Here is a 144,179-nt window from a genome sequence, read left to right as displayed (position 1 = left end):
TGTAAAAGTTAATTACTAAGAGCCAGGAATGTAGCTCAGTGGTATAGCACTTGCCTTATATGTGCGAGGCCTTGGATTTCATCCCAGGCATACATGCATACACACAAAATTAGGTATCAGAAATACTAAAATAGTAAGTAAGCTGTGGATACAATAGGTCAAGTAATCATAAAATAAGTTAGTAGGTTCAACTGGACATTTAGTTAGTCTGTCAAACTATTAGAAGTTCTGAATATTAAGTCCAGTAGACCAGAAATAACAATTGGAGAAATATGGGTTGAGAATTGCCAATCCAGACTCTACTTCAGAGTCTAGCCTCTGGGGCCAGGGGATAGTTCAAAGGGCAGAAAGTGCTTAGTGGCCCTGAGCTTGATCCCTGGCAACACTTGGCCTTTCAAGCACGCTTGGGTGTGGGCACCTACCAGCACCACTGGGAAGGCCCTGCTAAGAAAATTCATGACAGATTCCCTTCTCTCACCTGTCCTTCCAAAGCCCTTAGGTGGACAGGACTGGCCTCTATGCAATCCTAGCTCTGTCCATGACTTCCTTCTGGGAAAGGCCTCCAAAGGCCTCTTGAGGAATCTGTGCAAATACTACTTTAAAAAAAAAGTCCAATGGACTATGGAGAGGAAGTGTTATCTTTTCAAAGTCTTTCATTTTCTGTTGGAGACAGAAAGGTCACTGTTTTTTAGTTTTGTTTTGTTGTTTGGCATACTATATATCTCCATTTGTTAGCTGTTATTAAAACACATGTTTCTTAAAATGAGACATGCTTAACATAGTTCATATGCGTGATATTTGGAAACAAAGATAGATATAAAATCTATCCATAGATATGAATGTAGTGGGCAATACATTTCTCTTCTTTCACAGAAATTAATAGCTGGATGCAATAATCGGACAAATTGTCCCTATCAAAAAGGATATCACCATTTCAAATCAGCCAAATATGTTTTGGAGGAAGAAACTGAAATCTAATTTGGGAAATATAAATTGCAGCAAACTCATATTCCTCTAGTCATTAAAAAAATAAAAAATATGATGGAGTTTAGAATTAAGTATGCTGCAGTTTCTACACTAACAATACCCTGATTGAGCTTTCATAAAGTTACCAGGCATTTGTTTTCAGTTTATGTACAGGATTTCTCCATGGAGATACGTCCATAATATGAAGGCATCCAATATAGAAAATGACATGCAATGCCTTTATTCTTCCTGTTTAATTAACGCTGTGACAACCCCTTGGCAGAGACTGCAGTGGAGAGGAGGCCTCTGTAGGGAACTGCAGGTTATAAGCAGTAAGGAAACTGTCAAATTCTTCCTGGGATCCAACATATCAAAACCCAAAGCTTTCTTTGCAGCATTGCTGGAGATAAATTCTAAGGAGAATATGCAACTTGAAAAACTGGTTTGCTTAGTCTAACAAAGAAATTGATCATGATAGAAGTTGTCATTTTTTTATGAATTTAAAAATTCCCAAAAATGTTTCCACCTTTCAAAAAAGTCCTATTACCAGACCTGGAGGAACAGTGCTGTGGCGCTGAATGCCTGCCTTACAAGAGTATGGTCATGAATTCAACCCCTGGTGTCCCACATGCACCAAGCCCAAACCTGGCAGCTCTACTACCTACAACCCTCAGCACTGTCAGTGGATTCCAGACACACTGCAGAAAGACATGTGCGAGCACCACAAAACAGATGTAAACCCTTGCAAGCACCGAAACTAAAATGTTATGCAAAGGGCTAGAGAGAGAGTGCAGGAGCAAAGACACTTGCCTCATATCTCATCGGCCTGGTTTCAATCCCTGAAAACATCTTTAGTCCCCAAAGCACTGCCAGAGGGTCACTCTCGAGCACAGAGCCAGAAATAGCCCCTGAGCACTGCAGGCTATGGTACCAAAACTGTAAAAATGAAACTAAAAATATTCCATTAAAAGATGTATAAGTGGGGCCTGGAGTGATAGTACAGTGGGTAGGGCGTTTGCTTTGCACGCGGCCAACCCAGGTTCAATTCCCAGCATCCCATATGGTCCCCTGAGCACCACCAGGAGTAATTCTTGAGTGCAAAGCCAGGAGTAACCCCTATGCATTGCCGGGTGTGACCCAAAAAGCAAAAAAAAAATGTATAAGTGTAGGGGCCAAAGAGATAATGCAGTGAGTAATGTTCTTGCCCTGCATGTGGTTGGCCTTAGTTTGGTCCCCAGCAGCCCATATGGTCTCTTGAGCATTTCCAGGAGTGATGCCTGAGCAGTATGCCAGAAGAAATCCCTGAGCATCTCTGGATGTGACACTAAAATTAAAAAAAAAAAAGATGTGCAACTGTCAAGACCAAGAAAGTGTGATCCCTGGCAAATGTGTGTGTGTGTGAGAGAGCACCACAGCAACCACAATGTGTGAACACCACAGCCAGTACCACAACCACAATGTGCAGTCCCTAGTGTAAGCACCAGAACTAAAGAAGTACACATCTCAGCAAGTACAACAGCCCACGGTGCAAGCACAACTCCATGTACAGCGCCTTGTCAGCATTCCAACTAAAAGAAGCATGTTAACACCAGAGCCAGATGTTTGGTACACTTAGTGGCCCCCATCATCGCAACAATAATAATAATGTTGAAAAAAGGGAGCAAAGGAAAAGAAATTTTTTAAATTCTACTACCTCTCCACACTAAGCTCTCAAGTCAATAATCTGAGTGTTTTGCTAGAGGAATTAGCTTCTTCCATTTCTTCATGGGTGAACAGGAGTTCACCAAGAATGGAACAGGAGAACAAATAGCAAACTATCAGTTGCAGGATAAGTGCATGATGAGAAAAGCTAGGGCACAATAAAGCACCCAACAAGGAAGCATGCAGGGCATCACTGCAGACTTGGGATACCGGGAAAGGTCTCTCAGATTTGAGCTGAAACCTAAGTGATGGGAGGCCAGGAAGCCACCTGGGAAAGAGTATTGCAGGCCAAGCAGAGTATGGGCAAAGGACTGAGGCAGAAACCTGTTCTCTGGACTCCAGAAGGGGCTGGAGACCAGCAAGGTGGGAGCAGAGAAGAAAGTGGATGGTGAATGAAGAAGGTGAATGCCTTAGCCACGTACCAGGTCATAGAGGCCTCCTGGGGTTCTCAATTCTGCCAAACAAAAGCCCTTTTAAATCTCCAATGTCCTCAAATTGTCCATCTTCTCTCTTGTAATGAACTCTGTAAGATCTAGGTTTAAACTTTTTCCATTCCCAACCTCTTTCCACCCAAGAAATGCAATACAGGAAAGCTCTGCCAGATACACTGGGGATTCATTCTGCAGTTAATTTTGAATTTAAATTTCAGTCATTGTGCACTCACAGATGTTTGACTGTTGCCAAATTTTTCACAACCCCCACATTGAATGGCACGACCTGCTGGGGGTCAGAACATACAACTTGGGAAAATAAGCTGAAGATAATATAAGTTTCACCGATAATTTAAAAATCTGTATATAATGTCCTAGCTATAATGTAAAATATAGTTACAGCGCCCTAAATGCAGGAAGAAGTAGAAGACCTACCATAAAATATTTCCCGGTTATACCTGAAATGATAATAAATTGGCAGGAGACTTCCACCTCCACATAAAATGGCTGTAAATGTGACAGTAACCAGCATACTGGTAACTCAACATTATTGACCAAGATAAGGTGGAAGTTAAGATCTTCTGAAGTGGTGACAACTCTTGAAGATTTCTCAGCAAAATGAAGTACAAATATCTCTTGAAGTACCCATTTGTTTCACTCTTAGGTAATAAGTATGTATGAAGAAAGTCCCTGTACAAATCACTTCGTATAAAAATTGCACTTAGGATCTTGGTTCTGGTCATTTAGCAGATTTCAGGGGGAACTCTGAAAACTCTTGCTGGATGCAGGACGGTTTTCCATATTTTTGAAGCATTGCATGATCCCTGGGGTCATCCTGGCCCCTCTCCACATATTCTAGTAGCCAGTAGCACCTCCACATATTCTCCATCAGCTTCCCAGTGGCCAGCCATTTGGGATTTGAAACATTGTTGGGAATTTGGGGTATTGCTGTCCCATACACAATGATGAAATATTTTATGTCCACCGTGTGCAATAGCCAACAGGGTAGAGATTGGGTGCTTGAAATTTCATTGGAACAGCTGAAGATAAGAATTTTGTTTATTTTAAATGTATTTAAATTTAGATAGGCCCATGTGGTTATTGGGTAAAAGAGATATACACTTTAAATATAGATTTCTAATGACCAGGTTGAGCTGGAGTGATAGCACAGTGGGTAGGGTGTTTGACTTGCACACAGCCAACATGGCCAACCCGAGTTCGATTTCTCCACCCCTCTCAGAGAGCCCGGCAAGCTACCAAGAGTATCTCACCTGCACGGCAAAGCCTTGGCAAGCTCTCCGTAGTGTATTCGGTATGCCAAACACAGTAACAATTGTCACAATGGAGACGTTACTGGGCCCGCTCGAGCAAATCGATGAACAACGGGAGGACAGTAACAGTGACAATGACCAGATTTTAATTTTCTTCTAGTTTTTATGATTTTTCCTATTTCTCTGATTCATCCATATTTGCAAATCTTAATCTTGGAAGTTAGACTTGGAGTATAGCACCATACCTCACTAGTCATCAGTCAAAAAATCTTCCCTGAATTCCCCAGTCCTGGCTACCGTGTTGTGAACCCTTTTCACCAGGTATAGTAAATGCCTATTACCAAATATCAGTAGTTCTATAGTACTGGTCTCCTGTTGTTTGTCAATTTGCTTGAGGGGGCTCCAGTAACGACTCCATTGTGAGACTTGCTGTTACTGTTTTTGGCATATTGAATATGCCACGGTAGCTTGCCAGGCTCTGCCAGGCGGGTGGGATACTCTCAGTAGCTTGCCAGGCTCTCCAAGAGGGACGGAGGAATTGAACCCGGGTTGGCCGTGTGCAAGGCAAATGCCCTACCTGCTGTGCTATCACTCCAACCCATCAGACTAGTAGTGTACCAAATATCGATTACCAAGGATACACATTGCCTGACTATAGAGGTACATCTCATCTTCAGCAGAATTACCTGATGGGAAGGTCATGTTCCAGGAGTAGGAGATTTAAATGACTGTAGCACCATGAGGGATGAAAATGGGAGAATAAACAGGGGAAGTGAAATCAGAGTGAAAGGAGCCAAGTTAGGAACCAGAATGACACAAGAGAAGTGCTCACTTAGGCAGAGAGAGGGAAGCCATTTGCCAACAGCAGAGCACAGGGAAACCCAGGTGAGGTCAGCTCAGCACAGGGGCTTCACAGTAGGCCGTGTTCAGGCAGGTGAGGTGCACCTGCCATCCAGGACCTCCTTCCTGAAGAACTTAATCCTTGCCTTTTGGATTTGCTCACCTGGTTCCTCCCCTGACAAGTTTATCATTCTTTAAAGCCCAAGACATACACTGTCATGTCTTCTGCCCCCACACAATGAACTGCTCTAATGAATCACCTTCGCACTCTTCCAACCTATGGGCCTCTATCCCAGTCCTCATGCTAACAAGTTGAAGAGTATCCCATTAAGACCTCGGATATGACCTTTCTCCCCCTGAGCCCTTTTCTGGGTCTTAACAGAGTGGGTACATGCAGCTCCCAGTCTCACTAAATGAAGCCTTGTGTAAGTCATGTTGGGGGTACCCACCCTGTATAGTGAGTTACTGGGTGAACAACTGTGTGTGGGAATCTGACTTCTTTTATCCATTACAAAGAGTCCTTGAGTGGTCACATAACAGCTTTCTAATATAAACACAATGGACTACAACTGTCGACTGTATGGTCAAATGAAACCCTGCATCATGGGGCTGGAGAGATGGTACATTGGGTAGGGCATTTGTCTTGCATGCGGCTCACCCAGGTCAATCCCTGGCATCCCAATATAGTCCCCCAAGCACTGCCAGGAGAAATTCATGAGTGCAGAGCCAGGAGTAATCCCTGAGCACGACAGGTGTGGCCTAAAAACCAAAAGGGTCGAGGGTTGGGGGAGAGGGAGAGGAAGAGGGAGAGAAGAAATCCTGGAGTTTAAGACAATCTGGACAGAACCAGAGGGGAACACATTGAGTAAAATAAGTCCAATGTTTCCACTTATCTGTAGAGTATGAAGTAACATGGTAGGGACTGGAGTGGTAGTATAGTGAGTAGGGCTTACATCAGCTGCCCTGGGTTTAATCCCCAGCATCCCATATGTTTCCCGAGCACCACCAGTAGTGATCCCTGCACTAAGAACACAGATGAGTTCCCCCGTCCCCTTCACCCCCACCCCCATTTCTGGCAAAACAAAACAAAACAAAACAGAAAAACCACTAAGGGGGTGAGCAGTAACCAAAGTTAAAATACCCTGAGGGTCTGCCTTCGGAACTGAGTTTGCTAAGCATGTGTGTCTTGGGTATGGCATAGGGTGTGTGTGTGTGTGTGGGGAATCTAGAGATGGCAGGGAGAGATGCAGATGCTCTGGTGGCAGGTATGGCAGGTATGGTATAGCAACACTGTATGCAAAAATATTACCATCAACAGGATTGTAAATCCCAGTGACTAATTAATACAAGAAAATAATTCTTCCCAAATTAAAATAAATAAGCAACAGCCCTCTGAAGAGGTCTAGGTCACCAGTCATCATACATAGCAAAAGAGATTTTACAGACAGGATTGAGTTAAGGATTTTGTGATCGGGAGATCATCCAGACTACCTGGGTAATCACAGGAATCTTATAATGAACGGGACTGGGGGAATGGGAAGGACACAGCACAAGGGCTAGAGCATAAGTCTCACTCACAGGAGCCCCAGGAATCCCATAGTTCACCCTGGAATCCCGTAGTTTCCAAGCATTGCTGGGAGGGACCCCAAGCACTCTGAGTAGCCCCTGAGCATCACTGAGTCTGGCACCCCCACACCAAAAAAAGGGGAGAAAGAGGTAGACAAGGAAATGTGAAGACAAATGAGAAGGCCAGAGGCAGAGCCATATTAGAAGCTGCTGAGCTTTGAAGATGAAGAAAGGACAAAAGCAAGCAATGAGGCACCTTCTAGAATCTGGAAAAGGAAGGAGAACATGACCCTCCCAGAACCTCAAGAAGGAATTAGAAACACCAACAAATGTATTTTAGCTCAGTAATTCTCAATTTTAGACTTCTTTAAAACTTTTTTGAGACAGTTATAAGCTGTAGTATGGAGAGATGGAACAGGGCATTTGCCTTACAACCCGCCAACCCTGGTGTAATTCTCCAGCACTGCATATGGTCACTGGAACACCCAAAACAACAAGCAGATTTATGTTCTTTTTTTTGTTTTTTAAATTTTTATTAGTGAAACACCATGAGGTACAGTTGTAGACTTACAAATGTTGGTGCTTGGGTTTCAGTTATACAATGATCGAGAACCCATCCCTCCACCAGTGCCCATTCTCCACCACCAATGATCCCAGTATCCCTCCCACCCCCCCCTTCTCCCCCATCCCACACTGCCTCTGCAGCAGGGCATTCCCTTTTGTTCTCTCTCTCCTTTTGGATGCTGTGGTTTGCACAAGAGGCACTGAGTGGCAATCATGTTCGGTCTATAGTCTACTTTCAGCATGCATCTGGGAGGATCCTCCCAACACCCTTTATTTGATGCTCCCTTCTCTATCTGAGCTGCCTTTTCCCCTAACGTGTGTGTCTGGCCTCTAAGCCATGGAGTAAACCTCCTGGTACTTATCTCGGCTATTCTTGGGTGTTACTCTCCTGTATTGTTATGTTTCCCAGATGAATGCAATCTTTCTATGTCTGTCCCTTTCTTTCTGATTCATTTTGCTGGGATGATACTTTCCATGTAGTACCATTTGTATGTAAATTTCATGACTTCATCTTTCTAACAGCTACATAGTACTCCACTGTGTAGATGTACCAAAGTTTCTTTAACCAGTCATCTGTTCTCGGGCACTTATGTTTTTTCCAGATTCTGGCTATTGTAAATAGTGCTGCAATGAACAAACAAGTGCAGATGTAACTTTGACTATACATTTTTGCCTCTCTGGGATATATTCCCAGGAGTGGTACTGCTGGGTCAAATGGGAGCTCAATTTCTAATTTTTTGAGGATCATCCATACTGTCTTCCAAAAGGGCTAAACCAGTTGGCATTCCCACCAACAAGTGAAGGAGGTTCCCTTTCTCGCCACATCTGTGCCAATACCGGTTGCTTTTGTTCTTTTGGATGTGGGCCAGTCTCTGTGGTGTGAGATGATATCTCATTGTTGTTTTGATCTGCATCTACTTGATTATTAATGATGTATAGCATTTTTTCATGTGCCAGATTTATGTTCTTTTAAGGCACTAAAATCGTGGTTAGTTTTCACAGGAGTGGTGGAAATGAATACAGGTTCCAGTCCCCCTCCCCTAGAGCCACTATCTGACAGGAGAGTGTTCCTAAAAACCTATATCACAATCCAAAACTGACAGCCCCAAATCAAAACAATTAGCATTTGGAGTCCAGGAGATGGCCCTAAGAGCTAGGGCACCTTTGCATTCAGGAGTCCTGGCTTTGATCCCCATCCCTGTTGGGTCCCCTGACACCACTGAAAGAACAAACCCTTTAGCATAGCTAGGTACTCTGCTTCCCCCATAAAAACAATTATTACTTACAAAGAAACATTCTCGAATGTTCTTAAACAGCCCCTCAAATAACCTACTAAATCAGAGGAAATAATACAAGAAATTTAAAACCGTTTCTAACCGAATAAAAGCAAGACAGCTAAGCCAAACAGCCGTATGAAGCAGAAATAAGGCGTGTGCACTGTCGTTTCACTTACCGAAAATGACAGCTGAACACGAGCACACTGTAAGGCTGATTGACAGTGAAGATAGTGAGTCAGTCAGGCTAAGGGATGGGGTTGGGGTGCTGGGACATCCAGGAGACGGCTGCAGGAGAGAAAGGCAGTCATCTGTGAAGGTCTCAGGGTCGAATCACTCCATCGGGACAGGCAGACACTAATATTTAGACCTTCCTAATTCTGTCCGCTTTAACGTGGAAGATCCAGGCTTTTAGAATCTGGGTGCAGTGAAGCAGGTGTGTGAGGTATGACTGTTAACCTCACTCATTTTTTTTTGGTCACAATTCTTTGCATATTCTCAAAACATCCTGCAAATTACCCTCCATGCCCTGTCAAGGGAAGGAGTCCAGGCTAGTGAGAGAGTACTGGGGTCCAGGAGTTTAACGCATTTGCTTTGCACGCTGCTGACTCTAGTTTGATCCCCCGGACCACATAGGGTTCCCTTGAGCACCACCAGGACTGATCCCTAAGTTCAGAACCAGTTCTAAGCCTCTGAGCACTGCCAAGTGTGGCCCCCAAACAGAAAAGGAGCCATCCCTTTCTCCAGTCACTACAGCGGTCAATCTTCACAAAAAAATTCTCACTTAAGTGCTTCTTCAGCACCCGGACTCCACTGTGCTTCTGTTTGTCATTGCCTTTTGCTTCCATGTATTTCCTACGTCCCCTGCCAATTCCAGGGTCCCGAGGCCCACACCTGGGCACCAGCATCTTGCGGGGATCTTTTTCTAGAGGAGGTGTTGGGATCGGGAGTTCCCTGGCCCTGGGAGGCGCGGAGAGACCAGATAGACACAATTCCTGCAGGAGTAAAAACGGGGTTTATTTAGACCAGCATGCTGGGGCTCCGCAGCATACCCCAGAAATGGGCAGTGGCTGAGAGCCCCGAACTTCTTCAAAGGGGATCTTATATAGGCCTTCACTGGCCGTTACAGCAAAGCCCGCGCATTTCATAGCCAATAGATTTGTAACATATACTTTCTTAACCAATCCATTTAAAAGTACCTCACTCCTTAGCCTATAGATTCAAAGATCAGCATTTACGTACATCGATTGTCAGCACAAGCAAGGTTATAGCTGGAATCATTAAGCCTTAGGTAATCTCCCTTGACCATCCTCGTTTTGTGTTACCCAAGTCTGCAGGGTGCTTTAGTGAGACAATACATTCCAGGAAAGGGCAATTTCCCCCAACCACCAGCATCCTGAGTTAGCCTTTACCCAAATCTGCAGGGTGCTTTACTGAGACAATACATTTCAGGGACAGTAAATACACCTGAATCTTGTAGAAAGAAGTTATGCCCTGTTCACTTTGCAAGTCCCCTCTCCCCCAGGTGCAAAGCAGCCAAGCAGTTTTACAGAAAGCAATGTTGCAAGTTAGCTAACGTACACAAAAATTTGATGCCCTAATATGGATTCTTTCATTCCCCACTTCTTTTCATGAGCATCTCTAATCCTAGAGATCGTGGGGGGGTTGGGGCCTAATTCAAGGACCCGTGGTTAAGAGTAGCTTCCCTCAGTGGGTAGAGTCCGGTATTGTTGCCCCGAATTAGGAGGATCTTCAAGACTCAAACCAATTCTCCCAGGCTTCTCCGACGTCGTTCAGTCGTTCAAGGCCTTCCCGTAGCTTGGCTATAGAGTCTCTGACAACCTCAGTGTGGTCTGCGTAGAAACAGCATCCCTCCACCAGATCAGAGCAAAGCCCTCTGTTCTTGAGGAACAACAGGTCGAAGGTCGAGTCCTCTCAGGTTTTGGGAGACTATCTCGAACAGGGATGTGAGAGATTTCTCGATGAGGTCTTAAAAAGAGTTAAAGCAACAGAAACCAAAGCAACATAATGCCATACCCATCTCTATCATTAAAACAATGAAAAGGATTAACTCTACAAACAGGTTTGGTTGATAATATAACTTCCTGTGTTCAGATTTTTCTAATGGTCACAGAAACACCAAGCCATTCTCTGGCTTTCTCAGTACAGACTGGAAAAGCTTCTGCCCATATACTGAAGCTATCAATGAGAACCAACATATATTTATACCTTGAACATATGAACATTTGATCATTTGTATAAGGTCAAGCTGCCGATTCACCTCTAAGTTCCTTGATGCTGAACAGGTGTTAGGAGAGGAGGCTCAGGATTTCCACTAGGTTCATTAATGGCACAGAAAGCACAGTTCTGAATTACTTCTATCTTACTTGCTGTTCAGTTCCTCCCCATGGAAGATGGTTCTCACTAGTGTTAAAACATAACCCTTTAATAATATTCCATTGCATTGGTTCAGGAGTTGTTAATCCCATGATGCAACAGAAATTAAGAGCTGATAATATTCTTGTTCTCTCCAAATGACTGTTCACAGAAAATGAGATGCAATAAAGTATAGAAAGAAAATTCACAGTATTTTAGAACTAGATATTAATCTACTCTAATTTGACCAGTTTAGATGCCTTTCTCGACACTTTGGCCAATTCAGACGGGGGGAAAGCAATTCTGCACTTTGAGATGAGCTTCACCCTAGTAAAGCTCTGGCTTTCAATGCTCGTATCAGACTAGTGACAGCATGTATAATATTGAGTTCCCTTTACAGATTAGGCTGTTTTACCTACAGACAGTAAACTAAGTTTTATCTAAATTTCCCCAAAGGGGGTACCTTTTAGATCAAGATTAGAATACATTTATTCAATCACCTCTGTAGAATTAGAATCTGATTCTTACAAAAAGCAAGTTACAGAAACACGGTTTTCTCTCCACCTTCATTTTAAAACGTTGCAAGATAGTTTAACAAACCTGGCTTGTTCTTTTGCATAAACACAGTAAGATTAGAGAACTCTCCATTTGGGATACCCAATTATTTACTGAGAAGTCCTGGGGATCAGCTAAAGACAGGAGACACAACAATAGTGGCATTAATCTTCATTAATCTTATCTGGCACGTCAGAGCTACCCAGGCCTGGCCAGAAGATGTCCCGCGATGTCTCGAGCCCTTGGGTTGTGGCTTTGGTCCTCGTTTTCCACAGAGATGTCCTGGCAGAAAGGAATCCATCCCATCCCTTCTTCAGGGCTGGGAGAAATCCTGGTTTCCAGGTTTTTCCTTGACGCTGAGAGTAGGCCCAGACTGAGTTAGTCATTGCAGAGTCCTAGATTCCTCATTCTCCATAGCAGTGATGGTTTCCAGTCTTTTCTCGAGCCAGCCTGCCTCTAGGGTCGCTCTGAGGTTTGTAGGGTTCTTGAAACAGTACCTGTTAAATCCCTGCTCCTGTCATTTAGACAGATCCCCTGACTGTTTCCCTGGAAGAGGGCTTTGGGGTCCCATGGCTGGTTTTTCCTGTCTGCATGAGGGGTAGACCCTATTACAGAGAGGAAAGACTTATCTGGATTTATGCAAACCAACATAGTGCCATGAAACATCAAAAAACATACTGAAGGTACAAAAGAAGAGAAAAGCAAGTATTTCACTTTACTCACAGAGATGTAATACACCTGTTTGCTGTGGGTCCTAGTCAGAGAAGCTAAAATCTGTAGAGATAAAGCATACCGTTTAACATGTTTTTAATCCCATGTCAAAACCCTTGATTTCTGCAACTTTTGAAAAATTCAATGATCTTAAGAGCACTGTAACAGGAGTCCAGATAATCCATCAATCATCTTTACCATAGATCTTACCACAAAGGTGCTAGAAGAATTCTGCATGTGATTTAAAGCGTTTCTTATAACAGTTTGACCAGTTCCTTTTCTTTAGAACAACCTCAAACCTTCTACACATTCCTTTACATACATTCTGTAACTTTCATTCATTTAAAAATCAATTTCACTTTAACAGAATTCCTTTCCTTTCTTCCCACTGACCATATCTCCATCCATTATCTTTCTGACTTATGGCATACATCTATAGTAGTACAATGTACAATGTGATCTCCCAAATTTAGACACAAGTTACCAACCATCTCACTTAACATGACAAAACTGTACTCTGCAGTACTATTTCAAAAGCATTAGATCAGTTCCATAGATATTCAAAATGCTTAAAAATGCTCACAATTAAAGCTTTTACAAGGTATATCCACTGGGCAAAAGATCACTTTACATTAGAAACTAACCAGGAGACATCTTAAAATTCTGATTTAGAGGAAAACACAAATACAAAAAGATTAAAACACTCATATATTACCATGAAACAGAAAGCATCTCAGGTCAGGGCTAGGTTGATACCTGGAGACAAACCTTGGCATAAAATAAAATTATCAAAATAATAGCATGCACTTTCAAGCACTAGACAAGCAATGCTATGGCTTCAAATTGTCAGGCTGACATCTGAGACTAATTCAATACAACTTATTACTAAGTAGCCCTAGAAATTTTAGTTACCAAGAGTCTCAGAGATCAGATAGAGCACTGGTAGGACAAACTTTGTAACCAATTTTATAACTCTAGAAACTCATGATTAAACTAAACCATTACTTTTAAACCAGTTTTAATGTGTCATAGTTATTTTAACTCTTTCTAGGTCAAATATTCTAATCCAATGCAGATACAAATATGTACATTAACATAACAGCATAAGACCTATAAACAATCAATTTTTATAAAACATGATAAAACCTTCTTTGGCTTAATTTCAATAGTTCTTGTACCTTAATTATTTAAAATCATGAGCTTTCTACACCAGATACTTTTTAACAATTCCACAGAAATACAAACATGCTTTCAGACACAGAAAAAGCCCTTTGGATTTTTTTTTAACCTAACTTTGATATCAGCATAAGAAAATATTTGAATTGTTGTGTGAGTACAAAAAGGATGGCAACAATCTCTTTCCCACCGCCAGCGTTCTGTAGTTTCCCCCACTCCAGGGAGGTAGATGGAGATGGGCAGGAAAAGGAAGGAAACCTTATGGTCAGGCTGCTTGATCTTAGTTGCAGTTTATTCCAATCCTCTCTCCACTCTCGTACCAAAGACTAGCCTGCCTAGAGCTGGGAATCTGCAACCCAAAGATCAGGCCTGGCTAGCACCTGAGATCTCCGTATCTAAGACCTGCTAGGTTCTGTGAGAAAAAGGGAAACTGCCTCTTACAAATTTTTCATAAAAGTTAGCTGAGGCTTGTAAGACAAGTTCTTGCTTTCTCTGAACTCTTATTTCACTTTAGTTTCAGGCTCTAGTTCCATAGCTCTTCTAGACAGTACAAGATTCTTAAGTTCAAAAAGGATTTCAACTGTTAATAATATAATCAATGTTCTTCTAACAAGAAATTTAGATTGAGAATTCTGCTTTCTCTGTAGGCTCAACCTTCTGATAAGGATTAACCCTTGTCTAACAGGTTCCTAAAACAACTGCATTTCTTAAATCACTGGGTTGCATGTCACTAACTTCTCTAAAATTTCTACTTCTGATTTCAGCCTGGTTCCAACACTCAAGTGTTCCACACAGACACACAGACAGACAGACAGTCAGACACAGACAGACGGACACAGACAGACAGACAGTGAACTGACGAAAACACCACACGTACATGTGCACATATCTGTAGTTGATCGATCAATCTGACCCTTCAAAAAAATGGCAGGGAGAAACTGATGGACTGAGAAAGGAAGGGACAGCTCCCAGGGCGGCTGATTGGGAACTCTGCTCCTCATTTCCCAGCCTAACTAGTCAGTCTCCCACTTGTTAAAAATGGGTCAAGAAAGCGCTTTTGTTGATATAAGCCGGCAAAATAAACTATGACAAAGATGTTACCATATTTTTGCCAAGGCTAATTCTGAGGCAGGGAACTAGTACCTTCCTATCAGACATGGGGATAGGCTTCTTTGTTTCTGATGTCAAACAGTTAATCATAAGATCTTGCATTTTCCTGCCTCCTCTGCTTTGATACTCTCCTATTTCTTTTGTTACCTGCAAAGATCTGACTGCAAAATGATCTGGTAATGCAAACTGCCATTCACTGGCTATCTTTCCCCACTATACTCAGGCCACATGGTGTTACAGAGGTCAATAAGATCTCCTTATCTAAAACTACCTAGTTGGAAGCTCCTCAGATGATTTCCTAATTGCAAGCAATAATCTATGAAAAGGGATGGTTCCTTGGCAAAACTTTTCTCCAGGTCTATCACTTTTGCCTCTCCTAAGGGGACTCTAACCTCCCTTAAATTGGCCTTTATTCAGAGGCTCATCTCTACCTGGGTGGGCCTGGCTTTGGGCAGACCCACAGCTGTGTGCCTGAGCCGAACTTAGTGCTGTGGTCTTAAAAACTCTGCTCCTTAAAAAAACAGTTCTGCCTTCTCTCAGCTTGCTACATCTTCCCTGCTTTTGCTGGCTTGCTGCTTTTCTTAGGCTTCTTACCTGCCTTTTACCCCTTTTTTTTTTTCTTTCTGCCTTACATCTGGACTGCCTTCATTAGCATTTGAATTGACCTCTAGCTGAGACTGGGTGGGGAAAAGGATTTTCTGCCTGTAAATTGATCTGCCTTAGTTTCCCAGAATCTTCTCACTAGTGGGCTTTCCTCCCATCCCCCCAATAGTGGATGGTAACGAAAGACAGACAAAGGAGGGGTGCCTCTTTGCAGAGACTATTCAGATGCTTGCCTGGCGGAGAACTTCACAGCAGATCTTCCACAGATTACCTCCTTTATCTGAGCCACAAGGTTTGGAGAGAAGGAACCTCGTGGGGGCCAATCCACACCGAAGGAAGGTCATTCTGATGAACAATAAGTGTCATCAAGCCCAGATCCTGAGCTTTCCTGTGGATCTCAGAGAAGTGATCAATTCTGACCCGTATTAAACAATCTTAATAAACAGAATTAGGAGAAAGATAATAAATACACACACTATGGATACACGCACAGATCACACTTAGGCACTCGCTCAGACCGGTCCACTCTTTCACACGGGTGTGCACCACACTCACCAGTCACCCTGGGACTCCCAAATATGCCCAAAGGGCATGCACATGATTTTTCACCTCCAGAGGGTTTAGTTCTTCCAAGTGAAGAGATCGGAAGTAGGGAAAGGCCAGTGCTGGCCCGGGAGTGGCAATAGAGAGTTCGGGGTTCAGGGGCAGAGGAGGAGCAGAGTAAGTGGGGGCCCCTTCTCCCCCCGGCCTGGCACTCCTGCCTAAGGCTCCTGGTCCGGGTACCCCCGGGGAGCAGGCTGGTAGATGACTCCCTTGACCTGGAAGATAAGCGGCAAGTGGAACGATCCCTCGGGGGGCCAACCAATCTGGAACGTCGGCCATCCTGCTGAGCAAAAGGTCTGCCATTTAGGCTTTTTAACAATCAGAAAAAGATTCTGAGCACGAGAGCAGACCTCTGACCAGTGGGAGAGAGTGAGTGAGAGGAGTGGACGGAGATTGTCCCATGGTTCCAAAGATGGTGTCTCGGTAGAGAAAAAGGACGAGCGTGATCCAACCTACAAAAAAGAATGACGCAAGCGCAAGGCCTTTTGGAGAGGAAAGAAGAATAGAGAAGTAATAGAGCGGCCGATGATTCCTGACACACCAGATGTAGCCTCTCCGAGGCTACCACAAAAGAGGCCTCCAGGCGTCCCTGGCCCTCATCCACCTCCGGGGCGTCCCCCAGGGCTGCGGCCCGTGTCTATTCCCGACACGTCTGTCAGACACAAGGCTCGCACACACAACAGTGTGCTGCACACCTCTGTCACTGTGCTGCACACCACTGTGCTTGTGTCACCGATCGGTAACTAGAGTAAAACGGTACCGGAGAAACAAAGAGAGAGAAAGAGGCGCCTTAACTTACCCCGCGGCTCAATCCTGCGTCCCTGGGGCAGGGTCCTCGGTGATCTCGGTGGGACCTCCAAATGTTGGGATCGGGAGTTCCCTGGCCCTGGGAGGCGTGGAGAGACCAGATAGACACAATTCCTGCAGGAGTAAAAACGGGGTTTATTTAGACCAGCATGCTGGGGCTCCGCAGCATACCCCAGAAATGGGCAGTGGCTGAGAGCCCCGAACTTCTTCAAAGGGGATCTTATATAGGCCTTCACTGGCCGTTACAGCAAAGCCCGCGCATTTCATAGCCAATAGATTTGTAACATATACTTTCTTAACCAATCCATTTAAAAGTACCTCACTCCTTAGCCTATAGATTCAAAGATCAGCATTTACGTACATCGATTGTCAGCACAAGCAAGGTTATAGCTGGAATCATTAAGCCTTAGGTAATCTCCCTTGACCATCCTCGTTTTGTGTTACCCAAGTCTGCAGGGTGCTTTAGTGAGACAATACATTCCAGGAAAGGGCAATTTCCCCCAACCACCAGCATCCTGAGTTAGCCTTTACCCAAATCTGCAGGGTGCTTTACTGAGACAATACATTTCAGGGACAGTAAATACACCTGAATCTTGTAGAAAGAAGTTATGCCCTGTTCACTTTGCAAGTCCCCTCTCCCCCAGGTGCAAAGCAGCCAAGCAGTTTTACAGAAAGCAATGTTGCAAGTTAGCTAACGTACACAAAAATTTGATGCCCTAATATGGATTCTTTCAGAGGCAGAGGTGGGCACTGCTCTGCTGCCCAGGGTGTGTGCTGCCTCTCTAACAACTGCTGCAAAACAGCATTGCTTTTCGACAGATGGTCGTGAAAAGGAAAAAAAGTTTCAGAATTTTTTTGGTTAGTGAAAACAGACTAAGGTAAGTCTACCTTGAATTTCAGAGTGAGGAGTGGGAAGAAGACCTGTAAATTGTCAGCGGTCAGAGGTCTCTCCTGCGGAGATTTGTGAACCCCAAGGGAAAAAAAATACTTGAATCTTCTTCTGCAAGGAGGCATTTCTGCCACTGGGCCACTTTCCTGGTCCTGTCAGTGGTCTGTGTGGGAGCAGGGGCCACGCCACAGCTATCATCTCCACCGGGATCAGGGCTTTGATCAGGGAAAGGCAAGATTTAAGGACAAGCTGTGCTTTAGGACAGGTAGCTTTGGTTGTTTGTGGCCACAACCTGTCTTCCTCAGGTGTTGCTCTTGGCTCATTGCTCAGGGGCTCCTCATGGTGGTGTGCGGGAGACCAGGAGGTGTTGGGAATTGAACCCCGGGGGGCCCTCACATAAACCGGCAAGTTAGTGTTCTCCCACTGTGCCACATCTCTGGCAAAGAAAGAAGTTTTTATTTAATACATGGAAAATCTAGAAATGTTTGCACATCGTATATCTGGAGTCCAGACAAAGGTGGGTTGTCCCTAGCACAGCCTGTGATGGTGAAGGGATCAGACAGCTTCCTGCATGGACTGTGGGATTCAAAAACTTCTGTCTGTGGGCCAGTAGGCACTCAAGGACTTGGAGTACTCCCTGCATTTCTTGATCTGCATCACAATGTATTCCTATCACCTGTCTGTCCTCTGTCCTGCTGGCACTGTGACCTTTGTCCTGTTTGTTGTAGTATCTCGCACCCAGCATGGTGGCTATTTTGTAGTGGATCTTGGATCCTAGTGTGGAATGAATGAAGTCACCCTGGAGTGATTTCCAGGAAGGAGGAGCTCTTGAGAGCTAGCATTCCTGGGCAGCTCAGGAAGGCAGACCAGCGGATTCTCCCTCCCTCCCTCCCTCCATCCTTTCTTTTCTGTTTTTACTGAAACTCATTTAGAAAGATGTGAAAGGGGAGAATGCTCAAGAGAGTATACAGGCTTCTCCAGAGGAGAAATAAGCAAGCTAAGAAACATGAGACAAGCAAGCAAGTTATGTATGTATTCATGGGAAAACACAAACTTGAAGGGCAGATTCAGTGGGTTTCTTATCCAGATATGCACTTGAAGTTACTACAATCAGTCACATAGACACTTTTTCAAATTTCATGGTTTGGCAATTTATAATCTTTCCAGGTGACAGTCTCTTCATTTTCCTCCATGACTCCCTGATGTCTATTGACATTCCTTTCTTATCATTGTCTCCTGGATGAGTTTAAGATCAGAACCTGAAGTACTACCCATAAACCAACACTACAAAATCTACCTTAAATTCAGAATTTCTCAGAGATGATCAGCATCTTAAAGGTGCTTTAGTTAGTGATAGGCCTATCCAGATGTGATAGAATATTGAACATTACAAAGTAATGGGTGATGAGGTTTTGAATCATTTAATGAGGCAAAATGGATTTAAGCCTTGTCACCTAACAAGGATAGAAAAATCACCTTCATTTTCAAATGCACTTTTATTGCTCATTTAGGATTCTGTGGATATAAACAATAATTGTAAGCAAGCATCCTCATACAAAAATCCCTTATAAAACAATGAGCCACAAATATATCCATCTTATCACCTGATGTGAGAGCAAGTCACGGAAAATTCTGAAGAGAATCAGCAGGAATTATTAAATGTCCTTCATTCAAAGCACAAGGCCCTCCCTTCAAGGATGACCTTTTTTTTTTTTTTACCTAGTTCCTGTGCCAGTGAGTGATGAAAAAGTCAGTTACTTATACAAACATGTACTTTAACATTATAGTTTCTTGGGGCTTCTTATATTCAACAAATACTCAGTAGAACTTGGTTATAAAGATACTGTCTATATGTGACAGGCCTGAATTAATCAAGGACATGATTGGATAACCTGTAGTGACTTTTCCAGATGGAGAAACACTCAGTATTCCTATTTTTTTTAAAGGTCATGTTGGCTGTTTATACTGTGTATGTGTGTGTGTATATATATATATACATATATATGTAGCACTGTCACTGTAGCACTATTCTCCCATTGTTCATCGATTTGCTCAAGTTGGCACCAGTAACGTCTCCATTGTGAGACTTGTTACTGTTTTTGGCATATCGAACACGCCATGGGGAGCTTGCCAGGCTCTGCCGTGCAGGTGGGATACTCTCAGTAGCTTGCTTTTAAAATATATGATCAAAGTTTCTTCTTTCTTTTGCTTACGAATGTAATTATTTCAGTAGCAATAATTGAAAAGACCATCCTTTACTGAGCATCAGCTGATTCTATCAGTCTATGAGCCTATTTACCTAAGATTGGTTGACATCTGACAAAGGTCTCAAGGTAACTCAGGGGTTATGTATTTGTCAAGAATATGAGGCTGGAGAGATAGGATAGTGGGAAGGATATTTGCCTTGCATGCTGCTGATCCTCAGTACACAAACACACACACATACCTACACACACATACACACACATCCCCACAAAACTTAACTTCCTATGAAGAGCGGTAACATCTTTAGCTTATATCTGCTATAGGAGGGAAGCATTAGATCTTTCAATAGTGTAATGTTAGTTTTAAGTTTTTTAAAGGATGCCTTTCATCAAGTAGAGAAAGTTCTTTTGATTTCTTATTTGCGTGGAAGTCTTTTAACAATCATGAATAGATGTCATTTTTTATTAAATGATTTTTTTGTATCAAAGTTGTCGTGTGGTTTTCTTCTTTAGTCATGGTAAATTATATTGATTTTTTTAAAAATGTTAAAACAGTCTTGCATTCCTGGGAAAAATTCCACTTTGTCATGTTGTATTATTATTTTAATATATTTTCTGGCTTGAATTCATTAATATTTTGCTGAGAATTTCTATCTCTCTCTTAATGACAGCTAGCAGTTTAGATGTTTTCTTGTTATATCCTTGTACAGTTTTGCTATCTGGGTAAGGCTGGCCTTGTAAAATTGTTTCTATCTCTTCTATTCTCTGAAGGAGATTAGAATATATAGAATACATATTATTTTTCTCTTAAAATAATTATTAGAATTCTCCAGTGAAGAATAGATATTCATGCATATTATCTCTTGTTGAGTAAGTTGTAGTCTGTGTTTTACAAAGAATTAGACTATTACACTTAAATAATAAAATTTATGGGTCTAAAACTGTTCTAAAGTCGAAGAGCTCAAAGGCTTTGTACATACTTTGCATAGGAAGAGAACCCTGGCACTCATGGTTCACTGAACATTCTTGGGAGTGACAAAGCACAGAGCCAGGAGTAGCTCCTAAATACTACCCAAGTGTGGTTCCAAATCCCTCCTCCACCCATGCCCCAAATCAGGTAGGCCTAATGTCCCCACCTCTTTAAATAACAAAGGCCTTAATCACAATCTACAAAATACTACAAAATGCTCTATGATTTCTGAAGCTAAATTAGAAAAGGCTATTTGTGTCTGCTGGTTACTTCAGAGATGTTTGCTTTGGGGGTCTAGTAACCATGCCATGACAGAATGCAGAAGCACATGGAGAAATAACATGTCAAACAGCACTGATACAGGTGAGCCAGTCTTTCAGGATTCCAGCTCATCTGAAGATACCCGAGAGGATACAGCATAAAGCCAAGGCCCACCCAATGGGGGATCATAAGTAACAGAAATGGTTATTGCTTTTTGTTTGTTTGCTTTTTGGGTCACACCCAGCGATGCACTGGGTTTACTCTGGGCTCTGCACTCAGGAATTACTCCTGGAAGTGCTCAGGGGACCATATGGGATGTTGGGAATCGAACCCAGGTAGGCCGCATGCAAGGCAAGTGCCTTACCTGCTATGCTATTGCTTCAGCCCTGGTTATTGCTTTGACCACTGAGTTTGACTTAGTATCTAGCAATAACTGGAATATCAGGCTTGATCATTTTTCTACAAGTAGAGTTATTTCATTAACCACTTCCTCTTCCTATGCTATTTTTTTTTGAGGGGAATGGGTCTCTCTTCTTTTTTTTTCTTTTTGGTTCTTTGGTCATACCTGGTGGTGCTCAGGAGTTTCTCTTGGCTCTGCACACAGGAATTACTCCTGGCATTACTTGGGGGAACATAGAGGATGCTGGGGATCGAATCTGGGTCAGCCACATCCAAGGCAAATGTCCTACCTGCTGTGCTATCGCTCCAGCCCCTTTTCCATCACATTAGTGTTTTCCTAATTGTTGCTTCTTCTCATTTTATTATCATGATAAAGCTTTTAAAGAAATAAATTTATTAATAGTGACAAACTGTCCACACATATTTGAGAATTTGTTTCTGATGTCATGTCTCTGGGACATTAATTTTCATTGTGTTAAAAGAGCTTCGCATTTTAATTACTGCAGGTATTTACTTAGGGGGAAGGAGTGGGCCATACTTGGTAGTGGTCCCAAGTCACTCCTGGAAATGCTCAGAGGATCATTTTTTGGTGCTGAAAATCAAATTAGGGTTGGCTGCATGCAACTGAAGAGCTTATCCCCTGTACAATCTCTCTGGTTTGCTGAAATTATTTTATTTAAAATGCTGTCATTCTAAACATCATGCTGAAACTTTGATTTTTACTTTTGCCACTGTTTGGTGGGATTAGCTGTGGTGGTGCTCAGGGGCCTCCAGTGTCACTCCTGGTGGTATGAAGAAGTGGGGAAATGGTGGACAAGTGCTGAGGATAGAACTTAAGACATAGTACGTGCAAGGTCTATGCTGTACTATTGGAGCCCATGCCTGGCTCTGAAACTCCACTCTGAAGTCTCCTGTTGATAATTTCACAGGCTTGTTGTGTTCATCATTAATATCCAGTTATTTTTATCTCAATATAAGACACAATTATACTTAACAAGAACAATATAGTAACTAGAGATAGGATTGCCCTTTTTCCTCTTATCCGAACACTTACAGACTATATCTAGATGTTGAAGACTGGTGATTTTTACTTTTTTCATTATGCCCCAATTTCTACATGTTCCTTTTATAATAGCTTTTAAAGACATTCTTTAATAGTCTATAATAGCATTAAGAAATACATGTTCTAAAATTACTTCTCTTTGAGAGCAGGGGTCTTTTCACTTGTTTCCCTTTCCTTTCCAGTTTAATTCAAAAAAATTTTTTAAACCATAGAAGAAACTCTGGCAACTAGCAACAAGGAGAACAGTTTCAAAGTTTTATTCTTACCTAAGCAAGGGAATTTTCTTGCATTCTAGTACTATAGGAACATTTCTGTTTTATTGGCATGTTTTATTTCTGTCATGTAACTTTTGTTTATATTATTGTAGACAATTCAACTATTTTGATCTACCAATTTCCCTTCTTGGAAGCCATTTCATTTCAATTATATATTTACATTGAGAAGCATTTTTAGCACCTGTTTTTATCCCTCCTTGAGCTCTGTGGCTTTTTTGTTTCTTTAGCCTGCTGATGACTAGGCTATTGTAGGTTAACATTTTTAAATAAAAAATGAAAAACTAATGTAGGAAATAATATGTTGACTAAATAGTTCAGCATCCTTATTCATGGATGGAATAAGGGACATTCCTCCTTTCCAGAACTGACACTAGAGGGTTCAAAAATGTTGGGATGTACTAGAGTCAGAGTGACACATTTATTATTATGAAAGCTGACCCAAAGTAATAAAGTTTTATGTTTGGATCTACCATTCTCAAGATCAGATACTCAATGGGACTTAGTCCATTTCTCTTACTTATGCTTTATATAATGAAGGAAATGGGATTTCTGTAAAAAGCAATTATTCTTGGAAAAAATAAAATCAATTTTCAGTTTTGTAGTAAATGGAGAGCAATAATCATGTTCAGGGCTGGGTGTTTTTATTTGTTTTTTTGTGTATGTGTCTTGTGATGACTTCTCATCATTACAGGTGCCAGTTTATGAACCAAGATCTCTAATTCACTAAAAAGCAACCTCAATTCTAATGACTCCTACATTCATGTATGGCAGCAACTCTGATCCGTAGCCTAGATCCAATTACCTATTTTTCATTTTGACTTGGATATCTCACAAGAAGGCAACATGTCTAAAACTGAACTCATATTTTATCTCACCTAAAAACAAACTTAGGCCATTCACCAAGAATCCCTATCTCAAAGAATGGATTTACTAATGCCATTAGCACCTGTAGTTTCAGGGTAAAAAAAAAAATCTGTCTTTGTTCATTCTTGTTATATCCTATACCCAACACAATGCCTAACATACAGCTGGTACTTGGCATTTATTGAGTAAATGTCAAATACATTTATGGAAACTGTTGGTAAGTCAAATACTCATCTCCTCCAAAACCAAGGAAATAGATAATGGGTTATACGAATTCCAAACGAATCTTTGCTGCCTCTAAAATCCAGGCTCTTTCCATCATGCCAATGCTCCCACTATTTACTCAAACAGTTGAATGCCTTCTAAAATTCCCATCATTACTGTGCATCAACATGCAGTTAAATGAATGAATTGATTATAATTTTCTCTGCTCTACCAAATTTCTTCTTCTCATACTGTGCTTCGTGAATGTGTCACTGCTGGAAAATGAACACTAACTGTGTATTCAGAGCATTTAATGGCAAATCTGAGTGAAATGTTGATATCTTGATAGGAAAGATTTCTTTGAGCTCTACTAAGCATTTTTGAAAGCAAATTGTTTCAGCAGACTGAAATTACATGCAAAATTATCCGAACTATTCACGTATGACAGGCAGTCACACTTTGTAGCAGATGAAGCTTTCAAAATGTAGGGGATGAAGCTGAATAATATCTCTTGTCTAATTACCTCTAATCCAAGTCTCTGCCCATGGCTAAGAGCATAAGCTGATAATAAATGCAAATAATTATGGTGTACAACATCGTGAGACTCCAGGTAGCAATGGAAGATGCTCATATAGCCCTGCCTATACAAGTGGAGCAGTTATTGTTTTTTGTCAACTATTTTCAAGACTACCACATTCTTAACGGAACAAGAAATACAATATTCCCGGGCTTGATCTATTACATTGCTCTGGGGCCACAAATGAGAGTACTCAGAGGACCATATGTGATGCTTAGGAGTAAACTACGATTAGCCAGGTATAAGGTAATTTATTTAACCCCTGTCCTAGCTCTCTGGCCCCTCTTGTTTTACTTTTCATGTAAGAATCAGAGGGGTGCATAGTTTGGAGTGACTAACAAGGCTTTACTCTCTGAGCTTGCCATGCATCAGACTACCTTAATTATATCAAACATTGATTAACTAAATCAGTTGGAGATATACCATTCATTGCTCAGCCATCATACCCTGAGGACAATGTAATTCCTTAGTCACTGCTTTCTCTGCTTTGTTCATTCTCACTTCATGCCTTCAATTATTCAACAAATTCCTGAAAGATAATTTGATAAAATCTACATGAGGCTAGAAACCAGTAGATAATGACTTAATTCCTAAAGTAAAAATCCATAGTATAATGTTCACTTGTATAATTTTCTAGTTTTAAACAATGATTTTCCTAGTTACAGTTACATGCTTGCTCAACGCTCAAAAAATGAGCATTGAAGAAGTTGTTAAGAGGACGAAGAACCTCCAGCTCTGGACACATCTTTTCAACTCCACCATTCTCCCTGCATTAATATACACCTCAGAGACCTGGGGCCTAAGAAAACAGGATGAGAACGCTATTTGGGTCTCCCAAAGAGGAATCGAAAGAGCTATGCTTGGAGTATCACACTTCACTCAAGTGAGAGAAGGAATCCAGAGTTCCAACCTCCAATGACAACGGAAGATCAGGAATGCTGCCTCGTTTGTCAAGGTCTCAAAAATCAGATGGGCCGGACACATAATGTGATTTGGAGATGACCGCTGGACTAGGACCGTTATGACTGGGTTCCACAGGACGTCAAAAGAACACCTGGCCACCCACCTACAAGATGGTCGAACTTCTTCGTCAAGACCCTGAACAAACGGTTTGATGCTCTTCATGTTCCTGCAGTGAGCAGACACCATTGGGCTATATTAGAATGGAGATGTTACTGTTGCCCACTCAAGCAAATCAGCGAACAATGGGATGACAAGTGATTACAAGTGATAGTCACATGAGTACTTACTCTTTTTAGGTGAAATGTTGCCACCTATTTCTCTCTAGGCCACAAATATATATTTCATAATAATAAGAGCTAACGTCTTGAGTACTGGAAGCCAGTTATTTAAATCTGGGTTTCCCACCTTGGCACTCAACTGTGCACATTTCAAACCACTGATTTTGTTATGGGACATACATTAGCAGCATTCTGGCCTTCCTACCCCATACCTGGTAGTAAATAACCAAAATACTGCTAATTCTTTCCTGATGGCTAATGTTGCCCCTGGTTGAAAAGTATTGCTTGAAATATACAAATATATCAACTTTTTTTGACCACACCCAGTAGTACTCAGGGCTTAGTCCTCATTATGTGCTCAGGGATCATTTCTGGCAGACTTGGGAACCATATGGGATGCTGGGGATTGAATCCAGATACACCATTTAAAAAGCAAGCGTCCTACCCACTGTGCTATCATCATTCCAGCCCCCTATATCAATTTCCTTAATCCTCTCTAAACAACTTCTTGTGTTAAGTCAAACCAACCATTGTGTTATGTTCCACCAAATAGGTAAGAATACTTATTCAATAATCTGCCTGACATCACACTGCTTGTAGTCATACAGTCTACAGTGGACCCAAAGTGTCTAATTCCAGGGCCCTCACTTAATTGCCTTGGAGGCTTACACCTTCTTCCATGCTTAAGAAAAGATACTTGTGTTAGAAGAATCTCTTCCAGAGTTGCTGAAAAATAATTGCTTCAGCAGTAAGATTGATTCCAGGATGAAAGCTGACTCCAAAGGAAGAGGGAAGAGGAAGAAAAACTGTTTGTGCCATGGCCATGGGACCTGAGTCACAGAACTCAAAGAAGGCACTTTCTTAAATGGAGGATCACCTATGTACCAAAAATACACAAAAACTTACAGCTGGCAATTGCTATTTTTTTCCTCACAAGTAATTTTTAGGCTAGGTAAAATGTCACTGAAAATATCAGGCCCACCAGCCAGAATAGGACTCATCATCCCATTCCCTCCTATAATTGGAGATTAATATTTTCCAATTAGAGAGTTCATTTGCAGATGGCCCTTGTTAAAATGCCAATATCCATATTAAACTCTGCTACTCTCCATTTAATCAACTAGTGAGTCATTTAGCAAGCCATTAGGAAGTAAATTACAAAACAGCAAAGTTCTGAGGCGGGCAGGGGAAAATCTGGTTACAAGGTCTTTCTGGGGAAGCCACAAGTGGGGCTGCTAGTCAGGGAAGGACAGGTAAGATAGACAATGTGGGTAGGTGGAGACCAATGAGGAGGCCGCATGGAGAGTGACAGGAAGCACTGGCCTCCTCTGTTCTTCTGAGTACTTTCCCTTAAAATGCAGATTAGTCCCAGTATATCCCAAGAAGGCTACACAGAGACCTGTAAATGTATAGCAAAACTAACACTAAAAACTTCCCCAAGCGGCAATGCTCTTCAAACCAGCTCCCGAACTGCTTTGCTTTCTAATTTACTAATAAGTGGCTTCTTTTTTTTGGGGGGGGGGGGCAGAAGAGTGTTTGGCAACACCTGATGGTGCTCAGAGATCAATCCTGGCAGTGCTCAGGGGACAATATTGGGTGCTGGGGATTGAACCCAGGTCAGCAGCATGCAAAGGCATGTGCCCTATCCACTGTACTATCGCTCCTTAGGCCTTACAATGTACCTGGTTTTTTCTGATCCTAGTTCTTCCTGAACATCTCATGGAACACAAATTTTATCATTTTCTGTGGCAAAACTGTTCTAAACACTCACTGTGAATGCCATCCTGTGGTCAAGAAAGTCTTTCTTGGGGCTGGAGCAATAGCACAGCGGGTAGGGCATTTGCCTTGCCTGTGGCCTACCCGGGTTCGATTCCCAACATCCCATATGGTCCCCCGAGCAACTCAAAGAGTAATTCCTGAGTACATGAGCCAGGAGTAACCCTTGCGCATGGCGGGTGTGACCCAAAAAGGAAATAAAAAAAGGAAGTCTTTCTTGCTGCCTTATGAAGGAGAACAAAAAGTATGTTTGTTTTTCCCTAACTCATTACTGCTAAATAGATACAAGTAGATAACTTCTTATTCTCTGAAAGAGATAGACAATGTGAGAAGCTTTTTTCAAAAAAATAGAATGAAGGTGGGGCTGAAGAGAGAGAGTTCAGCAGGTATGGCACTTACCTTACATGCATTGATGTGGGCCTGATCCCCCCACATCCCATATGGTTCCCTGAGCTGGCCAGGAGTGATTCCTGAGTGCAGAGCCAGGAGTATTCCCTGAGCACTGCCAGTTGTGGTCCCAAAATAAAACAAAAAATACCATAACCAACAACAACAACAAAAAAAAATGAAGGAATAAAATGCTAGTGCAATTGAAATCAGGCTTTATAATAAAGCACTTTAAATCTGCTCAAGAAAGTTTTGTAAACATTTAAAAACTTTTAAACCTGCTAATAGAAAAACTTCTTTAAATATATAAACCCTGGGTCGAGGGAGATGGTTCAAAAGGCTGGAGTACATACTTTACAAGCTGGAGTTCAGGGTTTAATCCCCAAGATTTCATTGTCCTCCAGACATAAAAAAAAAAAAATTAACACACACACACACACACACACACACACATACACGGATACGCAAATTTGGCCCAAGGTTCAAAATTGATATAGCAGGAAAAAAAAATTATTGTGGAACTCTTAAAGGTCAATTTTAAACAAAGAAAAAGCCCATAATTTGGATTAAAAAACTAAGTTGGGTGGTTAATTCCAAAAGTACCCAGATAAAACCTCATACAAGCACACAATAGTTCCCAGTAAGTGGAGTGATGGGAAGTTGTCCTGCAGCTGATCAAACAACTTTCATTGCCTCTTGAGAAAATCATGGTGAAAAGATAAGCATAAACAAGCGAGACTTTCAAAAAGCGTCTATTTATTATATTTTGTAACTATCATCTTTTAAAACTGTGGCCTTAGGAAAATCTGCTTTGGCAGGCAACTGCAGTGGTTCCTGTGGAGAGGAAGTGAAAAGATTGGGCTTATATACAAGGGCTGCTGGCATGTTCAAAGTGCAGGGGATAGTTCATGGTGCAAAATGTAGTCCTAAGTAAATGGGTTTCAGGCAATTTCAGTGTTAAGATAACATCATTAAGAGCAGAACAGATTGTGCTCAAACCCTGCTGTTTATAATTAACACGTTGCTTCCAAATACTCCAGGGTCCCTGGTAAATAGTCTTCTGCTCACATCCACTCAGACCAATCAGAGTATTTTCGTCAGATTCCATGCTGGGCCAGCACCTGTCTGGACAAATCCAATAGAGCCAAAGAACTCCTCTCCCTGGCCAGCTAAGTAGTTGGATGAACACAGCTTGGCTTAGTCATTGTCACAGTGTCCATATGGCTTTGAAGCTTGTTTTCACAAGAAATCATACAAGTATTTTATTATGTCAAAGTTCACCGTCCTATAAACAAAAACAAATAATATGTTAGTGCCCTCACCCCTCTAGACTGTTCAGCTTTGTATGTGTCCTGGGAAGCACATGCTAAACATTTCACATATTTAGCTAAGTATTACTGTAATGCTATTAAACAGTGGGATTGACACTTGATTAAAAAATATTACAACACAATTATCAGAAAGAAGAGGTTTACTTTTTTCCCTTTCCATAAAGTTTACTTTTTATTTTTGCAAAAAATAAAAGAAAACAAGTTAATATTGTTCAACACTTGGCATTTCAATTATATTACAGAAAGTTTAGATTTCATTTGAAGACTATTTGTTTTCTGTGTAATAACTAGAATAAAATAATAAGAGATACCAAACTATTTAAATCATCTTTGTTTCAAAATATTGTTTATCTTCAAAACACCTGTCATATCACTACATAATGCAAATCTCATCTGTCCTCCCTTGTAGTTTTAATTCTTTTCAGTCTTTTGAATATTGGTTGACTTGTGTGTGTATTGTAACTAAATCTGTATGATCCAAGAATACGATACAACAAACAGACGATGTGAATGTATATTTTTGTACTCTGATGGCAGGCAGAATAAAATAGCAGGGAGAGAAAGAGACATATAATTATTTTTCTTTCTCCAAACTCATTCTTCACTATAAATATTCAGGCTTGGAGATTTATTATTTGAATAAATGGTCAAAATAATTAGATATAATGATCCAGCAGTAAGTATAAAATTAAAGCCTTAAGTATTCAATTCTGCAAAAATAATCATCCATGTGAGAACAGCTTTTCTATATACACTAATTGCATGCTCATATTTATTAAACCATCATCAATTAATGTTTTTGTCTATCACTTTATAATACTTTCTAAAAAGTTTCTAAGCAATGACTGACATATTAATTAAAAAAAATCTGGAATGGAGAACTACAGATACTGCTGATGAAAACATATTTAAAAATAGCACAAATGAGATGCTATGGCTATTGTGATACCTAGTGTTAGACTGAAGAATATCTTGTTTTAGTATAATAGGGCCTCTCTGAAGAATACTAAATCTTCCCAAATGTTAAGAAAAAAACACTGCCAAACAACCCTACTTATCATTAGCAGTAATAAAAAACTAAAAATAGTGAAAAACAAAATCTTACCTAAAATACAAAGAAACAAAAGGCTGGGTTATTACATCATAAATCTACTTCACTTCTTTCTTTCTACTCTACAACACCCTAACAGAGTTAGAGACACCAAGACCTCTCTAACATTTTCTACTTTTTCAAATGAAGATATTGCAGTACTAGAGAGAAAGTACAGAGGGTAGAGTGCCTGTCTCTTGCATGCAGCTGACACAGATTCAATTCCTAGCACGGTGGTTCCCTGAATCCTTCCAGGTATGATCCCTGAGCAAAGAGCCAGGAGTAAGCCCTGAGCACTGTCAGTTGTGGTTCAAAACAAAAAAAATAAACAAAAATAAAAAAATCACGATTCTGATAAAAAAAAAAAATCTCCCAAATTAGGCTGTTTTTTTAACCATAGGAAAAAAGAGTGGGACTTGTCTACCTTTCCAGGCACATTTTCCTACAATGACTTTAGATCTTACAATCATAAATGAAACGGTCAAGTGAACTTTATGTAATTTTTATTGGCTATTTTGAGAACAATGATAAGTTTAGCAGAAGCTAAGATTAAACAACTTAAAATTCTAACTATAGGATTAGGAATCACTGTTTAGTAGAATATCATACAACTATACAAAATGATCATTTTTAAGACATACTAAGAATAGTAAGAGGGAAAAGGGGAAAAAATTGCAACTAGGCTTCTGATAACAAAAGAGAAACATCTGTATGACAAGAGAATATAAAGAAATGAAAATACTATATGTTTATTATCTATTTGTGTAGCTATAGCATAGCTTATCTAAATTTTTTTTAACAGAACGGACAGATTTAAAAACAATGAAAATACAAACCTTTTTTAAAAGTTTCATTATATTCCATTTCTCTACTTCGTCACTAGGAAGCACTCAAGTAAACTAAATCACACAGTTAACATTTTCTGATTTTGAAAGAGAATAATTCAGGAATTGATACATATGATGACTTCCTTTTTTGTTATCATTATTAATTATGCTTTTCATGCATACATCATTCCAACATCACATCCATCACCAGAGAGCCCAATTCCCTCTACAGTGTCTCAAGGGCTCCTCCCAGTCAGATCACTCTTTAAAAATCATTTATTGCCCAAGGTGAATGGTCAACTTTTCTCTGTCACTTCTCTACTCTCCCAAATTAAGAAGGTAACATGCCAATTGATCTGTGCATACGTTTTTATGACAGAATTTGATGGAATAACCATAAGCACAATATCACAAATATATCACATATATCCCGAAGATATATCTCAAAGGTAACTCTGAGGTTTAAGAATGGGTCTATGTAACTGAACAAATTAACCTGTGAATTGTGTGACTCCTTAAAAAGTACCAACAGTAAAACTAGGGTAGTAAAAACTATACTATCCCCAAATATGTTGTTGGTACAAGACAAATTTCATAGAAGGGTTACTAAAGGCAGAATGGAGGTTGGCCTGTGAAAAAGACCTTTATTTATTATTTTTTTAAAAAGTTATTTTCAAATAACTTCTCTCTGCAAGAGTGTCTCCCTCATAGTACCCAGGAGGATCTAATCTTATCTTTGCAAAGAAGAGAGCAAACTTAAATTCGCGTACATTTGTCTCCTGGTCTTTTCCCTGACAACCACTCTAACTGACCCCTCCATCGCTCCAATGCCCTCTGCTCTAGCTAAGCTAATTAAAAAATGACTTCTGTAGACACATAGGTGAATTTCTCAGTTACTCTGGGTTCCCCCCATGTACAGGAAATATACATGTTATCAATAAAATTAAAGTTTTTTCTCGTGAAAATAAAAAGTTGTTTTTTTTTTTTAAGTTTTTAACTATGTACCTGGAATGAGTACATGCATCATTTCATGCTTTCTGCTCTTTGTGGCTTCGGATTATTTTAATTCAATTTTAAGGTTCGGGGACAGCTTTTATGTACTTTGGGAGACTTTTGCATATAACCCAAATGAACTGTTTTCTTTTTATTTATTTTTGGGCCACACCCACAGTGCTCAGGGACCATAAATGGTGCCAGACATAGAACCCAGGTTGGCTGTGTGCAAGACAAGTCCCCTACCTGCTATATTCTCTCCCTGGCCCATAAATGAATTATTCTCTAAAGTCAACATCTAGAAAGCAATAATATAAAAAGAAGCTATGGGAATTGACCTGTGAGTAATTTTTAAATTAGAATTAAGAATGCTTTTATACAAATGAATTAATGACATATCTCTGAGCATACTACATTGAGGTGAGGTCCAAAGAAATTAGGAGTTGAATTCAGATCTAGAAAACAGAAAGCCTGTTTGGCCAGTGCTACCTAAGACTCATCTCTTCCCAAGAGATAGGAGGACAGAAACCCCATTCAGAAGTGTGCCTCAGGGGACCAGCCCCGGGTGAATTCATTCCTTGCTCCAACGCCTACCAGTCCACATGGGACTTGCCCTTCCTAATAAAGTGCATCCCTGCTCTTTCTCTATAAAAACTTATTGTAACCAGGCAGACAAGGACTTCTTTGAAAACATGAGTTTGCCATCTTCCAACCTGCTAGCTTCTTGCTAAGAAAACTCTCCTGATCCCCTCACCACATCTTTTGTTTGACTGGCCCTCAAACACCAGTAGAACAAAAGCTTTGCATCATAATTTGGTGAAGCCAGCCTGGAGTGTAGTCTGCGTGTAAGTCCAGGGCAAATAGGACCTCTGCCTACAGGCTGTCCCTTATCCCCATACTGATCCTCTCAAGTCACTTCCCAGGGTCAGAGGAAATAGTTGGGAGTGAGTCAGTGGATCATGTGTGTGGCCACTAAAAGAGGGAAAGTCAGTTACCTTGGGGGGCACGCCCAAGAAACTCCCCCTCAATCTAAACCACATTTCCCTGTGGACGTTGCTGACTGGGAATAGCTATGGGCTATTAGCAGGATGTACGTCCTGATTCATCTGTGAGTGGCCTCTAATTTCCTGTGGGGGGTAGGTGGAAGAGTGCTCTGTTGATGGAGAGAGAAAGACAGTTTAATTTGGTGAGGGTACAAAACCCAAAGTCCTATTCTCAGCATCTGGGAAGATTTTGTGACTTCTACCTCCTCCTTGGGTTGATTTGCACTCGGAAGAGTTCTGGGATTTGGTTTTGAAATTTGATTTTGTTCTATGTGAGTTTGTGTTTGAAGTTTGGTTTTATTCTTTGTTTTGTTTCACAATGGGTAACTAAGTTAAGTCTTTAATGCCTTCTGAAAGTTCTCTGGGCAAGAGGGAGTCCATGGGTAAAGAAAAGATGGTTTTCCACTGTAACACTGCTTGGAGTAGAATGTGTTAGTATTTGAGACATGGCCTAAAACAGAGCTGTGAATTACTATGCTCTAATAAGATTTTAGAATTATTTTGCCAAATATGAGGCAAATGGACAAAATATTAATGATTGGGCTTCTATGTTATTACTTAATACAAGCTCCATAGAAGGGGTCTCAATGGTGTAGAGGGGAGGAAAAGATCACAATTCAATTGGAAGATTTCTAGCTATTCGTCCTATGAAAAAAAAATTTTCTGGAGTTTATAATTTAAATTACTTATTAGGAAAAAGATTAAATGGATAAAAAGAAAAGATAAAATAACTCTCATAAATTTAAAAAAAACTGCTAAATTATAAAACTGAAGACCTAACACTCCCCTCACTCACAAATAAACAACAACAACAAAAAAAACACTCCAAACAAACAAAAATCCATTTGTAGCAGAACTATTGAGTTAAAAAAAAAAGTCAAAAAAGAGTTGATTTGGGGGCTGGAGCTACAGTACAAACAGGCAGGGCATTTGCCTTGCACTCAACCGACCCAGGTTTGATTCCCAGCATCCTATATGGTCCCCCCAAGTACCACCAGGAGTAATTCCTGAGTGTAAAGCCAGAAGTAACCCCTGTGCATCGTCAGGTGTGACCCAAATAGCAAAGGGGAGGCTCAGGGGACTGTATGGGATTCTAGGGAATGAACCCAGGTAGCCACATGCTAGTACCAAGTACTATTGCTCTGGTCCCCTGGCTGTGGTTTTTAAGGATAGTTTGTTAGAACAAACCACCAGGTCAGTTTATTCTATACTTAGCCCTCCCCCCACCCCCGCCCCAGAAAATCGGAGTAATTTCTAATATGAGCAACTGAGAGTGGGAACCATAAGAATTAGCATAAAAGGGAAATACCTTATAAGAAAATAGCTTCTCCTTACATTAGCAGCCTGAGGAAAGGGAATAAAGAGCTATATCAGTAAGAAGCAGATTTGATTCAATACCTCAATTTTCAGAAATGAAATGAAGAACTGACAGTGATGACTGAAGCCTACCTGAAGAAGTAAGGAGCTGGGTTCTACATTAAAAACCGGACAGGGGGAGAAGAAATGAACAGAAACATCCTCAAAGAAGAAATACAGATGGCCAAAAGACACATGAAAAAATGCTCTGCATCGCTAATCATCAGGGAAATGCAAATCAAAACAACAATGAGATATCATCTCACACCACAGAGGCTGGCATACATCAAAAAAAGAATAAGAGCAACCAATGCTGGCACTAATGCAGGGAGAAAAGGACTCTCATTCATTGCTGGTGGGAATGCTGACTGGATCAGCCTTTTTGGAAAACAATATGGCATTCCTCCTAAAGCTAGAAATTGAGCCTCAATGTGACACAGCAAGTCCACTTCTGGGACTATACACTGGGGCCCCCAAACAAATAGCAGAAATGATATATACACTTTCATTGCAGCACTATTAAACAATCGCCAGAATTTGGAAACAACGTGAGTGCCCGAGAACAGACGACTGGATAAAGAAACTATGGTATGTCTATACAATGCAGCTGTTAGGAAAAATGAAGTTATGAAATTCGTTTATAAATGAATGGACACGGAGAGTATCATGCTGAGTGAACTGAGTCAAAAGGAGAGGGATGGATATAGAATGACTGTATTCATTGTGAAATATGAAAAAACATAATATGAGACAAATACCCAAGGACAGTAGAAACAAGGACCAGGATGACTGGTCCATGATCGGAAGCCTGTGTCACGTGCTGAAGAAGAGGGCAGCTGGGATACAGAAGAGGCCACTATGATAAAGATCGTTGGAAATGACCACTCTGGATAAGAAATACATGCTGAAAATTGGTAAAGGAACAAATATGATAAACTCTCAGCATCTGTATTGCTGGAGCTGGGCTGGAGCAATGTAGGGCGTTTGCCTTGCATGTAGCCGGCCTGACTGAGCCAGGTTCGATTCCTCTGCCCCTCTCGGAGAGCCCGGCAAGCTACTGAGAGTATCTCGCTCGCACAGCAAAGACTGGCAAGCTGCCCCTGACGTATTCGATATGCCAAATACAGTAACAAGTCTCACAGTGGAGATGTTACTGGGCCCGCTGGAGTAAGTCGATGAGCAATGGGAGGACAGTGCTACAGTCATCTGTATTGCAAACTATAATGCCCAAAAGGAGGGAGGGGGGGGGGGGGAAAGAGAATGGGAAGAGAGAGAAAGACAGAGAGAGAGAGAGAGAGACAGAGACAGAGAGAAGTGCCTGTCATAGAGGCAGGCTGGGGAGGGTGGGGGGAGGGAAACTGAGGACACTGGTGGAAGAATGAGTGTTGGAACACTATATGACTGAAACCCGACCATGAACAGTTTTGTAACTTTGCATCGCTCATGGTGGTTCAATAAAAAATAAAAAAATTTAAAAAAAATTCAGAAAGGGGCCAGAGAGATAGAACAGTGGGTGTGGTACCTGCTTTGCATGTGTCAAGTCCCATAAGGTCTCTGCAGCCTGGCAGCAGTGATCCCTGAGCACAGAGCCAGAAGTGAAACCAAGTGCTGCTAGGTGTGGCCAAAAAAACAAAAACAAAACAAAACTAGAAAACAGAAAAATTGGTTTGGTCAGTATTGAGGTTTTTTTTTCCCCCTGGTCTTTTTGGGTCATACCTGATGATGCTCAGGGTTTACTCCTGGCTCTGAACTCAGGAATTACTCCGGCAGTGCTAGGGGGACCATATGGGATGCTGGGAATCAAATGCAGGTTGGCAACATGCAAGACAAATACCCTATACAATGTACTATTGCTCTAGCCCCTAGCTGAGAATGTTTGAGTCTGGCCCCTCATCTTTTCCTAAAGGACATAGTCATGTCAGATGTGTGCCTCAGGGGTTCCGCCTGAGGGAAATTTATTCAGCTGGTGGTGCCCAAGAGCTTACAACACACCTTTACAAAAAAAACAATGAGTCTTCCTTTATTTTCTCTGCAAAAATCCCTTCTTGTAACCATGTGGACAAAATGTCCGTTTTTAAAATACAAGTCAACTATCTTCCAAACTGCTAGCTTCTTGCAAAGAAAGCTCTTTCTCTTGATCCCTCACATCTCATGTTTGATTGCACCTTAAGTACTAGTGGAACAGAACCTTCAGACACAGATCTAAGGATATAGTTTTGCCTTTATCATTTTATTTCTCTTTGCTGATTCTTTTACTATACTGAAGGACTATTACATCTCATTTCTTTTTCTCTTGCAGGCAGTTTGAATTTTAATACTTTTTTAGTTTGGTTCTTTTGACACCTGAAAACCACACAAACTTCAAGCTACAATTTCATTTCACAGATGAAAGGAAAAGCAACTGGAAACTTATAACTATCATTTACATAAGAACGAGCCACGGCCAATTGTGAATAAACTACTCAATCATATGTAATTTTTGCACTCTATCATATTCTGTGAATAAGTCTCCCGCTGATTTTCTGCCAAAACTTTCCCTTTGTTCCCTGAGCATTCCACCTGTAGACTGGCATCTGTCCTGCATGCTGGTCCACGGATTTGGCAGTTATAACCCAGGTGGCATGCCAGTGGTTTTCAACTCTTCTACACCTGCGGACCACTGGTTGAAGAATGCTGCTCTGTACTCTATTTGTTTGTTTTGGGGTCATACCTGGCAGTGCTCAGGGATGATTTGTGGCTCTGAACTCATGGATCACTTCTGGCAGAGCACAGGGGTTCTAGAGATCAAACCCAGGTTGGCTGTGTGTAAAGCAAGCACACTACCTGCTATACTTTTGCTCTGGCTCTGCTCTCTACTTATTCAACAAATGCTGTTTTTCACTTCTTTTTGTTTTGGGGACACCACACCTAGAGATGCTCAGGGCCTACTCTTGCCTATGCTCAAGGATCACTTTGGGTGGTGCTTGGGATCAAACCCAGGTTTGCAAGCACCCAACCCACTGTACTATCTCTCTGACATGTTTTTTCTTTATTTCTCCCCACTTCTGGGGTTGCGGTTCAGCTGCTCCTCCTAAAGGATCTTATCCTCCTTTTCAGATTTTTCCAGTGAGTTTAGGTTCTCTATTGCATCTCAGTTAGTCTTGTCCGGTGAGGTTGGTGCTCTTATGCGAAAAAGGCTCTGCCAAGACTCAAAGCATCTACTAACCAACCTAATTCCTCTTGTCACTATCTTAGTCACTAAACAATGAACACTCAGTTGAGTGTCCCTTTCTCTCCTAAAGATGTGCATCGGCCACAGTGACTTCACTGCATACTTCTTTCTTACCTCTCATGATTCCAGTGGTCTTTTATGGGGAGGCGGGGGCACTATAGCAGTGCCCACTGGGCTCTAGGACACTGCCAACAATTCCTGGTCAGTCAGAGGGTTCAGTGCCAGTAGCCAGGGATATGGCGCTGCTCAGGGGCGTCCAGGGCCAGCCCGGCAGTACTCAGGGCCAACATGGACTAACGGCCTCATCTGGCAAAGGTGTGGCCCTGAGCCCTGGGCTATGGCCCCAGGTCTCTGATGGCCTCCTCCACTCTCAGGACCACAGTTGAATGTTTCTATCTCTAAAACTATAAATTCAGATACCTCAACTTCTCACCATTAGGTGTGACCCAAAAATTAAGCAAATGTCCTAAAAAATTAATAACCCTCTCACAATCCCCAGGCCTTTAGAAGATATTGTCTTCTCTCTTCTCTTTTACAGAAAAAAATCATTCCAGAGTATAAACTTATGAGGATAGGCTGCAGATCTGTCCAACTTGTAGCTATCTCCTCAGAGTAGTGGGCTATATGCCCGCACAGGGATGGTAAAGGCAATACAACAAATGAAAAATAAATGAAAAAAAATTATCTGCTGTTTTCTCATAAATAGTGCATTACTGCACTATATTCTAATTCTACCCCACTGTATATTTGAATAAAGATATAAACTACTGCTTTATTACTGAAATTATAAATTATAATGTTCTGCTTGAACTCTTCTCAGCAGTCTTTTTTTTTTTTTAAATGGTGGCCACCTAATAGAGCTCAGGGGGCCTGAGGATTCACCTAGCAAGGCTCAGGGCAATGGTGTGGGACCGATCAATCGATTCTTGGACTGGAGGCCCACAGGGCCCAGCAGTGCTTAGAGGATCATGCATTGTCAGAGACTGATCCCAGGGCCTCACACATAAGAGGCATATGCTCTACCCTTTGATCTATCTATGTCCCTGATCCCAAAAATTGAAAAAAAATTTTTAATTTTTATTTTTGGGCTTCACCCAGCTGTGCTCAGAAATTACTCCTGGAGGGCTGTGGGGGTTCTATATAGTGCCAGGGATCTAATCGTGATAGGCCATGTGCAAGGCAAAGGCTTCACTTGCTATACTGAGATAGATAGTGGGAGAAGACAATCAACCAAGGGACTGAAGTGATAGCACAGTGGGTAGGGCATTTGCCTTGCACGCAGCCGACCCGGGTTCGATTCCCAGTATCCCATATGGTCCCCTGAGCACCAGAAGGAGTAATTCCTGAGTACAGAGCCAGACGTGTGACCCAAAAAGCAAAAAAAAAAAAAAAAAAAAAAAAAAAAAAAAAACAATAAACCAAAAGGAGAGTAAGAGAATAAACAAAACAGTCTGTACAAGAAGTTCATTTTTTGAATAGGGACCAATCTGAGTGGGGCTAATGAGGCCCAAAGCCACTCCTAGCAATGCTAGGCTTAGCGGTGAGGGCATAACAGATTGGTGCCTGGGCTGGGCAATGTCTGGGGATTATTAGGGACACATGGGCTGTGCTGGGGAAGGGGGAGGACATAAGATACTGCAGATCAAGCTCATGGACTCACACATGCAGGGTATGAGTTCAGCCATTTCCCAGGCCTGAGACATACACATTTTTAAAAGTGACTGAGGGTAGTGACAATATGGAAATGGCAAGGAGGAAAGAGGAGCCTATAGTTGATTAGAGTTTGAGGGGAAAACATCAGCTGCCATTAGAGATGACTCCAGTATCCTCAGGGAAGAACTCTAACTTTAAGGCAGAACATTAGGAGAAGATGGAAGGGAAAGAAAGAAATGGGAGGTTAAATAGCAGGAAAGATATATAAACATCATGGGAATGATAGCAGAGAGGGCAGAAAACTATTATTCTTTGAACACTGTACCACAGAAAGCCGGGAAGAGAAAACAAAAATAACAGAGCAGAGACCAATTTCCCCGGGTGCTAGTCTTGCTCATGGCCGACCCGTGTGGCCCAGGTTCGATTCCTCCGCCCCCTTGGAGAGCCCAGCAAGCTACCGAGAGTATCGCACCCTCATGGCAAAGCCTGGAAAGCTACCTGTGACGTATTTGATATGCCAAACACAGTAACAACAAGTCTCACAACAGAGACGTTGCTGGGCCCGCTTGAGCAAATCAATGAACAATGGGAGGATAGTGCTACAGTGCCTCAGACATGTAGGTCACGTTCTTTTCTGGTGAGAGACTGAAGTGCACATCTCTATTTTCACTGATGCTCTGAATTGTTTGATTTGCTAACTACTCATTAGATACGACATCCACAAACCTAAGTTCTATACCTGACTGTGTTGGGCACAGTCCAACAGACTATGGCTAACTTCCTAAAACAGATATGCTTCATTGAAAGGTTATGTCTGACAGATTACCAGATATAGGAACTTTTAGGCTATTGTTTATAATAAGTAATTGTTTCATTAGACATATGAAATACATCCCCCCCAAAAAAATTTATTCGTTTTCTTCTTAATAAGGTTTCCTGGCTTAATCATAAATAACAATACATTTCAAAATATTCATTTCATGTTTCAGGGTCTATGTGTCACCAAAATGTATCAACTACCTGTATCATATCCTAAAACTGGAAGAAAGAAACCAGGGCAGAAGAAGAAACCAGGGCGAAGGCTGCCAACCCATGAACCTCAAAACCTCAAAAAGCTACAACACTCAATAGAGAAGATGTATAGATCATACCCATTTTGTCAAGCACGTGTTTTTAGGCTTTATAGATAATGCATAATTTTATATGTAACTTATTCTGAAGTATACGCAAATACTTAAGTCCTATACTTAATTTTAAGTGGATTTTTATTTTATTGATCGATTTTAAATGATTTTAATAAGAAATCTTCATTTTCAAAAAGAGTGAGAAATCACTGTCTTGTTCAACCTATCAGTCTGTAACTGCATGGGCTCTTCTCCTACCATTCTCACAGAACTAGCGGCAAGCTAGAGATGAAGTCATTTATCCACTCACATAATGATGAACATTTTCTGTAACCATAAGTACGACTTTTTGTGAGAAAGCTCATTTTATCTTTAGATAGATCTCATTTGGACAAAAATACTTCATCCCTAGATCTCCTAATGTTCATCCCTAATCTCCTAGTATTACTCAGAATTAGTTTCATCCACTGTGCCCATGACTTTCTCTGAAATACCTAAGACAGTTATCCTATCCTTTGGAAGCAGTCTCTCTCACAGTGCGGACCTTCATCAGGAATGGGACATGCATGGTTCCTTGTTCTACCGCTCTCCTGCCCCTTCGTGGACCCATGTATTAATGCCCCTCTTACAATTCCAAAGCACAAACAAACACTGTCCTCCAGTTGTTCATCAATTTGCTTGAGCGGGCCCATTTTGAGATTTGTTGTTACTATGTCTGGCATATTAAATACGTCACGGGTAGCTTGCCAGGCTTTGCTGTACGGACAAGATACACTCGCAGCTTGCCTCCGAGAGGGGTGGAGGAATTGAACCTGGCTCGGCCGGGCTGGCTGCTCGCAAGGCAAACACCCTACCGCTGTGCTATCGCTCCCAGCACAGTACATCAAATTTGATCCTTATATGGTAACTCATGGTAAATCTACTTAACAATGCTTGAATCAAATAATATATTTCTGTCAGTGTTACAGCCAAAGTAGGCCTTGCTGTTGTTTATTTGGGGGGCACGTGTGGTTGTGCTCAGGCCTTACTCTTGGCCTTGTGCTCAGGGACCATAGGTGGTGTCAGGGGTGGAACCATGGTCCTCCATGAGCAAATCACATATCTTAAACCATGTAAATCTGGAGTCCCAAAGTTAGTTTTTTTTTTTTTTTAAATATATAGAGACCAGACAGAGTGGTGCTGGGTAGGGGTATCAGAGGCAATTACCAGTAATGCTAGCTCTTGACTTATTTCCCTGGCCCTACTAAGGAGTGTGTGTGTGTGTGTGTGTGTGTGTGTGTGTGTGTGTGTGTGTGTGTGTATTTGGGGGGTGGACAAGAGAGGGAGACGACCCAGCAGCAGTGTTCAAGGGTTACTACTGGCTTTGCACTCAGGAACCACTTCTGGAGGGCTCAGAGGACTGTATTGAGATCAAACCTGCACCGGCCATGTGCAAAGCAAGTGCCCTACCTGCTGTACTAGTAGGACTTTTAAAGCCTTGCACTCAGCTAAAATGCTCAAAATAAAAGCCAGGTTTCTATGAACTTTTATTAGTACATATGAGAGTTCCATTAAATTTTCCTGGTCAGTATGTAACTATTATTTCAGTGTGTGAAGAATCTTGATTCCTATGATCTAATATATTTAGTCAATTCTCCCAATTTTACATAATGTATAAATTGTTAAGAGGTTAATTCTACAGTGAAGTTTATTCATTCTTGGCACTATGATCTTTTGTCTCTTAAATGACCAACAACATTATATTATGAAAAACATTAACTTGCATAGAGCATCATTTATATAATTCAAAACACTTTTACATTAACGGTTACTGTATACATACCTAGCAATAGCTCTGATGAAGTCTAGAGATACTGTGCATTTGTATTTTGGTCCATCAAGTTGATCATCATGGCCAACCAGAGTTAATAGCTGAAGGGTCACTAGAGAAGTAATCTGAAAATTAAACATTTTTATGAGAATAAGATTTAGTAAGATTATAGAATGTCTATTTTCTACAACATTTCATATTTCTAAAAAGATATTTAACCAAATTTAGAAACATTTTACTATTTAAGTTTGTAATCATAAATGTGGACTGTTTAAAGTTCACGCTAATCAAGCTAACAAGTTTTAAAAACACAACTGAAGTAAGCTTCTCATAAGCATTTATAGACTTTCTTTTCTATTTTTGTTTTTGAGCCACAGCTGGCGCTGCTCAGGGCGTACCCCTGGCTCTGTGCTCAGGAATCACTCCTGGTGAGCTGTGTGGCACATGGGGCGCCAAGGACCAAACCAGGCCAGCCAAGTGCAAGGTATACGACCTACTTACTGTACTATCACTCTAGCCTCCGAGCATTTTATGGACGTCTTAATCTAAATACTTCAGTATCTTCAAAGCTATACTTCTTCAAGAAGTTAAAGTGCAGATGTTTTTTTTTTTTTTCAGAGTTGGGTAAACGCTGAGAAGACAGAGGAAATACAATCTTCAGATCTGGACTTAGTCTTGTTTTAAAATTGATCACCAATCAACAAAATGACATCTGTGAGCATATTTAAAGTGATAATAGATAACTAGTTGGAAAAAAAGTAAAACCCACTGTATGCATACTGTTTTTAAAAAATATATAAAACAGGAGACTAATGGGACGATAAAACGCAAAGAACAGAATGAGAAGATATATCAAATGGTAGCTAAAAAAAATGATGGTGTTAAAAGTTCACTTAAATAATGACCAAGTGCAGGTAAGCCTTGTGAGAGATCTATGTGACAGATTGGGGAGCCAAGTAATAATGAGGCGGCTCGAGGAGAGGAAATATATGCTGGAAGTCAAGATAAATTCATCCTTATTTCAGAAACAAGTAGGAATCAGGATAAAGAAGTAATCTGAAATTTTAATGAACAGGAGAGGAAGATATATAGAAATGTGTTAACAAAGTCTCCATGGAAAAACACATTCATTAACAAATTCTTTTTCTGTTTCTAAAGGTATTAATTTGCTAAAGTAGCTGAATACTCATCATTCAAAACTCACATGAAATTTCCCCTTATTACTGAAGACAGGTTTCTTTAGTAGCTTTTTTTTACAATATAAAATAAGATATTATTTTTTATGTGCTACAGGCATTACCTTATAATATTTCTTGTAATTTCTCTGTCTTTAATTCAAATACTCACATATTTAACTCAATTCTTCCATTCAAATTGTATGCTAACTTACTTTTGTGCACATTTTTCAAAGAGAAACATAAATCTGTTGTTAACCTACTTAAATTGGAATATCTTTAGATATCTTATATTCTTATTAATTTTATTAACTTAGTATACAACTCTAAAAGCAAAGTGTGACAAGAATCTGATAAAATCATTTTCAGCTCTATTAGAATTCCATGAGAAAAATATGAATAGCAAATATTGCAATGACTGAAGCCATCACTTCAAAATATAGCAGTCAAAGGGTATTTCCAAAATATCAGTAATTTTAGTGGGGCTATCTGATTTAGTAACAATTAATACATTTAAAATATCTAAGCAAAAATAAAGCAATTATAGTATATCTATCACATTAAGAATTACTAATCCCAGAAATCTTGTAATATTTAACATTGTCATATGAGTAACAAATAATATTATTTTAAAAATCACATAAAAGCAACGGACAAATGTACCAAGAATTTAAAAGTACTTTGGTAATTTACTAAAATATTCTAAGAGCAAAGTTCACAAAATCAAGTACAAAGATAAACCTACAGGGATGTTTTTAACCTTAAGTATAGTAATGAAAACATCTGAAAAAATTTAGGAACTTTTGGAAAATTATTTCTATACCTGCCTAAGAAGACCCACCTTCCTTTCATTACCCAATATTTAAAGTTATCTAATTTCTATTTCCCACTGCATATTCATGAAACTCTTGAGGACTTGCTTCAAGAACTGTATAAATGAGATCTCTTAAAATATTGATATACTTCTTGCCCCACTTTAAATGTTCATGACAATGTGATGAAGTCGTATCTCCAGGCTGTCATTAATCCACTATAAGTATGCTGTATCAGTGGGAATATTACAGCATTCTCTAGACAGTGAAGGTACCCAGAACCAGATTCATAATGGTGTCTCAGTTTACATGCATGTGCATAAGGTAAAGATGAGACTAGAAGTTTTGTTGTTGTTGTTGTTTTGCTTTTTGGGTCACACCTGGCAATGCACAGGGGTTACTCCTGGCTCATGCACTCAGAAATTACTCCTGGTGGTGCTAGAGAAACATATGGGATGCTGGGAACCGAATCCAGGTCGGCTGTGTGGAAGGCAAATGCCCTACCCGCTGTGCTATTGCTCCAATCCCTGTTGTTGTTTTTTAACTTGCTGCAGCAGTTGAAAATTCAGAAACTAACTCAACAGTCAAAGAAATAGACAAAAGAGTCATACTTGCTAAGGTTGCTGTTTAAGATTTAATCTTCTGGAAAAAAAAAAGGGCTCTTTAATAATAGGAAAATGCATTCTTGTATATTCTGAAGTAATTTTTAGCACTGTCTAATTTATAGGAAGCATCACGTGCAATTGAACTTTGAAATATCCTGAAAAATCTTTCATGAATAACTATTAAAAGATAAGATACAAAGATACAGATAAGGTAAAGGTAAAGGCCCTCCCGCTGATCGTCGATTTGCTCGAGCGGGCCCAGTAACGTCTCCATTGGAGACTTTGTTGTTACTGTGTTTAGCATATCGAATACTCTCGGTAGCTTGCCGGGCTCTCCGAGAGGGGCGGAGGAATCGAACTCAGGTCGGCCATGTTGGCCGCTTGTAAGGCGAACGCCCTACCCGCTGTGCTATACAGAGAGGTTAGAAAAAAGATATCATGAGGAGGTGGTGGAGGAAAGCCACGAGGATTTCTCTGCTTCAGACAAGATGGCACAGACTCATATTTAGAGTTTTTCCTGCGAAGTGCAAACATAAACCTATAACTTACAAACATATAACTTACAAGGCTAACCAAAGGAGGACTCTAAGAGGGCAAAAGAGGAAAAATGTATTGGGGCTAAAGCCATAGTACAGCATGCAGGGCCTTGCACACAGCCGACCCCGGTTCAATCCCTGGCACCCCATTTGGTCCCCGAGCTCGCCAGGAGTGATACCTGAGCACAGAACACTGCTGGTAGTGGCCCAAATCCACCCCGCAAAAAAGAAAGAGGAAGGCGCACACACTGCCAGGAAAGCATGACAGACAACAGAGAGGAGGCCCATGTTTTTTTAACTCCTCATTCAACAACACAAGCAGATGCAGGCCCACCATCCCCCACACCCCAACTCAGAACATAAAGCTGCCAGGTGGGCTTCTTCCTTCCCTAACTAAACTGAAATCCTGCCAAAAACATTTGGCAATTATGAATTCTTTACAATCTAGTAAACTCTCCTTTCTGAAAGAGGTAGAAAGACATTTTCACTCAAGGGAAAAACAACTAGCCTAAACTTATGCTTATGCTTTCATTGTTTGTTTTGGGGCCACACCCAGCTGGCCGGGTTGTGGAACCAAATACAGTGAGGGAGTCAGGGATCAAACCAAACTCACTGCACGCAAAGCCAGTGCCTTACCTGCTGTACTATTTCTCTGACTCAGAAAACACTTCTTGTATCTTTATGGTTTAAAGCTCATTTGCAAAAAATATTAATGGCCATAAATGATACAAAATATAGAACCATGGAGTAAATTAAAAGTCATGATAAATGCTTAAAAATTTTAAGGAGAGCTTTCCTAGAACAGTGGAATACTTTTTCAGAAACGTCATTTAAATTACCTAAGTACATATTGAGTTTCACGGGGAAATTATTATTCACCCTCTTAGTTTAAACTATCTATGAGGTTTCTGTTGCCACTGACTTTCAGATTTGGGGGGTGGTGGCCTCTCAAGCAGCGCTAGTTAATCTTTGCTCTGAGCACGACCATGTTCTTTGTTCTCATTCACGTTGACTCTGAGCCCTGATGATGTCTTAACAATAGGAGTTCATGTACCACCGTGAGGATTTTTTTCCCCTTAATCTGAGAGGCAGTCACTAACAAGCTTCAGCTGGAAGTGCTTGATGTTAAAACAGTGTGAACCTGTTCCTGGGCTAATAAACTATGTTCTTCCTGCCAACAAAAGAAAATCAATTTACAACTGTAATTAATTTTTAACATGATCATTATTTTTATAATTCCATAGATTGGTGTGAATGTCAACTGATTTGTGAAATGCCTCTTAACTGCCTGTCCTGGAGAAACACCAGAATATAAAATATATTAAATTGCTTAAATAAAGGAACTTATTATGTGATATGTCAGTGTATGAGGTCCACACAACCCAATAAACCCTCCATCTGATCTGAAGCCAGGCCATGTAATAGCTAACAGCATATAGTATTACCAAGAGAGTTCAACTGACAGTTTACACATACAAGGTGGAACTGATGAAAATATCAATGGAATATATAAGCTAATAATCTCTGCCAACTTTAAGTCATCACTACAAGGGCCAGGGAGATAGTACAGTGGGTAGGGTGTTTGCCTTACAAGTGGCTGCCACAGGTTTGATTCTTGTCACCCCATATGGTTGCCCGAACTCCGCCAAGGATGATCCTTGAACACAGAAGTAGAAGTAAGTCCTGAGCACAGCTGGCTGTGACCCCAAAACCAAAACCAAAAATAAAAACAAAGTTAAATCATCACAACAACAAAAAAAGTGTTTTTTTAAAATAGTTTTTTAAGATTTTGGATCATACCCAGCAATGCTCAGGGGTAATTCCTGGCTGTGTACTCAGGAATTACTCTTGATGTGCTCTGGGGACCATGTGGGATGCTGGGGATAAAACCCGGTTGGCCACTGCAAGGCAAGTGGCCTACCCGCTGCACCATCTCTCTGGCCCACTACAAATTTTAAAGGCAGGGAATCAATTGCTAGTCCTCAAATATGGTCAGATAAAAAAGTGGTATTCATGTTTATAAAGAGAGCAACTAAAGGCAGCAGCTGTAATCTCTAGAACTTTTTAGCATATGAAAGAGACCAAAAGAGCACACTTAGAAAGATGGGAGTAATCACTCAGGAGTGTGTCCTGTGCTCAGGGCACCCTGTGAGACACAGAATGAAGAAAGAAGGACAAAGAATGAAGACAGAGGGTGGGGGATACGACTTGAGAGGCACAGCACATGCCTAGCTTCTGTGAGGCCCTCAAATTTCCAGAATCACTTGGCCCCCAAGCAGAGCACTGCTAGGTGTGGCCCTGATGGTCCCCATTGCTGAGTTGGAGCAACACTTGGCAGGGCTGGAGCGCCAAATGATTAGGCCCACACTGCGGGGCCAAGCACCACTGAGAATCTCCCCCTAGAACCGCTAGGTGTGACCACAACAAAGAGGCGACATGAGGGCGACAAATACAAACAACACTAATGGCATAATATGAATGCTGTGCTTGACGGTATGGTATGCATAAGCACCATTTGATCACTTGACATCCTGTTACTCATCGATTTGCTCGAGCGGGTGCCAGTAACGTCTGCATTCGTCCCTGTCACATGCTAGTGTAGCGAATGGCGTCTGCTCGCTCCAGGAACAAGAAGAGTCTCAAATCTATCATTCAAGATCTTGAAGAAGAAGTCTGACCATCTTGTATGTGGGCGGTCACACAATCTTTTGACGTGTGGAATCTAGTCGGTAATGGCTCTAGTCCAGGGGTCGTCTCCAAATCGCATTACGCGTCCAACCCATCTGATTTTCAACGCCTTGGCAAATGAGACAACACAGCATCCCTGATTCTTGATCGTCGACAGAGGTCAGAACTCTGGATTCTTTCTCTCACTTGAGTGAAGCGTGAGACTCCAAGCATACCTCTTTTGATTCCTCTTTGGGAGACCCAAATAGCATTCTCATCCTGTTTTCGTAGGGCCCAGGTTTCTGAAGCATATGTTAATGCAGGAAGAACAGTGGAATCGAAGAGATATGCCAGGAGCCGAAGGTTCTTCATCCCCTTAGCTATTTCTTTGATGCTCTTGAAGGCGTTCCAAGCCTCTCTCCTCCTCCTGCCCAACTCAGGTGCCAGGTCATTCGTCATGTTGACTTCTCGACCTAGGTACACATAACTGTTGCATTAGGAGATGGTGGTTCCGTTGAGAGCGAATGGAGCATCAGGAACGAAGCTGTTTCTCATAAACATTGTCTTCGTAAGATTCAGCTGTAGTTCGGCCTTTCCACACTCATGGTCAAAGTCGGCCAGCATTTGTGCCGCTTGGCTGATGTTTGGTGTTCTCAGAACACATTTCCACACTATAGTTTTTACAATCACTTACTTTGTTCTTAATAAAACTCTTTCTTGTTAAAACTCATAAAGTTATATAAGGCATGTGTTTGCCTACATACTCATGTATTAAGAATATAGATTTTCTTAGACGTGTAGAAGCACATATCCATGTACACTAATGGAGTGTGTTTTAAGAAAAAAATTGCCAAGTGAAAGTTTATTAGTGTATGCTCGAGCGGGCCCAGTAACGTCTCCATTGGAGACTTTGTTGTTACTGTGTCTGGCATATCGAATACTCTTATAATTCTCAAGAAATGCTAATGAAAGATATATATTTGGATAGAGCGATAGCACAGCACAAGTCTCACAATGGTGACGTTACTAGTGTCTGCTCGAGCAAATCAATGAACAACTGGAGGACAGTGCTGCTACATTTGGCATATTTACTGGAAGCAATACTCCCTTTCAGAAAGGTAATTATATTGCCACAAAAATTAAGTATCAATGTATCACTTTATTGAACAGCTAACGGCAGAATTAATGCAAATGTTTTATTCTTCCAGCAGTCAACCTTACATTTACATGTCACCCTTAAGCAATGACTTCCCTTTACTGTACAGTTCAGTAAAAATTCCTACTGATGGGCTGATAAATTCACAAGACAAAGTGAATGCACTGGGAAAAAAATTTAACAGCAGATTTATAAAACGAGATTTATAAAAACAAGAAACAAACAACCTTTTACCCCTGGGCAATATAGTAAAATATACTGTGCTTAGATTATCTCTGGTGATTATTAATATTGGTATTCTTTACAACAAGCATGCAGCTAGTTAAAAAAAAAATCACAGATCAAATTTACTTTTGGACCAAAAAACATCCCCAAAGAGTTTTTAAAACAGCTGAAATAGGCACCTACTGCAGAGTGGACTGGTGGTAGAATAGTAATACACCCACACTGGGGGTAAGAGGAGATTTGAGAATCTAATTTACTGCACCAGTGGAGACTGGGCATCATGGGGGCGAGGCTCTCAGCTGCTAAAGAAGGGTCCAGGAGGCCGCGTCAAACAGCACCCTGCTGACCTATTCAACAGGGATGGCTGCTCTAAGAAAGACTCCTTTACCATCTCTGAGACCTAAAGCCTCACAATCTCAGTTGTGCTTACATAATAAGCAGTAGAATTATCAGAAAACGTTAGCATGCAAAGAATTTTCTGGAATTCACATAATTTACCTTAATAGCATCAGGTATTTTAGTTGGCTACTGGAATCACTGAAATATTGGAATAAGCCAAATGTACCATAGAGAAGGTACAAAAGAATACTTTTTTATATACTCGGACATTCTAATATCCAAAGAATTTGTTTGTAGGAAAAATGTCCCTTTTGTTCCCCAACTTTAATATTTATAAAGATAAATCTCATATTCAAATCACTTTCCATTAATATCTCGTAGTTATGTTTTAGGATGTTCATATTAACTTCATATTATTATATTCATATTATTCATAATTATACTTCATATTAACATAGTTCAAATTCTTTCCTAACCCATACATGCACTGGATAGTCTTTCATCAACTATGATTTCTGATAATATATGACTAGCATGTGATAAATGTAATTACCTTCTGTAGGAAAACAAACAACAATAACATTATGAAATATAGGAACTATATTTTTAGGTACAGAGATTGCATGAGTCTATTAATTTGGTTAAAGTGCTTTTCATTAAATATAAAAGTTGTTGAAATATATATGGACAAAAACAATTATTTTAATCATAAAATGTGATAAATAAAGCATTCGACTTTTTAATTTGTAGATCAAGTTAACGATTTACTACTTATCTGTATCTGCCCAAGACTTGTTTCAAGTCTTAAAGAAGAATGTCTGAAATTTATCAATAAATGTAACTAACTCTAATTAAATTATTTGTAATTAAACTTAATTGGATATTAACATAACTGGGTGTCAAAATAATTTAGGTACAGCAGTTATTGAATCAATATGTTGTACAATATTAAGTCCAAGACATGTCAGAAAAAATCATTTAATAGAAAAAATATTTTACTTGTAAGAAATAATTTACATACCTTGGTTATAAAATATCAAACACTGAAATAAAATCAGTAAATGAAACATGCTTTCATTTCACTGTAAGTACTTAAAAATTAGTTTTCACTGTTAGTATAGTATTAAAACATATTTCCTTCAGATATGTCTCCTAGTAAGTGCACATATACATTCAACATTAATTCTTTGCACCAAGAGTCAATGAAAGCAAGTAAAAGCAAAAAAAGACTGACTGCATAAAGATCGTGAGGACAGATATTTTTATCAAGTATACTTTGCCTCAAAATACTTTTAATGTGTACCAAAGACTTTATTCAATTCAGCAATTAGTGAGAATACTAGTAATGAGCAAATTGGTTCCAAGAATTTATACAGTTCATCAGGAACATCAAAAGATGCTATAAATGAGTTTGCTTAGTTTAGATATAAAATCAGTCATTACTTTCAGGGCAATAAAACCAAAACATTATGACTTTCTTTTGGCAGGGTTGAGGAGCACAGCTGGCAGTGCTCAGAGCTTACTTCTGGTTCTGCACTTGGGGATCACCCCTAGCTGGTTCAAGGGACCAAATCGGGTGCTGGGGATTGAATCCTGGTCAGTTGCGTGCAAGGCAAACACCCTATTCATTGTTAACCCTGGCCCTTCTCAGGTAACTTTTAATTTAATATAACTTCAGACATGAGTTCTCATCAAATGCTAAGTGCTAAAATCAGGTACATTTTTCGTAGAGAATTTGAATCTGTTAGACAATGTCTCAGAGTAACATGGAAAGGACAATGTATATTCTCTTCTGGCTATGTTTGGGAAAATAAGTTCTTAGCATTCAAGTTGCAGAAGCATGAGAAACAAGATGAGGGTGGAAACGTAGAATCAGAACATTACTAATGAAAATCTTACAGTGCATCATTTGTCTTGCAGTAATAGAAAAAGTGCCTGAAAATTAGTTAAAAATTCAGTACTGTTTTTTCACTGGCTTTTTGTTTTGCCTTGGGGGCCTACAGGGTGGAACTTGGGGACCATGCAATACCTGGAAGCAAACCTGGGGCCCCAAGTGCAAGGCTTATTCTCCAGCCCTTGGGGTGACCTTCAGGGTCCCCTTGTCTGAGTTTTTTTTTTCCCCAAAAAATTTTTGGGCGAAACTTCACAACAATCAGGGATTACTCCTTAATGTCTTACCTGCTGTACTATCTCTCCGAACCCTTGTTTGAGTTCTTAATCTCACTGTTTCAAATAATCATTTCATTTCCAGCTCAATCACCTAAGCTAGCCCTGCACTCCACTTCTTAGCCTGATTTGTAATCACATCTTCTTGTGATTTAGAGTAAAGATGTGACTCAGAAGAGAGCACAGAATGATATGCCATAGCCTGCCTTGCCAGGCTGTTTTATTGGGGCAACTCCGAGGGAGTCAGGTGAGGCCCCTCTCTGCCCCAAGGGAGCCAGCACAGGCAGCCAAAAACCTCTGGAACTCAACTGCCACCATACCTCGAGTCTACATGAGTGAATCTACTGGACCATGCGGCAGTGATATCTCACACTTCATACCTCTAATATTCCAAGAGTAGCATACCATATTTGATGTGGGATGGAGCAGAAGGCAACCAATCTTAGGGGGAAATATATTGTCACATATATATATACACATATTTGTACATATACATATATACATATATATACATACACATATATATAAGCATACAAGATTCAACCTTTAACAACATGTTGCTAATATCTTATAGAAGGGGTTAATGGCTCATTTTTAGTGGATTATACATAACAAACAATATAAAATAAATTATTTCAGATCTGCTTTGGGGTTAGGGGTTGGGGTTCAGGATGGAAACATCTGAATTTATTGTGGTTGGAAGGTATAATTGTAGTGGGATTGGTATTTGAATATTAAGGTAAAAGGTAAAGGTAAAGGCCCTCCCGTTGATCGTCGATTTGCTCGAGCGGGCCCAGTAACGTCTCCATTGGAGACTTTGTTGTTACTGTGTCTGGCATATCGAATACTCTCGGTAGCTTGCCGGGCTCTCCGAGAGGGGCGGAGGAATCGAACTCGGGTCGGCCATGTTGGCCGCTTGTAAGGCGAACGCCCTACCCGCTGTGCTATCGCTCCAGTGTAATCAAATATTGTGAACTATTTTATAAAAATAAAATCAAATTAAAAACATTTTTTAAAAAGTGCAACATTTTCTGAACTTATGTCTTTACAGGGAAAAAAACATGTTACATTTTTATATTTGTCCAGAGCCCCATGAGCGACCAGAAGTGAAAGTCTGAACCTGCCCTTTGTTCCCTTTCCCTGGCTATTTGTGAAAGGCATAGTTAAGGGTTTTTAAAGCTATTATAAAAGAGGCCAGAGAGTGCAGTGGGTAAAGTACTTGCTCTGCACATGGCTGACCCTGGCTTGACCCCTGGTAGTACACTGCTCCCTGAGCACTGTCAGGAGTGATCCCTGAGCACAGAGCCAGGAGTAATCTGTGAGCACCATTGGGTGTGGCCACAAAACAAAATACATGAATCTGAAAATCCTTTCACGCAAGCCCCTCCTCAAATACAGCTCCCTTCACAACATTGCACCCCTGAAAAAAGCTGGAGGGGAAAAGCATTTTTCGAAGGATTATCAGATTGAAGAAAAATGTAGAGCTGACCTGAACAAAAAAACAAAACAAAACACAAGACAAGATTACAATAGAAGGTTTCAAAGTTTTAAATCATCAGACTTCTTTCAAGAAGAAGTAGTCTTGAAAAGTCTTACAACTTTCCTTGTAAGTAAAAAAATGCAGAATATTTTATTTTTTTATTTTGGTTTTTGAGGCCAAACTCATTGTGCTCATGGCTTATTCCTAGTTTCATGTTCAGGGATCATTCTTGGCAGGGCTTGGGTGATCAAACGGGTTGCCAGAGATCGAATCCAGGACAGCCATAAGCAAGGCAAAGTGCCCTACCCTTTGTATTATCTCTCTGGCCCCAAAGGTAGAATATTTTTTAATGATTTTTAAAAATTCACATCCCCTATAAAAATTCCTTCTCTTCAAAAACATTTATTTACATGCAAAAGATTAGGAGGGTATTCTCTATATTTTCTTAACTCATACATAACTAAAATATGAAACCAGTCAGAAATTAGGTATCACTGGGGGGAAAAATTGCAGTTGCAAAATATGGCACACTTGTTAAAGGACTCTGCTCCTGGGGTTGAGGAGATAGCTTAGGGGCACATTCCCTGCATGTGTAAAAACCCAAGGTTGTCCTCAGCACCAGAGCCCAAGCATCAAAAGGTGTGGCTCTAGTAGCTCCCAGTACCACTGGCCTAAGGCACTGCCTTGCCACATCTGGCCTTGGACTGTCCGGCACAGTTGGCTAAGGACGGCTAGGAGTGGCCACACAGTTCACTGACTACTGCTGGGGGGAAAAAACCAAACAAAACCCAACCAGCTCTCCTGTCTTATCTCTCAGTTGTTCTATTAATGTCAATTCAGAGAGTACTGTTTTTTGTATGAAGGAACTGATTCTCAGAACTTAAGAACTAAAAGTCCTTGTGCTTGTATTTTTATAACTTTACTACAGAAATACTACTTTAAGCGAATTTTTGAATATTGAACACTATGCTTGAACAATCTGACATACGTGAGAAGTTATTTTTTAAACGTAACTGGTAAATAAGTATATAGGATTCATACATTACTACAAAATAAATCCTTTGGGGTGGGGTGGGGTGGGGTGAACCGGAGAGGGGTGGTTTGTGAGCCAAGCCCAGAGGTGCTGGGAGGCTATTCCTGGCTCTGTGCTCAGGAGTGACACCTGGTGGTGCTGGAGGAATAATGCTATGTGGCAGGGAATCTAACCTTTAAACAAGTGCATGTTGATCAAGTAGAAAAACAATACATTATCTATCATCTTACAAGGATATTCTATAGCCAATAAAAAAAATTTACTTCAGGTAGAAAGTGCTCATAAAACACAATTCTCATTGCAAGCCTTGCATATCAGAGGCCCTGAGTTCTCCAGCATACAAAAAAAATGTCTGATATTTTAACGCACATATTCATGAAAGTATATGAATATGTTCATGCACTCACATTCATCACTAAATTTCAACTTAATATTTATTCAAATGAATATTTATTCAAAACAGATATGTTTTACTATCTTGAAATAACAACAACAAAAAGAAAAACAAGTAGACCAGGTTTTCCTAGCTCACTGAAAGTGAAAATGCAGTGATACTGCCATCTAGTGTTCATATCAAATAAGTAGCACTGTAGCACTGCACTGTCCTCGGGTTCATCAATTTGCTCGAGCGGCCCCAGTAACCTCTCCATTGTGAAACTCGTTACTGTGCTTGACATATCAAATACGTCATGGGGAGCTTGCCAGGCTTTGCCATGCGGGCAAGATACTCTCGGTTGCTTGCCGGGGTCTCTGAGAGAGGCGAAAGAATCAAACCCAACACTGCCGGTGCAGCCACGCTCAAGGCAAAGGCCCTACCACTGTGCTATCGCTCCAGCCCATCATACAAATGTGCAGTTTTATGATTTGCACTTAAAAAATTAGGTGTGGAGGACAGAAAAACACCCATTCAAAAGAATGTTTGCAAACCATTATTCATAGCAGCACTCAGTGTAGTATCTAAGATTTGCAATCAACCTAGATGTAAAACAACATACAAGTGTATCATAAAGATGTGGTATATATACACAATCATACACAAAAAATACTACACAGCTGTAAGGAATGCTGAAATCATGCAATTCGCAGAAACATGGATGGAACTGGAAGATGTCACATTAAATGAAGTAAGCCAGAAGAAGAAGGATTAAGCACAGGATGATGTCATTTATAGGTGGTATTTAGAATAAATACCTGGATGAAGGAATGCAGTATTTTAAAGTGGGGATGCCCAGATCAACCTTGGTCCCAGTGTATAGGGAGAAGGAAAGAAAGAGTGGAGTGGGGGAAGAGACATATGAGAAGCAATGGAGGCCAGGATTAAAGCACAAAGGTGGCACTAAGGAATAAAAAAGCCAAATATCAAAACCACAGACCCAAGAAATCAAGAGACCCAAACTTGTAATAACTGAAGTTAGAAAAGTGTCTGCAAAGAACAGTCGGGAACGTGTGTGTGTGTGTGTGTGTGTGTGTGTGTGTGTGTGTGTGTTGGAGGGAGAGAAGTTGCAGGAGAGGGAAGGAATATAGGAGGGAACCTAGGAACAATGGCCAAGGGAAGTTGACACTAGCGGTGCGATGGGTGCTTCAATACTGTATGTATAAAAATCAACTGTGAAAAACTTTGTAAATCATGGTGCTTTAATTAAAAAAAAAAAACCTAAGTGTGCAGGAACAGAGAAATAATACAATAGTCCCTGTATGTAGCCGACCTGAGTTTAATCCTTGGCACCCCATTTGGTCCCACCATCCTCACCGGGAATGATCCTTGAGCACAGAGCAAGGAGTAAGTCCTGAGCTTCACAAGGTGTGGCCTAACACTGCCCAGCCCCCATTCCACCTTCCAAAAAAACTAAGCTTGAAGGGCTGGAAAGATAGCTCAAGGGACTGAAGCACAAACTTTGCATCTGCAGGAAGCCCAGGTTTGATTACCAGCACCACAGGTTTCTTTGAGCACAACTGGGAGTAGCCCCAAGCAATGCAACCCAATCCTCCCACCCCTAAAATTACCAATGCATAGTTGTAAGACATAAGTGTACGTGTACGTGTAGTTCACATGTGTAGTTCACACACATAACTAAAAGAAAAACAAAAAATGGGGGGAAAAAAGACAAGGGAGAAATGACCTAGGGGGAGAGGGGGTACAACTCAGGGTGCTCCAGGCTTACTCTGGCTCTGCACTTAAGGATCACTCTTGGTGGGGCTTGAGGAATCTTCTGGGGTGACAGGTTGGCCTTATGCAAGAGAAGAGCCTTTCTCACTATACTATCTCTTTGGCTCAGAAATAACCTTTTTGATACAATTTCTGCCATATTTTATAATTTACATATCATATTATATTCTTATACTATAACAACTAAAGAAACATAAAGGTCAACTCATAGGGATGAATTAGTATCTATTCATGAGCACATCACACCCAAATTCTTTGTACCCCAAATGAGAAATGATGTGACACCAAATGAAAAAAAAATTCTGTTTGGGCAATGTTAAATATACACAAATTATCATTTTGATTATGTATCATGAGAAGAAATGAAGAATATAAAGATTGTTTTCCAGGTTGTTCAGGCTGGAAAGAATTTTAGACCCATGAAGTTGAAAATACATTAAAAACTAAAGATTTGGGGGGGTCAATTTGTTTAATTACAACATTACTGGCACTGCTGAAGGCATAGTTTGTCTATAATAAAGTTCTCAAAGTAACCAGTTAACTCTACATCAGCAACTTCCTGTTTTAGATTATTTATACCTAGAACATTTAGTCATTCTCTCATTTTCGAATAACAAATATTTCAACTGTATAAACGGAAGTAATTTTAAAATTCCTATCCATTCTCAGACTGGTTGCCTTTTTCTCTTTTCTACCCAATACCCATGTGATCTTTCTACTACACATTCATTCAGTCTTATGTTCACTGAATCACTGTCATCCTGTTGTTCCTCGATTTACTCGAGCAGGCGGCAGTAACATCTCTATTCATCCCAGCCCCGAGATTTTTAGCAGCTTCTCTTTACTCATCTTTCCCAACAATCAGAGGCTCTTTCAGGGTCAGAGGAATGAGACCTGTTATATTTACTGATCTTGGCATATCAAATAGGACACAGGGAGCTTGGCAGGCTCTACCCGTGCGGGCGGGATACTCTCAATAGCTTGCCAGATTCTCTGAGAGGCATATATATATATGTATTATATATATATGTATATATATTATATATCTGATGTTAGAATATATTATTTACAAATAGTAATATTTGTAATATTATTTGTATATTTACCAAATTAATTTTAATTTTTATTAAAGAAAGCAACTGATACACAGAATGCCTAAAAGATCTTCCCTACACCACAGTTTACTTATATCCTTAGGCTTTAATTAAGTAAGTCACTGGTAACATCCAGATTTTTTCTCCTTTTTTTGTGGTAGAAGGGTACAGATGGGGGAAGGAAAGGGGGAGATCATGGCATGAGGTCTCCTAAGCGTGCAGCTGGAGAAGGCTTTTCCAAGCAATGTTCAGCTGTCAGGGCCGGAATGACTAGATATCTGCATGGCAGGCTATGTGGTGTCAGAGGCCTTCCTCAGGGACTCACAGATGAAGGGCATATGCATCATACTCTCTGAACTATCTGCCTGGTCTCAGAATCCTGACTTCAATGCATAAATTATAAACTTCCCCAAAAGGAGAAAAAAATTGAACTGAAAAAAAAATTTTTACAAAGGTGATCCGGAACAGCCTAGAAACACAGTTACATGTGCAGGAAACAACCTTTCTATTTTGCTTTCAAAACATAGCATGCTCACCTTTCTTAGGCTTCATTCTCAAAGATTTACTTGTGTTATGTAAGAATTATTAGACCTCTCTGAGGCTCAATTCCTTAGTCTAAAAGTCATCAATACCAATCTTTCATTCATAATACTGCAATAGCAAACCCCCCTCCAATGCTATTTGTAGAAATGAATGGCAAAGTGCAATTAAAGATTGATTTTAAACAGCACTTTAAAAATACATGTAAACAAAACCTGAGGAGTACAGAAATGGACTGAATTAACTTGCCAATACATGTTGCCGATCTATTTACATGGTCCAATAATGGACTAGAAATCTTCCTTCAAAGATAGTAGCATAATCATGATTTTGCATAAATTCTAATTTGTATAAAAATTATTTAACGTTAGGGCTGCAGAGCTAGCACAGAGGTAGCACTCTGGTTTGATCCCCAGCAACACATAATGTACCTTGACCATGGCCAAAAATGATCACTGAGTATACAGAGCCAGGAGTAAGCCCTAACCACAGCTGGGTGTGGTTGCAACGTCCTCCTTTGCAAAAACCATCTACCTTTAAAGTTGATAATATTACAAAGAAATTTAAAAGTACCAATCAACCTTAAACTATAAAGTCTAAACATTCATTCAGGAATCAACTTATATATAGACAACATATAAATAACATTATTTACATATTTACCTACCTAAATATGCATTAAAATTAAACAACAAATAAAATATTTATTGCAATACAACTTTTTGAATACTACTTTTGTTTGGAATTAATATTAGGTCACATTACTTTCATTTTTGTGCATTTCTTCAAACCATGTGCTAAGCACTATTTTTCCATACAATTTACAAAATCTATAATAATTATACTTTTATTAAGTCGGTTTTTCTTAAGATGTCAACTAAAATATCCCACTTTAGGCATATTTTAGAGATATTTTATTTTAAAAAAACTACTTTCTTTAAAAATTTTTGTTTCATATTTTTATGCTACTGCTGCCATCTAGTGCAAATTCTTAGAATATAAACATTCTAGAAAATCTATCACATTCTTTAAAAAGGGCAAAGTAAACAGATATCCTTGAGGGAAAGGATTATGGATTATTAGAATTTTAAAATTTTCACTAAATTTGCCTACATAATTAAGCCATTTAATCATGAAGTTACTTATCATAAAACTAGTATCATTTAATGACAATTTTTTTTTAAAAGCCCAAAATAGCATGTTGTTTTTTTCAATCAAGCTATGCCTATATAGGTATTTAGGAATACCCTCAAAGATTTTGTACTTGGAGCTTTAAATTATTTACCAAGGATGCTGGTCACTCTACAGTTAAAATAGTGCTATATTCCTATATTCCTAAATTCCTAAATATGGGTATTTAGGAAACTCTTAGAAACTGGAAATTTGGAGTTTTAAGGTATTTATCAAAGATACCGTCCATTGTACAATTAAAATAGTGTATATGCTCACCAAAAATCTAAATGACAGGAACTTTTCAATAATATACTTGAAAAATTCTATAAAGACAGTGATAATAAGTCACATCATTAAGTTTACCTGGGAAAAGATATTTGCTGTTGGAAGAACTCTACTGTCCACAATACTATATAATATTGCTAATAATCTGTCTAGAGGAAATTGTTTTGGTCCAAGGAGATGATTGCTTGTCTGTGGAAAAAAAGAACACAGGTTTTACTCTATATAATACATTCTGTACTATAAAAGCCCAGTAGTGATAAATTTATATTGCATACAGTTCCTAAGAATACTAAAAAGAAATATTTTGCAATTTCTAGGTTGAAAACTTCCTAATTTGATCATGATCTCTTTTAACATCTTCTTCAAGAGGTTTTTGATTTAGTACTCTCGGAGAGCCCGGCAAGCTACCAAGAGTATCTCACCCGCATGGCAAAGTCTGGCAAGCTACCCATGATGTATTCGATATTCCAAAAATAGTAACAAGTGTCAAAACTGGGCCCGCTCGAGCAAATTGATGAATAACGGGAAAACAGTGACACTGACAGTGACTATCAAAATTAAAGGAAAAAACTCACATGTCAACCAGATTTGTCCTGAACATCACTCCTATTGGGCTGTTTTTATTTTGTTTGGGGCCACCCCCAGGGTCTACTCCCAGCTCATATAGCTCAGGGAGCAATTGCAGCAGGATATGTTTGGGGACCATACAGTGCTTAGAAGGAAGCACTACTCAGAATTTGGTGTTTCTATTACTTTCATAACCCAAACTTACTTCCATATTGCTCTCTTCTCAGTGGTCCCGAGGACCTCAGAGTGATCAAACAGAAAAGCATCACCCAACTACACAGGAGGCTAGTACCACCCTACTAGACTATCCCAGCATCCCATTGGGAAACACTGGACCAGACCAATCTGGGTCAATTCAGATAAATCTCAAAATCATAACTTGACAAGAAGCAAATAATCTGTGACATATGTTCTTTATGAATAAACAGTACTATTATAAAAATCATTCTTATACTACTCTACGTAATTCCATTCCATAACACTTTGAGGGATAATCCCATACATTTTCCCTTGTGAATATGTATAAGTTTCTCAAGGTAGGGTTACTGGGCAAAAGTACGTGGCAATGATGACAAGTGTTTGCCAACATTATTCTTTTGGAGGCACAGAGGAAGACAACATTTTTCAGTTTCTCCTGCAGTTACAGGAGGCTCATACAATTGTGTCCTGGAAATCAGAATACTAGTGAAAGTGATGTGAGCTGCAGTCAAGCCTGGCCTTTTGAACCTTCATACTTCTTTCTTTTCCTTAGGTATTAACTTTGGGGCCTTTCATGTTCTACCTGAGAGGGCCAGATAACTCATATTCAATTGTGTCATAAGCAATGTATAAAACTGCTTTATTGTAGTCATTAATGGTTAGGAAGTTTGTTGACTAAATCTAAGTACATTCATAATTACTAACTTTACTAGATACTGCCAACCTACAGAATGCCCAGGCTTTTATTCTCATACTTTATCACCAGTATTTAGAAACATCAGACTTTTTAAGTTTACAAAATAAGTGATCTGAATAGTCATAACTATTCCTGCAACTAGTTTCAATCTTGCCCACACACCTACCTTCAGATACACCTAGTGCTTCGAATTCCCAAACTTTCAGGTTCCTCAAATCAGATTAAATAAATTTGTTTGGGGCTTTAAGTCTCAGTCATCACTGATCTTTATAGTAATCTGTATATCTTGTTATCAGTATACAATTTCAAAATTTGAAGGACTCTGATTTGCTTAGTACTTTTTAGCATTTTTAAAACCCAGTAATGCTTTTTAGTTCACATTTTTACTTTATCAATGTCATTTTCATTAAGTGTTTTTAAAAAACAACAGGTAAATAGAATCTAATTAAAGTTCTAAAGGGAATGCTTAGCTATTTACTAAAATTTGTCAATTAACTTCTTTTACTAGTATAAGTTCAACTGAATACACCTGTAGCCAATGTAACCAGTATAACAAAGTATCACATTATGACAGTCAAATAAAACTATACCCAAATGGCTAATACTATGAGTTTATTTCCTTTAGTATTTTAAGTTAATGTTTGCCCATCTGAGAAATTAAATAAAAATACCTTTTCATGTTTCTTTAGAAAGTTGGTTTTTTTGATTTTTCCATGATGCTGCAATTAAGAAAAATAATTTTTACCATAAAAAAATACTTCACAAAAAACACATTTTTTTCAAAACATGATACAATACTACTAATATATGCATCTCAGATTTAAATATTATTCCACTTTTCACATAAAATGTCACCTTAAATATCAATGCTTTAGGCTAATCTGATGTTGATTTTATACTCAATGACTACTCTTGCAGGTTAAAAAGAGGTTTTAAAATAAAGTTGTGAGGGGCCAGAGCACAGTGGATTAGGGTGTTTGCCTTGCAAGTGGCTGACCCAGATTTGATCCCCGGCATAATATAATAGTCTTCAAGCTCACGAGGAGTAATTCCTGAGTGTACAAGCCATGAGTAGTAAGTAACTCCTGAGCACAGCCAGCTAATGGCACAAAACCAAATACAATAAAATTGTGACATTTCCAGAAGAATATGTCATATTGATTCATTTATATTCATTATAAATATATATGAATATATATTGGAGAGCCTGGCAAGCTACCAAGAGTATCTCGCCCGGCAGAGCCTGGCAAGCCACCCGTGATGTATTCGATATGCCAAACACAGTAACAACAAAATCTCCAATGGAGACGTTACTGGGCCCGCTCGAGCAAAGCGATGAATGGGAGGGCCTTTTATATATATATATATATATATATACATATATATATATATAGCACAGTGGGTGGGGTGTTTGCCCTGCATGCAGCCGAACCGGGTTCGATTCCTCCATCCCTCTCAGAGAGCCTGGCAAGCTACCGAGAGTACCCCACCCACATGGCAGAGCCTGACAAGCTCCCCGTGGCTATTCAATATGCCAAAAACAGTAACAAGTCTCACAATGGAGACGTTACTGGTGCTCACTCGAGCAAATCAATGAACAAAGGGAGGGCAGTGCTACATTCATTATATTGATTATATTATATATTCATTATATTGATTCACTGCATATTCATTATACAATAATATTGTCACTGTCACTGTCCTCCTGTTTTTCATCAATTTGTTCAAGCGGGCCCAATACCATCTCCATTGTGACACTTGTTACTCTGACATATCAAATACGCTTTTGCTGTGCGGGCAACACGGTCTCAGTAGCTTGCCGGGCTCTCCAAGAGGGGCGTAGGAATCGAACCTGGGTCGGCCAGGTTGGCCACATGCAAGGCAAATGCCCTACCCGCTGTGCTATCGCTCCAGCCCAAAACTTCAAAAAACAAATAGGCTTATTTATCCCTTTGTGCAGGTTGTCAATTCACTTAAGAAATAATGGTTGAAAACATCCAGTTAAGTGCTTGGGAGTCAAAATAGGAGAAAAACCAGAAATGACCTTTAATTTCACAACACTAAAGACTATTGGGGGAAAAAAAGCAATTATATAACTTTGCACAACATCTATTTATGAATACAAATGTCGTATTATTTTTAAAAGAAACCAATTTTCAGATCAGATTTCTCCAACTAATCATGTACAGAAGAGGTTCCTGAAAGTTCTAGATATACATACAGCAATAGTAATAGCATTGTATTAAATACTATAGTAAATAGTAATAACATACAGCATGCAGAGCACTACCATGGGAATTTCAGAACAAGGGAAGAGCTATCACTCTTAAAATAATCCTCTTTTACATGACTGTTGTGTTGGAGGCATGTATGCATACAAGTATAATTATTATTTTTTTTGACTATTTATTGGTTGTCATGTTTTTTTCTTTTTTTCTTTCTTAACCCCAGCGATGCACAGGGGTTACTCCTAGCTCTGCACTCAGGAATTATCCTTGGCAGTTCTCAAGGGAACATATGGGATGCTGGGAATAGAATTGGGGTCAGCGGCGTACAAGGCAAACACCCTACCCGCTGTGCTATTGCTCTAGCCCCAAAAGTATAATTATTGCCCTTAGAAATATACAAGCGTTGAGAAACTTAAAAGTATTCCTGGTACCTTCAAAAGAAAGGTGTAAAAAAGGCAGATATACTTACTTTAAGGAAGAATCTCTTATCAGTTCTTGCTGGATTGTATGAAGCAAGGTATGCAGCAATTAAAATAAACTTGGAGTAATAGGGAAGTTCCACATGAGTATACGCAGAGAGACCTACAGGTCAAAATACTTTCATGAAAAAATTTCACAGGCTACCATTACATTTGATTCTTCTTTTCCTCACACTTGGCGATGCTCAGAGGTTACTCCTGGTTCTGCACTCAGGAATTACTCCTAGCGGGGCTCAGGGGACCATATGGGATGCCGGGGATTGAACCCGCATTGGTAGCTTGCAAGGCAAATGCCCTACCCGCTATACCCGCTCTGACCCCTAAATTTCTTAATTCTCCCATATCAGAGCAGTATAAAAAATTCAGCCTCTAACAACAAATTCTTATTTTATTTCAATTATGGTCGACATAATTTTATACCCTTAATAATTATATACAAATTAGAATTCTTACTATACTGTTGACTGAAGGAGCCATAGTGTTGACTGAAGGAGCCTATCTTTTTTTTTTAATTCCTACAGTGCCTTGCACAAAACAAAAAATCAGTAGATAAAACAAAGGGATCAATCCAGCATTACCAAAAGAAAGGAACCAAATACTTAGGACTTAGCATGTGTCAGACACTGTGCAATACTCTATCATCTCTGTATCTTTTCAATAATATACAACTATGCATTTTTTTTTTCTCATTCTACAGGATGGAGTTGCGTTTCTCAATCTTTTTCTGACCTCTCTCTTCCAATCTTGTTTTCATCCTGTGGCTCCTTTGTCCTACCAATTGGTTCCCTAGTCTCGTACTGTGGACCCCTTTTGCACAATTCTTCAACTGTGATCCCCTTGAAATATCATGCGGGTCCAGAGAAGCCATACAGTCCCCAACTGTATGGCTGAGTTGGGAAATGCTGATGTACCAGTTACTGCAGACTTTTCTAATTTCAGCAGCTATTTCTTTCTTTTATAATAGAAAGTGGAAATTATTTGTAACATACCAGTTTAGAAACCAAACTAGACAGAACCTTAGTACTATTCTTCATTTCCTATCACTTCCTCATCCCTAGCCTATTGGATAATCTATTTGGAGAAAAAAACATTTTATATAAGTCATTTTAAGTAAAAGGGATATCCAGAGTGATAAGTTTCTTTAAAGAAAAACAAAACCACAAAGCTTAAAAAATATGACAAACTGGGCTGGAGCGATAGCACAGGAGATAGGGAGTTTGCCTTGCACTCGGTCGACCTGGGTTCGATTCCCAGCATCCCATATGGTCCCCCAAGCACTGCCAGGAGTAAGTCCTGAGTGTATGAGCCAGGAGTAATCCCTGTGCAATACTGGGTATGACTCAAAAAAAAAAAAAAAAAAAAGACAAACTGATAGTCAGCCTCCAAATCTGATTAAAATAAAATTGGATCTTTTTTCATAAAAATCATAACAATCATTAAATATAATAAAATTGGCTAGAGTTGATTTCAGATTTTAAGAAATATTAAACTACTTAGTCTCACATGATATAATCTAATATTTAGAAAATAGAAACCTAGCATTCAAATCTTATTTCTTATTACATCAGACCAGCTTCACTTATAAAAATCAACTAAAATATCAAAACTTATAAATTCTCTTTTAAACATTATTTACTAATATAACCTTATTTACTTGTGTGGTGCCAGGGATTGAACTCAAGGCACAGTCTACCACCAAGCCACATCTCTAGCCTACTAATATATCTTTAGAATTGACTTTAGTATCTCAATTACTAATAATCAATAAATGTGGAGTCACTAGTAAGTTCTTCAGTATTTTCTTTTATACCTTTTACTTGTCCTGGATCTGTGTCATCTTTCTGTAACTCTTCCCACTGTGAACTAGAAAAAAAACAGAATAGCAATAAAAAATTGAATATATTACAAACTATTTATTAGTATTATTATTATTAGTATTAGTATTATTATCCAGTAATAAATGGATCTCATTTCCCTAACCCTGATTATGCAGAGTCGAGAAGGATATGGAAGGAGAAGATGATAAAACACCAAGGCAGACATGGGCTGCCAAAACGCAGAAAAACAAAAATGATTGTCTGTACTTTTAATGCTCGTACGCTGGCATCTGCTGCATCCATTGAAGACCTTATGATACAAGCACGAAAGATCAAGTACGACATCATTGGTCTGACCGAAACGAGAAGACATCAATCCCATCATGCTGTTTTCGACACTGGAGAAGAACTGTTCCTTGGAACATGTGATAAAAGAGGCGTCGGTGGTGTCGGTATCCTTGTCAACACAAACTTAGTCACAAGCATTGATTCATTTGAATGCCTAACAACCCGAATCGGACGATTACACTTGAATAAATGTGGCTCACTACCGGCAGTTTCTATCTTTGTTGTCTACGCACCAACATCCAGTTATGGTGAAAAAGAAACTGAGAAATTCTACATGGAGCTGGAGAAATTCTATAAAGAAGATCACACCTTCTACAAGATCACTGTCGGTGATTTTAATGCCAAGATAGGACCAAGAAGATCAGTCGATGAACTCCACATCGGAACCCATGGCCTGGAATGGAACGAACAAGGTGACAGACTGTCTGAGTTCATCATGTCAACCAAAACCTTCCATGGTAACTCACAATTCCAAAAGGCTGAATCTAAACGTTGGACATGGGAGTCTCCCGATGGACGGTTCCACAATGAAATAGACCACATCATATTCAATCGGCGGTTTTGCCTAACCGATGTTGCTGTTGTCCCAAAATTCCAAACGGGATCAGACCACCGTCTTCTTCGTGCAAAATTCTACCTCACAGAACGAGGAGAAAAGAATGCAAGGTTTAAGAAGAAGACTCCCAGAACAACCACCAACTGGGAACTCTTTGGCTCTGTTGCAGCAACATGGGAAGATGCCGTCATTGACAACATTGATGAGGAATACGATCGAATGATTCAGCACCTCCATGATTGTGCAAGGAATGCCAAGAGAGAGATAACCACAAAAAACCGTCTTTCTTCGAACACTCTTGAACTTATTCGCCAACGTGGCGTGGCACGTGCCTCAGGCAACCACAAGCAAACGTCCGAACTGGCAAAACAGTGCAGAAAAGCCATCAAGGATGACCTCAAAAACAGGAGAGCAGCAGTACTGGTAGATGCAGCAGAAGCTGGGAAAAACATTCGTAATGCCCGCCTGTCCTTCACCAACTACAAAACCAAGATGACTGCCCTCCGACATCATGATGGATCTATCACATCTTCCAGAAGGGCAATGGAGAAGATTATTCATGACTTCTACTCAGATCTCTTTAATAGCCACATCCACTTGCCCACATACCACATACCACAGGATGGATATGTCGTTCCCAATGTTCTCCCTTCCGAAATCCAACATGCCATCTCGTCGGTAAAGAAACAAAAAGCACCTGGCCCAGACAAGATCAGACCTGAACACCTGAAGAACTTACCATCAGTACTCATCAATACATTAGCTCGACTCTTCACATGCTACCTGTCTGAATGCAAGGTTCCATCCCAAAGGAAAACCAGCAAGACTGTACTACTATACAAGAAAGGAGACATCCACGACATTGGCAACTATCGCCCAATCTGCCTATTGTCTGTCATCTACAAACTATTCACTCGAGTATCCTGAATAGGATTAGCAGAACACTAGATGAAGGACAACCATGTGAACAAGCTGGATTCCGAAAAGGATTCAGTACCATTGACCATATCCACACAATAACCAAGCTCATTGAGGTATCTCGGGAGTTCAAGATGCCGCTCTGTCTAACGTTCATTGATTTAAAGAAGGCCTTTGATTCTGTTGAGACGGAAGCGGTCATGGAAGCCCTAGCCAATCAGGGCGTACAAACTCAATACATCAGGATCCTTCGTGAGCTCTATTGCGGATTCACTACCAAGATCTCACCATTCTACAAAGAAGTAATCATCCATATCAAGAGAGGGGTTCGGCAGGGTGATACCATTTCACCAAAACTCTTCAGTGCCACCCTCGAGAACATCATGCGACGACTAGAATGGGAAAACATGGGAGTGAAGATAGATGGTCGGCAACTACACCACCTCCGCTTTGCTGATGACATCGTTCTAATAACACCAAACATCAGCCAAGCGGCACAAATGCTTGCGGACTTTGACCGTGAGTGTGGAAAGGTCGGACTACAGCTGAATCTTACGAAGACAATGTTTATGAGAAACAGCCTTGTTCCTGACGCTCCATTCGCTCTCAACGGAACCACCATCTCCGAATGCAACAGTTATATATACTTAGGTCGAGAAATCAACATGATGAATGACCTGGCACCTGAGTTACGCAGGAGGAAGAGAGCGGCTTGGAATGCCTTCAAGAGCATTGAAGAAATAACTAAAAGGACAAAGAACCTCCAGCTACGAGCACATCTCTTTGATTCCACTATTCTTCCTGCATTAACATATGCCTCAGAGACCTGGACCCTACGAAAACAGGATGAGAACACTATTCGGGTCTCTCAAAGAGGAATCGAAAGAACTATGCTTGGAATATCACGATTCACTCAAATGAGAGATAGAATCCGGAGTTCTGATCTTCGTCAACGCTCAAGAATCAGAGACGCTGTCTCATTTGCCAAGACATCAAAAATCAGATGGGCTGGACATGTAATGAGGTTTACAGACAACCGCTGGACTAGAGCCATTACTGATTGGATTCCACGAGACATCAAAAGATCACGTGGACGCCCACCTATAAGATGGTCAGACTTCTTCGTCAAGACCCTAAATGATCGGTTTGAGGCTCTACATGTTCCTAAAACGAACAGATACCATTGGGCTACGCTAGCACGCAACCGGGATGAATGGAGACGTTACTGGCACCCGCTCGAATAAATCGATGAATAACGGGGATTAAGTGATTAAGTGATAAGTGATTACAAACTAATATTAAAATAACAATATATATTAATACCCAGATGTCAATAATTTTTTAAACTCATATTCTAATACCTGCAAAATCACCAGAAAAATCAACAAATAAATGCCATACATTATTCCTTAAAACTCCCAATGTCCTTGTTATCATACTAGATACAATTATTATATACAATTGTTTCTAAACCGAGACCCACAGAGAAAGCTAACCAAGGATACTCAGCTAGTCAGTAGTGGAACTCAGAGCTAACTTCTTCAGAATGTCTGGGGAGTCTATTTCTATTTCTATGTGCTATTTCTATACTCTGTTCTGGTGATCTTGCAAGTAAAACTACTAAGCAGCCCCCAAATATTATTAAGAATATGAGGCAATTATGATATGAAAAATCAATATAAAAATTATATATAATACAGTGAAAAGATTACTTAAAAGACCTACAAGACAGATCCTTAACTGTATGACCATTAATTAATAAGTAACTTCATCAAAAAAAGGGAATTTATATGCACAGATTTGTAAGGATTCTGTCCAATTTTAAAACTCATACAATTCTTAAAATACTAATTTAAGAATAAAGGCAAAATCAGAACAAATGAATACCCAAAACCAAACCTTAAAGGTTCTGCATAAATATCTCCAAGAATGGCTAAAAATTCTGTGACCATATAATATGGGAACTTTTGAGAGACTACTTGTAACCTTGTGAAGAACAGACTTAAGACAAGAAGTTGACTTTCAAGTGAGAACACTTCCTTTACTTTATAGGTGAGTAGCGCTTCAGACTGTAAGGCACTTTACATACATAGTTTTTACAAATGAAAATAACAATAGATTTTTGTCACTTAAAACATCAGAACCCAGACTCTAAGAGTTTCAAATGATGGGCCAGACAAGAGTACAGTGAAGATGCTTTGCACATAGCTAACCTGGGCTCAACCTCAAGCACTACATAATGTTCCCAATCCCACCAGGGGTGATCCCTGAACACAGAGCCAGGAGTTAGTCCTGAACAAAGCTGGGTGTGGCCCCAAAATAATAACAAAAAAGATAGCTTAAATCAAGAAGACTTTTTTAATATTGTAATTACCCATTTAATGTTGCTTGCTTAAACTCCCCAAACACAACCAGGTAAAATTTGTCCCATCTTTAATGGTAAGGGCAGAGAGCAATATTTATGTAACATAATGTGTATTATGAACTTCTCCCTTAATACATTCCTGTTAAGTCTCATGAACTTGTGGAATAGATAATATCATTTTTTCTTTTACTACACTACACTTGATCTTAGCCAAAAGGCCGAGAAGCGGGCTGGAGCGATAGCACAGCGGTAGGGCATTTGCCTTGCACGCAGCCAACATGGCCAACCTGAGTTCAACTCCTCCACCCCTCTCGGAGAGCCCAGCAAGCTACCGAGAGTATCTCGCCCGCACGGCAGAGCCTGGCAAGCCACCCGGGATGTATTCGATATGCCAAACACAGTAACAACAAAATCTCCAATGGAGACGTTACTGGGCCCGCTCGAGCAAATCGATGATCAACGGGAGGGCCTTTACTTTTACTTTTTACTTTTCTTTTACTACAAATGATAAAACTAAGAGTCAGGAAAATTACCCCATTTGACCAACATTGCATAGCTTTTATCTGTGGAAACAGCATTTGAATTGAGATCAGTCTAAGAACATTAATGCTCTAAATAAAAATATACACATAGCAATTTTCAAGTATTGCAGAGTCAGAGCAACTGTTTAATGAAGTTGAACAGGCATAAAACTTTCAAGATGAACCAACATACAATGTTAGATCTTCATAATTTTGTTCAAGCTGTTTATAAAAGCTATAGAACCAACAATCGCTAGCTGAGTCAGGAATCAGCCTTCTACATTTTATTATTTTGGCTTCTCTATTCTGTTAACCCCAAGTATATAATCTCATTTAGGAAATACATAATTATTATGATTTTTATAATAGCAAAGGTGAATGCTGAATGGGGGGTAATAGTAGCAGAGAAAAATAGATGAATCAGTTACCTTGAAGTAATTTGCACTTTCCAACAGGGCAGAATAGTATATACCTTTATTACTAAGTTTAGAATGCCATTTCTCTACCACACTACTGGAACTTCTCACTGGTTCTTTAGGCCACAATACGAAACAAAAGGGGATTAAGATCCATGTGTGTGTGAGTGTGTGTGTGTGTGTGCATGCATGTGTGTGTGTATATATACATATAGATATACAAACATATATATATATAATACATGATATTAAGGTAATAAATATTATTGTAAAATAGCACTGCACTGAAGCACTGTCCTCCCGTTGTTCATCAGTTTGCTCGAGCAGGCCCAGTAATGTCTCCATTGTGAGACTTGTTGTTACTGTGTTTGGCATATCGAATACGTCATGGAAGCTTGCCAGGCTTTGCTGTGCGAGTGAGATACTCTTCAGTACCTTGCCGGGCTCTCCGAGAGGGTGGAGGAAATGAACCTGGGTTGCTGGCCAGACATTTGCAAGGCAAACACTCTACTGCCATGCTATCTCAAGTTTATATTTGAGATATTATATTAAGATTGAGATAATATTAATATCTAATATTAATATCTCAATATCTTAATATTAAGTTTATTGTACAATAAACACATTTATTGTACAATAAACAAATCAAAACTGAAACGTAAACTGTCCTAAATTTCAAAACTTGTTTCAAAAAAGACAAAACAGCCATATTAGATTTTAAGATTTACCTAAAAGGGATTTGTAGCTTTATCTAAGACTCAGAACCACAAAAAAAAAAAAAAAAAATCAAGAGGATATGGAGATAGCTCAGAGATGAAACCCAAGTTCAACCTGAGAGCCATTTGATGTGTTCCTGGTAGTACCAAAACTACTGCACCCTTGGAGTTACATATCACTGGAACTGTCTGGTTCAGAGGGCAAAGTACTTTTTTAGGAGTGGCACTCAGATATTAAGCACTGCTTGGAAGAGACCTCCAAAATAAATTCAGTAAGTTAACATAATCATGTATATAAAATATATACTTTTTATCTGCATTCTGCACCTGCAGACTGGTACCAGTCAGTGGACAAGTGGTTGAAGACCACTGTTTTATATCAATAAATACGAGTGTGAATGAACCTACCAGAGAACAAAGTTTTCAGGTCAGATTAACAATGCTTATTTTTCCGTGCAATAACTTTTTGTAAGAGGAACATTAGGGATTATCTATTAACTGCAAAGGAGGAAAAGGTGGCTTTGTATATTTATAAAAATTTAGTTACAAGTTACACTTGGGTTAGGAAAAGAGTAAAAGGAAATAAGGGTGGATTGGGCATTTTTAATATTATATTATTTAGATTAAGTATAGTTTTAACTTCTGAATTATTCTTTGACACTCTTCACCTACACTTACTCATTAAAAAACAAGTGAGTTTGTTCTATTTCCCTTTTCTCTTTTCTTCCCTTTTCTTCTTCACCATTTTAAAGTGTATCAGTCCTACCTTGTCAGAAGATGTTGTATTTACGTAGTAGTTAATCTCTTTCCCAACCATATTTTAGTTGTGAGTAAATTAAATTCAGTAATTGTCATTCATTCTTTTGCAAAGTTTGTCCAGTAATCTCTGTTTTGTCAAAACGATCAGTCTTAGAAAGGGCTAACTAGTGTTCCCTAGTTCTTACACATATAAAACTGTTCTTCTATGACCCTGATATCTATGACTTACAGTTGGTTGAATATAAAATTCCTCCACTGATGTTCAACTTTCTTAAAAATATTGCTATACTTGCTGTCTTGATTTTTTTCCAGATTCACTTCCCTTTATAAGTGACTTATATTTTTGCTCAAAGCAGATTTTTCTTGTCTTTAATTTCTCACTTTCTTTTCCCTGTTGTTTTTTCAATGACCAGGAGTCACACAATTGGCTGTGATTGTAAGGGGGACTGCACATTCTAGCTGTGGTGCTCTCACACACATAGAGTCATTGTGCTGAAAACTATACTTTCAGCACTGGGGTTCATGCTTGGCATATGGGTTGATACCAGGATCAAACTTGCAGCATCACGTATGCAAGTCAGGTGCTCCTCCGCTGAACTATTTCTGGTCCCTTAGTTTAAACTAAAAGTTATTAAAAGAAAATCTCTGAAAAGAGATCCTCTGACACTGTCCAATGGATTTCTAAGATTTAGATATCACCTTTTAAAGGGACCTGTAGCTTTAACTAAAGATCCTGAGATGACATGACTATTCTGTATTATCCCTATGCCTGATATTATTACTAAGATAGGCAGACAAAACAAGAGAAAATGAAATATAACTTCTTTGTGCTCTGTGCCCATGATGCTCTGTGCTCAGAGCTCACTCCTGGGTGGCTGAAAGGACTTATGGGGTGTGAAGAATTAAACTTGAGTTGGAAGCGTGCAAGGTAAGCAGCCTATCCGCAAAACTATCTCTCCAGCCCGGGTGCTGTTTCTTTTTTTTTTTAATCTCCTATTTTGCTTAGCAATTTCTATATAATCTAAAATTGTGTATAATCTAATAATGGGGGGCTGGAGCGATAGCACAGCGGTAGGGCGTTTGCCTTGCACGCAGCCAACATGGCCGACCTGAGTTCGATTCCTCCGCCCCTCTTGGAGAACCCGGCAAGCTACCGAGAGTATCTTGCCCGCATGGCAGAGCCTGGCAAGCCACCCGTGACATATTCGATATGCCAAACACAGTAACAACAAAGTCTCCAATGGAGACGTTACTGGGCCCGCTTGAGCAAAATCGATGAACGGGAGGACAGTGACAGTGAAATCTAATAACAAAAGATACCATAATATTCACAACTTAATTTCATATATATCACTTAAATCTTCAAAGAAATATCAAAAATGAAGTTTATAGGTTTGGAATATCTTGCTAAGACCACAAAAGGCAGAAAATGGAAATGAGATGCCTATGATGGGTATAAGAACCATGTTCTTTTCAAATCACTATGTACCACAATATCTCCTCCTAAGCAGTTTCAATGTAATAAAATTTTAATTCTAAACAAATAAAGATATGTGTCTTGATTTATAGAGTTCTTTAAAATACAGAGTTCTTTTTTTTTCTTTTTTTTTTCTTTTTGGGTCACACCTGGTGATGTACTGTCTCTGCACTCAGGAATCAGTTCTGGCGGTGCTCAGGGGACCATGTGGGATGCTGGGAATCAAACCCGGGTCGGCTGTGAGCAAGGGAAATGCCCTACCCACTGTGCTATCACTCCAGCCCCGAAATACAGAGTTCTTAAACACTAAAATTTTATTTAAATTTAAAATAGTCTTTAATAATTTCTATTATCCATTAACATATCAAACACAAGCTAAACATAACAAAGCTAAAACATGTCTCTGTAGTTTGCCAAGTTGAAAAAAAATAACAATTGCTAGATAAATGCCTTGTTTCAAATTGTGTAACACATTGGTTAAAAATTACATTGTCATGGAGCCAGAACCTACAATGAGTAGGGTGCCTGCCTTCCACACAGCCAATGTAGGTCCGATCCTCAGTATCCCATGTGGTCACCTGGGCCTGACAAGAGTCATCTCTGAGCTCTGAGGCAGGAGTAAGCCCCAAGCACCACTGGATATGGCCCCAAAACAAACAAAAAAATTGCACTGTAATTCCAAAATACAAAATTATTTCAACTTTAAGAGCTTTCATCAATGTGTAGAAAATAAAGGAAAATATATATATACATATATACATGCATATATATATATATATAAATACCCAACATATATAAACAGTATAGTAAATATTCCAACTCAAGATAAGGAAATAAAACTTACATACTAAGTAGAAAATTACCTTGATATTTCCCTGAGATAAACAGTCTGCATGGCTTTCTTCAAATGAGGTTCAATATTTCTCCAGAGTTTGCGAGTATCACGTTCACTTGCTACCCCAAAGGGGAGAAAATTTTAATAATGTATATCTATAGAATTTCTTTTCAAAATAAATATTAATAAGTAAAATTATAAAGTTACCTTCTCCTTTAACCACAGGTTCACAATATTTAGGAAAATTTAGCACCGCCTACAAAGAAGAAAAAAATTGATTTATCTACCATATTTAGGAAATTTTTCAAATAAAATTTGTATTACATTTCAAACAAATCTGTTTTAATTCAAATACTCAAGCAAAATGTTACTGCAACAGGGAGCCAGAGTGATAAGACAGTACAGCCAGTAGGATGCTTGCCTCGCACGCAGCCGCAACTGTTTCAATCCTCATACCCTATATGGTCCCCTGAGCCTCACCAGGAGTGATCCCTGAGTACAGAGCCTGAGGTAATCTCTGCCCCCCCCCAAAAGTTACTTACTACATCTTATAATAGCATTGAAAATATCAGTAACGATAGTGTAACAACTCTTGAATTGGCTAAACAGGGCCCAATGAATTAGCTCAATACAGAAAGTAATATTAAAAGATCAGTAATTTGTATTTTTTCATAATTATGTAACAGAGGACAATGAGAAACACAATATCATAATCCCCCAAACTCAGTATTATTTCCAATGCCTAAGCATTCTTAAAAATTAAGCATCACAGAGTTCAGCAAAACGCAAATTATTTTACTGGCAGCAATACTAGAGTTGTTATAAATGCAAAATTCTCCCCTCCCACACCTTTTTGTTTTTGGGTCATGCCTGGCAATGCTCAAGGCTTACTACTGGCTCTATTCCTTCATGCAAGGCAAGTAATCTACCCAATGAACTAGAACACACAATAGTTTGTCCTTTGTTTTCCTTACCAGAGCTTAATCATATATCTAACTGTAACCACAATTTTAGATGACCATCTTCTCCTAATTTCTGTGCCAAACACAAAACACCCATTGAAAACCTCTAAGTAATATTTTTCAGTGGAAAGAAAAGAACAAGCAAATAACATGTGGTAAGAGATACAGAATCTATTACTTTTAAAGGTAAGTTTCTACACCTCTTTTCTGTTTTTGATTTTGATTTCACTTCAGTTCTGCATTTTCTGAAATAACTTTAAAAGAGAGAAGAGGGGGAAAACAATGCCTCTGGGTAAGTGTGCATATACATAATTAGACATGATAAGTTTCCACTTGATCACTTGACATCCCAATACTCATCAATTTGCTCGAGCAGGTGCCAGTAACGTCTCCATTCGTCCCTGTCGCGTGCTAGTGTAGCCCAATGGCATCTGCTCATTCTACGAACACAAAGAGCCTCAAACCGATAGTTCAGGGTCTTGATGAAGAAGTCTGACCATCTCGTGGGTGGGTGGCCACGCGATCTTTTGACGTCCCGTGGAATCCATTCAGTAATGGCTCTAGTCCAGCAGAGTCTCCAAATCTCATTATGTGTCCAGCCCATCTGATTTTCAGTTGCCTTGGCAAATGAGACAGCATCCCTGATTCTTGATCACTGACAGAGATCGGAACTCCGGATTCTTTCACTTGAGTGAAGTGTAAGACTCTAAGCATAGCTCTTTTGATTCCTCTTTGGGAGACCCGAATAGCATTCTCATCCTGTTTTCGTAGGGCTCAGGTCTCTGAGGTGTATGTTAATGCAGGAAGAACAGTGGAATCGAAGAGATGTGCTGGAGCCAGAGGTTCTTCATCCTCTTAGCTATTTCTTTGACGCTGTTGAAGGCGTTCCAAGGTGCTCTCTTCCTCCTGTGCAACTCAGGTGCCAGGTCATTCATTCGTCATGTTGACTTCTTGACCTAGGTACACATAACTGTTGCATTTGGAGATGTTCATTCCATTGAGAGTGAATGGAGCGTGAGGAACGAGACCATTTCACATAAACATTGTCTTCGTGAGATTCAGCTATAGTCTGATGTTTCCACACTCACAGACAAAGTTGGCCAGCATTTGTGCTGCTTGGCTAATGTTTGGTGTTATTAGAACAATGTCATCAGCAAAGCAGAGGCAGTGTAGTTGTCAACCGTCTATCTTCACTCCCATTCCTTCCCATTCCAGTTGTCGCATGATGTCCTTGAGGATGGCACTGAAGAGTTTTGGTGAAATGGTATCACCCTGCCGAACCCCTCTCTTGACATGGATGATCACTTTTTTGTAGAATGGTAAGATCCTTTCTGGTATTGAATCCGTAATACAGCTCACGGAGGATTCTGATGAGGATCCAAACAGTCAGAACGCCGTTTGGCTAGGGCTTCAATGACCGCTTCCATCTCAACAGAATCAAAGGCCTTCTTTAAATCAATAAATGTTAGACATAGCGGCATCTTGAACTCTAGAGAAACCTCAATGAGCTTGGTTATTGTGTGGATATGATCAATCGTGCTGAATCCTTTGTGGAACCTGGCTTGCTCGCATGGTTGTCCTTCATCTAATGTTCTGCCAATCCTATTCAAGATGACACTAGTGAACAGCTTGTAGACAACAGAAAACAGGAAGATTGGGCGACAGTTGCCAATGTCATGGATGTCTCTTTTCCTGTACAGTAGTACAGTCCTGCTAGTTTTCCATTGGGACGGAACCTTGCATTCAGACAGGTAGCGTGTGAAGAGCCGAGCCAGTGTATTGATGAGTACTGATGGCAGGTTCTTCAGGTGTTCAGGTCTGACCTTGTCTTGACCGGATGCTCATTGTTTCTTTACCTACGACATGGCGTGTCAGATTTCGGAAGGGACAACATTGGGAACGACATATCCATCATATGGAATTTGGTATGTAGGCAGGAGGACGTGGCTATCAAAGAAATACAAGTAGAAATCATGGATAATCTCCATTGCTCTTCTGGAAGATGTGACAGATCCATCAGGATGTCGGAGGGCATTCATCTTGGTCTTGTAGTTAATGAAGGACATGCGGGCATTGCGAATGCTTTTCCAGGCTTCTGCCGCATCTGCCAGCACTGCTGTTCTTCTCTCTTTGAGGTTTTCCTTTATCGCTTCTCTGCACTGCTTTGCAAGGTTGGACGTTCACTTGCAGTTGCCTGAGGCTTGTGCCAAGCCATGTTGATGAATAAGCTCAAGATTTTTCCCTTTTACAATACCCATGACATTCTTCAAAGAAATGGAGCAAACACTCCTGAAATTTATATGGAATAATAAGCCCCCACAAATAGCTAAAGCAATTATTGGGAAAAAGAAAATGGGAGGAATCAACCTAACTTCAAACTCTACTACAAAGCAGTAATAATTAAAACAGCATGGTACTGGAACAAAAACAGAGCAGCAGACCAATGGAACAGAGTTGAATATACTGACATCTCCCCCCCAAACATATGATCATCTAATCTTTGATAAAGGAGCAAGAAATGTGGAGTAATGAAAGCTTTTTTAACAAATTGTGCTGGCAAAACTGGATGGCTACATGCAAAAAACTGGGCTCAGATCTCTGTCTAACACCATGTACAAAAATAAAATCAAAATGGATTAAAGACCTCAACATCAGACCAGAATCCATAAGGTACATTTTAGACAAATTTGGCAAAACCCTCCATGACATTGAAGCTAATGGTATCGTCAAAGATGTCACGCCACTGGCTAAGCAAGTGAAAACAGAGATAGACAAATGGGACTATCTTAATCTAAGAAGCTTCTGCACCTCAAAAGAAACAGTGACCAAAATACAAAGACAATCTACAGAATAGGAAAGAATATTCGCCGAACACACATTCGACAAGGGGTTGATATCAAGGATATACAAAGTACTGGTTGAACTCCACAAGAAGAAAACATCCAATCCCATCAGAATATGGGGCGACAAAATGAACAGAAACTTCCTCAAAGATGAAATCCGAATGGCTAAAAGGCACATGAGAAAATGCTCTACATCATAAATCATCAGGGAGATGAAGACCAAAACAACAATGAGATATCATTTCACACCACAGAGACTGGCCCACATCCAAAAGAACAAAAGCAATCGGTGCTGGCGTGGATGTGGCAAGAAAGGGACCCTCCTTCACAGCTGGTGGAAATGCCGAGTGGTCAAGCCCTTTTGGAAAACAGTATGAACGATTCTCAAAAAACTAGAAATTGAGCTCCCATTTGACTCAGCAATACCACTCCTGGGAATTATACCCCAGAGAGGCAAAAAAGTATAGTCGAAGCGACATCTGAGTTTGTCTGTTCCTTGCAGCACTATTTACAATAGCTAGAATATGGAAAAAACCTGAGTGCCCAAGAACAGATGACTGGTTAAAGAAACTTTGGTACATCTACACAAAGGAGTACTATGTAGCTGTCAGAAAGGATGAAGTCATGAAATTTACATACAAGTGGTCACGGTCATAGTCATGGTCCTTCCGTTGTTCATCAATTTGCTCGAGTGGGCCCAGTAATGTCTCCACCATGAGACTTGTTGTTACTATGTTTGGCATATTGAATACGTCACAGGTAACTTGCCAGGCTCTGCCGTGTGGGTGAGATACTCTCAGCAGCTTGCCAGGCTCTCTGAGAGGGGCGGAGGAATCGAACTCAGCTCAGCCATGTTGGCCGCTTGAAAGGAAAACGCCTTACCGCTGTGCTATCGTTCCAGTCCTACATGGAAAGTATCATGCTAAGCGAAATGAGTCAGAAAGAGAGGGACAGACATTGAAAGACTGCATTCATCTGGGGAACATAAGTAACAAAATAGGAGACTAACACCCCAGAATAGCCGAGATAAATACCAGGAGGTTTACTCCAAGGCTTGGAGCCAGCCGCACACTCTAGGAGTAAAGGCAGCTCAGATAGAGAAGGGAGCACCAAATAAAGGGTGTTGGGAGGATCCTCCCAGGATGGGAGAAGCATGCTGAAAGTAGACTCTAGACCGAAAATGATTGCCATTCAATGCCTCTTTTGCAAACCACAGCACCCAAAAGGAGAGAGAGAACAAAAGGGATTGCCCTGCCACATAGGCAGGGTGGGATGGGGGGATGAGGGGGGTGGGAGGGATACTGGGATCCATGGTGGTGGAGAATGGGCACCGGTGGAGGAACGGGTACTCAATCATTGTACAACTGAAACCCAAGCACAAAAATTTGTAAGTCTACAACTGTATCTCATGGTGTTTCACTAATTAAAAAAAAAAAAAAAGTAAGTTAAAAAAAAAAGAGTTTTCAAAGATAGGCGTTTTCTTGTGGCTATCTCTCTTGTGGTGTTCCTCACACAATCATGGAGGTGCTGAACCAGTCGATTGTATTCCTCCTCAATGTTGTCAATGACGGCATCTTCCCATGTTGCTGCAATAGTGCCAAAGAGCTCCCAGTTGGTGGTCGTTCTGGGAGTTCTCTTCTTAAACTTTGCAGCCCTTCTCCCTACTCCGCGAAGTAGAATTCTGCACGAAGGAGACAGTGGTCCGATCCCATTTGGAATTTTGGGACAACAGTGACACTGGTCAGGCAAAACCATCGATTGAAAATGATGGGGTCAATTTCATTGTGGAACCGTCCACTGGGAGACTGCCATGTCCAACATTTCTACATGAGGTCAAATTTTCTTACTAGCATTTTTTAGATTTTTGACCTCTTATGCATGATCTACGAGCTTCAAAACCTATAACCAAATTTCTAGAATAAAAGTTCATTTCAGTTTTTACCCTATCATCAAATTGATACATGGAAGAGTATTAAAAATATATATGTAGGTAAAACCCAGCTCCCGGACATCTTATCTCATTCTTACTTTGGACATCCTGGCAGGCTACCAAATGTTACCTGCCCACAAGGCAGAGTCTGGCAAACTCCCCGTGGCATACCCAATATGCCAAATATTAGTAACAATGATGGGTCTCATTCTCCTAACCCTGAAAGAGCCTTGAATATGGCACTTTTTAAAATCTCAGGGCTTGGACGAAGGAGATGTTACTGGGGCCTGTTCAAGGCAATCGACAAACAACAGGATGATCATGATCGTGATGTATATAAAAATTGAAAGCAAACTTACTAGATGTCTGAGCTCTTTCAAATCCCGACAAACAGTGTAGAAAACTCCAAGAAGAATGTTAATGTAGGCAGCATAAAAATCAGCTGAGTAATCAGGAGGATGATCGTGGGACAGTATCTTTTGAAGGTTTCCTGTTCACATCACACAAATGAACTTACAGTGATTAACACAGCACACTGGTTATATCTTATAGCAAAAGTTTAAAATAAATATACAGGTCTAACTATAATAAGGAAATAATAAAGCAGATAAATAGAAAATTTAGATAGATATTACAAAATATTTAGATATTTGTAACTGAGATAAAAGAATTATGAAACACATACCCTAAAATAATTCCTGAATGTTGCTTAAGACAACCAATGGCATCTAAAGAAAAATCTCAAGAACCTTACTACTGTCAAAATCTGTACCAAGAATCTTCTGTTATCTATACTGCAAACCATAAGGTCCAACAGGAAGGAGAAATAGAGAAAAGAGAGATAGAGTGAGAGAGTGTGTATGTGTGTGTGTGAGAGCGAGAGAGCGAGAGAGAGAGAGCGAGAGAGAGAGAGAGAGAGAGAGAGAGAGAGAGAGAGAGAGAGAAGAAAAGTGCCTGCCATGTTGGCAGGCAGTGGGATGGGGTTGGGGGGATAGGAGGGAAACTGGGACCATTGGTGGTGGAAAAAGTACACTGGTGAAGGGACTGGTACTGAAACATTATATGACTGAAATCCAATCATGAACAACTTTGTAAATGCGTATGTCACTGTGATTCAATATAAAAATAAATAATAGCACCATAGCACTGTCCTTCCGTTGTTCATCTATTTGCTCGAGCGGGCCCAGTAACGTCTCCATTGTGAGACTTGTTACTGTGTTTGGCATATCAAATACATCACAGATAGTTTGCCAGAATTTGCTGTGAGGGCAAGATACTCTCGGTAGCTTGCTGGGCTCTCTGAGAGGGGAGGAGGAATCTAACCTGGCTCAGCCATGCCAGCCATGCACAACGCAAATGCCCTACTGCTGTGCTATTGCTCCAGGCCAACATAAATAATAGAAAAAAAAATAAAAATCTCCTCTGTAGCACTGCACTATCCTTCTGTTGTCCATCGATTTGCTCGAGCGGGCCCAGTAATGTCTCCATCGTGAGACTTGTTACTGTGTTTGGCATATTGAATACATCATGAGTAGCTTGCCAGGCTTTGCCATCCGGGTGAGATACTCTTGGTAGCTTGCCGGGCTCTCTGAGAAGGGCAGAGGAATCGAACCCGGCTTGGCCAGGCTGGCTGCGCACAAGGCAAACGCCATACCGCTGTGCTCTCGCTCCAGACTTTTTGCTTGAAACTACTGCACAAGTCTTAATCCTGTATAACTTGGTTTTCAAAGTCTTAGTGATATTCAAAAAATTCTGGATAGGAGACTGTAACTAGAGCTGTACTTTTATAACTCGAGTACAGAAAAAATACCCCATACACAATCCTCAAATTTGACTTTGGAGGCCAAGTAAATCTACACTCTAGTAGCAGAATTTCACTCTCTTTTCAAAAAGCATTTTCAAACTACACACGGGGAAGTGTGACAAAGTTTCTAACAGGTGTCATAATGGAGATATCATCATCAAATTAACTGAATAGATGGAAGAGGGAGGGAAGGAATAGATGATCAAACAGATAAACACACACGGGCATAAAAGACGATCTCTACGTGCTTGAATGAATTTGGGAAACAGTTAAGTCTCCAGCTCAGACAGCATGTCTGGGCTCCTCAGGGCTAAATATTTCCATCTAGCAACTCCTTTCAGGTAATCTTCAGTGTCCACCACTCTAAGCAGTCCCTTATTTTAGTCCTACTGAAACTCTCAAGAGTTAGAATTCTCACTATGTTGCTATCAAAGTAAACCAGTTGCTCAGTGATAGATCAGTTGTTCAGCTAAACTACGAGTACAACTTTTCACTAAGGGAGCCATGCCAGCTCTGAAAACTACAACAATTCAAACTTACAAACAAATTTCCCTCACAGATGAAAACAATACAATTGCTAAGCTATTCGGGTCTGACTGCTCAGTGGTTAGGCCAGTCAATGGTAGCAAATAAAAGGAGAAGCACCTGAAAGTCACCAAGGGTCATGAAATTTGATTATCCAAATATAGTCTAATATTTTTAGTAAACTGGCAGGAAATTTCTGTGGACCAGAACTACCACCCAGCTGCTGAAGATCATTGGTTTAGTACACAAAGAAAAATCATTTCTAACCTGAAGAACATCTGCTTCCAGTTAGTAGAGAATCCAAAAATAAGCTTCAATGCAATTAAAAATTGTGCAATATATAGCAAAGGACTATTGTCAAACATCAAACAAGAGGCAGTAAAGAACTGTCCTACCATTAGGATATTCCAACCAAGTTAAACCACTGAGAATTTCCATTAGAGGTAATTTTAGAACTTGTGGTAAAAGGAAAAGTTTCAAAAGAAGCCCATGAATGTCACTGAGTCGAGGAGACAGAACAGAAGGACCTGAGACAGTTAGAATCTGCAGGGCAATAAATAAGAGAGGAAAAAAGCTACACAGAGAAAAAGCTCCAGAGATACACACGTGGGATGGACAGTCTTTAAGTTTTAGCTGAATGCCAGTCTATATGTACAGAGTCAAACCCCACAAGCCACCAACTTCCAAGGGAAGGGAAACAATTACTGGAGCTGGGGAGAGAGCACAAAAGGCTAGTACACATGCTTTGCATGTCAGAGGCCCAGGTTCAATTCCTGCCACCACGTGGCTCCTAGAGTACTGCTGAGTACTGAGACATAGTAGGCCCTGAGTACCACCAGGAGTGGCCCAAAAGCCAAAAACATTTTTAAAAAGAACTGAAATGCTGTAAGTTACCTTTATTCCCAGTGCTCATACAGGGCCATGAATTGTGAGTGCTACCACTGATTGATCAGAATAACGAAATTTAGCTGAATGCATGGGGCATTCACCAGAGATCTGAAAAGGGCTATATTTTAAAGGTAAAGCCTAACCCACTGATAAGGCTATGCTACATTTTCTCTCTCTCTCTCTCTCTCTCTCTCTCTCTCTCTCTCTCTCTCTCTCTCTCTCTCTCTCTCTGTCTCTCTCTCAAAAAAAAAAACCCTACAAAACACCTTACAAATAGCCTTTAGAGTCTAATACTGGAGCTGTGGCAACAGTTCAAGGCATTGGAAACAGCCAGACAGTCTCAGGTTCAATCCCTGCTCCCCCATATGGTTCCCAGAACCCACCAAAAGTGATCCCTGTTTGCAGAATCAGAGTAAGCCCTGAGCACTGCCTCGTGTGGTCCAAAAACAAAACAACGAGAATTTTCAAGAACTAGTGGTTAAAAATGGCTCAAACTATGATTAAAACAATATATCCATTTATACAAGAAGCTCAATCTCCAGCAGAATAAACAATAAAGTTTTATTATCTTATTACGTCAAGACTAAATAATAATAATAATAATGTATCAAGGAGTTTATAATAAATGTGAAGATAAGACAATAATAGCACCAAGATTATGAAGCAGGAAATTAAATTACTGAGAATTTCCAGTTGTTTATTGGAGTATAACTTATACTAGCTGATATAACTAAGCCAAAAACCTGGTAAAATGCACACAATATCCACATGAAATGCTTTTCCAAAAAATGAGTAGCACATGTATGTGACAGAGACCGTACAACAGGAATTCTAAATTGGATCTCTACAGATTGCTGCTGAAATGAAAGGGTGTCTTGAATATCAGACACTGTATTTCTAAAGATTTATTAAGTTACAATTGGATGACATTAATCACCAAAATTATTCTTTATTGTGATGTAAATCTCATGCTTCCTGTTTTGACTATATTTTGCCTCACCAATTTGTATTTCCCCTTAGAAATTCTTGTGTGAATCCTGATTTGCTTTAGAAAATATGTAAGTGGTTCTAAAACTTTATAATCAAAGTAAACTTGACTCCATTATTATATATGCTTCAAAAATCTATTAGCTCATACTCTAAAACTGGGAAGATCATTTAATTTATATCCTTGAACTATATCTGATGCTTTGTAGCTCTTTAAAAATTTTAAATAGTTTACATCAATGCAATGCTTTAATCTAGCTTCATTAATATGCAGAAACTAGAATTTTAAAATAATTTTCTTAAATTCTAAATAACTTTACACCTACTAAGCCTAAAATGGATAACAATAAATAAATTTCAAATAATTATGATATAGTGCAAAATTTTTTTTAAAGAAACATTTTTTCCTTACTCACTTCTTATTTTGTGATTTTCATAGTAAAGAAGCTACTGAAAGGTAAGAGTTTGCTTCATTTAGTTTAAGTACATTCCCCCTTCCCACCCCACGCCCCACCTTTCTGGTTAATAAGCTAAGGTAAGGGATCTTATTTGACTGCTGGTCCTGTGAAAATTGGCAAAAATGCTTTACTCTTAACAGTGAATGTTCACAGCTGATTGGTTCAGAGGAAGTGTTAATGAAGCCAAGGTTAAGGAATGCTATTTTTTCTAGCTAGCTTCAGTTATAATCTTGGAATCAGAAGAATTATTTAATTTGTGACAGCACAGTATCTACAAAGCTATTCAGCAAAACAAAAAGCTATCATTTTCTTCCAGACACAAAAATCATTAAAATCTGTTCAATTTAAGTATAAACAAAAGGAAATTAAGAAACACAGGGGCAAACAGCTGATATTATAAGAGTTATAGTCATTAAAATATGAGATTTATAAAATCAAAACAATTACAAATAATACTTAGAGTAAATGGTAAATATTTCTTAAACAACTTTAATGGGCTCTGTCAACACAGTCTGAGTCTTCTTTTCAAAGTGGTTACAGTCACAAAATACGTATCTTAATGTTCTGTAACACTGAAAACACATCAACAGCACATATGAGAGCATATGAGAACTGTCCACTCAAAAAACTTTAGTCATTTTATAGCTCTCAGCAATTCAATAAAATTTCTACATGTGGAGAAACATAAGCAGCATTTTAGATGATGCTGGAAGCAAATCCTAACAGATTAAGATACAAAGTATTTCCATTCGAACATGCTAGCTTAATTTTTCAAACAACAAAATTGGTTTTACTGAATATCATTTGTTAAAATAATGCTTTAAGAATTACCTATGCTATAATCAGGAAAATACAAGACAAATGGCTCAAAGCATCCAGTATTTGGGCGAAACTTTTCCCACACTATTTCACTGAGAAAGATTACAGTCACATTTCTGTCAGTCTGCAAAAGATAAATAAAAATAACTATGCATTAAAATATTAATCACAACAGCAGTTCCATTTGAATTTTTCTTTCAAATAAATCCAGCAAAGTTCCAATATACAAGAAATTATTTGCATATTAACGAGCTGTATTTAGAAAACCTAATCAAGGAGCTCATCCACTTGCAAATTTTTATACATAATTACAGAAATTTCCATAAAACTTTTCGGTTAGTTGACATTTCTGTTACCTATTAATGTCAGGACAGTCATACAAGGGCTTATTTTATAGAAAATTTAAAACGCATTTGCTTGAATAAAGATAAGGTCTTGTGTGGGAATTTTAAAGGAAACCATAAGCTTTCAATCAGTTAAAACAGCAAAATATCTCTTACTTAAATGGCTACAGCAACTCAGAGCAAAGGAAATGAGTTGAAGAAAAAACAGATATGCCCTACCAATTAACCACAATTATGAAGATTAAAGTGATTTCTTTGTGTTGTGGCTTTTGTTGACAGTGAAGCAAATTAGTTTTCTTTAGGAAATATGGAAGAGAGAATCTCTCATAACTTAAAAGAAAGGAATTACAGATGCCAAGTTGGAATACAGACAACCCCAAGTGGAGAGGACCAGAAAGAAGGGAAGTTTCAGAGTGACGGGAGACTGGTGACTCCAAAATGGAGTGCACCCAAAGATTAAAGGTAAAGACATTGAGTAAACTTGGTGCTGAATGTATATTAAAAACCTGTTTAAATACTGTTATTGAAAATATTAGACATCATTTGAAATATACTTAGAATTGAAATCTATCAAAAGAATCAAGAAAAGCAGATACGACTAATTTGTACTATAGCTATTCTTTTTTTTATTCTTAATACCCAGACCCACTCTCATATATAAAATCATACTATACTTTGATATTGATTTAACAGTTTTTGTTTTCTAACTTTGACTTAATCTTATAATTTATTTAGAAACACATTTTGATTAACAATGACAAAGTTCAATAAATCAATAACTTGGAAAAAATTTAGTATTTTTATCAAAGAGAAAATACTTTTGTTTTCAAGTGCATTTTTGTCTTAAAATCTCATTAATTTAAAAAAAATCCTTGAATTTATTTCTACAGGAATAAAAATGCGTGTTCTAAATGCGATCTGGGTTACAAAGCATTGAGTTATATTTGCTTTAAAATGATTTTTCAAAAGCATTCCATAAAATCAGTTAAACAATATTAAGTTAAAAGGAGGACATTTATCAATCTAAAAGGACTTGAAGTTAACAATTTTCTTATCTGTTCAACTGAAATAACTTCAATATATAAAGATATCTATCATAATTAAACTTCATTTTAATCAGCAAAATAATATGAAATGTTAGATGCTTCATTTTCAGAAATGTCAAAACAACAATTTTCTTATCTGACAGAGTTGAGATTCTATGAATCTATTAATTTTCTTTAGTTTCCACAGGCAAAACTTCTGTAAAAGTGAAAGGCCTAACTACATGGCAAGATGCATGATCACCATTACCAGGTACAAGGGGAAAATCCAGGGTAGAGCTACTGTACGGACATGAGAACACAAGAATGCACTCTATGGTGCCAGGAGACAGCCTTAAATCTGATTCCCTCATGCATCAAGGCTTGTCTGGTATAGTCTAGAAATTCCCCAAACACTGTTGGGCGTGGCCCTCGTGGGCCCCAGCACCAACAGATCTGAGCAATACATTCGTACATCCAGGCAATAAACTGTCTGATCCAGTTAGCCTCGTATCACTGGAATATGATATGATGAGGCTCTGAGCATTAGCTGGAAGATCCTCAGTAAAAAAAAAGGGGGACAGAAGGAATGCACTCTGACTAGCAGGCAGGAAAGCATAAAGCAACAAAGAGTAGCAGATGAAGGTATGCATAAGAACAACAAAAACAAAACAAAACAAAAATCCATAACACAGACATAGACACACACACACACACACACACACACACACACACACACACACAAACTGAAAAAAGAGACATCTATTTCAATAGGATGATCCTGGTCTCAAAAGGTGTTAAGCAAACTAGAAAAGATTAGACTTTCCCCATGGGAGGAAAGTTCCAGGAAAGTTTAAGATCTACTCTAACTTTCCTCCTATCCTTTCCACATAGCTTCCAGATGACTACTACTAAAAGTGAATTTTAGGAGACAGTCTTAGACACAAAATGATTTAGTGACCCTCTCTGAACTTCTAGTAGTTTAATAAATATGAATAATTAACACTGCAAAGGCGGAAATACTCTAAGCACTGTTTCCTCTATATTTACGGAGCTTTTATTATGCTACTTGACACTTAAATAATACAAACATAAAACTAAGTGGGTTAAACTAGTTATGCTTGCAGCACCCATAAAAATTATAAAGCCAAAGGCTGTGACGTTCCTGAATCCCTGAATATAAATATTCCTTAGAGAGAGGTCAGAGTGCTGTTTCTATGGAGGGCCAGATGCTCTGGTCACCTTAAAATGCAAAGGCAAATGCCACCACCTCACATTCAAGCACCAGGATCCATGTAAGAGCGAGCACCTTATCCAATCCCAGACCCTCGCCAAGTCCTCAGTACCTGAAACTGGGTATCCAGGAGGCAGTTCCCTCACACCAGGAAAGGGAACATTGGTCCTGACAGAAGCAGTTTTAGGAGGAAAGCCTGGAAAGGTGGAGTAAATTTTTTCCAAGAAGGTCATGCTCCTGAAAAGCCACTGTCCAAAGGCACATCTCCTGGTAGTGATGCTGCCAAGGTCTATGTTGGCAGCAACTCACTGCAGGATGATACTGGCTCACCACCACAGACCGAGACTCACTCCCTCTCCTGCCAGCCTCTGCTCAGGCAAAAGCCTGGCTTCATGGACAGTTTAAAGGAAATGCCTCCCAAGGCCTCTGAGGGGACGCCTAGAAGAACTATCAGTTACAGTTACCTGAACTTGTGGAGGGTGAGAAAGCTAAGGTTCACATTGGCCCCAGTGTTGGGAAGGCAAGCATGACACTGAGCTTAAAACCTTCCTATGTCCAGGGCTAAAGGAGGACAGGGGAAGGTCTGGCCTTGCCCTGTGGCAATCTCCAGTATCACAGTCCTCCTGAGCATGGACCAGGAATAGCCCCTGAGCCATCTCTTAGGTGTAGCTCCCAAGTTCAAAAATTAAATAAAAACAAAACACTCAAAAATGATAAAGCCAAAATAAATATCTAGGCTAAATACCAACAAATTGTAAATAACATTAATTAAATGTGTGTAGGAATTTGGGGCCTTAGATACAGGCCCCCAAATATGAGCAGTATCCTGAAAAATCATGTTGGGGAGAGAAAAGATTTACAAGAGACTCAGAGATTTTGCTGAGAATCACAGAAGCCACAACATAGACTGCCCTGCGGAGACCTGCAAAAGGGAGCAGAGCATTCCCAGTTACCTGAACTTGTGGAGGGTGAGAAAGCTAAGGTTCACACTGGCCCCAGTGTGGGAAGGCAGGCATGACACTGAGCTTAAAACCTTCCTATGTCCAGGGCTGCTGCTTATCAACCAACCCCACATGCCTCAAGACCACAGCTGCACTTAATTTCTTTGTACTAACTTAGCAGGTCTATCATACAAGACGAGAGGGAGGAGGGGTATGGAGACTCTTTAATAGAAGACCGAAGGGCCCTTTGTTGGGAGCTGTTTGAGCAAATCCATTATCTGGACAAGTCATTGTGTCTGTCTCAATTCTCAGAGACCAACCTCTGCTGGACCGATGTTGAAGATACCAATTCAACTGGCTATACAGTACAGTTATCAACCACATAAATGATGAGAAGTAACTGATTCTATCTTTGTACTTATTAGTAGGAAACAGCCAGTTATTTTGAGTGTATTTGCCTAACCCCATTGGTAGTGGTCAACATTGAATTCTCCCACCAGATTCCTTTGTTCAAACTATAGAAAAATCCTGTTTTTGACATAATATTTGGCTTTGACATGATACGTTTTTATTAAGCCCTTGTTCTTTGTTCTTTAGATGACAACTAGAGTATCACTCATTGCCAACACAATTGTAAATTGAAATACAAAGCTAGTTCTGATACTGAGTGGGTCATGAGACAGATTTCTATATGATTCTGAATAGTACTGGAGTGCTATCCACTGTCCTCCCATTGTTCATCGATTTGCTCGAGCAGGCCCAGTAACGTTTCCATTGTGAGACTCTTACTGTGTTTGGCATATTGAATACTTCACGGGTAGCTTGCCAGGCTTTGCCGTGCAGGCGAGATACTCTCAGTAGCTTGCCGGGCTCTCCAAGAGGGTCAGAGGAATTGAACCCGGGTTGGCCAAGTCAGCTGTGTGCAAGGCAAACGACCTACCCGCTGTGCTATCGCTCCAGCCCAAGATTCTGAATAGACAAGAAAATATTCTTTATTTATCCTAACATCTAGACTTTCATCATTTACTCTAGCAAACCCCTAAAATCTTTTAGTAGAAAGTAGTGCTAGTTACAAAAATAAAAAGCTAAAATGATTGAAAAATAAATGCTATCAAGGAACAAAATGTATATTAATTTTATATATCAAGTACCACTTCTTAACTCTCACAAAATGAAAAAATTTGACATATAATCTATTGATTAGGCCATAGGATAAAAATATCCTCTCTTAATACTTACCAGTTCTTGTAACCTAAGAAACCCAGGCAAAAGATTTGCTTCCATCTCTCTCAGGTACTCTGCTTTATCTAGAACCTTATTTAAAAAAAAAACACACAATTAATTTACAAATTTTTTATAGAGTATATAATACACAAGTCAAGACTAACATTTTACCTAGAATCTATATAATACACATATCATCACATATTACACAGAAAAATTACAAGATAAACTTAATTTTAAAATGTTTTATATATTTGCAGAAGGCCTTTTCAAATGAATCAAGTTAAAAAAAAATAGTTTTAACATTTTTTTTGCCCAGAAACCAAAGAATGAGTCACAGTATGTTTAAAAAGTTTTATTTTAGGGCAACATGGACGTGGCTCAGTGGGTAGAGTGCCATGCATGCCTGAAGCCTAAGTTTGAAGCTTGGCACCATGCCCACATGTCTGAGCACAATCCCAGCAACACTGCTAGTGTGATCCCTGGTGCCACACATTGCACACCCTGACCAATTGTGAGCAAGTACCACAACCTAGTACGAGACCCATGGTAACATCAAAAATAAAGGGGGGGAAAATACGTAAGACTTTCCAAGGTCAATAAAAACCGTGTGCATTTTTTATGACACTGCTAAGTGATGAGGGCCAAACCATGGAAAGGTGCCTAGGTTCAGGACCCACATCATCATTCCTGTCCTCAAATAAATGTCTTGATTATTTAAAACATTATTTAAAAATTAATGTCTATTGTGAACTGAAAATGACAGATCTGACTTGAGGAAAGAATAATTCTGAATTTCAAAATGTAAAATTTCTCTCTCTTAAATGACATATTAAACATTGTTTAATTGGCTTACTGATTACGATTTAGGTAAGATTAAATTATGTGTTCAGGAATACAGTTCGGGTACAATGCATGTTTCACAAGTATCCTATCCTGGAACCCCATGAAAAATAATTCAATGTAACTCAATTACATTTTTAAAGGTACATACCTTTTAGAGATATATAACTTAACAAAAATACTATATAATTGTATATAACATATTTATTAATAATACATTATATACAGTGAATATGTCTTTATACCTGTATGTATAGATGTAATTCATTTTGAGTAAATTTTTTGTGAACAGGTTAAAATAGGGATTTAATTTCTTTCTTTTTTTTTGAATGTGGCTATCCAGTTTTCTCGGATCATTTATTGAAGAGATAATCCTTTTACTACTGAATATTCTTGGTTCATTTGCCAAATATTAGTTGATAATATATGCAAGGGTTTACTTCTGGGCTCTCAGTTCTGTTACAATAGTCTCTATAACCATTGTTATGTCTGTTTCATAAAGTTTAAAATACTTTATATTTGTAATATAGTCTAAAATTCGGAAGTGTGATGCCTACAGCTCAATTCTTTTCTTTCATGAAGACTTGGCTATTTAGTCTTTTAGTGAGTCCAGATACATTTTAGCACTGACTTTTCTATTTTGGCAAAAAAGGTCAATGTAAATCTGCAGATTGTTTTGGTAGTACGGACATTTAAACATATTCTTTCTACCAGGCTAGAGAGATAGGACAGGGGTTCAGGTGCTTGCCCAGTATACAGCTGCTGGATAACATCTGTGTGTCCTTGCTCCTCCCTCAGGGAGCTTAGGTTTATTGAGTTAGTCCCACAACAGTGCCCCTGAGACATACCCAATTCCATCAGGCACTAATAATCCTATATGGCTTTTCTCTTTCCTTTACATCCTTTGTACGGTTTAGCAATGTCCTTTTCATATAGACATAGGAAGACAGTTGATGCTATGCTTTTCAAACATGGGAGTCAAATGACTCTGAATAATATTTACTCCTAGGCATCCATCATATTTACCTGATTTAAGCCTCAGTTGCCTTTACTTCCTAACTCCCCCAAAAGGAGGGTCCCAGAGAGGGACAAGGATAGACCCAGGGCAAGCTGTGAGCTACCCTGGCGTCAAAAAGGGACAAGCTAAGCGCCATAAGTATAATAAATTAAGAGCACAGTCATGGAATAAACTCTGTCATGACCCAAAAAGAAGTAAATCAATAAGGATCCTGCTAGGGTTAGGAAAGACTAACCTGGCCTGAAGACTGTGGTCTGGGATATATAATGAGATGTCTCCAGGAAGAGCCAACCTTTAAGCTTAATTTACCTCTTACTGTATTCATACAAAATGACTAGAAATACTAGTAAGAAGTAAATTTAATATGATTGTTTAAATGGATTACTAGCTGAGAAAAGGAGAAAGCAATACTCCCTGGGTGGAATCGCACCCTAGAGCAGGATCTCCTAGTAATCTAGAGTGCTGAAGTCTCAGATAAGATTTTGTCCTTGAGTTAATTTCTAAGAACTTCCCCTGAACGGGTGGCTTTACAACTTTTTGCTGTAATATCAATGTTCAACCCCTCCTAAGTGTACTCCCACCCTTCATGATTTCTACATAACTATGCTGTAAGGAGGGAGAAAAGGAGAAATAACTATGCTGTCAGAAGAGAGATTAAACTACATTGGGAAGGAGAGAGATATAAACTGACTACCAACCAGCCTGGAGCTCTTTTTCTGTTTCTCCATTCCTCCCGTCCTTCATCTGTCCATTGCCATGAGCTAGCTAGGGGAACGGTTCTCAGCCACAGAAAGGACACGTCCCACATGCCCATGTTTCTTTGAAACTCACATACAGCCAACTCCGGTTTGATTCCCAGCACCATATATGGTCCCCTAGACATTGCTGGACTAATCCCTGAGCACAGAGTCCAGGACAAGCCCTGCAGGGTATGGCCCAAAAGTCAAAGAAATAAACAGCAATAATAAGTAATTATTTCTATCCATGATTTGGCAGAGTCTCCTGCCCCCGCGCCTCGCTGTCTTCGCTGGGGCCCCTTGGAGGGGGGCGGGTTGAGTTTCCCTCCCTGCCCCGAGCAGAGCTCCGGCAGCCGAAGACCTCCAGAACCAGCCACAACCATGCTGAGACCATTTTCCACACGCATGAAGGTACCGGCAGAGGAACAAAGGCATGTGGGTCCCGGGACTGAGATCTCCAAGCCTGCTCGGATCGGGGCTGAGCATCCTCCACCCAGATCCCCCATCTTCCAGTAGGCAAGGGTCACACCCACCAACTGGCCCCCTGGCGCCATGTAATCCCATCAACGGCCAAAACCCAGAGACTATAAAACCCAGCTCCCAGAAGTGCGCCCTGTGACATCTTACTATTTCATTCTTACGTTGGACAACCTGGCAGGCTATCGAATATAACCTGCCCACTTGGCAGAGTCTGGCAAACTCCCCATAGCATACCCAATATGCCAAATACCAGTAACAATGATGAGTCTCATTCTCCTAACCCTGAAAGAGCCTTGAATATGGCACTTTTTAAAATCTCCAGGCTAGGACGAAGGAGACGTTACTGGGGCCTGCTCGAGGCAATTGACGAACAACAGGATGATCATGATCGTGATCCATGAATTCTGTGTCTTTTTGCATGACGGCAAGATTTTGATCTTTCATATATATTTCTCATTACTGAAATCATTCTTCCTCCAAAAATGGTTGTTTTCTTTTTTCCACCAAGTCATGATTTGAATTCAGTGCCTCACATATGCAAGGCAAATGCTCTACAACAAAGCTACATTCCTGGCCTAGAAACCTGCTTTTTAAATACATTCACACTTTGCTAATAATTTCAATTAGAAATAAAACTTAAACACAGAAGCTAAAGTTTCCCCAAATAGTCCAAATTACTTTGTATCAATTAAAAGCTTAAAACAATTTATGAGAGTAATCAACTTAAGATATTTCCTTCCTAATTAGTTTTGACAAAATAAAGTAAAAATTGGTTACTGCTAAAAAGATATCATTTAAATTCTCTACTTTGCATTCTCATTATGCAACTTTCCATCAATCTCTATTTAAATAACTCTCTAATCTAGGATACAATTAATTCAAATAAATTGGTTCATTTTTATACCCATTTTAATAGAAAACACAAAGCAAAAACAGTAAAAGTTTACTTTTTTGATGTGACAGTTATCCACTATACCTAATAATTTTATGGTACTCTAATAAATGATCTCTCAAAAAGCAAGTATCAGATAATAGTCAGAAAAGCAAAACTTTAATTCAGATGCAAACATTTCTCTTAATAAATTAGAGAAAGATATTCTACAGACACTTGATTTATTAGCCAATTTATGTACTAGAAAATATTCTCAGCATCTTTCTCTATTATTTCCTAAGAATTTGAGCTTACCAACTTACATGTTACTTTATATATTTACAGTGGGGGTCAGAGCAACAGTATAGCAGGGAAGGTGATTGCCTTGCATGCTGCCAAGCTAGCTACATTGTCCCACACATGGTCCCCCAAGAACCATCAGCAGTGATTCCTGAGTGCAGCACCAAGAGCAAGCCCTACGCATCATTTTGTGTGGCCTCAAAACAAACAAACAAAAAATGGGGTGGAGAGACAATATAGTAGGAAGGGAGCTTTCCTTGCACACAGCCAGGGGCTGATGCCCAATACCACATATGGTTCCCCAAGCCCCAGCAGGATGATCTCTGATCGGAGAGCTAGGAATAAGACTTGAAACACAGCTGGCTGTGGCCCCCAAACAAACAAAACAAAATAAATTTAAAAACCAACAAAAGAATTCTTACTGAAATAGTACTGGGGGTCATTCGTCCTCATTCCTAAAATATTAGTCTGACCAGCACTGTCACTATCGAAAATCCACGTAACATACATCCTTCTGTTATGATGGGCTTATGTCCTTAAATTCCAATTAATTAAAGCCCAAATTTCTGCTGCTTCACCTACATCAGCAATAGAACAAGCTATTTCCTAGATGAGTGTTTTTAATTTTGTTTTGGGGGGCCACAACTGGTGGTGTTCAGGGTGTATTCCTGGCCTGGCAGTCTCAGGGGACCAGATAGGCAGGCAGGAACCACACCTAGATTGGCTGCTTGTAAGGCAAGAGCCCTACTTACTGTATTACCACTCCAACACCCTGAGTGATATATACTTTGGTTTTTGGCTGTGATCAGGGCTTACTTCTGGTGGGCTCAAGGTACCATATGTGGTGCTGGGGAGTGAACCCAGGTCGGCCCCTGCACCAGCTCTATGCTGAGAGAGATCCTGGTAACAATGTCATTGTTATCACTGGAAGCACAAATGTGTAATTTCCCACATACCACAACCAACAGTGTATGGTTCCCAGCCAAGAGCATGAGCAAAGCAAACAAATGTGCAACCGTGATCACCAAAATATCAAAGAGAAGGAAATGAGGGAAGAAACTGACTGATATAAAACATTGAATAATTTCTGTTGTCTTGCTCATCATTTTCATGTTGCTGTTAACAACTAAACCAAGTTAATTTACACTTACCCAATCTAAAATCAAACGCTTCATCTTTCCCCAATAACCTGGCCTGCATACAACGGATAAGGCTGACCTGCACTGTCGCTTCCAATGACTCCTTTTTGCACCTTAGCCCCAACTAGCTCAGGCCCAAATATTCCCTAATATAAACAGTTATATCATCTTTAAAATCATTTCTCTCCACTATATCCAACTACTTGCATGCTTTCAGAGTAATCTCCCTTAAAGTGTACTTGTTGCTCAAAAATCTTTATATAAGAGCAGGAAAGAAAACTCAGGAGTCAGGGGCACAAGCAAGGTAGGTTTTGATGTCTGTCATGCATGTACCCTTAACTCCTGAGTTTGTTCTCTGGGGACCATATGTCATGTGTGTACCCCCAACCCCAGCCACCAAGTCCACCCTCACCCCACCGCCAAATACTGGATATAACTCTAGAGGTCCCTGAATACTTCCAGGTGCACCAAGCACCACCAGAAGGCTCTGGAGGGACCCAGCAGAGCTAGGCCCCCAAACAACCATTTGGATAATCCAGCTGACTATCACTGAGCTCTGGGACCCCCCTAAACACTGCCTGAGAGTCCTGTTACCACCTTCCACCCTAGCCTCCCCCCAGAAAATAACAAAAGCAGGCTTCTTGGCATTCCCTGGTTTCCATTTCCATCTGCATGTCTTAGCTTCTAATAGTCTCTCTATCTGAAATTCTTCTTCTTAGTTTTCTTCCATGATTCCCTAATCATTGTTTTTGATCCATGTGAAATGACATCACCTCGTGAGACTACACCAGATGCACCTTAGCCAGTACTCTGCATCTTGTGGCTATCACTAATCACAGTCTGGATGGCAGTATGTATAACTCTATTAAACTGAAATTCCCTTTGGTTAAGAAACATACTTGAGACATTTTTTAGGGGATATGGTGCCACCAGCAGGTCAATCTGTACCTGTGAGGCGAGTGCATCAGCAGCAGCCTGACAGCACCTTCAGACTTCCAGATACCCCAAAATTGCTGATGTGCCTTTGGCCAGACCCCAACAACATGGGGCAAAGTTTAGCAAGAAAGTAAGTGGCCAAAAGTTAGGTATGTGTAAGATACACCCACAAACCACCTCCCTCTCAGCTATATAATTGGAGGCATGGCCTCTCTGGTTCCTAATCAAACTGCTTAATAGCCATGATCCCAGAGATTCAAAAACAAATCTCGAAACCCAACGGCTTTTGGCAGAAATGCGTCCAGTCCCTGCAGTAGGTTACCAGCAATGGGCCACCCCAGGTGGGTATAGGTTTCATGCCTTGGCCTGTTCCTCCTGGCGGCCTGGTGGCCATCATCCTCCAGAGGCCACTGGACTGTCAGGTCTGGCCCCCAGTGACAAGACATGTGGGGCCTCACGGGATGGGGGTGGAGCCGGCCCTTTCCTCCCCGTGCCAATGAGACCCCGAGTCACCACCCACAAACAGCCTCCCTGGCTCCTGATCAAGCTGCTTAATGGCCATGATCCCAAGAGACTCAGAAACAAATCTTGAAACCCAGCGGCTTTTGACAGAAATGAGTCTGGACCCTGTAGTAGGCTACTGTCGCCGGGCCACCCCAGGGGCAAAAGGGTGCTATCCCTCCACCTGCTCTCCCTTGGCGGTTCGGTGGCTGCCATCCTCCATAGGCCATTGAACAGTCAGGTTTGGGCCTGTAGTGATCAGAAACTTGGGGCCTCATGGGATGGGGGTGGAGCCGGCCCTTTCCTCCCAACAAGACCCCAAGCCACCGCTCAAGAACTGCCTCTCTGGCTCTGATCAAGCTGCTTAATGGCCATGATTCCAGAGACTCAGGAACAAATCTTGGAACCCAGCAGGTTTGGGCACGAAATCCCTCCAGATTTAATTGTCAAAATTTTGGAATTTCAAAATCGCATGGCCATTACTGCAGCCACACGACATCATATGTTATTCATAACCAGCAATAGAAAACAAATTTTCTACTGTTGCCTTTTCGGCAGATCTGAGTGGTGGGGTAAAATCCCAAATAATAATGGTGGGTATGGTGTCAAAATATTGCATGTAATCAAAGTAGAGATAGAGTAATGAGGAAATAATCTGCCCTACAGGTAGGGGAAGGGTTTAGGATGAAGATATACTGCGGTTTTTGGTGGTAGAGATGGGCACTGGTGAAGGTACGGGTGTTTCATTGTATGACCGAGACTTAAACCCAAAAGTTTTGTAACTGCTCTCACGGTGATTCAATAAATAAAATTATAAAAAATGGGGAAAAAATAAATAAGTTGGAGTTCATGCACAATTCTATCAGCCTAATCAGTGGCTGAATAAATAGCAGTACTTCTACATTTAAAAAAAAAAAAGAAATTTTAAATTAAAAAAAAAATAAAAAGACTAAAAGAAAGACAGAAAAAAAACAACATTTTTTAATCCCAAAAAACCTCACCTGGGACTCAAAACAAATATAGATGGACTTTAAGCTAATACATAAGTCTTCAAATAAAATAGGATATAATTAAATTACTTACAATATATACAGTTTGATTCTTGAGATTCTCAGCTTTGGTTACTTGTTTAAACAAGCGAACAAAGTCATTAAGTGTTTCACAGGTTATTAGAGAAGAACGTTCTTCCTCTGGAGAACTAAGATGACTCAACTTGTTTAAAATTTGTTCCAAAAGTAGTCTTAAGGTAAAGCATTCAACACAATTCACATAGACATGCGGGAGCTGAAAACAAAAACCAGAAATTAAAAAAAAAAAAGAAAACAAGACACACAATGATGGTTCTGCTACATAAGATACCATTTTCCCCTCTAAACTTACCCGTAGGTTCTCTATCCTGCTGGGCCCTAGGAAGCTCGCCATCATCACTGCCACTGCATTGCACATACTGGCTGTGACTGGATTTTTCGGTCAATGGATAAATCAACGGGAGGTTTAAGGATAATGGTAAGAGGGAGAAGGGAGTAATTATTTGACTCACACTCCACTCTGCAGTAATCTGACCATAGATACGTTCTTCGTCAAAAGACCACAACACCAGTTGAACAATAAACCTTCATTTAAGGCTTTAGCTAGTGTGTGTGTGTGTGTGTGTGTGTGTGTGTGTGTGTGTGTGTTGGGGGGGAGGGGGCTGGTAATAGCTCCTTTCTGTAACCCATTCAGGTTCAGGAAATAAAGGCTCTCAGGACTTCACCATCCCCTACTAGCTCCCCAAACATTATATCACAACTGTTATAAAAGAATAGAATCCCTTTATTAAGAGAACTTCAATTATTTGAGTTTACAATTTGTCTCTTACAGGGATTCAAAGAAAATGTATTTCCTCTAATGATGCCTTTTTTGGCGAAGGTTTAGGCAATTGGGTCACACCCATTCTCAACAGTGCTTGGGAGACCACATACAGTACCAGGGATCAAACTGGGCTTAGCCACATGGAAAGCAAGGACTTTAATCCCTGTACTATCTCTTTAGCCCTTCTCTAACAAATTCTTATAAAGAAACCAAAGTACACATGACTGATAATTTTCTTAGTGGGGATTAATTTCACACTTAGAATTTTCAAAAAATAAATTTAATGATGAATAAACCTAGATTAAAAAAAAAAGTTTTAAGAGTTAGAACCTAAGGCCAGAGATCTATTATAGGAGTTAATATAAAGGTGCCTGTCCTGCAAGTGGCCAATCTAGGCCAATCCCAGGCACACGATCTCCCAAACATCACAGGGTGTAGTCCTCGAGACTACCAAGCACTGTCAGGGTAGGCTGGGTAATTCCTGGCACCGCACGGCCCTCTCAAAACTACATCCCTAGGCCCTTACAGTGAACACTGACCTGACCAGAGGAAGATTTCCAGGAGGGCCCCTGGACTTTCAGAGCACTTGAAAAAATAAATAAGAAACCATAGTAATCCTTCTATGAGAACTGAGAACTAGGTCTCATTTAGATAATCTTATAAAAATAGAATTGCAGAAATAACATGAAAACAAAAGCTTTCCTCACCAAGTAATCAATTCACAAAATGAAATCACAAAATAAACGCTGCTCATTCAGAAGGAAACTTGTGATATGCACCACAAATAACAAAATCTATAACTATCTTTAGTGGCATTCTATAGATCTTATCCAATCAAGCTTTTTCCCTCTCTCAGTAATGGCACTGTTAACTAAGGTTATATTATACTTCTTTAGGCAGTTTCACCCGCATTTACTGACCTCCTCCCATTCCTTTAAGAACCAGAGTTTCCAACATCTGTTTTTATAACAGACCTACCTACTGCTATTTGCAAGCTAACCATGAGTTTCAACACAATGGCAGCATATTCTACAAGTCTCTTTGTTTAATCTATGCCAAATAGTCAGGAAGTTATCTTTTACAATGATTATGCAACTACAAAAATTTTACCATGTTAGGGACCAGAGCTATAGTACAGCCAGGAAAGACACCTGCTTTTACATGGACAACACAGATTCGATCCCCAGCATCATATATGGTCCCTGAGCCCATTCAGGAATAATGCCTGTGCAAAGAGTCCTAAGTAAGCCCTAAGTGCAGCCAGGTGTGACCCAAAAACCAAACACCAAAAACTGACTTTCTGACAGAAATAATAATATTTCTGACAGAAATAATAATACAGGAGTTAAGACACTTGCTTGCATACAAACAACCCCATCCCCAGCATCATATACGATCCACCAAGCATAGAACTGGGAGTGAGGTATAAGCACTGAGGTCTATAGTCTAAATCCCCAAAAAGGACTCAAATGAACTAATGATGCCTTCTTAAAGTTATAGACTTGAAACATGCAAACAAAAATTGTCAGAAAATGTTTTATGTAAAAGATCTTCCTTTAGCAAAACATAAAAGCATAGGCTGGAATAATCAACCAGATCCTTCAAGTTCTAGAATTCCCTGAACAAAAATCAATTTAGATAAAGTTTAGGGTTATTCTTACCTCCAAATTTTTCAACAAAGTTTGTGTTACATAGGTCTTTCCACTAGCAGTATGTCCATAAATAAAAATGGAGGGAAAGCTGAAATGATGTCTCTAAGGGAGAAAAGACAAGTTTAAAAAAAAATTCTATTAAGTTATCACAATGAGACAGTTACAAAATTATTTATGATTAGGTTTCAGTCATATAATGTTCCAACAGCCATCCATCCACCAGTGTACGCTACCCATCACCAATGTCCCCAGTTTCCCTCCCACACCCCCCAAACCCAAAGGCAGGCACTCTATCTCTGTCTCTCCCTCTTTCCCTCCCTGTCTCTTCTCTCTCACTCCCTTTCTCTCCTTCTCTCTCTCAATCTCTCTCTCTCTCTCTCTCTCTCTGAAAGTCTGCATACACAAAAAAGAAAATAAATGTTCATCAAGTCTTGAGCAAGTTTTCTGTGGTAAAATATTCGGTCACTGTCACTGTCCTCCCATTGTTCATCGATTTGCTCGAGCGGACTCAGTAACATCTCCATTGGAGACTTTGTTGTTACTGTGTTTGGCATATCGAATACGCCAAGGGTAGCTTGCCAGGCTCTGCCGTGTGGGCGAGATACTCTCGGTAGCTTGCCGGGCTCTCCGAGAGGGGCAGAGGAATGGAACTCGGGTCGGCCATGTTGGCTGCGTGCAAGGCAAATGCCCTACCGCTGTGCTATGGCTCCAGCCCGGTAAAATATTCAATCCAAATTATTTCAACAGTGAGCATTCAGTGGAGTAAGTAAGTAAGTAAGTAAAGGCCCGCCCGTTGATCATCGATTTGCTCGAGCGGGCCCAGTAACGTCTCCATTGGAGACTTTGTTGTTACTGTGTCTGGCATATCAAATACTCTTGGTAGCTTGCCGGGCTCTCCGAGAGGGGCGGAGGAATCGAACTCAGGTCGGTCATGTGGATAAATTTCTTTAATTCAACTCTCAGCAACTTTCTAATCACTTGGTTCTTACTTAAACTCAATTCTTAACTTTCTGCAAAGAATTTCAATTTTCTAAGAGGCTGGAGCAAAAGTAGAGTGGGAGGGCACTTGCCTAGCACTTAAAGTCCCTCACACCCCACCAGGAATGACCCCGAAGCACAGAGCCAGGAGTAAGCCCTGACTCTGAGCACAGCTGGGTGTGGCTTGAAAACAAAACAAACAAGTTACCTCTGGGCCAAGCAGATAGCTGAGTGGGTGGGGCTAGTGAACCCCAGGGCTGATCCCTGGTACTTCATGGTTCCCCTTAGCACCACCAACCCAAGTACCAAGCCCAGGAGTAGACCCTGAACACTGACAGATATGGTATCACCCCACCTTCCCCCAACACCACCAATTCTGTCCCGAATTGGGCAGCTGGCCAAGAATATGAATAGTGAATTCCAATAATAATAATGATAATAATAATAATAATAAAGAAGCCAGCATCTAAAATTTCAAATACCTAGTGAAGATTACAAAGTTATTAGAATTGTGAGGAGAAGGTGCTTCTGGAAAGCACACTGGAAGTAAGAAAGAATGGTGGAAAGAAGGAAGGCCTTGTCCTGGCACTGAGGGAGAGGGACGGAGTCAGTCCAGGGCAGGGTTTTACAGGAATTGAAGAAACTAAAGGAAAAGCGATGGCAGTGCTATGGGAATCGTTTAGGCTGGCTGAGAGGAAGAGAGGAGGTCCCCACTGTGGTGACCAGACCTGGCGCATTTCTTTAGGTCTATCTCAGGCTAAAGGGGTCCCTGAACTACTCGTATTTGGCTAAACACCTTTGGAGTCCCTACTGCAGACAGCATTTGCCTCCCATCCCACAGTGGCTTCATCAGGTCCTCTTAATAAAGAGGGGAAAAACAATGGTCCAAGAGTTCAACACAGGCTTGTTGGGCAGCATTACTACTCAGACATTGTATTTCATTTTTATTTATTTATTTATTTAGTGTGGGGGCGGGGAAGGCCCACCTAGTGTTGTTCGGGGGCTACTCCTGGCCCTGTACTCAAGAATTATTCCTGGTGGTGCTTGGGGATCATATGGGGATTGGTGATCAAACCCAGGTCAAATGCATGCAAGGTAAGCACCCTACCCACTGTACTATCTCTCCAGTCTCTGTATTTCACATCTAAAGAGAAGCATAAAACATGCTTTTGGGAAAATGTACCAAGGTACAATGAAACTCCTTTTCTAGAATCTTGCCACAGTAGCCTGAATTTATTGTGTGGTTCTTTAACATCTCAAACAACATCTTTTCTACTGAACGAATCTCATTTTCACTGTATTTACTAAACTTGCACTGCTCTATTCTCTTATTTTTGTTAAGAAATAAATCTGCACTGTACTATACTTTTATTTTATTAAGGAACCAAAGTAATTTACAAAGATGTTCATAACAGAACTCCGGCATACAATGTTCCAACGGAATTCTACCACCAAGGTCAACCTCCCTCCACCAAGTGTTCCAAACTATGCACTGTTATTTAACCTTTCACCTTCACAAAGCCTAACTTACACAAACTGTAGCACAAGGTGGCACAGTGCCTGCCAGACAAGGTTGTCAGTAAACAGATACCTGACTCCTCCGAAATTGAAATGGGCACCAACTTTAAATTTAAAAAAAAAAAAAACCTGTTTTTTATTTTAAGAACTGTGAGCTACAAGTTATTAATAGCTGAGTTTTATGCATATAATATTTCAACACCAATCCCACCACCAGTGCCTACTCCCCTCCACCGGTGTTCCCATATTCCATTCCCACCCTAGGCTCCTGCACCCTATCCCTAGGGGCCTGTCAATTTGACAGGCATATTACAAAGTTCTAGGGCTGGAGTGATAGCACAGCGGTAGGGCGTTTGCCTTGCACGCAGCCAACGTGGCCGACCCGAGTTCGATTCCTCCGCCCCTCTCGGAGAGCCCGGCAAGCTACCGAGAGTATCTCGCCTGTAGGCAGGGCCTGGCAAGCGCCCCGTGACGTATTCGATATGCCAAACACAGTAACAACAAGGGCCCGCTCCAGCAAATCGATGATCAACTGGAGGGCCTTTACTTTACTTACTTTATTACAAAGTTCCACTGACTGCAGCTTAGATCTCATGCTTTCAGCTTTGAGTCTGTTTTAGATATGTTGCTATACCCATCTCACCAGTATAACTGAAGCCCTGTGACCCCGGCTCACCCATTACTTCCCGTTCCTTCTTAAAACCAACTTTTTAAGGCTCTCTGCATCTCCAACATACCTCGTCCCTTTTTTTTCCCGCAGGAAAGTGCTGTTCACGCAAACAAACACGGACTGCGGTGAGTGACAAGAAGAGTGTCTTGCTCACCCCAAAGACTGCTCAACTCTACTATAAACCAATATTCTGTTATAAGCGCAACAGAATTGGTGGCAGTGATCTGGGGTAGGGGATGGGGGGGTTAGAGGTACCAACTAGAGCACCAGAACTGAAGGTGCTCTAGAGCAGGAAGGAGACAGCTTCTTGGACACCAAGTTCAGGGCTACTGGGCAAATGTAACCAAGAGCAGTCACTGAGCTCAGACTGCAGTCACAGTCCGGGTCTCCAAAGGAGGTTTTTTTGTGGGGGTCGGGGAGTAGTTTCCATAAATGTTTGCATTAACCCCCCAGGCTACTCAACTGCCACCCAGGATTTCTAACTGGATGAAAGCACTCCAGCTTTCACCAGAAGGGGTGAGAGAGGTGGGGAGAGAACCCTCAACTCTTCTCATCTACTTTCCTTACAGGTTAAGATCCAGGTGGAAATAGCAGCTCTGAAGCAAAAAAAAAAAAAACAACAAAAAAAAACAAACAAAAAAAAAACCAACAAGCCTTACCCCAAGCGGCCAGAACAGAGCAAGCAACAATCGAAACAGACCAAGTTTGCTGTGGGTAAACGCATGAGTCCCCTTAACGGTGGTCACCAACCAAAGATTTCCCCCGTCTACTCTTTTCTGAAAGGGGGTCCCTGCGGGCCGCCAGGGAAAAAAAGAGGTCCCCAATCGGGGTCTTCCAGCCCGGGAAGCCGGGGCGAGGAAAAGCACCGAGGTTTGGCCCCGGCAGCCCTGCCTGGCCCGGGTCTTGCAGAGTGGCCCGTGCAAATTGCCCAGTGCTATGTGGCTCTCGCACCCGTGCAAACCCCGCGGGTGCGGATATCCCCGCATCCCGGAACGTCGTTCGGGGCACTTTGCCTTGAAAAGGTCCAACCACAAGTTCCTCAGGCTGCCACTCCCCCTACACACACAAAAAGGAATCGATACCTCGCTCACCGACCCCCCCAACCCGGCTCCACACACGATTGCGGGACCAGGTCACCAGAGCCCGGCAAATGTTCCCAAGAGCTGCGTGACCGTACCTCTCCGAACAGGGCCTGCAAGGTGGACACCTGAGACTCGCGGCAGAGCACCAGTCTCTCCGAGTGAGACATCGTGGCGGGGCCCGTCAGTGGGCAGCGCAGTCCCCCGGCCAAGCGTGGATCCAACACCTGCACGATTCCGCTCCCGCCAGATCGGCTCCCGCCGGAAACCAGGCTCCCGGGGCGAGGGGCGGAGCCGAGCGAGCCCGGGCGTCGCCGTGACGTCATCACGCGGCGCGCCCCGCCCCAGCCGCCAGCGCCCGGAAGTGCTGGGTTCACGCTAGTATATGAGCGTTGAGGTAACGGTTTGCAGGCCTTACGGTCTGTAAGGTGACTTCTGGTAGAGAATCTTTCCTTTCTTCTTTTTTAATTAATTTTTTATTGTATTGAATCACCGTGAGATAGAGCATTATAAAGCTGTTCATGATTGGGTTTCAGTCATACGATGTTCCAACACCCATCCCTCCACCAGAGTGAATTTTCCAGCGCTAGTGTCCCCAGTTTTTCTCCTGCCACCTCCCAAGATCACCCCCCACCCAAGCCTGCTTCAGTGGCAGGCACGTCTCCTCTCTCTTTCTCTCTCTCTCATTTTAGGCATTATGGTTTGCAATACAGATACTGAAAGGTTATCATGCATATCCCTTTACCTACTTTCAACACTAAAGAACTTATAATTTTCAAAGAGCGAGAGAGAAGAGAGAGGAGAGAGAGAGAGAGAGAGAGAGAGAGAGAGAGAGAGAGAGAGAGAGAGAGAGAGAGAACCTGCTAGACAACGGGAGAGGTGCGCTCAGAAGGGAAATGGGGACATTGGTGGTAGAAAATGTATACTGGTGGAGGAATGAGGGTTGGAACATCCTATGACTGAAATCCAATCATGAACAGCTTTGCAACTGTGTTCATGGTTTCAGAACTGTTTTAATTTAAAAATTTACCTCCCTCAAAAAAATAAATAAGTTAACCTCTTGCAGTTGGTGTTGGGATCTTTGACCACAGCTACTTCCATCCAAAGGAACAAACACATGGGCAAGCAAAAAGGGACTGGGGAAAGCTGAGTTGCCTCTAGATAGGTCCAGTAGACCCAGATTGTGGCTCCAATTTTCCCACTCCAATGCCCCAAATATTGAAGTGACTGGGGTTTTGCCCTGTACCCCACAGAGAGCACATGCACCCAATCCCGACCTTCTTACAGAGACCAGTCAGGGCCGACTGAGAGAACCTATATGATCAAAAGATGAGTCTGCTCCAGAAGCAGATCTCAGAGAACTCTGGTCTCTAACATTATGCAAAGAAGCAGTAATGCGTGTAGATTTCTCTGACTTGAAGATTTGGGGAGGGGGGAGAGGACCAGAAATGAAATAATAAGGATCAGATTTACTAATTCAGTTGTGCAGTATAAAATTTCTAGGAGAGACTGAATTTTATCTTTAGTACCCAAGGGAAGGTTGCAATACTAAAATGTGAAATGTCTCCAACATAACCACATAAAGATGTTCCGTGAATTTCAGCCCCCACCTACCTCCCTTCAAAAAAAAAATAAAAGCAAATCAAAAAACGTGTAGACTAACATCTCTCCATAGCCCAAAGGTTGAAAATCACTGTGTTTTTATGTTACATGGTGAATGGGGGTTGCTGATGCAAGACCTGGAGGTAGGGAGACAAGATGGAGTCAGAGCTGGGAATTTGAGAGTTGCTGGTTGCTAATCCCAGGAATGGAGGCAGTGCTTCTAGATAATGGAAAGGGGTAAAAATAGATTCTTGCCCAGAGACTTCAGAAAAGACTGCTACCCTGCTGAAGCTTTGCTTAGCCCAATGCAATTACATTTTAATATCTGTCCTCCAGAAGCATCAAAATTTTGTGTGTGGTCTGTTAGCACAGGGGAAAAAATGCAACATCTTTTATATTAAGGTTCATTATACTCCGATACTGCATATACACTCCACTGAATAAATATTCATATGGTTTAGTTTTCATAATTATGTTTGAAACAGTTGAGAGATATGTGATTCTAAAGATAATGATAATACTGATTTCAGGAGAGGATAATACAATAGGATGTTAAATAGAACATTTACTTAATATTATGGAACAATTTGATTAAAATTACCTAAAAATTTTAATGATAGAAATCCAAGAGGAGTTGGCAAATTCTTTACCATAGCAGGAGATTTTAACTATCTAAATTACTATTAGGCTAAGTAAGCTAAAATTTTTTCGACCTTTTTTTAAATTAATTTTTTCAATTCTGGTTTTTTTTTAATGAATCACCATGAGATACAGTTACGGACTTACAATTTTTTGTAGGTATGTTTCAGTCATACAATGATTAAGTACCTATGCCTCAATCAGTGCCCATTCTCCACCACTAGTGTTCCCAGTTTTCCTCCCACCACCCCCTTATTCTCCCACTTCCCCTCAAATTCCCATCCCTTTAACTATATCTCTCTCTCCTTTGGGGTGTTATGGTTTGCAATATAGGTACTAAGTGGACATATTTTTTGGTCCATAATTTACTTGGTTCTTTCGATTCCTCTTTGAGAGACCCGAATAGTGTTCTCATCCTGTTTTCGTAGGGTCCAGGTCTCTGAGGCATATGTTAATGCAGGAAGAATAGTGGAATCAAAGAGATGTGCTCGTAGCTGGAGGTTCTTTGTCCTTTTAGTTATTTCTTCAATGCTCTTGAAGGCATTCCAAGCCGCTCTCTTCCTCCTGCGCAACTCAGGTGCCAGGTCATTCATCATGTTGATTTCTCGACCTAGGTATATATAACTGTTGCATTCGGAGATGGTGGTTCTGTTGAGAGCGAATGGAGCGTCAGGAACAAGGCTGTTTCTCATAAACATTGTCTTCGTAAGATTCAGCTGTAGTCCGACCTTTCCACATTCACGGTCAAAGTCGTTCAGCATTTGTGCTGCTTGGTTGATGTTTGGTGTTATTAGAACGATGTCATCAGCAAAGCGGAGGTGGTGTAGTTGCCGACCATCTATCTTCACTCCCATGTTTTCCCATTCCAGCCGTCGCATGATGTTCTCAAGGGTGGCACTGAAGAGTTTTGGTGAAATGGTATCACCCTGCCGAACCCCTCTCTTGATATGGATGATTACTTCTTTGTAGAATGGTGAGATCTTGGTAGTGAATCCGCAATAGAGCTCACGAAGGATCCTGATGTATTGAGTTTGTACGCCCTGATTGGCTAGGGCTTCTATGACCGCTTCCGTCTCAACAGAATCAAAGGCCTTCTTTAAATCAATGAACGTTAGACAGAGTGGCATCTTGAACTCCCGAGATACCTCAATGAGCTTGGTTACTGTGTGGATATGGTCGATGGTACTGAATCCTTTTCGAATCCAGCTTGTTCACATGGTTGTCCTTCATCTAGTGTTCTGCTAATCCTATTCAGGATGACTCGAGTGAATAGTTTGTAGATGACAGACAATAGGCAGATTGGGCGATAGTTGCCAATGTCGTGGATGTCTCCTTTCTTGTATAGTAGTATAGTCTTGCTGGTTTTCCATTGGGATGGAACCTTGCATTCAGACAGGTAGCGTGTGAAGAGTCGAGCCAATGTATTGATGAGTACTGATGGTAAGTTCTTCAGGTGTTCAGGTCTGATCTTGTCTGGGCCAGGTGCTCTTTGTTTCTTTACAGACGAGATGGCATGTTGGATTTCGGAAGGGAGAACATTGGGAACGACATATCCATCATGTGGTATGTGGTATGTGGGCAAGTGGATGTGGCTATTAAAGAGATCTGAGTAGAAGTCATGAATAATCTTCTCCATTGCCCTTCTGGAAGATGTGATAGATCCATCATGATGTCGGAGGGCAGTCATCTTGGTTTTGTAGTTGGTGAAGGACAGGCGGGCATTACAAATGTTTTTTCCAGCTTCTGCTGCATCTACCAGTACTGCTGCTCTCCTGTTTTTGAGGTCATCCTTGATGGCTTCTCTGCACTGTTTTGCCAGTTCGGACGTTTGCTTGTGGTTGCCTGAGGCACGTGCCAAGCCACGTTGGCGAATAAGTTCAAGAGTGTTCGAAGAAAGACGGTTTTTTGTGGTTATCTCTCTCTTGGCATTCCTTGCACAATCATGGAGGTGCTGAATCATTCGATCGTATTCCTCATCAATGTTGTCAATGACGGCATCTTCCCATGTTGCCGCAACAGAGCCAAAGAGTTCCCAGTTGGTGGTTGTTCTGGGAGTCCTCTTCTTATGCTTGCAATATCACGATTCACTCAAATGAGAGATAGAATCCGGAGTTCTGATCTTCGTCAACGCTCAAGAATCAGGGACGCTGTCTCATTTGCCAAGACATCAAAAATCAGATGGGCTGGACACGTAATGAGGTTTACAGACAACCGCTGGACTAGAGCCATTACTGATTGGATTCCACGAGACATCAAAAGATCACGTGGACGCCCACCTATAAGATGGTCAGACTTCTTCGTCAAGACCCTAAATGATCGGTTTGAGGCTCTACATGTTCCTAAAACGAACAGATACCATTGGGCTACGCTAGCACGCAACCGGGATGAATGGAGACGTTACTGGCACCCGCTCGAATAAATCGATGAATAACGGGGATTAAGTGATTAAGTGATTAATTTACTTGGTGGTCCCTTCTCTATCCCATCTGCCTTTTCCCTCAGCACGTGAGGCTGGCTTCTAAGCCGTGGAACAATCCTCTCCTGGCCCTTATCTCTACTATCCTTGGGTGTCAGTCTCATATTATGTTATTTCATATTCCACAAACGAGTGCGGTCCTTCTATGTCTGTCCCTCTCTCTCTGACTCATTTCACTTAGCATGATACTCTCCATGTAGATCCACTTATATACGAATTTCATGATTTTATCTTTTCTAACAGCTGTGTAGTATTTCATTGTGTAAATGTACCAAAGTTTCTTTTTTTAAAAAATTTTATTGAATCACCATGAGATAGTTACAAGTTTTCATGCTGGGTTACAAGCACACAATGATCAAACACCCATCCCTCCACCGGTGCACATTACCCACCACCAACATTCCTGGCATACCCCCCTTTCCCATCCTCCCCCTGCCACCATGGCAGACATTATTCCCCATAATCTCTCTACTTTGGGGCATTATAGTTTGCAATACAAACACCAAGAATTCATCATGTTTGATCCTTTACCTACTTTCTGCACACATCTCTCATCCCGACCGATTCCTCCAACCATCATTTTCTTAGTGATCCCTTCTTTATTCCATCTGCCTTCTCCCCTTTGTTCCTGAGGCAGGCTTCCAGCTATGGAGCAATCTACCTGTCCTGTGTATCTAATATTCTTAGGTGTCAGCTTCATGTTATGTTTTATACTCCACAAATGAGTGCAGTCCTTCTATGTCTGTCCCTCTCTTTCTGACTCATTTCACTTAGCATGATACTCCCAGTATCTATCCATTTATAATCAAAGTTCATGACTTCATCTCTCCTGACAGCTGCATAGTATTCCATTGTGTAGATGTACCAAAGTTTGTTTAACCAGTCATCTGTTCTAGGGCACTTGGTTTGTTTCCAGATTTTGGTTATTGTGAACAGTGCTGCAATTGATGTATAGGTACAGATGTCATTTCTACTACCAAAGTTTCTTTAACCAGTCATCTGTTATCGGGCATTTATGCTTTTTTCCAGATTCTGGCTATTGAAAATAGTGCTACAATAAACATACAAGTGCAGATGTGATTTCCACTGTATTTTTTTTGCATCTCCAGGATATAACTCCAGAAGTAGTATTGGCTGGGTCAAATGAAAGCTCAATTTCTAGTTTTTTGAGAAATATCCATATTATTTTCCAAAAAGGCTGAACCAGTTGGCATTCCCACCATCAGTGAAGAAGAGTCCCCTCCTCCCCACCTTATTTCAGATGTGTGTCAGTGTGTCAACTCTGTGGTGTGAGTTGATATCTCATTGTTGCTTTGATCTGCATCTCCCTGATGATTAGTGATGAAGAGCATTTTTTCATGTGCCTTTTGGCCATTCGGATTTCTTCTTTGAGAAAGTCTCTGTGCATTTCATCACCCCATTTTCTGATGAGATTGGATGTTTTCTTCTTGTAGAGTTCAACCAGTACCTTGTATATCCTTTATATTAACTCCTTATCAGAAGGGTATTGGGTGATATACTTTCCCATTCTGTAGACTGTCTTTGTGTTCTGGTCACTGTTTCTTTTGAGGTGCAAAGTGTAGAAGCTTCTTAGTTTAAGTTAGTCCCATTTGTTTATCTCTTTTTCCACTTACTTGGTCAGTGGCATTTTGTTTTTGAAGATACCTTTAGCTTCAATGGAGAGTTTTGCCAACCTTTCCTTCAATGTAGCTCATGGATTCTGGTCTGGTGTTGAGGTCGTAAATCCATTTTGATCGACTTTTGTGCATAGTGTTAGGTAGAGATCTGAGCCCATTTTTTTTTGCACATAGCTGCCAGCACCATTAGTTAAAGAGACTTTCCTTGTTCCATTTTATATTTCTTGCTCCTTTATCAAAGATTAGATGATCATATATTTAAGGGTGTGTGTAAGGATAATCAACTCTATTCCATTGGCCTGTGGCTCTGTCTTTGTTCCATTACCATACCATTTTAATTATAACCACTTTGTAGTACAGTTTGAGGTTGGGGAAGGTTATGCCCTCCATCTTTCCCCCCGCCAAGAATTGCTTTAGCTATTCATGGGGGCTTATTGTTCCATATGAATTTCAGGAGTGTTTGATCAATTTCCTTGAAGAATGTCATGGGTACCCTTATAGGGATCACATTGATTCTGTATAATGCTTTGGGGAGTATTGCCATTTTGACAATGTTAATTCTCCCAATCCATGAGCAGGGGATGTGTTTCCATTTCCTCATGTCCTCTTTTATTTATTTAACTAGTGATTTTTAGTTTTCTTTGTGTAGGCCCTTTACCTCCTTAGTTAAGCTGATTCCAAGGTACTTGATTTTCTGAAGTATGACTGTGAATGGGACAGATTTTTTCATATCACTTTCTTCTCTCTATTTATTTATATATAGAAAATCCATGGACTTTTAGGTATTGATTTTATAGCCTGCAACTTTATCATACTAGTCTATTGTTTCTAGGAGTTTCTTGGTAGAGGCTTTAGGGTTCTCTAAATATGGTATCATATCATCTGCGAATAGTTAGAGCTTGATTTCTTCCTTTCCTAGCTGGATGCCCTTAATGTATTTTTTTTCTTTTCTAACTGTTATGACCTGGGGCATGGCCACCACGCTCCAGGCCACTTTCTGGATGCTCAAGCCAAGACTCACGCACGAGTGAAGCCCCACAGAACCAGGTAAGCGGAAAATTGTGACCTTGGACTCTAGGCTCAACGGGACCCGGAAACAGAGATCCTCTGCCTGTTCCCACCAATCTCCAGCAACTCAGAGATAACACCCAGAAGCCCTACCCTACCAATACCAAATAAATATCTCATCGCCAGACCTCCACTACCTCTACTACCCAGCTGCTGCCATGCTTTGCGGCCATGTGACACATCATAAGACATTTGATACCCATCTTCCAAGATTATCAAACCATATTTGATGGAGTTCAAATATGGTTTGAACCATGGGAACACCTGCAAGGGCGATTAGAGGCCGCCCTAAAAGCCTCTATTGTTCTCGAGAGCCTGGCAAGCTACTGAGAGTATCCTGCCCACATGGCAGAGCCTGGCAAGCTATCCATGGTGTATTTGATATGCCAAAAACAGTAAATACAATGGGTCTCATTCCCCTGACCCTGAAGGTGCCACCAATATGGCAGCGTTAAGAAGGATAAGGAAGGAGAGACTGATAAAATTTCAAGGTCGAACCAGGCTGCCAAAACAAAGAAGGACTAAAATGACTGTCTGTACTTTCAATGCTCGTACGCTGGCATCAGATGCATCCATCAAGGACCTGATGGTGCAAGCGAGAAAGATAAATTATGACATCACTGGTCTGACCGAGATGAGAAGGCATCAACTGCATCATGCCATTTTTGACACTGGAGAAGAACTGTTCCTCAGAACATGCGACAAAAGAAGCATTGGTGGTGTTGGCATCCTTGTCAACATGAAGTTGGCCATGAGCATTGATTCATTCAAAAGCCTAACAACCCAATCAGACGACTACACTTGAATAGATGTGGCTCACTGCCAGCAGTTTCTATCTTCATTGTCTACGCACCAACATCCAATTAAGATGAAGAAGAAATTAAGAAGTTCTACATGGAGTTGGAGAAGTTCTAAAAAGAAAACCACACCTTCTACAATGATTTTAATGCCAAGATAGAAGTGAGAAGACCAGCTGAAGAACTCCATATCAGAACTGATGGCCTAGAATGGAACACACAGGGTGAAAGATTGTCTGAGTTCATCATGTTGACCAAGACCATCCATGGTAACTCACAATTCCAGAAGGCCGAATCTAAATGTTGGACATGGAAGTCTCCCGGTGGACGGTTCCACAATGAAATTGACCACATCATAGTCAATGGATGGTTTTACCAGACCGATGTCGCTGTTGTCCCAAAATACCAAACAGGATTGCACCACTATCTCCTTCGTGCAAAATTCTACTTTATAGAGCAGGGAGAAAGGGCTGCAAAGATTAAGAAGAGAACTCCAGAACAACCACCAACTGGGAGCTCTTTGGCACTATTGCAGCAACATGGGAAGATGCCGTTACAAGGAAGTGATCATCGATGTCAAGAGAGGGGTTCGGCAAGGTGATATCATTTCACTGAAACTCTTCAGTGCCACCCTTGAGAACGTCATGCAATGACTAGAATGGGAAGGAATAGGAGTGAAGATAGACAGTCTGCAACTACACCACCTCTGCTTTGCTGATGACATTGTTCTAATAACACCAAACATTAGCCAAGCAGTACAAATGCTGGCTGACTTCGACTGTGAATGTGTTAAGGTCTGACTCCAGCTAAATCTCACGAAGACAATGTTTATGAGAAACAGTCTTGTTCCTGACATTCCATTCACTCTCAATGGAATGACCATCTCTGAATGCAACAGTTATGTGTACCTAGGTCAAGAAGTCAATATGATGAATGACCTGGCACCTGAGTTGCCAGGAGAAAGAGAGCAGCTTGGAATGCCTTCAAGGGGTCAAAGAAATAGCTAAGAGGACGAAGAACCTCCGGCTCTGGTCACATCTCTTAGATTCCACTGTTCTTCCTGCATTAACATATGCCTCAGAGATCTCGGCCCTATGAAAACAGAATGAGAATGCTATTTGGGCCTCCCAAAGAGGAATCGAATAAGCTATGCTTGGAGTATCACACTTCACTCAAATGAAAGAAAGAATCTGGAGTTCCAACCTCCATTGACAGTCAAGAATCAGGGACACTGTCTCTTTTGCCAACGCATCGAAAATCAGATTGCCTGGACACGTAATGCGATTTGGAGATGACCGCTGGAGTAGAGCCATTACCAACTAGATTCCACGGGATGTCAAAAGACTGCATGGCCGCCCACCTACGAGATGGTCAGACTTCTTCGTCAAGACCTTGAATGATCAGTTTGAGGCTCTTCTTCTTCCTGGAGTGAGCAGACGCCTTTGGGCTACACTAGCATTCGACACTGACGAATGGAGATGTTACTGGTGCCCATTTAACCAAATTGCTGAGTAACTGGATGTCAAGTGATCAAGTGAACTGCTATGACAAGTACTTCCAGTACTATATTGAATAGAAGTAGTGAGAGTGGGCATCCTTGTCTTGTTCCTGATCTTAGAGTGAAGACGCTTAGTTTTTTTAATTGAAGATAATGCTTGCCATGGGCTTGTAGTAGATGGCTTTGACTACATTGAGGAAAGTTCCTTCAATTCCCATTTTGGTGAGAGTTTTCATCATAAACGAGTGCTAGATATTGTCAAATGTTTTCTCTGCGTCTATTGATATGATCATATGGCTTTTACCTTTTCTCTTATTGATATGATGGATCATGTTGATTGACTTGCGAATGTTAAACCATCCTTGCATCCCCGGGATGAATCCCATTTGGTTGTGGTGTATGATCTTTCTGATGAGTTGCTGGATTCTATTTGCTAAATTTTTTTGAGGATCTTTGTATCCATATTCATCAGGAATATTGACCTCTAATTTTCTTTTCTTTTTTTTTGTGGTGCCTCTATTTGCTTTTGGTATTAGGGTGATATGTGCCTCATAGAAACTATTTGGGAGAGTTCCTGTTTATTCAATTTCCAGAAACACTTGAAAAAAACTGGAAATGGGTCCTCTTTTAATGTTTGGAAGAATTCGCTAGTGAATCCATCTGAACCTCCGCTTTTGTTTTTGGAAAGACTTTTGATTACTGTTTCAATTTTCTTGATAGTTGTAGGTCTATTCATGTATTCCAAATCCTCTTGCCTTTGCCTTGGGAGGTTATAGAAATCCAGGAATGTATCTATTTCTCCTAGGTTCTCTTGTTTAGTGGAATACAGAGTTTCAAAGTAACCTCTGATGATATTTTGAATTTCTTTGGTTTCTGTTGTGATGTCCCCCTTTTCATTTCTGATTCGGTTTATTAGAGTTCTCTCTCTCTCTCTCTCTCTCTTTCTGTGAGTCTTGCTTGTGGGGCTGGAGTGATAGCACAGTGGGTAGGGCGTTTGCCTTACATACAGCCCACGTGGGTTCAATTCCTCCATCCCTCTCGGAGAGCCTGGCAAGTTATTAAGAGTATCCTGCCAGCACAGCAGAGCCTGGGAAGCTCCCTGTGGCATATTCAACATGCCAAAAGCAGTAACAACAAGTTACACAATGGAGACATTACTGGTGCCCGCTTGAGCAAATGAATGAACAACGGGAGGACAGTGCAGTTCTATAGTGCTTGTGGTTTATCAATCTTATTTTCTCAAAGAACCAGCTCTTGGTTTCATTGATGTTTTGGATTGTTTTTTGGGTTTCCAGTCATTAATTTTTGCTATAAGTTTTACTATTTCTTTCCTCCTGCCTGGTTTGGGCTCCTTTTGTTGATTCTTTTCTAAGATCTTGAGCTGTGTAGTCAGGTTATTTATGTGGCCTTTTCTTCCTTCCTGAGAAATACTTGCTGAGCTATAAATTTTCCCCCTTAGTACTGCTCTAGCTGTGTTCCACAAGTTCTGGTAGCTCGTGTCGTCATTCTCATTTGTTTCCAGGTACCTTTTGATTTCTTCCTTACTTTCCTCCTGGACCCACTTGTTTTTCAACATGGAGTTGTTTAATTTTCAATTGCTTGATTTGATTCTCCATTACTGTGCGTGATTAACATCTATCTTCAGTGCATCATGGTCTGCAAAGATAGTTGATACAATGTCTATCTTCCTGAGTCTATTGAGGTATGTTTTGTGGCTCAGCACATGATCTATATTGGAAAGTGTTCCGTGTGCACAGGAAAAGAATGTGTATTCTGTTTTGGGGGGATGGAAAGCCATGTATACATCTATTAGCCCTCTCTTTTTAATTTCTTCCTTCAAAGCTGGTACTTTCTTGCTGAGTTTTAATCTTGTTGATCTATCCAGAGGTGATAAGGTGGTGTTGAAGTTGCAAACTACAATTGTGTTGCTACCAATGTCCTCCTTGAAGTCTATTAGCAGTTGTTTAAGTATTTTGCTGGTCCTTCATTGGGACCAGCAAAATACTTAAACACTAAATATATTATACTTAAACACTAAATTTAAATATATATAAACACATATGTTTAGGAGTGTGATTTCTTCCTGATATACATATCCCTTGATTATTAAAAAATGGCCTTCGCTGTCCCTTCTAATCCTTTTCAGCCTGAAATCTATGTTAGTCGGATACTAGTATGGCCACCCTGGCTTTTTTTGAAGGAGTTGTTTGCTTGAAGGATTGTTTTCCATTCTTTGACTTTGAGTCTGTGTTTGCTCTGACTGTTCAGATGTTTTCTTGTAGGCAGCAGAAATGTTGGATTCAATTTTTTAATCCATTTTGCCACTCTGTGTCTCTTATTTGGTGCATTTAGACCATTGACATTGAGAGAGATTATTGTCATGGGGTTTTGTGCCATCTTTCTATAGAGGTTTATTGTGCTTGTAGGAGTTTGTCTTGTCTTACAGAAGCCCCTTTAGTCCTTCTTGTAAGGTTGGTTTTGAATCTATGAAGTTCCTGAGCTGTTGTAAGTCCCTAAATTATTGTATTGATCCTTCGAGTTTGAGTGAGAGTTTGGCTGGATAAAGTATTCTTGGTGAGGCATCATTTCATTGATTTTTTCACTCAATCCCACCTTTGTCTTCAGGCTCAGATGGTTTCCTCTGATAAGTCTGCTGTAAATCTAAGGAGTGCTCCTTTGTATGTGATTTCCTTCTTTGACCTTGATGTTTGCAGTATTGTGTCTCTATAATCATCATTCTGATTATGATATGTCTTGGAGTCTTTTTATTAGGATCTCTTCTAGCTGGTACCCTTCAGGCTCCTTGGATCTGGATGCCTGCATTTTCCAGCTCTGGTAACTTCTCACCAGTGATATATTTAACTGTTGCTACTTCATTGGGGTTGCCTCCCTGTCCTTCTGGTACTTCGATGATTCTTATGCCATTCCTCTTGAGTTTATCCCCTAGGTCTCTGATTCATCCTAGAGCTATTTTGAGGTCTTTCCCCATCGTATGTTGTTCCCTGTATGCTTTCTGCACCTCATTTTCAAGCTCACTGATTCTATCTTTGGCTGTTGTCATTCTGCTATTGAAAGCACCCACTGAGTTTTTAATTTCATCTACCAAATCCTTTATTAGTGACAATTCTCTTTGTAGCTTTCTTATTTCTGCTCTTGTTTCTTCCTCTATTTTCTTGGCTGTCCATTCCACTGTCTCTTTCATGTTCTTTAATTTACAGGAAGCCTGTTCCACTGTTTCTTGGAGTCCACTGAACATCTTCAACATTTCATCTCTGAATTCTTTATCAGAGAGATTATATTTGTGGGTATTCCTTGTTGAGGCTTCTGGGATCTTTTCTTCATCCACTTCTCATGGTGGGGGTTTGTGCTGTTTCTTCATGTTGCTGTGGTAGTATGGAGGTGGGACCCTCCAGTTAACTGTCAGTGTCCCCCTCTCGCTGCAAGACAGGATTCTGGCTGAGCTTGGTGGATGGTGGTCACTTTTTTCCCCTTCTAGAATGCTAACTTCTTCCTTGGTGCTCTTCTGTGACTTATGTGAGGCTGCTAGTACAGCTTCAGAGAATGTGTCCTTTTATATTAGGCTTATTCATTTTCTTGTGTTCACCGCCATTTTGGTGAGATTGGAATAGGCTAGTGGGCAATTGTCCTAATGTGTTTGGGATAGCCAGGCTGTCCTCCTCATAATTAGGTAATGGAGATTGAGATGTGAATCCAAAGCGCTGGGAAAGGGGAAAATAACTGAGGTCACCTGACTGATGGCTGCACCAGAAGCCACCATCTCACCCCCTGCTGCGCTGTACCTGTTGGGAGTTGGATGCATCAGTACCTATGCAGGATTAAGCCCCACTTCTGGCACAGTCCTGAAACTGCGAGGATCCCCTCTGGCCTAGGTGCTTGGGGGACACCTTGGCAAGCGGGGAGAGTCTTGCCCTAAAAAATGTTTTAAAGGATTTAGGAAGCTTGGAAAACAAAAGTAGGTTTGTTTAACTGGTAAGCTTGTTTTGCCAGACATAAATAATGCCTTGGGACAAATAATGAAGGACAACCATGAGAGCAAGCTGGGTTCCACAAATGATTCAGCACGATTGACCATATCCACATGATAACCAAGCTCATTGAGGTTTCTCCGGAGTTCAAGATGCCGCTCTGTCTAACATTCATTGATTTAAAGAAGGCCTTTGATTCTGTTGAGGTGGAAGTGGTCATCGAAGCCCTATCCAAACAGGGCATTCAAGCTCAATACATCAGGATCCTCCATGAGCTGTATTGCGGATTCACTACCAGGATCTCACCATTCTACAGGGAGGTGATCATTGACGTCAAGACAGGGGTTCGGCAGGGTGATATATTTCACCGAAACTCTTCAGTACCACCCTTGAGAACGTTATGCAACGACTGGAATGGGAAGGAATGGGAGTAAAGATAGACGATCGGCAACTACACCACCTCTGCTTTGCTGATGACATCATTCTAACAACACCAAACATTAGCCAAGCGGCACAAATACTGGCCAACTTCGACCATGAATGTGGAAAGGTCGGACTCCAGCTGAATCTCATGAAGACAATGTTTATAAGAAATAGGCTCGTTCCTGATGTTCCATTCACTCTCAATGAAACAACCATCTCTGAATGCAACAGTTATATGTACCTAGGTCGAGAAGTCAAATGACCTGGCACCTGAGTTGTGCAGGAGGAAGAAAGTGGCTTGGAACAACTTCAAGAGCGTCAAAGAAATAGAGAAGAGGACGAAGAACCTCCGGCTCTGGGCACATCTCTTTGATTCCACTGTTCTTCCTGCATTAACATACGCCTCAGAGATCTGGGCCCTACGAAAACAGGATGAGAATGCTATTTGGGTCTCCCAAAGAGGTATCGAATGAGCTATGCTGGGAGTATCACGATCACAATCACAATCATCCTGTTGTTCATCAATTGCCTCGAGCAGGCACCAATAACGTCTCCTTCTTCCTAGACCTGAGATTTTAAAAGAGCCATATTCAATGCTCCTTCTGGGCTAGGAAAATGAGACCTATCATTGTTACTGGTATTTGGCATATTGAGTATGACACGGGAAGTTTGCCAGACTCTGTCGTGCGGGCAGGATACTTTCGGCAGCCTGCCAGGTTCTCCAAAGTAAACACGAGATAATAAGATAATAAGCTTCCAGGAGCTGGGTTTTATAGTCTCTGGGTCTTGGCCGTTGATGGGACCATCTGGCGCCGACAGCAGCTGGTAGGAGTATCACACTTCACTCAAATGAGAAAGAATTTGGAGTTCCAACTTCCGTCGACGGTCAAGAATCGGGGACGCTGTCTCTTTCACCAAGGTGGCGAAAATCAGATGGGCTGGACACGTAATGAGATTTGGAGGCAACCACTGGACTAGAGCCATTACCTACTGGATTCCACAGGATGTCAAAAGACCTCGTGGCCGCCCACCTACGAGATGGTCAGACTTCTTCGCCAAGACCCTGAATGATGGGTTTGAGGCTTTTCGTTTTCCTAGAATGAGCAGACGCCATTGGGCTACACTAGCACATGACAGGAATGAATGGAGACATTGCTGACACCCACTTGAGCAAATTGATGAGTAATGGGATGTCAAGTGATCAAGTGATCTTCCAGGGCTATAAAGATGGTTTGGCATTTGGCTTCCATGCAGCTGACCCACGTTCAATCCCCACACTTCATATGGTCCCCAAGCACCCTCAGTGGTTATCCTTGAGTATAGCTGGGTGTGGCCCAGCGCCCTGCCCCCCCCCAAAAAATAAAACCCGTCTCTAAGCACTTACAGCACATTTAAGTGAACCAGCATGTACTAGGACTTAAAGCAGGTCTAAACAAATTCAAACAATTGGTACAATCTCATTGCAATACAAAATAAACAATTACGAACTGGAACCTGCTGGTTTAGGAATTTAAAAATATATTTTAAATAAAGCTGAAGATATTAAACTTTAAGAAATATTAAGTGACTGTGTAGGTTTTCCATACCCATTTCCACATAAATGTGTAAAGACTTCTGCACACCGATATGCAGTTCTCAGAAACCAGCAAGCTGTGGGGAAAATTCAATTGAATTCTGAAAGTAACTGCTCCTGGAGATGGCATTAGAATCCATAGGTAAGGAGTTAACCTCTCAAGGTTGCCCTCACTTTAAACTACAGAATAAGCTAGGAGTGTTCCCCTGTGCTTCTAATCAGAAGGTGCCCTGACCCCATGCCCAGATTTAATTAATTTGCTTAAGTGACTAATAGACCTCAGGAATTTTGCATCCTTATTATATCAGCAATTTATTCAGAAGGATGTAATAGGAAAAGCCAGATCAAAGAGACACACAGGGCATGGTATATGATAAAGCCCTGTAGCTTTCCTCTCCAGGCTTGACAGCTCCCAAAATATCCAGATGTTCACAGCTCAGTATATCTAGAAAGCGCCTCCTTTTTTGAATTTTTATGTAGGTCTCCTCATGCAGAAATGATTAAGTCACTAATCATCATAGGCAGCAGATTCAACCTCCAGTGCCTTTCTTTCCTTTCCCTGAAGGTATGGGAGTGATGTGGAGGATCCAACCCTTTAACAAGTCAGTCTCTTCTTCCAACCAGCCCCCATCCTTCAAAAGGCATTTCATTGACATAACAATAGATTCCTTTATCACACAATTTTAAAAAATTATTGAATCACATTGAGATACACAGTTACAAGGTTGTTCATGATTTGGTTTCAGTTATATAGTGTTCTAACACCCATCCCTTCACCAGTACACATTTCTATCACCAATGTCCCCAGTTTCCTTCCCCCTACCTCTGTGGTGGGAACATTTCTCTCTCTGTCTCTCTCTCTCTCCTTTTGGACATAATAATTTGCAACACAGATACTGAAAGTTTTTCATATATATATTTTTTACCTCCTTTCAAAACTCACTTCTTGTCCAGTGATTATTTCTAACTTTTATTCTCATACTGGTCCCTTCTCTATTTTAACTGCCACTTGCTCCCTTTATCACACCATTTAGAGAATGCCAAGGGTTTCAAGAATTGTGATCCAGGAACTGTGGATGAAGATCAAAAGACTATGACAAATAAACAGATATATATGTATATTTTATTAGACAGAATATTACAAAACACTGGCAAAAAATAGTACATAGAAAAACATACAGAAAGCAGTGAATGCAGTTTCAAGAGGGAAATGGAACCTTAAAAGCTAGAAATTAACACTGACTCTGACTTCAATAGTAAGATTTAGCAACAGGGCCATAGACACAGCTCAACAGTCCTAGTCTGCATGCAGAAGTCCAGTTTTAGTCTCTGATATCATATGGTCCACCAAGCCTGGCAGGGAGCAACTCTGAGTGCATAGCTGGAAGAAGCCCGCCCCAGTACCTCTGGATATAGCTCCCAAACCCCAAATAAATCAAAATAATAAACCCAACAGTGTGGAAAAGAGAATTCAAAACACACAGGAAACATTAAATGACTATTGAGGGAGAATGTAGGGTGAGAGAGACACATAGGGGTTGTGTGCTTGTGTGTTGCCAGTCCCAGTTCAATTCTGAACACCACATATGCTCAAATACCACTAGAAGTGATTTCTGAGTGCAGAGCTAGGAGTAAGCCCTGAGCACAACAAAATCAACAAACATAAACAAAATCAAACAAAAAAAGAAAGGAAGAGTGTGTAAAGTCAAAAGTTTGGTTTCAAGGGGAGTAATAAAAAATTGAATAATATGAGTAGAAGAAGTATATAAATAACTGTGCTGCTAAAATTTAGAAAACAATGTTATTGAGGGCTGGGGAAATGCTTTGCATATTGGGGTCCTGGATTCAACTGCTGGCATGGCTGGTCCCCTGAGCATTGCTGGGTGTGGTCCCAAAGCAAATAAATACATTTAATTCAATTTAACATTTCTTTTAAAGAACACTATTGAAAAATTTAAAACTTAGTACTGTGGTCTGAGTACTGCATGACCCCACCCCAACAAAAATTCATAGCTGGAACCCTAATGCCCAATGTGATGGTATTAGGAGATGCCTTTAGGAAGTGACTAGATATGAGGGTGGAGCCATCATAATAAGGATTTGTGCCCTTCTAGAAAAGGCCCCATTGATAACTCTAGCCTGCTTTACTGTGAGAACATGGCAAAATGGAACTAGCCAGCAACCAGAAAGAAAGTTCTGACCAGAACACAACCATGGTGGCACCTTGATTTTTAGCACCCCATATTCAAAGAGATTAATTTCTGTTGTGGATAAGCTACCTAGTCAGTAGTCAGAATACTTAAAGAAAAGGATTTTGTATTTTCTTTCAATATTATTGCTGTACATTCAACTTTTGACCTTTTCTATGACCTTTAATCCAGAGGTAGCTTAGCCACATTTCTGCCTTTCTGAAACAAAATGATGCATTTTGTTGCATGGTACTTGCTTTTCTGATCTGATTGGAGGGCAACCAGTTGTCTGTTGTCAGTATTATTTGTTTTAGGCAGACCCTGTGTCTTCTCTAATGTTGGTTTTTGGTTCTTTGGTTGCTACGGTCTGGGGGTGGCCACAGCTGGCAGTGCTCAGGGATCATTCCTGATAGTGTTGAGGGCACCACCTGCAGTGTTGGGGATCAAGAATGGTTCTGCCATGTGGAAAGCAAGTGCCTTACTCATCATGCTCTCTTATCTTTGTTTGCTTGGTGTTTTTTTCCCTCAGTAAACATCTCTGCATTTCTCTGCCTTGTGGCTCTGCAATTTATCAGGCCAAGAGTTACTCCCACATCACTGGGTATTGCCCCCAAACAAAACAAAACAAAAACCAAACACTCTAATTTAAGTATTTCTGGCTCTACTTCTGTATGGAAAGAGTTTAACATTTTACCCTTCTTCTAGTTGTAGCTTCACCTTTCCTTTGTACCTTATAGGTAATAGTGTTTGCTGCTTTTCACTGTGCTCATATTCTTCTTCCCAGTATTCTCTGCTCAGATAAGTTGATTTTTAAAACCTATCCTAAACTCAAGCTTAAATAGTATGAAATTCCCATGATTTCCGGAATAAAAATTTCTAGTCTCTCAAGTCTCATAGAATTATTATTTATACTTGTCATAACACCTAAAACTCTTGACTTGGGCTCACAGGGCAGCACTACACACTCAGCCTGCAGGAGACTGAGGTTTCATCCCTCACAAGATACACCCTCTCCACTAGTACCTCCAGGACCAACCCTGAGCATCAAGCCAGGAGTTACTCCCACACTACTTGGTATTGCCCCAATACAAAACAAAAAAAAAAACTCACTGTGATACAGTGATACAGTGATACAAAACTCACTGTATCACTGTTATCCTGCTGTTCATCGATTGCCTCAAGCAGGCCCCAGTAATGTTTCCTTCATCCTAGCCCTGAGATTTTAGAAAGTGCCATATTCGAGGCTCTTTCAGGGTCAGGAGAATGAGACCCATCATTGTTACTGGTTTTTGGCATATCGAATACGCCAAAACAAAGCTCAAAACACTCTAAATCTTGCATTGTGGATATTTGTGATAACATTACAGGGGATGGGAAGGCAACAACTGGATTAAAATACCCACATTTATTTATGAATTTATCCCTTTATTAACAGAATATTTTTGAGGATCTATCATGGTGGAATGCCAGTGGTAGAATATAACCAATAGATACATTGTACCTATCCCCATGGATAGAACTTAATGGGAAAACCATTGATCAGAAGTTTATGAAGTGCTATGATGCCAAATCTCAGTAAATAATAATAATCAGCCCAAATATTTATAGAGTGAATAAATTACTGATTGAAAACATGTCCAAATAATAATCTACTATCAATACCATTTCTCCTCTTTTATATTATATGTGACCTAAAATATAAGCTTCTTATTGACCCCATCAAGCCATTTAAAAATTTTAATATATATATATCTCCAGAATATAATTTTTACAAAATCTTCCTTTAAAAAAATCATCAAAAGATAGCTCCTTCTGTTTGGATTTTACTATAATATCAATATTTTTTATCTTACACTCTCTGAGAGCTACTAACTTATGCGTGCAATTTTTTTAAATATTACAATGAATAGGACAAATATTTTGAAATTTACCCCATCTCATTTATTTCATTGAAATAATTTTAAAAAATTATACAACAAAAGAGGAAGCAATAAGGATATGTAATGAAACTATATCCAAAAGTAATTTATGTAGTGGAATATAAGGAAATCCAATATCAGAGCAAAATTAAATCAATATTAAATTGAAAAAGCAATTCAGTTAACTTTTCCACTGCAACAGCTAGATCCATTATTTTTACATTACTTCTTTTTAAACTTTCAATATTGCATTTCTAAAGGAAATTTATTAGACAGGCTAATTTAACACTTCTTAAAAGATATTGCATTAACTTTTACTAGTGAATATTCATGAACACATTATTATTGAAAAGATAAATAATAAAGAATAAGCTCTAGAGTCAAACAGGCTTACATTTTGGTTCCAGCACTTGATAACTGAGATCTTAGAAACATAACTTTACTAAGTCTTAGTGTCCTCATCTCTAAAGTAAAAGAAATAAAAACAATACTTACCTCACTGGGTGGAGCGATAGCACACCGGTAGGGCATTTGCCTTGCGCACAACCAGCCTGGCTGAGCCTGGTTTGATTCCTCTGCCCCTCTCGGAGAGCCGGCAAGCTACCAAGAGTATCTCGCCCGCATGGCAAAGCCTGGCAAGCTCCCCCTGATGTATTTGATATGCCAAACACAGTAACAACAAGTCTCACGATGGAGACGTTACTAGGTCCTCTCGAACAAATCGATGAACAATGGAAGGACAGTGCTACACTGCTACTAACCTCACTGTAACTTGGCCAGAGAGATGGTACAGAAATAAAGATCTTTGCTTCACATGCAGTTTCAAGCCAATCTCCAGCATCACCAAGTATTACTAGGTGGGACAGCAAACACCTTCCTCACTAAAAACACACAAAATCCCTCAGATGATTCTTTCTTATAAATTCTATGCTTAGCAATAGCATTTCTTAGTACCCTGACTGTATTTTAGCAGAAGACAAGCATCACAAGAGAAGGTGGCTTTGTCTACTCCTATATCTCCAGCAAACAGAATACTGACTGGCATGTTCTATCAATGTGTGTTGATTGAATTTATGTAATCTTCCCACCCTTCTAGTGCAGGTGAATCTGCAGTGCAGAAGGGTGTTTTATTCTAGCACTCTCTTAGTGATTCCCTGAATAGTTGTGAGCTGTTATGGTAGACAAATCAGATGTCACCATCTTGTTGATGACATCCCCCTTGTGTCATATGTTAGTACAAAGCCTAATACAATTGCCCAACAATTATTCTAGTTCCTTTCCTCTGCTGTTCCCCCAGTCAGTCATTATATCTCCACACATATAATACTTTCTTAGGTGAAATATTTTAAGGTCATATTCATTTCCCTTTGTTGGGTGGAGCAGGGATTGGGCCACACCTAGTGGTGCTCAGGGATTACTCCTGGTGTGTGCTCAAAGATCACTCCTGGTGGGCTGAGAAGACCATATGGGGTGCTGGGATTGAACCCTGATCAGCCATGTGCAAGGCAATAATCCTACCTGCTATACATCTCTCTGGCCCTTCAATTCCTTTTTTTTTCTTAATACCTCACAAATCTATGATAGATTCTGATTTGTCTTTAAGATATTGTTGTGCCAGAGCAACAGTATGGTGAGTAGGGGGGCTTTCCTTGCATGTAACTGACCTAGATTTGGTTCCCAGCACTTCAAATCTGCCAAGAGTGATCCCTGAGCACAGAGCCAGGAGTAAGCCTTGGGCATCACTGAGTGTGGCCACCCAAAAACAAAAAATAACTCCAAATACCATATTATTGTAAGACACAACTTCATGGGCCACTGACATTTCTGCATGCCCAAGCCCCCAAAACATACACACTCACACACACAGAAGACAAGAATTACTATCAGGATTCTAAAAAGACGTTGTGAGTTCACAAATGTGTGGGTTGTGCGAGGCATGCATTCAGTGACCAAGAGCTTCCTTGTCCTCCCCAGCCCTCCCCAGCAGGAGGAACAAAGAGACAAGAGACCATGGATAGATGGCAGAAATGGCCTGCTTAATGCAGAGCTGTTGGCATACTTACAGAACATCTGAAGGGGTTTGAGGTATAGGACTGCACATAGGTGTGATTGATCATTTACAGAGCTAAAACATTTCAGTGGAGGCAATTCTCTTGGGGAGATTAACTCAAGGAGACACTCTGTCTCCCAGGGACATCTATACTGCTTTTCTCTTTCCTTTTAGTTGTATATATTAAACAATTCAGTTTACTTCTTATTAATTATTTGGGTAAAGTTATTTGGATAAAGACAGTAACAGATATAGATTCCAAAACTTAGTTCTCTGGGATCCAAGGGCAAGCAAGCCTTTTATATTAAATTCAAGACTAAGTTCTCAGGCAGGTTCAGCTTGCTCTTCCCCTTGGCATTCATTTCTCTTAATTCATAATGGCTTGCATTGAGGCCTGTGCTTCTAAACTTCTAGACTGTCTGATTTCAATGCTGGGGTAGCCTTGCCACTTGCCCCATGTCTATTCCAATACCACTGCGGGACCTCCCTTTGTGGGGTGTTAGGTATTTTGGTAACTGAAGCCTAAGTCAAGTAATTATGACAGGTGCCCAGGAGTAGATATATTTCAGAATCAATTGACTCCCAAATACTAGGAACATAGCATTGTCTTTCTGTGTTTAAGCAAAGAACACTGCTCTATGGCAAAATATGAAAAGGCTATAGTGGAAATAGAAAAGCAGGCAATTCACTACAAATACAAAATCCAGAGTTACCAGAAGTTTTGACTAAGACTGGCTTAGGGGATTGTGACAATGAGAGGGAAAGCAAAAAGGAAAGGTTAAAGATAACTCAGAGAATTAGAGATTCTCATAGGAGTACTGTAAGATTCTCTGGGAAGAGAGAAAGGGCAATTCATTGATGAAGCCTAAACAGTTAAGGTTAATATTCAACAGAAGTAGTGACAGCCACTGAGGTAAGGAATCTTACCTGGGTGAGAGTGATTTTAGGCAGGACGTGTTCTGCTTTACATGGGTTCGAAGAGCCTGGATGACATTAGATATTGATGCTTGTTTGGTTAAATAGTTCTGGAGTTTAGAAAAATCATTTGAGCTAAATGCTCAGATATAGTCATTGTTTGAATAGTTGTTAAATTCATGTGATAAACTCACTTAGACTGAATAGAAGATTTTTTTAAAAAAGCTGAATATGGAAATTTGAAACGACATCAATATTCTGAAGTGGGCATAAGAGCACATAAACAGATTGAGAAGACAGCCAAAAGAGTTCAGAAAAATAAGGAATGAGGAAAGAGGCCTCTTGAAACCAAGAAAGGTTAAAGCAAGGGAATGAGCAGCAATGCCAAGGGCTGCGGAAGTTCAAGTAAACATAATTTGGAATTATAAGTACTTATGACTGTGTCTCTTCCTTGCAAAGATTTCTCCATTCCATAACTATAGGTCTGCATTATAATTTTAATTTTAAATAACTTCCATGTATGTCCTATGTAGAATTCAATCATAACATGCCTGTAATATGATTTATTTACTCAATCACCCATTGAATCTTAAACTGATGCCAAAGCTTTGCTTTTATAAAAATGTCTGCTAATATCTTTGTACACGACCTAGGCATGCATCGTAACATTTCCTTAGGTTAATATTCTAGGTCTGGAAGGAATTACTGGTTAAATGTGTTTATAAAAGGTCTAGTCCTCAGATCAGGCACATGGTCTGACACAGACCATGTGAAAGATCCCCGGTTTGCACAAAGATGAAACTTGTAGATTCTGTACTCCTCCAGACTAATTGCTCTGAGAAAGACAAAAATTAACTTGGCACAAGTCACCCATCCAACTAGCTGGTGGTGACAAAATCTTGGGTACCTAAGAAGCTGAGTACAGGGTCCTCATTTAGTTTCGGGCCACTAGTAGAGTCCCTCCCCCCACCCCCGACACACACACACAAGACTCATGGCATTCCTGAAATATTGCTTCCTCAGAAAAGTCCAATAAAGAGACACCCCAAACGATACCAGACTGAGATTCCTGCTTTAGAGTGCTATTTCACTCTGACCAGTATATTCTTTAACTTGAACTTTCTGTGCTTTTGTCAAATGTCTAACTAATGGATCGATTCTTTTACCAACTTTGTGTTCATTCCTTTCAGGGTCAAGGTCTGAGGGACCTCTAATTCATTCAGTTTAAAGAATTTTGATGTATTTACCAAATTGCTTTCCAGTTTTTGTTCCAGTCTTTGCTTTGTTTCCAGTCTTAGCTAACCAGACAATTTTAGGGTAAATTGGGTATAGGAGACAGAAAAAGGGCGTGATTCCAAACTGGCCATACCTGATAATTTGCAGAAGGAAATGAACACCTTGTTAGAAAGAAGCTCTGGGGCTAGAGAGATAATATAGTGGGGGAGGGGATTGCCTTTCTCAGGGCTGGTCGGGGTTCAATCCCCAATACTACATATTGTCCCCTAGCACTGCCAGCAGTGATCCCTGAGTGCAGAGTCAGGAGTGAATCCTGAGCATTGCTGGGTATATGCCCCCACCCAAAAGAAAAGAAAGGAAGGAAAGAATGAAATATTTAAGAGCAGGGCCTCCAGGTAAGGTGAACTGAAAGAGTTCACCTATTGTAGGAGCCACAGAGAGGCTGGGCAAAGTGGAAGGACAGATGTGTCCTCCCATTCTTGAGCGGTATAGGCAGGAGCAGAGGCACATTCTCTGAATCCTAGGCTATACCGTCTGGAGACCAAAGGCCAAATGAGGAAAATCTGTCAGCTGAGTAACAGGACTGGTGAACAAAGGGATGTGCTCCAGGTTTTGGGACAAAGTCTTTGGGAATTTTGAGACAATGGCAGGGGAGAGAAATAAAATGCCTGGGGATGAACAGATAGACCCTGACTGGATCCAAAAAAAAACCAAAGATGCTTTGGATTGGGAAAACACAAATTTTCAAAGGTGGAGCAGTTTTTATAGGAGCAGAAAACCTTCTGGAGGGTCAGCAAGGAGGAAAGGAAGCCACAAAGACGAAATGAGTGCGGAGTGGGGATGGAGACATTGGCTCTCCTGGACATCAGGGCATTTCACCTCACGCTCACACACTCAAAGTTCTCCTCCCCAAAGGAAGGTCTAATCCGTTTATGCCTCTATGTTCACCCAGCTCCAGAGCACCCTTGTCAACCCACATCAGTCAGGAGAAAAGGGGAAGTGCCCACACACACACACCCCAATTCCCACACATGAGGTGGGCTGATGCTCAGACATGGGGTGAAAACTGATGTTATTTGGTTTTTAGCTAAACCGTGAGAACTCACCAGCTCTGCCTGCTGGTGACTTTTACAAAGGATAGGACCACATCATACCTAAATGCAGTCCAAAATGCCCAAGTGGATCTGACATCAAGAGAACAGTCTCAGCCTTTAATCAGCTACCCGGGCTTAAAAGGACCTTGTGGTAGGGTAGAAAAGGGGTGGGGTGGGGTGGGGGTGGGGGGCGCATTTAGACAAGAGAGTTTCAAGTTTCTGTGCAACTACTCTTTTCTGTCTCTAGGTGTCGCCCTTGGAGACAGAATAACACCAGACTTCTGAGAATATTACTCCAAAAAGGTTCTTCAAAAGTACCTGCTTTTCTGCTTCTCTCCTCGCCTCGCCTCGCCTCGCCTCGCCTCTCCTCTCCTCTCCTCGCCTCTCCCCGCCTCTCCCCTCCCCTCCCCCCTCCCCTCCCCTCCTTTCCCCTCCCCCCTCCCCTCCCCTCCTTTCCCCTCCCTTCCCCTCCCCTTCCCACTCTTCTCCCTCCCCTCCCCTTCCCACTCTTCTCCCTTCCCTTCCCTTCCCTTCCCTTCCCTTCCCTTCCCTTCCCTTCCCTTCCCTTCCCTTCCCTTCCCTTCCCTTCCCTTCCCTTCTCCTCTCTCTCTCTTTCTCCCTTTCTCCCTTTCTCTCCTTCTTCTTCACCACCTCCTCCTCCTCCCTCCCCCTCCTCTTATCATTACAGTTTGTGCTACAAGTACTGAGAGGTTTTCATGTTTGCCCCTTTACCTACTTTCAGGACTCAGTTCTTGCCCAGAGTAATCATTTCAAACTATCCTTGTGGTAGTGTTACTTTCTCTCTGTAACTGCCCTCCCACCATCCTCCACCACCACTTGTGACAAGCTTCCAACCATGGACTAGTACTCCTGGCCCTTGTTTCTACTGACCTTGGGTATTAGTCTCATATCGTGTTTTTTTTATATCACATAGATGCAGGGTGGGGTGCGGGTGGGGAGGTGGGAGGGAAACTGGGGACACTGGTGGTGGGAAAGTTACACTGGTGAAGGGTCAGGTGTCAGAATATTGTGTGACTTGAAACCCAATCACAGGCAACTTGGTAACTATATTTCATGGTGATTCAATTTTTAAAATTAAATTAAAAAGAAGTACTTGCTTGCAATTCAGGGATATGCCAAGTCTTAACTGATGGATTTTAATGTGTCACCTGCAAGCGGTAGATCTTTAGAGCGAGGTATTTGGGGCAAGTAGCTTCTCTCTCTCTTTCTCTCCCCCACCCCGCCTCTCTCCTTCAAACATGAGTTTAGTGGCTAAACTGGATTACTTGCAAGAGATTCCATCTCTCTGTAGTTGTGGCAATACACTAGTTTGGGCCAGTAGCTACATTTTATCCCTCATTAAGAGACTTATTACTACAACCTCTTACTGCCCCTAAGGTCTCCCAGATTCTGGGCAGCTTGGGTTTCCTGGAAGTTCCCTGTTAAGAGGTAAAATCTGAATCAGTTATTTCCTGGAAACCAAGTAGCCTACAGTTGATCCATCAAAAAGATGATCCCCACATTTCTCCTAACGAGGGGGCAGAGGGCAGGGGCAGGGCTGCCTCTTCACAGCAACTTAATTGAGCAGCGATCACAGTGGTACAGATCTCTTTGGAAATGATCTCCAAAGATTACTCCAAAGGGTATCAAGTCCCTGCGTGACACCTTGGCTTGTGACAGGCCCCCAATAAAGTCTATTTCTTATGGTGTGACATGGCATTGCAGGTTCACCATTATTCTCCATGCTACACTGAAGAAGCCAGAAAAAGATTATAAAATCATTCCAAGAGAAAATTCAGGTGTGTGGCAAGTCCCCACAAAAACAAACAAACGAACAAAAAATCCTGATGCCAGACTTCTTACTCAGCAATGGACAACTGAAAGGAAAAACGCCTATTAAGAATGAAAAAAAAATAAACATCTCAAATTATGTGTCCAGAAAAACCTTCTTTCAAAAGAAAAGGGCAAAATAAATGTGCTGATTTGGTTAAAAAGAAACCTAGCTCATTACCAACATATCTGTATACATGTCACATCTTAGAGTTGTACTACCAAAGGAAGGGAGGTTATAATAGAAGAAAGGTCTGAGATGCAAGATGCAGACGTGAGGAAAGAGACATAGAAACACTAAAAAAAGTTGTCATCGAAAGAATGACGTTAATAGTAATAAAGTGTGTTTAGAGAGTTTGAAAAATGACAGAACATGGGTAAGAATGGAATACAAGGAAGCCAGGAGATAGTACAGCAGGTAGGGTGCTAGTCTTGCACACAGTCCTTGCATGTGACCAACCAGGTTCAATTCTGGGCACCACATATGGTCCACTGAGCTTCACCAGGAGTGAGCACTGAAAGCAGAGCTAGAACTAAGCCCTGAGTAAAGCTGGATGTGTCTGTAGCACTGTAGCACTGTCCTCCCATTGTTCATCGATTCGCTGGAGCAGTCACCAGTAACGTCTCCATTGTGAGACTTGTTGTTACTGTTTTTGGCATATTGAATATGCCACGGGGAGCTTGCCAAGCTCTGCCCTGTGGGCAGGATACTCTCAGTAGCTTGCTGGACTTTCCGAGAGGGGTGGAGGAATCAAACCCGGGTTGGCTATGTGCAAGGCAAATGCCCTACCTGCTGTGCTATCAGCTCCAGCCCATACTGGATGTGTCTACAGAACAAAAATGTAGCACTGTCCTCCCGTTGTTCATCTATTTGCTCAAGTGGGCCCAGTAACATCTCCATTGTGAGATTTGTTGTTACTCTGTTTAGCATATTGACTACGTCATGGGTAGCTTGCCAGGCTTTGCTGTGCAAGATACTCTTGGTAGCTTTCCGGGCTCTCCGAGAGGGGTGGAGGTATCGAACCTGGGCTGTCCAGGTCGGCCATGTGCAAGGCAAACACCTTATACCTTACTCACTATGCTATCGCTCCAGCCCAAAAATAAATAGATAAATAAATAAATAAATAAACCATAGTCCCTGGTTTATTTATGGCTAGCCAACTTCGACCATGAGTGTGGAAAGGTCAGACTACTGCTGAATCTCACAAAGACAATGTTTATGAGAAACAGTCTCATTCCTGACGTTCCATTTGCCTTCAACGGAACGAACATCTCTGAATGCAACATGTGTACCTATGTGTACCTAGGTCGAGAACGCAACATGACGAATGGCCTGGCACCTGAGTTGCGCAGGAGGAAGAGAGCGGCTTGGAACGCCTTCAAGAGCGTTGAAGAAATAGCTAAGAGGATGACGAACCTCTGGCTCCAGGCACATCTCTTTGATTTCACTGTTCTTCCTGCATTAACATATGCCTCAGAGACCTGGGCCCTACGAAAATAGGATGAGAACTCTATTCAGATCTCCCAGAGAGGAATCGAATGAGCTATGCTTGGAGGATCATGCTTCACTCAAGTGAGAGAAAGAATTTGGAGTTTTGACCTCCATCGACGATCAAGAATCAAGGACGCCGTCTTGTTTGCCAAGGCGTCAAAAATCAGATGGGCTGAACTCATAATGAGATTTGGAGATGACCGCTGGAATATAGCCATTGTCAACTGGATTCCACGGGATGTCAAAAGATCATGTGGCTGCCCTCCTATGAGATGGTCAGACTTCTTCGTCAAGACCCTGAATGATCAGTTTGAGCCTTTTCGTGTTTCTGGAGCGAGGAGACGCCATTAGGCTACACTAGCACGCAACAGGGATGAATGGAGACGTTACTGGCGCCCACTCGAGCAAATTGATGAGTAACAGGATGTCAAGTGATCAAGTCCCTGGTTAAATTACCATTCTTTTACTTCCATTGTAACAAAATGATTGATACACCTTTTTGTTTTTGTTTTTTGAGGCCATACCCTGGCTTTGCACTCAGGAATCACTCCTGGCTTTATTTAGGACCATACGGGATTCCAGGGATCAAAACCTGGTCGGCTGTGAGCAAGGCAGATGCCCTACCCACTGTGGTATCACTCTGATCCTGATTGGCTCCTTACTTGCCTTCATTTATGTGAGTAGTCATGTTTTGCCAAAAGGATATGAATGTGTTTGATAATAAGTTTTCTCCCAATAGCTACTGGGAAAATTAAATAAAGTACATCCTATGCAGCATATGCTCTTCACAAAATCAGAAAAATTCTGGATTCCAAACAATTAAGCCACAGAGTTTTAGAAAAGGGAGAGTGGAACTTGTAGACTTTGATCTTACCGGCACATGTACAGAACAACTATTTTAAGACAGACTCCTCAAGTCACTTATTTTAACCGCAGGGAAATATTAGATCAGAGCAGACATGCAAGGTAATCATTCTCAAGGCTGATTAACCTGAAGGCCTGGTCACTCCTGAGGGCTGTCAGGGAGCAATGAATTGTGAGGAGAGTAACATGTGGCCAGGGGCTCCTGGGCTCTCTGTGGAATGGAAGGGCTCCACAAAGAAGCAATCAGTCAGAACAGTGGCAACTCCCTCCTTGCTGGTGTTATTCACACATTGGGAAAGAAAGCCCAGAACTTCAGTGCAGCCCTTGAGACAGAGATGAGAGACAGGAAGAGAAGGGAGTGGGCAGCTGTGGTTGCTGGGCCTTGAGGTTTATTAGCAGGAAAGTAATGGTTTGGGAAAAGATATCCAAGTCTTTCTTTTTACCAAAGGGCTTTATAGGATTGACCTCAGATTTATCTGAAAAAAAAAAATAGTAGTTGGGGGGGGAATAGAAAATGAAGTAAGAAGTCACCTCAGTAGGACATGAATTTGTTTATAAGAGAAGACTAAAGCTAATATAGACAGGAAAATGGTATAAAGCTAATACAGACAGGAACTACTTCAAGAGGTAAAGAGGCAGCAAGATTTCAAGAATATGAATAGGAAACATAATGAGGACATATGTGGCCTCCTAAGGCTCATAAATCAGTTAAGAAACAAATATTTAAAAAATTGCTACTAGGGGATATGATGTGGCCAGCAGGTCAATCTGTACCTGTGAGGTGAGTGCATCAGCAGCCTGATGGCGCCTTCAGACTTCCAGATACCCCAAAATTTCTGCTATGCCTTTGGCCAGACCCCAAAAAACTTGGGGCAAAATTTACCAAAAAAGTAAACAGCCAAAAGTTAGGTATGTGGGAGACACACCCACAAACCACCTCCGGCTCAGCTGTATCATTGGAGGCACAGCCTCTCTGGTTCCTGACCGAAGGGCTTGACGGCCATGATCCCAGAGACTCAGAAACAAATGTCAAAATCTGACGGATTTGGCAGAAATTCGTCCATTCTCTGAAGTAGGTTACAGGTGCTGGGCCACCCCAGGTGGGAATAGGTTTCGTGCCCTGGCCTGTTCCCCCTAGCGGCCTGGTAGCCCGTCATCTTCCAGAGACCACTGGACAGTCAGATTTGAGCCTGCAGTGACAAAACTCACGGGGCCTCACAAGATGATGTGGAGCCAGCCCTTTCCTTCCCGTCCCAACGAGACCCTGAGTTGCCCCCCACAAACGGCCTATCTGGATCCTGATCAAGCTGCTTAATGGCCATGATCCCAGAGACTCAGAAACAAATCATGGAACCCAGTGGCTTTTGGCAGAAATGCATCCAGTCCCTGCAGTAGGTTACCAGCGCTGGGCCACCTCAGGTGGGAATAGGTTTCATGCCTTAGCCTGTTCTCCCTGGCGGCCCAGTGTCCGCCATCCTCCAGAGGCCATTGGACAGTCAGGTTTGAGCCCTCTGTGATGAGACATGCTGGTCCTCATGGGATGGGGGTGGAGCCGGCCCTTTCCTCTCCATCCCAATGAGACCCTGAGTCACTGCCCACAAATGGCCTTTCTGGCTCCTGATCAAGCTGCTTAATGGCCATGATCCAAGAGACTCAGGAACAAATATCAGAACCCAGCAGGTTTTGGCAGAAATCCCTCCAGATTTAATTGTTAAAATTTTAGATTTTCAAAACTGTGTGGCCACTACTGCAGCCACGTGACATCATATGTTATTCATAACCAGCAATAGAACACAAATTGTCTACTGTTGCCTTTTCAGCAGATCTGAGTGTTGGGGTAAAATCACAAATATAATAATGGTGGGTCTGGTGTCAAAATATTGAATGTAATCAAAGTAGAGAGAGAGTAATGTGGAAATCATCTACCCCACAGATAGTGGGAGCGTGTCAGATGGGGGTATACTGGGGTTTATGGGGGTGGAGAATGGGCACTGGTGAAGGTACACGTGTTTCATTGTATGACCGAGACTTAAACCTGAAAGCTTTGTAACTGCTCTCACAGTGATTCAATAAATAAAATTATAATAAATGAAAAAAATAGTTTAAAGTAATGTAATGCCCAATTCAATCAGCTAATCAGTGGCTGAATAAATAGCAGTACTCTTAAATAAAAAAAAAGTTGCTACCAGGCCCGAGGATATGGCTCAGAGGTCAACTGCATGTATTGACTGGAAAAATAGTATAGGGAAATGGCCTTCCATGTAGCCAACTCCAGTTTGATCCTTGGCCCACATAGGGCCCTCAAACACTGCCAGAAATGATCACTGAGCACAGAATAAAGACTAAACCCCTGAGTACTGGCATTTGAATCAACTCTACCTCTACTAGCACATGCTTCACCCCCTTGCCCACAGCCCTCCCCACAAAAAGGAATACCTTATGTACATGAGACCTTGGTGCAATCCCTAGATCCATACACCCCCAAAAGGATAAAAGTTACACCACAGCAAATATGAAACATACTTGTTCTGGAGCTATGAATTTACAAAGTACCTTCACTGTGAGCTTTAAGATGCTTACTGCAAGATTTGAGTGGCCAAGAATCTTTTTATTGCTTTTGCTACTTGGCAATCTGTCCTGTCAAATCCTACTTAACCATAGATGGTAGAATATTTGCTCCATAATGCATATTCTCATGAAGAAGCTGAGGAGGGTGTTTAATTCTCACAGGCACATTAATCCCATCAACAGATCTGGGTAAGATTTAACAAGGTTCCTGTTTTCCCACCCAGGCTGTGGAGGTGGAAGGGTAGCTTTCTAGCCCTCAGTCCCACTGGGAGTCCTCTAGCTGCTTCCTGACAAGCCCGAGAAAGGGCCTCTGACCTACTTTCACATTCGACAGGTTCTCATCTGACATTACCTCCAGCATCTTGCTAATTGTCTTTACTCTCAGCTTCTGGCTGTTTTCTCACTTTTTTTTTCCTTGGCTGCCTCCTGGGATTACCTTCTGTCAACCCTTGGTCTGTGCTTTACCTCCTAGCGTTAGAATGCCATCATGAATGCTATCTATCTTACTTGCTTGCCTACTTCTCACCCAGCATCACCTGGGGTTCGATTCCATAGGAACTCCCCCATTCCCCACTCTCTTCCTGTGAGATGCAGTATTACTTCCCACTGGATAGTTTTCTCCTATGCAACACTCTTGTCTACTCTCACCTTGATTATGGACTCACTAGCTTTCAAGTCATTTAAATTCTGCATTATATTTATATTATACAGCAATATCTGTATTACTGGATGTTATTAATTGCTTACTGACTATTTGTCAGTTTGAATATCAGTTTGATTGATAGTCGATTTTTAGCTGGTTTTCAAGCAGCTGACAGCCAGTTATGGTCATGAAAAAACTAGTGAGTCACGACTAGAGCTTTGGTGGTGGTGTTGGGGGAATGAAGTAGAATGTGATAGAACAGAAAACATCAGAATGCAGTATTCAGAACAGAGTGTTGTTCTCTGAAAACTCGTGTTTCATGAGTTAGGAATCTTAGGACGACATTCTCAACACTAGTCTCATGGTCAAAAGATACGAAAACTGTGAATTACATTGCAAGGTGGGTTAGATAAATGGATTCGATATTTGTTTTGTCTAACACCTTTCTCAGCTATATTTCTGGCAGTAGAATCAGTTGCTTTCCATACTCCTTGCTTGAACAGGGTTGCCCCACCCACCCAGCCTTGTTATTGGTGAACTGCATCACTTGATCATTGCTACTGCATCACTTGATCATTGCTACTGGCTGAAGAGAGAGCAAGTGGCACACATCAGTCCAGTCAGAGTTCTTGCTTGAGTTTTTGTTTGTGTTAGAGCCTGCAAAAACAGGCTTTATTCCACTTGAGTTATCAAATTGGTAGAACATGATTTTTTTCCCTTTTTAAAATTTTTTTTTATTAGTGAGACACCATGAGGTACAGTTGTATACTTACAAATTTTGTGCTTGGGTTTCAATTACACAATGATCAAATACCCATCCCTCCACCAGTGCCCATTTCCCACCACCACGGATCCCAGTATCCCTCCCACCCCTCATTCCCCCCCCATCCCACCTGCCTCTGTGGCAGGGCATTCCCCTCTGTTCTCTCTCTCCTTTTGGGTGTTGTGGTTTGTAAAAGAGGCATTGAGTGGCAATCATGTTTGGTCCATAGTCTACTTTCAGCATGCTTCTCCCATCCTGGGAAGATCCTCCCAACATCCTTTATTTGGTGCTCCCTTCTCTATCTGAGCTGCCTTTTCCCCTAGCATGAGTGACTGGCCTCCAAACCATGGAGCAAAATTCCTGGTACTAATCTCGGCCACTCTTGGGTGTTAGTCTCCTATTTTGTTACTTTATGTTCCCCAGATGAATGCAATCTTTCTATGTCTATCCCTCTCTTTCTGACTCATTTCGCTTAGCATGATACTTTCCATGTAGTACCATCTGTATGTAAATTTCATGACTTCATCTTTTCTAACTGCTACATAGTACTCCATTGTATAAATGTACCAAAGTTTCTTTAACCAGTCATCTGGGTAGAACATGATTTTTAAAGGCACAGTGGACATATTGAGAAACTTGATAAAAAAAAAAACATCTCTGGTCCCAGTATTATCCCCTGGCATTAGATGATTGAATCCACTTCCTTCGAGCATAAGGTAGCTTGTTTGTTCGTTTCGGTGTCAGAACTACACCACTGAGCTGCACCACTGGACTGAGCAGAGGTAGTTTGTTTATTTATTTACTTATTTAATTTTTATTAGTGAAACACCATGAGGTACAGTTGTAGACTTACAAATTTTTGTGCTTGGTTTTCAATTATACAATGATCAAAGTATCCCTCCCACTGCCCATCTCCCCCACCCCACCCTGCCTCTGTGGCAGTGCATTCCCTTTTGTTCAAGCAGAGGTAATTTAAATTGGACTTTTGCTCTTTACAAAAGACTTTCAATCGATATAAAAGAGCATGGAACAAGGAGTGGAAAAAGTTGGATTTAAGCCTAACAGTGTTACGCACTGACTGTGTGAATCTTAGAAAACCTCAAAAGCTGTGTAAGTCTCAGTTTTCTCTTCCTCAGAAATAAAAGAAGTGGGTCAGATAGTAACTCACCATCCTGATCAATTTTCAGAATTCCCTGTGGAGTTTTTTGAAGTACAGATGTTTGAGGTCCTAACAGATTTGCCAAATCAAAATATATAAGAGTGTGGTCCAAGTATGCATTTGTAACAAGTATGACTGTAGGTGATTCGGATGCACAGCCAACGTGGTAAGTGCTGGATGGGTCACCCTTAAGGCATTTTCAACCTTACATTCCCTTGCAATTGAGACATAGTCTGAATTTTCAACAGTTGACATAGTGACAAATGCAGAATCTGGATTCACACTAATTTTGTTGGTTAGTTGGAGATAAATGATGCAATGTAAATGGTAATAACGACTAATAAAAATGTGCTATTACTATTCCTAATTAGTCTTCTAGACAAGCAACACTTACCAATGCATCAATCACATTTTCTTAGCTCAGACACCCACAGTATGGTCTGCATCATTCAGAAAAACTCCCCTTTCCTGAGAAAAAGAGGCTAAAGAGAGGAGGCGTGTGGAAGTTTAAAAAAAAGTGTAAGAAAGTCAGATGATTAAATTTGTTTTTGTGTCATTACAAATATTTCTAGCATTCAGAAGTGTCACATTTCAGTTCTTTCCTATGTTAGAGCACAAATGTAAATTAGAGATGTTAGACAAGTGATAACACAATGGCCTTGATGATATTTCTTAGCTATTTTTTTCTTGTCTAAAGATTTCATTCTGTATAGAAAAGGCATTATTTCTTTCATTAATTAAAATCCCACAGAGATAAGTTTCATTACCCCAACATATTTGGATCTATTTTTCTCTTTAGTAAGCTTGAAGATAATTCATTAGTCTGATCATTGTTTTTCACAGAAACTCTAACAAGGCTAGCAGGCTTGAAATTCTTTGTCTAGGAGACTGATGTCTTGGTAAATTTTCATTATGTTTTTCTGACTCCTACCCTTTGGTGGAAATGCAATGACTTATGAGATGCTGCAGAGATATATACAAGATCTTCAAATGTTCATATTCAATCCAGTGCTCTGGGGGGCTCCAGGGCAATGGGCACAGAGGGGAGAAATATATGTATTGTCCATTTTTGAATGATTGATGAAGGCCTTTGGGGAAGAAAGAGGATGCGTGAGAACAACTGAGCAGGCGGAATGGGGGAGGCAGGATAGGAAACAATTTTGCACCTAAGGAAATGACTATTTTTGAAATGCTCGAGTAGCCTGACAGTCTTGACAATTTTTTTTCAGATTTAGAGGAAACCAGGGTGAGTAATTATAGGCAGTGACTGTCATTGTCAAGATATTTCTGTAATTAGAGAAACACAAAATATGTCTTAGAGGCATCTCAAATAGAGCCACGTGAGCAACTATCAGCTAGAAAAGGTTAAGAAAGTCAGAATAGTCAGGCAACATTGCAAAAGTTGGACACTATAGCAATGTCCTTGACGGAAGACAATGTTCTCTCATCCTTAAAGAATGGACCTTGCTTTACAGCAAATCTGGATAGATCAGTCTTGAGGGAGTGGGGGAGAAACAAGTCCTGAAACCTGCATTAAAATAAAGAGGAAACAGAAAGGAAAGCCAACTAAATTTCTGTGCATTAACTAGTCAGATTTATAAAAATCCAATTTGCTTTCATAAGATAATGGGATTAAAATATACTTTGAGGAGAGAGAAAGAATTCTTTCTTTATACTCATAACACAGTTAGAATCCATTTTGTTCACCTGTAAATTTAATAAAATTGTTTGATTAAGGCAGTTCACTATCTAAGCAATCACTATTTTCATAAGCATTGATCCAAAATCTTTTGTTGTTTATTTGGGGACCACACTCAGAGGTACTTTGGGATTACTTCAGGTTTTGTGCTCAGGGATCACTTCTGGTGGAGCTTGGGGAATCTTATACACTGCCAGAGATAGAACTCGGGTCAGCTGCATGCAAGGTTTGTGCTCTGCCCCTGTACTTGTTCTCTGGTCCTGATGCAAATCTTAACTACCTTAAAATTTGGTAAAATAAGAAAAATTTATCTATGTCAGCATTTAGGAAACAAATATGTATGAATTAAGAAGGCTAGTTGGAGAAACACAATTTTCATATTTATTTAATAATGGAGAAACAGTGGATGTAGCTGCCTTAGGACACCTAGTCCAGACTTATGGATCACAAATAGACATCCTGAATTCTAATTCATGGTACATGGTCTGAACAAGTGATTGCACAGATTTAAGTGGTTTTGCTTTATTTTCTGTTTACTATGCTAATGTTAAGAGCGTAAGAAAAAAATTATGCCTTTTGTGTTTAGATAGTCACCTGCTTAAAATGATTTTCAGAATATAATAAAGGTCTAAGAAAACTTGTTCCATATAACAGTAATATAATCGCCCTTCCTCCTTCTCTTTCTTTTCTCTTCTGTCCTTTGCATTTTATATTTAGGAGATGAAATCTCCCAAAGCAAAATGTGAGAACTGTGTGAAAATTAGGATGAAATGAACTTTTTGTTTAAAAAAGATTTATTCATCAGTCACAAATAGATGTGACTTTAAATACTAACACCATATCTTAGTCTGAATGTAGAAGTAATTTTAAAAATAATTTTGAAAGTAAAGTTAAATTATATTTAGAGTATTGATGCTTCCATTCACTAAAGTGAAGGTTTTTACCCACAAATGTAACTTAAAAAAGTCACTGAAACAGTGTCCAATATTCATTTTGTGCATCAGTCAGTGGTCTCATAGCCACTACAAAATCCTATCCAAGATTTATTTTATTGCTAGTTGGTTCAGGGGAACTAGTTAAACATTACTATTGATGAAATGATGGTTTTGGTTGTCTCTAAAAAAGAAAGTGACAGAGTTTAAATTGTCTTTCCCCAATGATTTGATTAAAAATATTACAGTTCTGGTTCAAATAGAAATATTAATTGCTTATAAAATGTTTTCTTTATAGTCTAATTTTATTTCTGAGAATCTGTTGGCACAAAGTACCTTCACATAGCTCTAATTATGTCAAATTGGTCATCCACCCAGAGCTAGGACATTGTCTCCATAGAGAGCTCAATACAATTTCACAATTCTCCCACATGCAATCTTGTTGAGACTATACTATAATTCCTCAAATATTCTTTGAAACACAAGAGTAGAGATGCTGAGGAACTATTGGTGAAGAGACATAGTCCATCATTAAGAAGTCCAAAATTTAGTTATGAAGAAAAATTTTTACAGATGCATTGTTAAGTCTTAGGTTCAAACATAGAACAATGGCTCAGTGTTAGGAGAATGTTATTCTGGAATGAAAATCAAAATAAAGTTTTTGACATTTTAGTGAGTTGTGTAGGATGACTAAAAGTCTTGAATGTATACAAGAGTGTTCCAGAAAAGTGAAGCACCTATAAAAAGACATGGATTTATACTTGAATGTTTGAGGGCAACAATTTGTTTAATTCAGCTCAAATCATGACAGATAAAATATAGATTAGCTGAAGATGTAGACCCAAGAATATGGAGGTCAGAGAGAGTTTGAAGCTTATTCCTCAGGCAAATAATTCTTTTTTTTATTAAAATTTTTTTTACTAGTGAGACATAATGAGGTACAGTTGCAGACTTACACATTTTTGTGCTTAGGTTTCAATTATACAATGATCAAATACCCATCCCTCCACCAGTGCCCATTTCCCACCACCATGGATCCCAGTATCCCTCCCACCCCCCATCCCCCCATCCCACCCTGTCTCTGTGGCAGGGCATTCCCCTCTGTTCTTTCTCTCCTTTTGGGTGTTTTGGTTTGCAAAAGAAACATTGAGTGGCAATCATGTTTGGTCTATAGTCTACTTTCAGCATGCTTCTCCCATCCTGGGACAATCCAACACCTTTATTTGGTGTTCCCCTCTTTATCTGAGCTCTCAGGCAAATAATTCTTAGCGTTAAGAATGTTCACATGCAGGGCTGGAGAGATAGGACAGCAGATAAGGTGCTGCCTTGCACACATCCAAGCTGAGTTTGATCTCTTGCATCCCGTATGGTTCCCCAAGCATCACCAGGAGTAATTACTGAGTGCAGAACCAGGAGGAACCCCTGAGCACTGGCACTGTGACCCAAAAACTGAAAAAAAAAAATTGAACACATGCTATGCTGTGAAATATTTCAACATGGTTAATGAACTACTTTCTCTTGGATTCCCACTCTCCCCAAGTCTCCAGGTTATAAAATAATGTTTAAGGTACTAAAAATAATTCAGTATTCTAAAACATAAAATGATGTAATAAAGTATTACAAAAATATAAATATGATTCAGGAAGCTATCTAGGGAATTTTGCCTTAACATAATTTATTTAGATATCAAATTTTAATCCAAATTCCACAGTTTAGGTGTGCAGTTTTATGATATTTGACAAATACATAGTTGTCTCCATCTATCAGAGTCGTTCATCTTTTCATCTGCTTATGGACATTTGGGTTATTTCTTCTTTCAGATGATGATGAATAAAGATCAAGGGAAAGTCTTTCCACAAGAAAAAGGAAAGAAAGATTACTTTTAAAGTAGTGTGAAGAATGTTGCTTGATCATTTCTCATGTTTCAGGTTTGAAGAGGATTAGACTAAAGGCCAAGAGATTCATTAGTTTTTCACTCAGCTCACTTTCTTTACAACTGAGCTTTCATACTCATGGGTAATAAGAACCTTTCAGCACAGAAATGGCATATGCATGTTTTTGGTGTCCCAACTAGCTTCTCAAAAAAAAAGTGGTGTTTTTTTTTTTTGCCTGACTCATAAA

At 40.5% G+C, this 144,179-nt stretch overlaps 1 protein-coding gene across 3 annotated transcripts; it reads right to left on the bottom strand.

Moving 5' to 3' along the window:
* Nucleotides 1-28,403: 28,403 nt before the first annotated feature.
* ORC5 (origin recognition complex subunit 5) lies at nt 28,404-105,221 on the bottom strand. Of its 3 annotated transcripts, XM_056118246.1 has the most exons (14): nt 105,105-105,221; nt 100,771-100,863; nt 98,342-98,542; nt 90,449-90,523; nt 85,681-85,792; nt 80,547-80,677; nt 74,660-74,708; nt 74,481-74,571; nt 65,535-65,587; nt 63,715-63,827; nt 61,689-61,736; nt 59,634-59,744; nt 42,115-42,227; nt 28,404-28,949 (listed from the first exon to the last, which is right to left on the bottom strand). In XM_056118246.1, exons 1-14 carry the CDS (start codon nt 105,174-105,176, stop codon nt 28,904-28,906), a joined length of 1,308 nt encoding a protein of 435 aa, XP_055974221.1. In that variant the 5' UTR covers nt 105,177-105,221; the 3' UTR covers nt 28,404-28,903. The 3 variants fall into 3 exon arrangements, with proteins under 3 accessions (XP_055974221.1, XP_055974223.1, XP_055974222.1); XM_056118248.1 differs by lacking the exon at nt 98,342-98,542; XM_056118247.1 differs by lacking the exons at nt 59,634-59,744; nt 61,689-61,736.
* Nucleotides 105,222-144,179: the final 38,958 nt, after the last annotated feature.

This window comes from Sorex fumeus, unplaced genomic scaffold (assembly GCF_029834395.1).
Source record: "Sorex fumeus unplaced genomic scaffold, SorFum_2.1 ptg000037l, whole genome shotgun sequence".
NCBI classification, from domain to species: domain Eukaryota; kingdom Metazoa; phylum Chordata; class Mammalia; order Eulipotyphla; family Soricidae; genus Sorex; species Sorex fumeus.
The sequence above is the reverse complement of the archived record's forward strand: the minus strand, read 5'-3'. Positions and strand labels throughout refer to the sequence as shown.

Coding starts and splice junctions, on each gene's coding strand:
- ORC5 (XM_056118246.1), bottom strand. CDS start 105,176: ATGTCTCACTCGGAGAGACTGGTGCTCTGCCGCGAGTCTCAGGTGTCC. Junction 100,864..105,104: donor TGCAGGCCCTGTTCGGAGAG/GTACGGTCACGC, acceptor TTTCTCCCTTAG/AGACATCATTTCAGCTTTCC. Junction 42,228..59,633: donor CAGCAAATATCTTTTCCCAG/GTAAACTTAATG, acceptor TTTAATTTTCAG/ATTACTTCTCTAGTGACCCT.